The sequence below is a fragment of the Xenopus tropicalis genome, chromosome 6 (genome assembly GCF_000004195.4).
Source record: "Xenopus tropicalis strain Nigerian chromosome 6, UCB_Xtro_10.0, whole genome shotgun sequence".
In the NCBI taxonomy this organism is placed as follows: Eukaryota; Metazoa; Chordata; class Amphibia; order Anura; family Pipidae; genus Xenopus; species Xenopus tropicalis.
Genome location: NC_030682.2, coordinates 152,575,692 through 152,693,750, shown reverse-complemented (window position 1 = coordinate 152,693,750; position 118,059 = coordinate 152,575,692). Strand labels below are relative to the sequence as shown.

The 118,059-nt window shown below is 54.8% G+C and overlaps 3 protein-coding genes across 5 annotated transcripts; all 3 read right to left on the bottom strand.

Annotated features, from left to right (window-relative positions):
* Positions 1-11,265: 11,265 nt before the first annotated feature.
* Positions 11,266-14,327, bottom strand: LOC733811 (hypothetical protein). 2 transcript variants are annotated; one of them, XM_031903414.1, is made up of 2 exons: positions 14,147-14,327; positions 11,266-12,616 (listed from the first exon to the last, which is right to left on the bottom strand). In XM_031903414.1, exon 2 carries the CDS (start codon positions 12,551-12,553, stop codon positions 11,360-11,362), a length of 1,194 nt encoding a protein of 397 aa, XP_031759274.1. In that variant the 5' UTR covers positions 12,554-12,616; positions 14,147-14,327; the 3' UTR covers positions 11,266-11,359.
* A 13,417-nt stretch (positions 14,328-27,744) lies between these two features.
* Positions 27,745-80,009, bottom strand: lrrc24 (leucine rich repeat containing 24). 2 transcript variants are annotated; one of them, XM_031903437.1, is made up of 5 exons: positions 79,284-80,009; positions 52,057-52,234; positions 41,390-41,668; positions 29,412-29,580; positions 27,745-28,899 (listed from the first exon to the last, which is right to left on the bottom strand). In XM_031903437.1, the coding sequence occupies exons 1-5, from the start codon at positions 79,358-79,360 to the stop codon at positions 27,893-27,895; spliced, it is 1,710 nt and encodes a 569-aa protein (XP_031759297.1). In that variant the 5' UTR covers positions 79,361-80,009; the 3' UTR covers positions 27,745-27,892.
* Positions 80,010-93,155: 13,146 nt separating this feature from the next.
* Positions 93,156-113,201, bottom strand: LOC116411761 (UPF0598 protein C8orf82-like). The gene is made up of 3 exons (XM_031904617.1): positions 113,044-113,201; positions 99,991-100,040; positions 93,156-93,677 (listed from the first exon to the last, which is right to left on the bottom strand). Exons 1-3 carry the CDS (start codon positions 113,199-113,201, stop codon positions 93,244-93,246), a joined length of 642 nt encoding a protein of 213 aa, XP_031760477.1. The 3' UTR covers positions 93,156-93,243.
* Positions 113,202-118,059: the final 4,858 nt, after the last annotated feature.

Genomic DNA, 118,059 nt, shown 5'->3' with positions numbered 1-118,059 from the left:
TATCAGCGCTTGTGTGACTCCCCCCAATATCAGCGCTTGTGTGAGTCCCCCCAATATCAGCGCTTGTGTGACTCCCCCAATTATCAGCCTTTGTGTGACTCCCCCCATATCAGCGCTTGTGTGAGTCCCCCCAATATCAGCGCTTGTGTGAGTCCCCCCAATATCAGCGCTTGTGTGACTCCCCCAATATCCGCGCTTGTGTGACTCCCCCCAATATCAGCGCTTGTGTGACTCCCCCCCCAATATCAGCGCTTGTGTGACTCCCCCCAATATCAGCGCTTGTGTGACCCCCCCAATATCAGCGCTTGTGTGAGTCCCCCCCAATATCAGCGCTTGTTTGAGTTCCCCCCAATATCAGCGCTTGTGTGAGTCCCCCCAATATCAGCGCTTGTGTGACTCCCCCCAATATCAGCGCTTGTGTGAGTCCCCCCAATATCAGCGCTTGTGTGACTCCCCCCAATATCAGCGCTTGTGTGACTCCCCCCAATATCAGCGCTTGTGTGACTCCCCCCAATATCAGCGCTTGTGTGACTCCCCCCAATATCAGCGCTTGTGTGACTCCCCCCAATATCAGCGCTTGTGTGACTCCCCAATATCAGCGCTTGTGTGATCCCTTGGTCCCAATATCAGCGCTTGTTTGAGTCCCCCCAATATCAGCGCTTGTGTGAGTCCCCCCAATATCAGCGCTTGTGTGACTCCCCCAATATCAGCGCTTGTGTGACTCCCCCCAATATCAGCGCTTGTGTGACTCCCCCCAATATCCGCGCTTGTGTGAGTCCCCCCATATCAGCGCTTGTGCGAGTCCCCCCAATATCAGCGCTTGTGTGACTCCCCCCAATATCAGCGCTTGTGTGAGTCCCCCCAATATCAGCGCTTGTGCGAGTCCCCCCAATATCAGCGCTTGTGCGAGTCCCCCCAATATCAGCGCTTGTGTGACTCCCCCCAATATCAGCGCTTGTGTGACTCCCCCCAATATCAGCGCTTGTGCGAGTCCCCCCCAATATCAGCGCTTGTGTGAGTCCCCCAATATCAGCGCTTGTGCGAGTCCCCCCAATATCAGCGCTTGTGTGACTCCCCCCAATATCAGCGCTTGTGTGAGTCCCCCAATATCAGCGCTTGTGTGAGTTCCCCCCCAATATCAGCGCTTGTGTGACTCCCCCCAATATCAGCGCTTGTGTGAGTCCCCCCAATATCAGCGCTTGTGTGAGTCCCCCCAATATCAGCGCTTGTGTGAGTCCCCCCAATATCAGCGCTTGTGTGAGTCCCCCCAATATCAGCGCTTGTGTGACTCCCCCCAATATCAGCGCTTGTGTGAGTCCCCCCAATATCAGCGCTTGTGTGAGTCCCCCCAATATCAGCGCTTGTGCGAGTCCCCCCCCAAATATCAGCGCTTGTGTGAGTCCCCCCAATATCAGCGCTTGTGTGAGTCCCCCCAATATCAGCGCTTGTGTGACTCCCCCCAATATCAGCTTGTGTGAGTCCCCCCAATATCAGCGCTTGTGTGAGTCCCCCAATATCAGCGCTTGTGTGACCCCCCCAATATCAGCGCTTGTGTGAGTCCCCCCAATATCAGCGCTTGTGTGAGTCCCCCCAATATCAGCGCTTGGTGTGAGTCCCCCAAATATCAGCGCTTGTGCGAGTCCCCCCAATATCAGCGCTTGTGCGAGTCCCCCCAATATCAGCGCTTGTGTGAGTCCCCCCAATATCAGCGCTTGTGTGACTCCCCCCAATATCAGCGCTTGTGTGAGTCCCCCCAATATCAGCTTGTGTGAGTCCCCCCAATATCAGCGCTTGTGTGAGTCCCCCATATCAGCGCTTGTGTGACTCCCCCCAATATCAGCGCTTGTGTGAGTCCCCCCAATATCAGCGCTTGTGTGAGTCCCCCCAATATCAGCGCTTGTGTGAGTCCCCCCAATATCAGCGCTTGTGTGACTCCCCCCAATATCAGCGCTTGTGTGACTCCCCCCAATATCAGCGCTTGTGTGAGTCCCCCCAATATCAGCACTTGTGTGACTCCCCCCAATATCAGCGCTTGTGTGAGTCCCCCCAAATCAGCATTGTGTGATCCCCCCAATATCAGCGCTTGTGCGACTCCCCCCAATATCAGCGCTTGTGCGACTCCCCCAATATCAGCGCTTGTGCGACTCCCCCCAATATCAGCGCTTGTGCGACTCCCCCCAATATCAGCGCTTGTGTGAGTCCCCCCAATATCAGCGCTTGTGTGACTCCCCAATATCAGCGCTTGTGTGACTCCCCCCAATATCAGCGCTTGTGCGAGTCCCCCCAATATCAGCGCTTGTGCGACTCCCCCCAATATCAGCGCTTGTGCGACTCCCCCCAAATCAGCGCTTGTGTGAGTCCCCCCAATATCAGCGCTTGTGTGAGTCCCCCCAATATCAGCGCTTGTGCGAGTCCCCCCAATATCAGCGCTTGTGCGACTCCCCCCAATATCAGCGCTTGTGCGACTCCCCCCAATATCAGCGCTTGTGTGACTCCCCCCAATATCAGCGCTTGTGTGACTCCCCCCAATATCCCGCTTGTGTGACTCCCCCCATATCAGCGCTTGTGTGACTCCCCCCAATATCAGCGCTTGTGTGAGTCCCCCCAATATCAGCGCTTGTGTGACTCCCCCCAATATCCGCGCTTGTGTGACTCCCCCCATATCAGCGCTTGTGTGACTCCCCCCAATTTCCGCGCTTGTGTGACTCCCCCCAATATCAGCGCTTGTGTGACTCCCCCCAATATCAGCGCTGATCCCCCAATATCAGCGCTTGTGTGAGTCCCCCCAATATCAGCGCTTGTGTGACTCCCCCCAATATCGGCGCTTGTGTGACTCCCCCCAATATCAGCGCTTGTGTGACTCCCCCCAATATCAGCGCTTGTGTGACTCCCCCCAATATCAGCGCTGTGTGACTCCCCCCAATATCAGCGCTTGTGTGAGTCCCCCCCAATATCAGCGCTTGTTTGAGTCCCCCCAATATCAGCGCTTGTGTGAGTCCCCCCAATATCAGCGCTTGTGTGACTCCCCCCAATATCAGCGCTTGTGTGAGTCCCCCAAATCAGCGCTTGTGTGACTCCCCCCAATATCAGCGCTTGTGTGACTCCCCCAATATCAGCGCTGTGTGACTCCCCCCAATATCAGCGCTTGTGTGACTCCCCCCAATATCAGCGCTTGTGTGACTCCCCCCAAATCAGCGCTTGTGTGAACTCCCCCAATATCAGCGCTTGTGTGAGTTCCCCCCAATATCAGCGCTTGTTTGAGTCCCCCCAATATCAGCGCTTGTGTGAGTCCCCCCAATATCAGCGCTTGTGTGACTCCCCCCAATATCAGCGCTTGTGTGACTCCCCCCAATATCAGCGCTTGTGTGACTCCCCCCAATATCGCGCTTGTGTGAGTCCCCCAATATCAGCGCTTGTGCGAGTCCCCCCAATATCAGCGCTTGTGTGACTCCCCCCAATATCAGCGCTTGTGTGAGTCCCCCCAATATCAGCGCTTGTGCGAGTCCCCCCAATATCAGCGCTTGTGCGAGTCCCCCCAATATCAGCGCTTGTGTGACTCCCCCCAATATCAGCGCTTGTGTGACTCCCCCCCAATATCAGCGCTTGTGCGAGTCCCCCCAATATCAGCGCTTGTGTGAGTCCCCCAATATCAGCGCTTGTGCGAGTCCCCCCAATATCAGCGCTTGTGTGACTCCCCCCAATATCAGCGCTTGTGTGAGTCCTCCCCAATATCAGCGCTTGTGTGAGTCCCCCCAATATCAGCGCTTGTGTGACTCCCCCCCAATATCAGCGCTTGTGTGAGTCCCCCCAATATCAGCGCTTGTGTGAGTCCCCCCAATATCAGCGCTTGTGTGAGTCCCCCCAATATCAGCGCTTGTGTGAGTCCCCCCAATATCAGCGCTTGTGTGACTCCCCCCAATATCAGCGCTTGTGTGAGTCCCCCCAATATCAGCGCTTGTGTGAGTCCCCCCAATATCAGCGCTTGTGCGAGTCCCCCCAATATCAGCGCTTGTGTGAGTCCCCCCAGTATCAGCGCTTGTGTGAGTCCCCCAATATCAGCGCTTGTGTGACTCCCCCAAATATCAGGCTGTGCAACTAGTGTGAGTCCCCCAATATCAGCGCTTGTGTGAGTCCCCCCAATATCAGCGCTTGGTGAACTCCCCCAATAATCAGCGCTTGTGTGAGTCCCCAATATCAGCGCTTGTGTGAGTCCCCCCAATATCAGCGCTTGTGTGAGTCCCCCCAATATCAGCGCTTGTGCGAGTCCCCCCAATATCAGCGCTTGTGCGAGTCCCCCCAATATCAGCGCTTGTGTGAGGTCCCCCCAATATCAGCGCTTGTGTGACTCCCCCCAATATCAGCGCTTGTGTGAGTCCCCCCAATATCAGCTTGTGTGAGTCCCCCCAATATCAGCGCTTGTGTGAGTCCCCCCAATTCAGCGCTTGTGTGACTCCCCCCAAAATCAGCGCTTGTGTGAGTCCCCCCAATATCAGCGCTTGTGTGAGTCCCCCCAATATCAGCGCTTGTGTGAGTCCCCCCAATATCAGCGCTTGTGTGACTCCCCCCAATATCAGCGCTTGTGTGACTCCCCCCAATATCAGCGCTTGTGTGAGTCCCCCCAATATCAGCACTTGTGTGACTCCCCCCAATATCAGCGCTTGTGTGAGTCCCCCAATATCAGCACTTGTGTGACTCCCCCCAATATCAGCGCTTGTGCGACTCCCCCCATCATCAGCGCTTGTGCGACTCCCCAATATCAGCGCTTGTGCGACTCCCCCCAAATCAGCGCTTGTGCGACTCCCCCCAATATCAGCGCTTGTGTGAGTCCCCCCAATATCAGCGCTTGTGTGACTCCCCCCAATATCAGCGCTTGTGTGACTCCCCCCAATATCAGCGCTTGTGCGAGTCCCCCCAATATCAGCGCTTGTGCGACTCCCCCCAATATCAGCGCTTGTGCGACTCCCCCCATTATCAGCGCTTGTGTGAGTCCCCCCAATATCAGCGCTTGTGTGAGTCCCCCCAATATCAGCGCTTGTGCGAGTCCCCCCAATATCAGCGCTTGTGCGATCCCCCCAATATCAGCGCTTGCTGCGACTCCCCCCAATATCAGCGCTTGTGTGACTCCCCCCAATATCAGCGCTTGTGTGACTCCCCCCAATATCCGCGCTTGTGTGACTCCCCCCAATATCAGCGCTTGTGTGACTCCCCCCAATATCAGCGCTTGTGTGAGTCCCCCCAAATTCAGCGCTTGTGTGACTCCCCCCAATATCAGCGCTTGTGTGACTCCCCCCAATATCCGCGCTTGTGTGACTACCCCCCAATATCAGCGCTTGTGTGACTCCCCCCAATATCCGCGCTTGTGTGACTCCCCCCAATATCAGCGCTTGTGTGACTCCCCCCAATATCAGCGCTTGTGTGAGTCCCCCCAATATCAGCGCTTGTGTGACTCCCCCCAATATCAGCGCTTGTGTGAGTCTCCCACAATATCAGCGCTTGTGTGAGTCCCCCCAATATCAGCGCTTGTGTGACTCCCCCCAATTTCAGCGCTTGTGTGACTCCCCCAATATCAGCGCTTGTGTGAGTCCCCCCAATATCAGCGCTTGTGTGACTCCCCCCAATATCAGCGCTTGTGTGACTCCCCCCAATATCAGCGCTTGTGTGAGTCCCCCCAATATCAGCTTGTGTGAGTTCCCCCCAATATCAGCGCTTGTGTGAGTCCCCCCAATATCAGCGCTTGTGTGAGTCCCCCCAATATCAGCGCTTGTGTGACTCCCCCCAATATCGCGCTTGTGTGACTCCCCCCAATATCAGCGCTTGTGTGACTCCCCCAATATCAGCGCTTGTGTGACTCCCCCCAATATCAGCGCTTGTGTGACTCCCCCCAATATCAGCGCTTGTGTGACTCCCCCCAATATCAGCGCTTGTGTGAGTCTCCCCAATATCAGCGCTTGTGTGAGTCCCCAAAATATCAGCGCTTGTGTGACTCCCCCCAATATCAGCGCTTGTGTGACTCCCCCCAATATCAGCGCTTGTGTGAGTCCCCCCAATATCAGCGCTTGTGTGACTCCCCCAATATCAGCGCTTGTGTGACTCCCCCCAATATCAGCGCTTGTGTGAGAGTCCCCCCAATATCAGCGCTTGTGAGTTTCCCTCCCAATATCAGCGCTTGTGTGAGTCCCCCCAATATCAGCGCTTGTGTGAGTCCCCCCAATATCAGCGCTTGTGTGACTCCCCCCAATATCAGCGCTTGTGTGACTCCCCCCAATATCAGCGCTTGTGTGACTCCCCCCCAATGAGTGCAGCGCTTGTGTGACTCCCGCGGCGAATATCAGCGCTTGTGTGACTCCCCCCAATATCAGCGCTTGTGTGACTTCCCCCCAATATCAGCGCTTGTGTGATCCCCCCCAATATCAGCGCTTGTTTGAAGTCCCCCCAATATCAGCGCTTGTGTGAGTCCCCCCAATATCAGCGCTTGTGTGACTCCCCCCAATATCAGCGCTTGTGTGACTCCCCCCAATATCAGCGCTTGTGTGACTCCCCCCAATATCAGCGCTTGTGTGACTCCCCCCATATATCAGCGCTTGTGTGAGTCCCCCCAATATCAGCGCTTGTGTGACTCCCCCCAATATCAGCGCTTGTGTGAGTCTCCCCAATATCAGCGCTTGTGTGAACTCCCCCCAATATCAGCGCTTGTGTGACTCCCCCCAATATCAGCGCTTGTGTGAGTCCCCCAATATCAGCGCTTGTGTGACTCCCCCCAATATCAGCGCTTGTGTGACTCCCCCCAATATCAGCGCTTGTGTGAGTCCCCCCAATATCAGCTTGTGTGAGTCCCCCCAATATCAGCGCTTGTGTGAGTCCCCCCAATATCAGCGCTTGTGTGAGTCCCCCCAATATCAGCGCTTGTGTGACTCCCCCCAATTTCAGCGCTTGTGTGTGCAGTCCCCCCAATATCAGCGCTTGTGTGAGTCCCCCCAATATCAGCGCTTGTGTGAGTCCCCCCAATATCAGCGCTTGTGTGACTCCCCCCAATATCAGCGCTTGTGTGACTCCCCCCAATATCAGCGCTTGTGTGACTCCCCCCAATATCAGCGCTTGTGTGACTCCCCCCAATATCAGCGCTTGTGTGACTCCCCCCAATATCAGCGCTTGTGTGAGTCCCCCCAATATCAGCGCTTTGTGCGACTCCCCCAATATCAGCGCTTGTGTGAGTCCCCCCAATATCAGCGCTTGTGTGACTCCCCCCATCATATCAGCGCTTGTGTGAGTCTCCCCATATCAGCGCTTGTGTGACTCCCCCCAATATCAGCGCTTGTGTGAGTCCCCCCAATATCAGCACTTGTGTGACTCCCCCCAATATCAGCGCTTGTGTGAGTCCCCCAATATCAGCACTTGTGTGACTCCCCCCAATATCAGCGCTTGTGTGACTCCCCCCAATATCAGCGCTTGTGTGACTCCCCCCAATATCAGCGCTTGTGTGAGTCCCCCCAATATCAGCGCTTGTGTGACTCCCCCCAATATCAGCGCTTGTGTGAGTCCCCCAATATCAGCGCTTGTGCGACTCCCCCCAATATCAGCGCTTGTGTGAGATCCCCCAATATCAGCGCTTGTGCGACTCCCCCCAATATCAGCGCTTGTGTGACTCCCCCCAATATCAGCGCTTGTGTGACTCCCCCCAATATCAGCGCTTGTGTGACTCCCCCCAATATCAGCGCTTGTGTGACTCCCCCAATATCAGCGCTTGTGTGAGTCCCCACCAATATCAGCGCTTGTGCGACTCCCCCCAATATCAGCGCTTGTGTGACTCCCCCCAATATCAGCGCTTGTGTGACTCCCCCCAATATCAGCGCTTGTGTGACTCCCCCCAATATCAGCTTGTGGGGCCGGTATTAAAGGGGTGAGGAGGGGCCCATAGAGGTGACAGAAAGCAGTGCATGATGGGATACGAGGGGGGGGGAATGGGAGCGACGTTCCTACTGTGGCAGCATTTAGTAAATGTGGGGAACTACCAATACACAGGGTCTAGCCCCTCCTCCCCAGCCCCGCCCCTCCTCCCCAGCCCCGCCCCTAACTTCAACATAGCATGAGGGGCGGTGCCATGCGAGTGGGCTGGGAGGGGGGTACTGTTCATGCTGGGACCCCCTGCAAAAAAATCATCTGATTGGGCCAGGGGCAAACAGCCCCTCCCCTGCCCAAGTTACGCTCCTGGGCGGAGCCAAATGTGACCCCCACAGGGAACCTTAGGGCCCGGGGTACAGAGTTGCCCCCACCCTGACACTGGGAGGGAAGGTACCGAACCCAAATGGGTTGATCAGCTGACCCGGCCCAGTGGTACAGACTGGAGAATGGAGCCTTGAGGTTCCCCAACTGGGAGAGGGTCCAATAGGGGAGCCCCTGGGGGCTGAGGGGGCTCTCACATTATCTGCTGTGCCCCCCAGTGGGGGAGTCGGCTACGGTGGCACCGTGCCAGGGCAATGCCAAGCCAGAGAGTAATATTAATGCCCTGGGCCACTCCCTTCTCCCTGTGAGTGAGCTCCATCTGCTCCACTCACACTCACTGAGAAGTCACTCACTTAGTGGCCACAGTCGGGCAGCGCCAGGCAACTTCCCCATGTGGGGGCGGATGGGGGGGTACTTGGCATACACAGAGGTCTATGGGGCTACTAAGCAGGCTGGGGCCATAAAAGCTCTTTACAGAGCCCCTTCCATACTGGGTTGGACATTTGCCCCCCGAGCCCCCCCCCCCGTAGCCGTGGGGTAGCCCCTATCCAGCAGGGGGTTTGGGAAGGGGCAAGAGAGGCGGGTACAGCAAACACATTGGGCTCATATTAACCCCCCGCTGGCGCTGCACTTAATTGATGCCCCCCAATGTCTCTCTGTTTATTCCCCCCCCCTCTCTTTTTCATATCATTCAGGTCAGTTTCCCTTTAACACTTTGTTCCCCATGATGCCCCCCCGCCTGCTCATTCCTCCCCCCCAGAATTCCTCTCTCCCCCCCCCCTTATCCATCCAATCTCAGGCCCCACCCGTCTCCAATACTCTTTGTTGTTAGGATAAGAGGTGGCAGTAAGTGGGCACGGTGCCCGCCAGTGACTCTCGTCTGAACCGGTGCCAGAACCTCTAAGGTACAAGCCCAATGTACTGGGGAAAGGGCCCGTCTGATTGCACTGGGTTTGGGGCATTGCTCATGGGGCAGGAGGGTAACAATGCCACAGTGATGCCCACCTGTAGTGGCAAAGACTTTCTGCTCCACCCCTGGTAGCCCCGCCCACTGCTTGAGTTGCCCATTCCCATTGGCTCCTGTGTGTGGTCATTGGCTTAATGGGTTCCTCTGATGTACCCCCCAGTAGGGACGGTATTGGCCAACATCACACCCCACGTGGGCGCTCTCTGAAGGGCCCGTAGTACAGTCCTGATAAATACTGGGTCAGACCCCAGGGTCAAGCTTTTCTATATTCAGAATGTGACGTTGCTATGGAAACAACCCCCTTCTGCCCCAAACCTGGAGAAAGGGACAAACAAAGAACCCTGTTCCCTAGCGAATGAGCGGAGTCAGAACCACACAGATCCCCAAGCCTGGGCCCCCACACAAGGGCCAATGGATCCCCAAGCCTGGGCCCCCACACAAGGGCCAATGGATCCCCAAGCCTGGGCCCCCACACAAGGGCCAATGGATTCCCAAGCCTGGGCCCCCACACAAGGGCCAATAAATTCCCAAGCCTGGGCCCCCACACAAGGGCCAATGGATCCCCAAGCCTGGGCCCCACATGTGGCCCCCCAAGCCTGGGTCCCCACACAAGGGCCAATGGATTCCCAAGCCTGGGCCCCCCCACAAGGGCCAATGGATTCCCAAGCCTGGGCCCCCACACAAGGGCCAATGGATCCCCAAGCCTGGGCCCCCACACAAGGGCCAATGGATTCCCAAGCCTGGGCCCCCCCACAAGGGCCAATGGATTCCCAAGCCTGGGTCCCCACACAAGGGCCAATGGATTCCCAAGCCTGGGCCCACACAAGGGCCAATGGATCCCCAAGCCTGGGCCCCCACACAAGGCCAATGGATCCCCAAGCCTGGGTCCCCCACAAGCCAATGGATTCCCAAGCTGGCCCCCCCACAAGGGCCAATGGATCCCAAGCCTGGGCCCCCCCACAAGGGCCAATGGATCCCCAAGCCTGGGCCCCCAACAAGGGCCAATGGATTCCCAAGCCTGGGCCCCCACACAAGGGCCAATGGATTCCCAAGCCTGGGCCCCCACACAAGGGCCAATGGATTCCCAAGCCTGGGCCCCCACACAAGGGCCAATGGATTCCCAAGCCTGGGCCCCCACACAAGGGCCAATAAATTCCCAAGCCTGGGCCCCCACACAAGGGCCAATAAATTCCCAAGCCTGGGCCCCCACACAAGGGCCAATGGATCCCCAAGCCTGGGCCCCCACACAAGGGCCAATGGATCCCCAAGCCTGGGCCCCCACACAAGGGCCAATGTATCCCCAAGCCTGGGCCCCCACACAAGGGCCAATGTATCCCCAAGCCTGGGCCCCCACACAAGGGCCAATGTATCCCCAAGCCTGGCCCCCCCCACAAGGCCCAATAATTCCCAAGCCTGGGCCCCCACACAGGGGACAATGGATCCCCAAGCCTGGGCCCCCACACAAGGGCCAATGGATCCCCAAGCCTGGGCCCCCACACAAGGGACAATGGATCCCCAAGCCTGGGCCCCCACACAAGGGACAATGGATCCCCAAGCCTGGGCCCCCACACAAGGGCCAATGGATCCCCAAGCCTGGGCCCCCACACAAGGGCCAATGGATCCCCAAGCCTGGGCCCCCACACAAGGGCCAATAAATTCCCAAGCCTGGGCCCCCACACAAGGGCCAATGTATCCCCAAGCCTGGGCCCCCACACAAGGGCCAATGGATCCCCAAGCCTGGGCCCCCACACAAGGGCCAATGGATTCCCAAGCCTGGGCCCCCACACAAGGGACAATGGATCCCCAAGCCTGGGCCCCCACACAAGGGCCAATAAATTCCCAAGCCTGGGCCCCCACACAAGGGCCAATAAATTCCCAAGCCTGGGCCCCCACACAAGGGCCAATAAATTCCCAAGCCTGGGCCCCCACACAAGGGCCAATGGATTCCCAAGCCTGGGCCCCCACACAAGGGCCAATGGATTCCCAAGCCTGGGCCCCCCCACAAGGGCCAATGGATCCCCAAGCCTGGGCCCCCACACAAGGGCCCCCCCCCACTGGCAATAACAAGGAGTCAGAAAATGGAGCCAAGAGAATGTTTATTGGTCCCGCCCCCTTAGCTCCCAAAATATAAAAGTCACTTTATTTCCCAGAGTCCTCAGCGGCCCCGTTGGGTCACAGTAACCAGGTGTCGGTGTGCTGGATGCAGTAACAGGACTGGAGCAGAACCTCACTCAGTTCCAGGTAGGCCTGAGTCTGCCAATGGGGCCGCAGCCTATGGGAGTTGAAGAGCTGGAGTTTGGGGGTCCCCACCCTGAGCAGGTCGTACAGACAGGACCAGCGAGTCTGCAGAGCCACCCGAGTCCTGCGGTTTAATATGATCCCCCTTATGGTCTTCTTCACCCGGAGCTCTCGCAAGGCCGGAAGGTCCAAATGGCTGAAGACCAGCCCCCGGCTCTGGGACACGTCCAGGAACTCCAGGGACTTGGACTCCAGAGGGTAAGAGACGCCGAGGTCCTTCACCGGCACCAGAACCTGCAGGATCAAGGCCTTGAGATTGGGCAGCGAGCGGGTCAGTTGCTGCATCGTCTCCGGCTGGACCCCCTTGAAGACCCAGAAGTAGTTGAGCTCCAGGGTGCTGAGGTGCTGGAACTGGGTGAGGAGGGCCACCGAGTGCTCCGACCAATCGAACGGCAGCTTCATGCGGCTCAGTTTGGGGGACCAGCGCGTCAGCCGCTCAAACAGGGTCTGGAAACTGTTGAACTGGTCGGTCTTTGCCAGGCAGATCTGCGCCATGCTGCCCGGGGGGTAGAAGTCCAGCGGCTCCAGGTGGGTCAGGGTCCAGTTCAACTCCAGCTCCTTCAGTTCCCCGCAGTGGACGCTCTCCAGGAAGTTGAGGAGGAAGTCGGCCCATTTGGTGCGCTGGTCGCCCAGGTCGAAGCTGGCACGGAGGAGCAGGAGGCTGGCACCGCGGGCGCTGAGATGGTAGGCGTACTGGTGCACCCACTCCTTCCAGCGCTCAAACTCCCTCACCGACACCACCACCCCGTCCATCCCCGACAGGAAGGCGCCGAGTCGCATGAAGTCCGCCACGCGCCACAATCGGGGGGTGCGCATGAGTCGGCTCCATCCGGAACAAACCAGCGCCGCCGTGCACTTCTCCACCTCCGACAGGAACGAGAACACGTGGAGCTGACAATCTATGGGCAACTGGTTGAACGGGAAGGTGGCCGGGCCCTTGGCTCTCGGGCCCCTCGGTGCGCAGGTTCCAACAGCAGCGTCAAGGGAAGAGGGGTCCCCGGTCTGGGGGGGCCCCTGGGCCCCGGGGGAAGGGTCCGGCCGCTGCAGCTTCCTCTGGCGACACGACATTGTTCCACAGGGAGGGGGCGCTACATGCTCTGCGGGGCCACTCGCACCTCACTCACCTTCAGCCTGAAGAGAATACAGCAGAGTATGAGTGCACACTCACCCCAAGCAATATGGCCGCTCTAATGTATGGGGTACAGTAAGTGTGACCCCTGATGTTGCCCCCCTTATGTTACACCCCTTTATGTTACACCCCTAATGTTATACCCCAATATACCCCTAATGTTATACCCCAATATACCCCTAATGTTATACCCCAATATACCCCTAATGTTGCCCCCCTAATGTTACACCCCTTTATGTTACACCCCTTATGTTACACCCCTTTATGTTACACCCCTTTATGTTACACCCCTTTATGTTACACCCCTTATGTTATACCCCAATATACCCCTAATGTTATACCCCAATATACCCCTAATGTTGCCCCCCTAATGTTACACCCCTTTATGTTACACCCCTTATGTTACACCCCTTTATGTTACACCCCTTTATGTTACACCCCTTTATGTTACACCCCTTATGTTATACCCCAATATACCCCTAATGTTATACCCCAATATACCCCTAATGTTGCCCCCTAATGTTACACCCCTTTATGTTACACCCCTTTATGTTACACCCCTTTATGTTACACCCCTTTATGTTACACCCCTTTATGTTACACCCCTTTATGTTACACCCCTTTATGTTACACCCCTAATGTTCAGCCCATACTGTTGCACCCCTTTATGTTACACCCCTAATGTTACACCCCTAATGTTATACCCCAATATACCCCTAATGTTATACCCCAATATACCCCTAATGTTATACCCCAATATACCCCTAATGTTGCCCCCCTAATGTTACACCCCTTTATGTTACACCCCTTATGTTACACCCCTTTATGTTACACCCCTTTATGTTACACCCCTTATGTTATACCCCAAAATACCCCTAATGTTATACCCCAATATACCCCTAATGTTGCCCCCCTAATGTTACACCCCTTTATGTTACACCCCTAATGTTCAGCCCATACTGTTGCACCCCTTTATGTTACACCCCTTTGTTACACCCCTAATGTTATACCCCAATATACCCCTAATGTTGCCCCCTAATGTTACCCCATAATTATACCCCAAGTTATACCCCTAATGTTACACCCCAATGTACCCCTTTATGTTACCCCTAATGTTCAGCCCATACTGTTGCACCCCTGTTTTACCCATTATACCCCAAAGTTACACCCCTAATGTTTCCAATGTTGGCTCAGCCAATCCTGTGCCCCAGCTCTGAGCCCCCCCTTCCCCCCCAAACTAACTAGGGGCCCAGAGATCACCTGACACCCCAATGATTTGCCCCAGGGGGGCCCTAGTGGCCCCAGTAAGACAGGTTAAATGAAGCAGAGGAGGAGCCAAACCTGGGGGGGGGGGGTACCCCATTCTGTGGCCTGGTCACATGATCATGTTGGGGCGGGGCCAGGAGCCTCAGGGCCCCACTGTGGGGTTTCCCTTCCCCCCAAGTCTGATCAATCCCCCCCCCAGAGAAGCATTAGGGCCCCACTGGGTTGATGCACAGGGGGTTCGGGGTGCCAGGGGGGCCCCACATTACCTGCATCTCACCATAATGGCTCACGGTCTGTTACACCGCCCGCCTGCCGCTCACATGCCCCGGAGTCCGTTTGTGCTGTTCCCGGAGATCAGTTGACAATAAAGCTTAGCGGAGAACTCAACCGATTCCTGCGAGCCGCCATCTTTCTACTCCGGGAAACTGACTACTCGCCTACCCGGAAGTGCTAGATTATCCGCCATCTTGGTACACCCGGAACTGTGCAAATAAGCGGCCCTGGGGCAGGATTGGTACATTCCCTGGGGCTGGGGCAGGATTGGTACATTCCCTGGGGCTGGGGCAGGATTGGTACATTCCCTGGGGCTGGGGCGGGATTGGTACATTCCCTGGGGCTGGGGCTGGATTGGTACATTCCCTGGGGCTGGGGCGGGATTGGTACATTCCCTGGGGCAGGATTGGTACATTCCTGGGGCTGGGGCAGGATTGGTACATTCCCTGGGGCTGGGGCAGGATTGGTACATTCCCTGGGGCTGGGGCGAGGATTGGTACATTCCCTGGGGCTGGGGCGGGATTGGTACATTCCCTGGGGCTGGGGCTGGATTGGTACATTCCCTGGGGCTGGGGCGGGATTGGTACATTCCCTGGGGCAGGATTGGTACATTCCCTGGGGCTGGGGCAGGATTGGTACATTCCCTGGGGCTGGGGCAGGATTGGTACATTCCCTGGGGCTGGGCAGGATTGGTACATTCCCTGGGGCAGGATTGGTACATTCCCTGGGGCAGGATTGGTACATTCCTGGGGCGGGATTGGTACATTCCCTGGGGCAGGATTGGTACATTCCCTGGGGCAGGATTGGTACATTCCCTGGGGCTGGGGCAGGATTGGTACATTCCCTGGGGCGGGATTGATACATTCCCTGGGGCGGGATTGATACATTCCCTGGGGCTGGATTGGTACATTCCCTGGGGCAGGATTGGTACATTCCCTGGGGCTGGGGCAGGATTGGTACATTCCCTGGGGTGGGGCAGGATTGGTACATTCCCTGGGGCTGGGGCAGGATTGGTACATTCCCTGGGGCTGGGGCGGGATTGATACATTCCCTGGGGCTGGATTGGTACATTCCCTGGGGCAGGATTGGTACATTCCCTGGGGCTGGATTGGTACATTCCCTGGGGCTGGGGCAGGATTGGTACATTCCCTGGGTGGGGCAGGATTGGTACACGATTCCCCTGGGGCAGGATTGGTACATTCCCTGGGGCAAGGATTGGTACATTCCCTGGGGCTGGGGCAGGATTGGTACATTCCCTGGGGTGGGGCAGGATTGGTACATTCCCTGGGGCTGGGGCAGGATTGGTACATTCCCTGGGGCTGGGGCAGGATTGGTACATTCCCTGGGGCTGGGGCGGGATTGGTACATTCCCTGGGGCTGGGGCGGGATTGATACATTCCCTGGGGCAGGATTGGTACATTCCCTGGGGCAGGATTGGTACATTCCCTGGGGCTGGCAGGATTGGTACATTCCCTGGGGCTGGGGCGGGATTGGTACATTCCCTGGGGCTGGATTGGTACATTCCCTGGGGCTGGGGCAGGATTGGTACATTCCCTGGGGCTGGATTGGTACATTCCCTGGGGCTGGATTGGTACATTCCCTGGGGCTGGGGCAGGATTGGTACATTCCCTGGGGCTGGATTGGTACATTCCCTGGGGCTGGATTGGTACATTCCCTGGGGCTGGATTGGTACATTCCCTGGGGCAAGGATTGGTACATTCCCTGGGGCTGGATTGGTACATTCCCTGGGGCTGGATTGGTACATTCCCTGGGGCTGGATTGGTACATTCCCTGGGGCGGGATTGATACATTCCTGGGGCAGGATTGGTACATTCCCTGGGGCTGGGCTTGGTACATTCCTGGGGCTGGGGCGGGATTGGTACATTCCCTGGGGCTGGGGCGGGATTGGTACATTCCCTGGGGCAGGATTGGTACATTCCCTGGGCAGGATTGGTACATTCCCTGGGGCTGGATTGGTACATTCCCTGGGGCTGGGGCAGGATTGGTACATTCCCTGGGGCAGGATTGGTACATTCCCTGGGGCAGGATTGGTACATTCCCTGTGGCTGGATTGGTACATTCCCTGGGGCTGGGGCAGGATTGGTACATTCCCTGGGGCAGGATTGGTACATTCGCCTGGGGCAGGATTGGTACATTCCCTGGGGCTGGATTGGTACATTCCCTGGGGCAGGACTGGTACATTCCTGGGGCTGGGGCTGGATTGGTACATTCCCTGGGGCTAGGAATTGGTACATTCCCTGGGGCAGGATTGGTACATTCCCTGGGGCTGGATTGGTACATTCCCTGGGGCTGGGGCAGGATTGGTACATTCCCTGGGGCGGCATTGGTACATTCCCTGGGGCTGGGCAGGAATTGGTACATTCCCTGGGGCAGGATTGGTACATTCCCTGGGGCTGGGGCAGGATTGGTACATTCCCTGGGGCAGGATTGGTACATTCCCTGGGCTGGGGCAGGATTGGTACATTCCCTGGGGCAGGATTGGTACATTCCCTGGGGCTGGGGCAGGATTGTTACATTCCCTGGGGCTGGGGCTAGGATTGATACATTCCCTGGGGCAGGATTGGTACATTCCCTGGGGCTGGGGCAGGATTGGTACATTCCCTGGGGCAGGATTGGTACATTCCCTGGGGCTGGGGCAGGATTGATACATTCCCTGGGGCAGGATTGGTACATTCCCTGGGGCAGGATTGGTACATTCCCTGGGGCTGGGGCAGGATTGATACATTCCCTGGGGCTGGGGCAGGATTGGTACATTCCCTGGGGCAGGATTGGTACATTCCCTGGGGCTGGGGCAGGATTGATACATTCCCTGGGGCTGGGGCAGGACTGGTACATTCCCTGGGGCTGGGGCAGGACTGGTACATTCCCTGGGGGGATGGTACATTCCCTGGGGCTGGGGCAGGATTGATACATTCCCTGGGGTGGGGCAGGATTGATACATTCCCTGGGGCGGGATTGGTACATTCCCTGGGGCTGGGGCCGGACTGGTAACATTCCCTGGGGCAGGATTGGTACATTCCCTGGGGCTAGGAACTGGTACATTCCCTGGGGCTGGGGCAGGATTGATACATTCCCTGGGGCGGATTGGTACATTCCCTGGGGGCTGGGCAGGAATGGTACATTCCCTGGGGCCGGGATTGGTACATTCCCTGGGGCTGGGGGCAGGATTGATACATTCCCTGGGGCAGGATTGGTACATTTCCTGGGGGCAGGACTGGTACATTCCCTGGGGCTGGGGCAGGATTGGTACATTCCCTGGGGCGGGATATCGGTACATTCCCTGGGGCGGGATCGGTACCTTCCCTGGGGCTGGGGCTGGATTGGTACACTTCCCTGGGGCAGGATTGGTACATTCCCTGGGGCTGGGCAGGATTGGTACATTCCCTCATTGGGGCTGGGCGGGATTGGTACGTTCCCTGGGGCTGGATTGGTACATTCCCTGGGGCAGGATTGGTACATTCCCTGGGGCTGGGGCAGGATTGGTACATTCCCTGGGGCTGGGGCGGGATTGATACATTCCCTGGGGCAGGATTGGTACGTTCCCTGGGGCTTGGGCGGGATTGGTACATTCCCTGGGGCATGGACTGGTAAGCATCCCTGGGAGGGATTTGGTACATTCCCTGGGGCTGGGGCAGGATTGGTACATTCCCTGGGGCTAGGATTGATACATTCCCTGGGCTGGGGCGGGATTGGTAACATTCCCTGGGGCTGGGGCGGGATTGATACATTCCCTGGGGCAGGATTGGTACATTCCCTGGGGTGGGGCAGGATTGGTACGTTCCCTGGGCAAGGATTGGTACATTCCCTGGGGCGGTGATTGGTACATTCCCTGGGGCTTGGGGGCAGGATTGGTACATTCCCTGGGGCTGGGGCAGGATTGGTACATTCCCCTGGGGCGGGATTGGTACATTCCCATGGGGCGGGATTGGTACGTTCCCTGGGGCCTGGATTGTAGCATTCCCTGGGGCAGGATTGGTACGTTCCCTGGGGCAGGATTGGTACATTCCCTGGGCTAGGATTGGTACATTCTCTGGGGCAGGATTGGTACGTTCCCTGGGGCTGGATTGGTACATTCCCTGGGGCAGGATTGGTACATTCCCTGGGGCTGGATTGGTACATTCCCTGTGGGGGGCTGGATTGTACATTCCCTGGGGCTGGTATTGGTACGTTCCCTGGGGCTGGATTGGTACATTCCCTGGGGCTGGATTGGTACATTCCCTGGGGCTGGGCAGGATTGGTACATTCCCTGGGGCGGGATTGGTACATTCCCTGGGGCTGGATTGGTACATTCCCTCTGGGGCAGGATTGGTACATTCCCTGGGGCAGGACTGGTACATTCCCTGGGGCTGGGGCTGGATTGGTACATTCCCTGGGCAGATTGGTACATTCCCCTGGGGCAGGATTGGTACATTCCCTGGGGCGGGATTGGTACATTCCCTGGGGCTGGGGCAGGATTGGTACATTCCCTGGGGCGGGATTGGTACATTCCCTGGGGCTGGGGCAGGATTGGTACATTCCCTGGGGCAGGATTGGTACATTCCCTGGGGCTGGGGCAGGATTGGTACATTCCTGGGGCTGGGGCAGGATTGGTACATTCCCTGGGGCTGGGGCAGGACTGATACATTCCCTGGGGCAGGACTGGTACATTCCCTGGGGGCCTGGGGCAGGATTGGTACATTCCCTGGGGCTGGATTGGTACATTCCCTGGGGCTGGATTGGTACATTCCCTGGGGCAGGATTGGTACATTCCCTGGGCTGGGGCAGGATTGGTACATTCCCTGGGGCTGGGGCAGGACTGGTAACATTCCCTGGGGCAGGATTGTGGTACATTCCCCTGGGGCAGGACTGTGGGATGACATTCCCTGGGGCAAGGACGGTACATTCCCTGGGGCAGGATTGGTACATTCCCTGGGGCTGGGGCAGGATTGGTACATTCCCTGGGGCGGGATTGGTACATTCCCTGGGGCTGGGGCAGGATTGGTAATTCCCTGGGGCGGGATTGGTACATTCCCTGGGGCAGGATTTTGATACATTCCCTGGGGCAGGACTGGTACATTCCCTGTGGGCAGGATTGATACATTCCCTGGGGCAGGACTGGTACATTCCCTGGGGCTGGGGCAGGATTGGTACATTTCCCTGGGCGGCAATGGATTGGTACATTCCCTGGGGCTGGTTGGCAGGATTGGTACATTCCCTGGGGCTGGGGCAGGATTGGTACATTCCCTGGGTTGGCGGGATTGGTACATTCCCTGGGGCTGGGGCAGGATTGGTACATTCCCTGGGGGCTGGGGCTGGATTGGTAGGGCATTCCCTGGGGCAGGATTGGTACATTCCCTGGGGCAGGATTGGTACATTCCCTGGGGCTGGGGCTAGGATTGGTACATTCCCTGGGGCAGGATTGGTACATTCCCTGGGGCTGGGGCGGGATTGGTAACTTGCCTGGGGCTGGGGCGGGCTTTGATACATTCCCTGGGGCAGGACTGGTACATTCCCTGGGGCAGGATTGGTACATTCCCTGGGGCTGGGGCAGGATTGGTACATTCCCTGGGGCAGGATTGATACATTCCCTGGGGCTGGGGCGGGATTGGTACATTCCCTGGGGCTGGGGCGGGATTGATACATTCCCTGGGGCAGGATTGGTACATTCCCTGGGGCTGGGGCAGGATTGATACATTCCCTGGGCTGGGGCAGGATTGGTACATTCCCTGGGGCGGGATTGGTACATTCCCTGGGGCTGGGGCAGGATTGGTACATTCCCTGGGGCGGGATTGGTACATTAAACCTGGGGCAGGATTGATACATTCCCTGGGGCTGGGGCAGGATTGGTACATTCCCTGGGGCTGGGGCAGGATTGGTACATTCCCTGGGGCGGGATTGGTACATTCCCTGGGGCTGGGGCAGGATTGGTACATTCCCTGGGGCTGGGGCAGGATTGATACATTCCCTGGGGCGGGATTGGTACATTCCCTGGGGCTGGGGCAGGATTGGTACATTCCTGGTGGCGGGATTGGTACATTCCCTGGGGCTGTGGCAGGATTGGTACATTCCCTGGGGCTGGGGCAGGATTGATACATTCCCTGGGGCGGGATTGGTACATTCCCTGGGATGGGCGTGGATTTGTACGTTCGCCTGGGGCTGGGGCGGGATTGGTACGTTCCTGGGGCTGGGGCGGGATTGGTACGTTCCCTGGGGCTGGGGCAGGATTGGTACATTCCCTGGGGCGGGATTGGTACATTCCCTGGGGCAGGATTGGTACATTCCCTGGGGCAGGATTGGTACATTCCCTGGGGCAGGATTGGTACATTCCCTGGGGCAGGACTGGTACATTCCCTGGGGCAGGATTGGTACATTCCCTGGGGCGGGATTGGTACATTCCCTGGGGCGGGATTGGTACATTCCCTGGGCGGGATTGGTACATTCCCTGGGGCGGGATTGATACATTCCCTGGGGCAGGATTGGTACATTCCCTGGGGCAGGACTGGTACATTCCCTGGGGCAGGATTGGTACATTCCCCTGGGGCGGGATTGATACATTCCCTGGGGCGGGATTGGTACATTCCCTGGGGCGGGATTGGTACATTCCCTGGGGCGGTGATTGGTACATTCCCTGGGGCGGGATTGGTACATTCCCTGGGGCGGGATTGGTACATTCCCTGGGGCGGGATTGGTACATTCCCTGGGGCGGGATTGGTACATTCCCTGGGGCGGGATTGGTACATTCCCTGGGGCGGGATTGATACATTCCCTGGGGCGGGATTGGTACATTCCCTGGGGCAGGATTGGTACATTCCCTGGGGCTGGATTGGTACATTCCCTGGGGCAGGATTGGTACATTCCCTGGGGCTGGATTGGTACATTCCCTGGGGCTGGGGCAGGATTGGTACATTCCCTGGGGCGGGATTGGTACATTCCCTGGGGCTGGGGCAGGATTGGTACATTCCCTGGGGCAGGTTGGTACATTCCCTGGGGCTGGGGCAGGATTGGTACATTCCCTGGGGCTGGGGCAGGATTGGTACATTCCCTGGGGCTGGGGCAGGACTGATACATTCCCTGGGGCAGGACTGGTACATTCCCTGGGGCTGGGGCAGGATTGGTACATTCCCTGGGGCTGGATTGGTACATTCCCTGGGGCTGGATTGGTACATTCCCTGGGGCAGGATTGGTACATTCCCTGGGGCTGGGGCAGGATTGGTACATTCCCTGGGGCTGGGGCAGGACTGGTACATTCCCTGGGGCAGGATTGGTACATTCCCTGGGGCAGGACTGATACATTCCTGGGGGGCAGGATTGGTACATTCCCTGGGGCAGGATTGGTACATTCCCCTGGGGCTGGGGCAGGATTGGTACATTCCCTGGGGCGGGATTGGTACATTCCCTTGGGGCCTGGGGCAGGATTGGTACATTCCCTGGGGCGGGATTGGTACATTCCCTGGGGCAGGATTGATACATTCCCTGGGGCAGGACTGGTACATTCCCTGGGGCAGGATTGATACATTCCCTGGGGCAGGACTGGTACATTCCCTGGGGCTGGGGCAGGATTGGTACATTCCCTGGGGCAGGATTGGTACATTCCCTGGGGCTGGGGCAGGATTGGTACATTCCCTGGGGCTGGGGCAGGATTGGTACATTCCCTGGGGCTGGGGCAGGATTGGTACATTCCCTGGGGCTGGGGCTGGATTGGTACATTCCCTGGGGCAGGATTGGTACATTCCCTGGGGCAGGATTGGTACATTCCCTGGGGCTGGGGCAGGATTGGTACATTCCCTGGGGCAGGATTGGTACATTCCCTGGGGCTGGGGCGGGATTGGTACGTTCCCTGGGGCTGGGGCGGGATTGATACATTCCCTGGGGCAGGACTGGTACATTCCCTGGGGCAGGATTGGTACATTCCCTGGGCTGGGGCAGGATTGGTACATTCCCTGGGGCAGGATTGATACATTCCCTGGGGCTGGGGCGGGATTGGTACATTCCCTGGGGCTGGGGCGGGATTGATACATTCGCCTGGGGCAGGATTGGTACATTCCCTGGGGCTGGGGCAGGATTGATACATTCCCTGGGGCGGGATTGGTACATTCCCTGGGGCTGGGGCAGGATTGGTACATTCCCTGGGGCGGGATTGGTACATTCCCTGGGGCAGGATTGGTACATTCCCTGGGGCTGGGGCAGGATTGGTACATTCCCTGGGGCTGGGGCAGGATTGATACATTCCCTGGGGCGGGATTGGTACATTCCCTGGGGCTGGGGCAGGATTGGTACATTCCCTGGGGCGGGATTGGTACATTCCCTGGGGCTGGGGCAGGATTGGTACATTCCCTGGGGCTGGGGCAGGATTGATACATTCCCTGGGGCGGGATTGGTACATTCCCTGGGGCTGGGGCGGGATTGGTACGTTCCCTGGGGCTGGGGCGGGATTGGTACGTTCCCTGGGGCTGGGGCGGGATTCTGGTACATTCCCTGGGGCAGGATTGGTACATTCCCTGGGGCGGGATTGGTACATTCCCTGGGGCAGGATGGTACATTCCCTGGGGCAGGATTGGTACATTCCCTGGGGCAGGATTGATACATTCCCTGGGGCAGGACTGGTACATTCCCTGGGGCAGGATTGGTACATTCCCTGGGGCGGGATTGGTACATTCCCTGGGGCGGGATTGGTACATTCCCTGGGGCGGGATTGGTACATTCCCTGGGGCGGGATTGGTACATTCCCTGGGGCAGGATTGGTACATTCCCTGGGGCAGGACTGGTACATTCCCTGGGGCAGGATTGGTACATTCCCTGGGGCGGGATTGATACATTCCCTGGGGCGGGATTGGTACATTCCCTGGGGCGGGATTGGTACATTCCCTGGGGCGGGATTGGTACATTCCCTGGGGCTGATTGGTACATTCCCTGGGGCGGGATTGATACATTCCCTGGGGCGGGATTGGTACATTCCCTGGGGCGGGATTGGTACATTCCCTGGGGCGGGATTGTTACATTCCCTGGGGCGGGATTGATACATTCCCTGGGGCAGGATTGGTACATTCCCTGGGGCTGGATTGGTACATTCCCTGGGGCAGGATTGGTACATTCCCTGGGGCAGGACTGGTACATTCCCTGGGGCAGGATTGGTACATTCCCTGGGGCAGGATTGATACATTCCCTGGGGCAGGACTGGTACATTCCCTGGGGCGGGATTGGTACATTCCCTGGGGCGGGATGTGGTACATTCCCTGGGGCGGGATTTGGGTACATTCCCTGGGGCGGGATTGGTACATTCCCTGGGGCGGGATTGGTACATTCCCTGGGGCGGGTTTGGTACATTCCCTGGGGCTGGGGCGGGATTGGTACGTTCCCTGGGGCAGGATTGGTACATTCCCTGGGGCTGGGGCGGGATTGGTACGTTCTGGGGCTGGGGCAGGATTGATACATTCCCTGGGGCTGTGGGAAGTTGGGTGTTGTGGGGCTGGGAGGGGGTGGGCTGGGGTGGGGGCGTGCGTGGGGGTGGGGTGGGGGGGGGGTGGGGATCCCTGGGGCAGGGGGGTGGTGGGGGGGGGGGGGGGGGTGCGGTGGGGGGGTGGGGTGGTGGGGTGAGGGGGTGCTGTGGGGAGTGGCTGGATGGTGGGGGGGGGACGGCTGAGGGGGACGGGGGAGGGGTGGGTGGTGGGGTGGGGAGGGGGGGTGGGGGTGGGTGGTGGGGGGCTGGGGGGGGTTGGCGGGGTGGCGGTGGGTGTAGGTGGAGGTGGTGAGTGTGGTGGGCTGATGGTGAGGTGGTGGGAGGGGGGCGGGTGGGGGGTGTGGGTGATGGGACTGGTGTGGGTGGTAGGTGGGTGGAGGTCGGGATTGGTACATTCCCTGGGGAGGGCCTGGGGGTGAGTGGGGCCGTGGGGTTGGGGGGGGTCCCGGTTGGGGCAGGATTGCTGGGGCTGGGTGGTGGGGGGTCTGGTGGTGGGGGGTGGGGTGGGTGGTGGTGGTTGGCTGGGGGGGTGTTGGGTGAGAGGTGGGGGGGGGGACCCTGGGGCTGGGGGGTGGGTGGGGGTCTGGGGTGGGGCAGGGCGGGATTGGTACATTCCCTGGGGCAGGATTGGTACGTTCCCTGGGGCAGGATTGATACTTTCCCTGGGGCTGGGGCAGGATTGATACATTCCCTGGGGCTGGGCGGGATTGGTACATTCCCTGGGGCAGGATTGGTACATTCCCTGGGGCGGGATTGGTACATTCCCTGGGGCTGGGGCAGGATTGGTACATTCCCTGGGGCTGGGGCGGGATTGGTACATTCCCTGGGGCTGGGGCAGGATTGATACATTCCCTGGGGCAGGATTGGTACATTCCCTGGGGCAAGGATTGATCATTCCCTGGGGCAGGGATTGGTACATTCCCTGGGGCAGGATTGGTACATTCCTGGGGCCTGGGGCGGGATTGGTACATTCCCTGGGGCTGGATTGGTACATTCCCTGGGGCTGGGGCAGGATTGGTAATTCCCTGGGGCTAGGATTGGTACATTCCCTGGGGCTGGGGCAGGATTGGTACATTCCTGGGGCTGGGGCGGGATTGGTACATTCCCTGGGGCTGGGGCAGGATTGTACATTCCCTGGGGCAGGATTGGTACATTCCCTGGGCTGGGGCCAAGGATTGGTACATTCCTGGGGCTGGGGCAGGATTGGTACATTCCGCTGGGGCAGGATTGGTACATTCCCTGGGGCAGGATTGGTACATTCCCTGGGGCAGGATTGGTACATTCCCTGGGGCTGGGGCAGGATTGGTACATTCCCTGGGCTGGGGCAAGGATTGGTCAGTTCCTGGGGCAGGATTGGTACATTCCGCTGGGCAGGATTGGTACATTCCCTGGGGCAGGATTGGTACGTTCCTGGGGCTTGTGGCGGATTGGTACATTCCCTGGGGCAGGATTGGTACATTCCCTGGGGCTGGGGCTATGGAATTGGTACATTCCCTGGGGCTGGGGCGGGTATTGGTACATTCCCTGGCAGGATTGGTACATTCCCTGGGGCAGGATTGGTATTCCTGGGCTGGGGCGGGATTGGTACATTCCCTGGGGCTGGCGGCAGGATTGATACATTCCCTGGGGCAGGATTGGTACGTTCCCTGGGGCAAGGATTGGTACAATTCCCTGGGGCTGGGGCGGGATTGGTACATTCCCTGGGCTGGGGCGGGATTTTTGGTACATTCCCTGGGGCTGGGGCAGGATTGGTACGTTCCCTGGGGCAGGATTGGTACATTCCCTGGGGCTGGGGCGGGATTGGTACATTCCCTGGGGCTGGGGCAGGATTGGTACATTCCCTGGGGCAGGATTGGTACATTCCCTGGGGCGGGATTGGTACATTCCCTGGGGCGGGATTGGTACATTCCCTGGGGCTGGGGCGGGATTGGTACATTCCCTGGGGCGCTACAGTGGGGGCCCCTCTCCTACATTGGTGCCTGTAACTATTTCATGTACAGAACCTCCTCCCATTGGTTATTATTAGGGCTTTATCCCACAGTTTCAGACCGATATTCTCCGATAGACGACTGTACAATTAGCAGAAATTGGGTTTTCAATTCAATTATACAATTAATTATCCAAATTCCCATCATAAATAATAAATTATCTATCCCACACAGTCTCACCATTCTATCCCACACAGTCTCACCATTCTATCCCACACAGTCTCACCATTCTATCTCACAATTCTATCCCACACAGTCTCACCATTCTATCTCACAATTCTATCCCACACAGTCTCACCATTCTATCTCACCATTCTATCCCACACAGTCTCACCATTCTATCCCACACAGTCTCACCATCCTATCCCGCACCACTAGTCTCACCATTCTATCTCCAGCACACAGACTGACGCCGTGCTGCCCTGTGGGGATACGGATGGGAGTGGATTATCTGCCCCGGGTGCCCCTGCCTGGAAATGAACTCAGGTACCTAGGAGTAGGGGCACCCGGGGCAGATAATCCACTCCCATCCGTTCCTCCGTGTATCCCCACTATCTGCAAGGAATCTTGTGGCCAATACAGTAATTACTGCACATTCGCTCCACTTGCCAAAATAGTCAATAATTATTCTCCCTTAAACAGCTGTAAATGTGACAAAAGTAATAATTGTACATAATTTCCCTTAAAGGGGAAGGAAAGGCATTCTGGCAAGTTACTGCCAATAGATTTGCCACATTAGCGCCACCTAGAGCCCTATATTAATTCTGCAGAAAGCTGTACCTGCCTGAGTAACAGCCCTAGCAGCTCCCTCTGTTTGTGTAAGATAGCAGCCGCCATTTTAGCTTGGTCTCAGTAGCTTCCTGCTGCAGCTCAGATTACAGCAGAGAGGGGAGGGAGAGAGAGGAGCAAACTGAGCAGACTCGTGCCCGTGCCCTGAAGGATGTTTCTGAGACAGGAAGTCTGACACAGAGGAACATGTGATACAAAAGGAGACAAGAAACCCTGTGTTTCCTTTGATAGAGGACTCAGTGCAGCTGTGAGTGCTTATGGCTGTATTTACATAGAGCTTTCTGATAAACCTACTGAGTTTGTACCTTTCCTTCCCCTTTAAACTTAAAGCAGGCCATGCTCTGACAGACCCGTTCATTAGAATCTGGGCCCAATCGTCCCACCTGTGCCCTGAGATCCAGAAATCAGATCAGTGCACCAACCGGCCAATATTCAGACAAACATTGGTCACACAGGACAGAGGGGCCCATAAACAGGGCAATAAGCTGCTGATTCAACTCCATACCTTTCCCTTGTATGGTCAGCTTTAGTGTTAAATCTGTCTAGCTGATGAGGTCTAAGTAACCCAGGAGATTAATGTCTATCAACCCCGGGAGCTTAATGTCTATCAACCCCGGGAGCTTAATGTCTATCAACTCCAGGAGATTAATGTCTATCAACCCCAGGAGATTAATGTCTATCAACCCCAGGAGATTAATGTCTATCAACCCCAGGAGCTTAATGTCTATCAAACCCAGGAGCTTAATGTCTATCAATCCCAGGAGCTTAATGTCTATCAACCCCAGGAGCTTAATGTCTATCAACCCCAGGAGCTTAATGTCTATCAACCCCAGGAGCTTAATGTCTATCAACCCCAGGAGCTTAATGTCTATCAACCCCAGGAGCTTAATGTCTATCAACCCCAGGAGCTTAATGTCTATCAACCCCAGGAGCTTAATGTCTATCAACCCCAGGAGCTTAATGTCTATCAACCCCAGGAGCTTAATGTCTATCAACCCCAGGAGCTTAATGTCTATCAACCCCAGGAGCTTAATGTCTATCAACCCCAGGAGCTTAATGTCTATCAACCCCAGGAGCTTAATGTCTATCAACTCCAGGAGCTTAATGTCTATCAACCCCAGGAGCTTAATGCCTGTCAACTCCAGGAGCTTAAGCTCCATTAGCCCCAGGAACTAAAAGTCCATCAGCTCCAGGAACTCAAGGTCTGTCAGCGTCATGAGCCTAAGGGCTATCAGCCCCTGAAACATTAAGTTGCAGGTAAACTTCCCATAATTCCTGGGTAAATCCTGTAATATCTGCCCTGGTCCTGGGACAGTACCATTTGCCCCAGTTGTTTCTCTAAATAAAATGAAATGAATTGGGTTTTGTGGTGGGTTTTATTTGGGAGATGCACAAGGAAAGAGACGGAGAAGAAGAATGTGGAGATACTGGCGCTGCCGGACCCTTCGTTAAGCCTATAAAACCTAATTAGTAGTAAAACTCCATGTCTCGTCAGTTTATGGCTCTTAGCAGTGGATCTCGTAGGCAATTTGCTGCTGGAAGAGGAAACCTTGGTTCATGAAAATATCGTTGATCTGACGCTCCGCTTCATCCTCTGGGGTTTGGGTCCCTTGGTCTTGGAGCTGCTCGGTCAGATCGGAGAGTCCCGAAATACTGTCGAGACATTCGGTGTCTTTGTAGGTGGGGAAATGAGCCTTGTTCCGGTCGATCACAAACATCTCGTGGCCTCGCTCGTCCCTGTACTCTTCCAGTTGGGCGAAGGTGGTTGGGCCGTCAGAGTAGTCGTTGACGTATAAGATGTTCTCTTCCTTCTTGGCTTTTTTTCTCTTGTGGTGCTTCCTGTAGATCATGACAATGAGCAGCATGGCCGTGAGTGCCAACAAGGAGATTCCGATGGCGATGGCGGTCTGGGTGGCCATGCTTAGCGCGTTGAACTCCATGCTTTCCAAGTCGTACAGTGGCTCTTGGCTAATGTCTGCAGATGTGTAGGTGCGAGACTGCTGGTTGGATAGGTTGACTGCCAAGTGAAACAGGACCTTTGCCGTCCCACCGGGGTTGGAGGCCACACATTCGTACTTGCCAGCGTGGGACATGGAGATGTTGTTGAGGAAGAGCATTCCACTGCCGGTGGCCGCATCAAACTGCTCCCCGACACTCCTCTCACTCAGCTCAAACTTCCTGCTGCTGGTGGACTTCACGTTGATCTTGGGGGGCCCGGTGCGGGCATGAGAGACTTTCCTCCACGTAACCAGAGGTTGGGGGTACCCGGTAGCTCTGCAGCTGACCCTCAGCTCCTCGCCAAGCCGTGCCGTCACCTCCATGGGCTCCACAAGGACCATGGGAGGAATACAAACCAGACTGTTTCCAGAAATGTCCACCAAGCTTTGGTGCAGCAGCCTGGGGGGCTCCGAGCAGATGATCTTCTTGTCCAAAGAACTGAGAAGTCTTTGTCCTTCATCCTTTATCCACGCTCGGAGCCAATGGAGGGCGCAGTCACATCTCCAAGGGTTTTCTGTGGAGGCAAAGAAGGCTCATTGGTAGGTCATATTCTCTAAGACGCATGGGATTAATATCTGTGGTTATAAGGAATGGGGGGGGGGTAAAAACCATAAAAACCCTCGGCCCAAATAATAATTCTTCGCTGGGGGTCCCACTGGATTATACAGAAATGTATTAAATACAAGACGGGGGTGGGCACCGATATCTCCCAATCTCGTCCCACCATCATACGGTTCTCATATCTGGGGAAGAATATATCCAATCAGCTTTGAGTTTGGACTTATTAGGTAGAATCCAGTACAGCTGCCACCGGTTCCATTTCTCCCATTTCAGTGCTGCCACCAAGTGGTTGGTTCCCGTAACTTCTGCCCTTATACCCTTTCTCACCAACCCCCATCACTTTCCCACGTTCCACCCCCATGTTCCCACTCCCCTGCTCTTTGCCCCAAAGCCATGCCCCCCCCCGAGCCATGGGACACTATAGGCCACCACTGCCCCCCCCCCCCCCCGTGCCCTGCTGGTTACCTGTGAGTCTCAGCACCTGGAGACTGATTAGGGGGCGCAGGGCGGAGCGGCTAATGGTGCGCATATTGTTCTTGCTCAGGTCCAGTAGCGCCAGCGAGGAAAGCCCAGAGAAGGCCTGGTCCTGTAGGGTCTCAATGCTGTTCTCTTGTAAGTGCAACTCCTGCAGCCTCTGCAACGGGACCAACGCAGCGCTGGGTAATATGGTCCCAGAACCCCCCCCCCATACAGGTAGGTTACACTGTCACCCGAGTCTCTTTATTTATTATATCCGCTGCCCGGGTTATGGGATCCAATTCCCCAAACAGAAATTTCACAGAATCACAGAGCTCTGTACCTGGGTAAGTACTGGGGGGAGATTGGATTCACTTACCCAGGGGGAGGTTCCTGCCTGACCATGGGAAAGAGAGCAGCCCAGGAGCAGGAAGTACAGAGAATCAGAGCTCTGTACCTGGGTAAGTACTGGGGGGAGATTGGATTCACTTACCCAGGGGAGGTTCCTGTCTGACCATGGGAAAGAGAGCAGCCCAGAGCAGGAAGTACAGAGAATCAGAGCTCTGTGCCTGGGTAAGTACTGGGGGGAGATTGGATTCACTTACCCAGGGGGAGGTTCCTGCCTGACCATGGAAAGAGAGCAGCCCAGGAGCAGGAAGTACAGAGAATCAGAGCTCTGTACCTGGGTAAGTACTGGGGGGAGATTGGATTCACTTACCCAGGGGGAGGTTCCTGCCTGACCATGGGAAAGAGAGCAGCCCAGGAGCAGGAAGTACAGAGAATCAGAGCTCTGTACCTGGGTAAGTACTGGGGGGAGATTGGATTCACTTACCCAGGGGAGGTTCCTGTCTGACCATGGAAAGAGAGCAGCCCAGGAGCAGGAAGTACAGAGAATCAGAGCTCTGTACCTGGGTAAGTACTGGGGGGAGATTGGAATTCACTTACCCAGGGGGAGGTTCCTGCCTGACCATGGGAAAGAGAGCAGCCCAGGAGCAGGAAGTACAGAGAATCAGAGCTCTGTACCTGGGTAAGTACTGGGGGGAGATTGGATTCACTTACCCAGGGGGTGGTTCCTGTCTGACCATGGGAAAGAGAGCAGCCCAGGAGCAGGAAGTACAGAGAATCAGAGCTCTGTACTTGGGTAAGTACTGGGGGGAGATTGGATTCACTTTACCAGGGGGAGTTCCTGTCTGACCATGGGAAAGAGAGCAGCCCAGGAGCAGGAAGTACAGAGAATGAGAGCTCTGTACCTGGGTAAGTAGGGGGAGATTGGATTCACTTACCCAGGGGGAGGTTCCTGTCTGACCATGGGAAAAGAGAGCAGCCCAGGAGCAAGGAAGTACAGAGAATGAGAGCTCTGTACCTGGGTAAGTACTGGGGGGAGATTGGATTCACTTACCCAGGGGAGGTTCCTGTCTGACCATGGAAGAGAGGCAGCCCAGGAGCAGGAAGTACAGAGAATCAGAGCTCTGTACCTGGGTAAGTACTGGGGGGAGATTGGATTCACTTACCCAGGGGGGGGGTTCCTGCCTGACCATGGGAAAGAGAGCAGGCCAGGCGCAGGAAGTACAGAGAATCAGAGCTCTGTACCTGGGTAAGTACTGGGGGAGGGAGATTGGATTCACTTACCCGGGGGGGGAGGTTCTGCCTGACCATTGGAAAGAGAGCAGCCCAGGAGCAGGAAGTACAGAGAATCAGAGCTTTGTACCTGGGTAAGTACTGGGGGGAGATTGGATTCACTTACCCAGGGGGAGGTTTCATGTTGTTCTACTGACTGTCCTACCGTCTCCATCTTGCCCTACCGTCTCCATCTTGCCCTACCGTCTCCATCTTGCCCTACTGTTCCCATCTTGCCCTACTGTCTCCATCTTGCCCTACTGGCCCCATCTTGCCCTACTGGCCCCATCTTGCCCTACTGGCCCCATCTTGCCCTACTGTCTCCATCTTGCCCTACTGTCCCCATCTTGCCCTACTGTGGTCCGCCCATCTTGCCTTACTGTCTCCATCTTGCCCTACTGGCCCCCATCTTGCCCTACTGGCCCCATCTTGCCGCTACTGTTCCCATCTTGCCTACTGTCTCCATCTTGCCCTACTGGCCCCATCTTGCCCTACTGGCCCCATCTTGCCCTACTGTCTCCATCTTGCCCTACTGCCCCATCTTGCCCTACTGTCTCCATCTTGCCCTACTGTCCCCATCTTGCCCTACTGTCCCCATCTTGCCCTACTGTCCCCATCTTGCCCCTACTGTCTCCATCTTGCCCTACTGGCCCATCTTGCCCTACTGGCCCCATCTTGCCCTACTGTTCCCATCTTGCCCTACTGTCTCCATCTTGCCTACTGGCCCATCTGCCCTACTGGCCCCATCTTGCCTACTGTCTCCATCTTGCCCTACTGTCTCCCTTTTGCCCTACTGTCTCCATCTTGCCCTCCTGTCTCCATCTTGGCCCTACTGTCTCCATCTCTCTATGCTGTCTCCATCTTGCCCTACTGTCTCCATCCTTGCCCTACTGTCTCCATCTTGCCCTACTGTCTCCATCTTGTCCTACTGTCTCATCTTGCCCTACTGTCCCCATCTTGCCCTAATGTTCTCCATCTTGTCCTACTGTCTCCATCTTGCCCTACTGTCTCCATCTTGCCCTACTGTCCCCATCTTGCCCTACTGTCGCCCATCTTGACTACTTGTCAGCATCTTGCCCTACTGTCCCCATCTTGCTCTACTGTCCCATCTTGCCCTACTGTCTCCGCTTTTTGCCCTATCTGGTCTTCCCAATCTTGCCCTACTGTCTCCATCTCTCTATGCTGTCTCCATCTTGCCCTACTGTCTCCATCTTGCCCTACTGTCTCCATCTTGCCCTACTGTCCCCATCTTGCCCTACTGTCCCATCTTGCCCTACTGTCTCCATCTTGCCCTACTGTCGCCATCTTGCCCTACTGTCCCCATCTTGGCCCTACTGTCCCCATCTTTGCCCTACTGTCTCCATCTTGTCCTACTGTCTCCATCTTGCTACTGTCTCCATCTTGCCTACTGTCCCCACTTGACCTACTGTCAGCATCTTGCCCTACTGTCCCATCTTGCTCTACTGTCCCCATCTTGCCCTACTGTCCCCATCTTGCCCTCTGTCCCCATCTTGACCTACTGTCCCCATCTTTGCCCTACTGTCTCTCATTCCCTACTTGTCCCATCTTGCCCTACTGTCTCCATCTTGCCCTACTGTCCCCATCTTGCCCTACTGTCTCCATCTTGCCCTACTGTCCCCGATCTGACCTACTGTCCCCATCTTGCCTACTGTCTCCATCTTGCCCTACTGTCTCCATCTTGCCCTACTGTCCCATCTTGCCCTACTGTCCCCATCTTGCCCTACTGTCCCCATCTTGCTCTACTGTCCCCAACTTGCCCTACTGTCCCATCTTGCCCTACTGTCTCCATCTTGCCCTACTGTCCCCATCTTGCTCTACTGGTCCCATCTTGCCCCTACTGTCTCCATCTTGCCCTACTGTCACCCATCTTGCTCTACTGTCCCCATCTTGCCTACTGTCTCATCTTGCCCTACTGTCTCCATCTTGCCCTACTGTCCCCATCTTGCCCTAGCGTCCCCATCTTGCCTACTGTCAGCATCTTGCCCTACTGTCCCCATCTTGCCTACTGTCTCCATCTTGCCCTAACTGTCCCCATGCTGCTCTACTGTCCCCATCTTGCCCTACTGTCTCCATCTTGCCCTACTGTCTCCATCTTGCCTACTGTCCCCATCTTGCCCTACTGTCCCCATCTTGCCCTACTGTCGAAGCATCTTGCCCTACTGTCAGCATCTTGCCCTACTGTCCCCATCTTGCCCTACTGTCTCCCTTTTGCCCTACTGTCTCCATCTTGCCCTCCTGTCTCCATCTTGCCCTACTGTCTCCATCTCTCTATGCTGTCTCCATCTTGCCCTACTGTCTCCATCTTGCCCTACTGTCTCCATCTTGCCCTACTGTCTCCATCTTGCCCTACTGTCTCCATCTTGCCCTACTGTCCCCATCTTGCCCTACTGTCTCCATCTTGCCCTACTGTCTCCATCTTGCCCTACTGTCCCCATCTTGCCCTACTGTCTCCATCTTGCCCTACTGTCCCCATCTTGCCCTACTGTCTCCATCTTGCCCTACTGTCTCCATCTTGCCCTACTGTCCCCATCTTGCCCTACCGTCTCCCTTTTGCCCTACTGTTTCCAGTGTGTGTGAGATAAGAGAAAGGTGCTGGGAGTTGCGGAGCTGCAGGTTGGACAATAATTGGGGCAGTTGAATGGAATAAGAGCCTCTCACTTCATTAACCCAATAAGTGCCACAAGGTACAGTTATTGGTACGTTGCTCTCTGACACCAGATAATGAGAAATTACCCAAAATGTAAATTGCAGTTCTGCACATACAGGGTTAATGCCGCCGACCCACTGGGGTCACTGATGCCCCTCCCCCTCTCTGAGATACAGAACATGGGGCCATAACCGGCGGGGGCAATAAGTCCCTCAATATATAAATATATATATAGTATTCAGTTACAGTTTGGCCTCCCCCCCCCTCAGCCCTGCTGCCCCCTAATACCCCATTCAGTTGCCCCAGGGAAGGAACCCCCCCTCTGATATTCCCTCAGTGCTTCCCAGTCGGTGTCTCCCTTGGCCTGTAGGTGGCGCCGGGCACCGCTGGGCACTAACGAAGCAGCATTCTAATTAATATCCTGTTACTCTGTAACGACTCCAATAATTGCCCCTCTAATTACCGTTTCCTCGTTATTACCCCCAGGCAATTGGAGCACCAGGACAGGTCCATATAAATGCAAATAAATGTTCCACTAATTAGCTTTTCCCTAATTAACATCTCTGTTTCATTTTCCCCTCAGTAGAACCGTTCCCTCTACTTGCCCTTTGTACCCGGCATCATCGGGTTTATTTGCCCTTTGTACCCGGCATCATCGGGTTTATTTGCCCTTTGTACCCGGCATCATCGGGTTTATTTGCCCTTTGTACCCGGCATCATCGGGTTTATTTGCCCTTTGTACCCGGCATCATCGGGTTTATTTGCCCTTTGTACCCGGCATCATCGGGTTTATTTGCCCTTTGTAACCCGGGCTATCAATCGGTTATTTGCCCTTTGTACCCGGCATCAATCGGTTTATTTGCCCTTTGTACCCGGCATCATCGGGTTTATTTGCCCTTTGTACCGGCAATCATCGGGTTTATTTGCCCTTGTACCCGGCATCATCGGGTTTATTTGCCCTTTGTACCCGCGGCATCATCGGGTTTATTTGCCCTTTGTACCCGGCATCATCGGGTTTATTTGCCCTTTGTACCCGCACAATCGGGTTTTATTTGCCCTTTGTACCCGCATCATCGGGTTTTATTTTGCCCTTTGTACCCGGCATCACGGGTTTATTTGCCCTTTGTACGCCCGGCAATCATCGGGTTTATTTGCCCTTTGTACCCGGCATCATCGGGTTTAATTTTGCCTTTGTACGCCGGCATCATCGGGTTTATTTGCCCTTTGTAACCCGGCATCATCGGGTTTATTTGCCCTTTGTACCCGGCATCATCCGGGTTATTTGCCCTTTGTACCCGGCAATCATCGGGTTTATTTGCCCTTTGTACCCGCATCAAATCGGGTTATTTTGCCCTTTGTACCCGGCATCATCGGGTTTATTTGCCCTTTGTACCCGGCATCATCGGGTTTATTTGCCCTTTGTACCCGGCATCATCGGGTTTATTTGCCCTTTGTAACCCGGCATCATCGGGTTTATTGCCCTTTGTACCCGGCATCATCGGGTTTATTTGCCCTTTGTACCCGGCATCATCGGGTTTATTTGCCCTTTGTACCCGGCATCATCGGGTTTATTTGCCCTTTGTACCCGGCATCATCGGGTTTTTATTTGCCCTTTGTACCGCATCATCGGGTTATTTGCCCTTTGTACCCGGCATCATCGGGTGTATTTGCCCTTTGTACCCGGCATCATCGGGTTTATTTGCCTTTGTACCCGGCATCATCGGGTTTATTTGCCCTTTGTACTCGGCATCATCGGGTTTATTTGCCCTTTGTACCCGGCATCATCGGGTGTATTTGCCCTTTGTACCCGGCATCATCGGGTTTATTTGCCCTTTGTACCCGGCATCATCGGGTGTATTTGCCCTTTGTACCCGGCATCATCGGGTGTATTTGCCCTTTATTCCCACATAATGGTGCTGATTGCTGCCTCCAACTGAGGGGTAATTTTCCCCCATGGGTGCCCTGCCTTACGCCTATTGCCCCTCCCACTGCAGAAACAATGACCAACTGCTCCTTCCCCAACCCCGACAGTTAACCCTTACACCCCCAGATTAGTCTCTGCACTCCCTCCAGCTCATTACTGGGGCCCCAAACTGCCCCCCCAGACTCACAGTCACTGCCCCCCAGACTCACAGTCACTGCCCCCACTCACAGTCACTGCCCCCCCAGACTCACAGTCACTGCCCCCCAGACTCACAGTCACTGCCCCCATACTCACAGTCACTGGCCCCCCCAGACTCACAGTCACTGCCCCCCATACTCACAGTCACTGCCCCCTATACTCACAGTCACTGCCCCCCATACTCACTGTCATGCCCCCAATACTCACTGTCACTGCCCCATACTCACTGTCACTGCCCCCAATACTCACAGTCACTGCCCCCCATACTCACAGTCACTGCCCCCATACTCACTGTTACTGCCCCCCATACTCACAGTCACTGCCCCCCCATACTCACTGTCACTGCCCCCTATACTCACAGTCACTGCCCCCCCATACTCACAGTCACTGCCCCCCATACTCACAGTCACTGCCCCCATACTCACTGTCACTGCCCCCCCATACTCACAGTCACTGCCCCCCATACTCACTGTCACTGCCCCCCATACTCACAGTCCACGCCCCCCATACTCACAGTCACTGCCCCCCATACTCACAGTCACTGCCCCCATACTCACTGTTACTGGCCCCCCTACTCACAGTCACTGCCCCCCCATACTCACTGTCACTGCCCCTATCTCACAGTCACTGCCCCCCATACTCACAGTCACTGCCCCCATACTCACAGTCACTGCCCCCCATACTCACTGTCACTGCCCCCCATACTCACAGTCACTGCCCCCCCATACTCACTGTCACTGCCCCCATACTCACAGTCACTGCCCCCAATCTCACTGTCACTGCCCCCGCCATACTCACTGTCACGCCCCCCCAATACTCACTGTCACTGCCCCCCATACTCACAGTCACTGCCCCCCATACTCACTGTCACTGCCCACCCATACTCACAGTCACTGCCCCGCATACTCACAGTCACTGCCCCCATAACTCACTGTCACTGCCCCCCCATACTCACAGTCACTGCCCCTCCCATACTCACTGTCACTGCCCCCCCATACTCACAGTCACTGGCCCCCCCCATACTCACAGTCACTGCCCCCCCATACTCACTGTCACTGCCCCCCCATACTCACTGTCACTGCCCCCCCATACTCACAGTCACTGCCCCCCCATACTCACTGTCACTGCCCCCCCATACTCACAGTCACTGCCCCCATACTCACTGTCACAGTCACTGCCCCCCCATACTCACTGTCACAGTCACTGACCCCCCCAGGCTCACAGTCACTGCCCCCCCATACTCGCAGTCACTGCCCCCCATACTCACTGTCACTGCCCCCATACTCACAGTCACTGCCCCGACCATACTCACTGTCACAGTCACTGCCCCCATACTCACTGTCACAGTCACTGACCCCCCAGGCCTCACAGTCACTGCCCCCCCATACTCGCAGTCACTGCCCCCCCATACTCACTGTCACCTGGGCCCCCATACTCACAGTCACTGCCCCCCATACTCACAGTCACTGCCGCCCTCATACTCACAGTCACTGCCCCCATACTCACAGTCACTGGCCCCCCCAGACTCACAGTCACTGCCCCCCAGACTCACAGTCACTGCCCCCCCAGACTCACTGTCACAGTCACTGACCCCCCAGGCTCACAGTCACTGCCCCCCCATACTCAGTCACTGCGCCCCCATACTCACAGTCACTGCCCCCCCATACTCACAGTCACTGCCCCCCAAGACTCACAGTCACTGGCCCCTCATACTCACAGTCACTGCCCCCCATACTCACAGTCACTGCCCCCCAGACTCACAGTCACTGCCCCCAGACTCACAGTCACTGCCCCCCCATACTCACTGTCACAGTCACTGACCCCCCAGGCTCACAGTCACTGCCCCCCCATACTCAGTCACTGCGCCCCATACTCACAGTCACTGCGCCCCATACTCACAGTCACTGCCCCCCATACTCACAGTCACTGCCGCCCCATACTCACAGTCACTGCCCCCCCTACTCACAGTCACTGCCCCCGCAGACTCACAGTCACTGCCCCCCAGACTCACAGTCACTGCCCCCCATACTCACTGTCACAGTCACTGACCCCCAGGCTCACAGTCACTGCCCCCCCCATACTCAGTCCTGCCCCCCATACTCACAGTCACTGCCCCCCATACTCACTGTTACTGCCCCATACTCACTGTCACAGTCACTGCCCCCCCATACTCACAGTCACTGCCCCCCATACTCACTGTCACAGTCACTGACCCCCCCAGGCTCACAGTCACTGCCCCCCCATACTCAGTCACTGCCCCCCATACTCACAGTCACTGCCCCCACGCCCATACTCACAGTCACTGCCCCCATACTCACTGTCACTGCCCCCTATACTCACAGTCACTGCCCCCCCAAATACTCACTGTCACTGCCCCTATACTCACAGTCACTGCCCGGCATACTCACTGTCACTGCCCCTATACTCACAGTCACTGCCCCCGCATACTCACAGTCACTGCCCCCTATACTCACAGTCACTGCCCCCATACTCACTGTCACTGCCCCCTATACTCACAGTCACTGCCCCGCCATACTCACTGTACGCCCCCATACTCACTGTCACTGCCCCCCATACTCACTGTTACTGCCCCCCATACTCACTGTATACTGCCCCCCATACTCACTGTCACGCCCCCCCTATACTCACAGTCACTGCCCCCGCCCCATACTCACTGTCACTGCCCCCATACTCACAGTCACTGCCCCATACTCACAGTCACTGCCCCCCATACTCACAGTCACTGCCCCCCATACTCACTGTTACTGCCCCCCATACTCACTGTCATTCTGCCCCTATACTCACTGTTACTGCCCCCCATACTCACTGTCACTGCCCCCTATACTCACAGTCACTGCCCCCCATACTCACAGTCACTGCCCATCAGCTCACTGTCACTGCCCCTATACTCACAGTCATGCCCCCCCATACTCACAGTCACTGCCCCCATAAACTCACAGTCACTGCCCCCCCATACTCACAGTCACTGCGACCCCATACTCACAGTCACTGCCGCCCATACTCACTGTCACTGCCCGCCCCCATACTCACAGTCACTGCCGCCCCATACTCACTGTTACTGCCCCCATACTCACAGTCACTGCCCCCCATACTCACAGTCACTGCCCCCCAGATACTCACAGTCACTGCCCCCCCCATACTCACTGTTACTGCCCCATACTCACAGTCACTGCCCCCATAGCTCACAGTCACTGCCCCCGCATACTCACTGTCCTGCCCCTATACTCACAGTCACTGCCCCCCATATCACAGTCACTGCCCCCATAACTCACAGTCACTGCCCCCCATACTCACTGTCACTGCCCCCACCCATACTCACAGTCACTGCCCCCCATACTCACTGTTACTGCCCCCTATACTCACAGTCACTGCCCCCATACTCACTGTCATGCCCCCCCATACTCACAGTCACTGCCCACCCCATACTCACTGTTACTGCCCCCTATACTACAGTCACTGCCCCCCATACTCACTGTCACTGCCCCCATACTCACAGTCACTGCCCCATGACTCACTGTCACGCCCCCATACTCAACAGTCACTGCCCCCCATACTCACAGTCACTGCCCCCCCATACTCACAGTCACTGGCCCCCCATACTCACTGTTACTGCCCCCCATACTCACTGTCACTGCCCCCTATACTCACAGTCACTGCCCCCCCATACTCACAGTCCTGCCCCATACTCACTGTCACTGCCTCCTATACTCACAGTCACTGCCCCCCCATACTCACAGTCACTGCCCCCCATACTCACAGTCACTGCCCCCCATACTCACTGTCATGCCCCCCCCCATACTCACAGTCACTGCCCCCAGATACTCACTGTCACGTGCCCCCCAGACTCACAGTCACTGCCCCCCCATACTCACTGTCACAGTCACTGCCCCCCCCATACTCACTGTCACAGTCACTGACCCCCCAGGCTCACAGTCACTGCCCCCCCATACTCACAGTCACTGCCGCCCCATACTCGCATCACTGCCGCCCCATACTCACAGTCACTGCCCCCACCATACTCACAGTCACTGCCCCCATACTCACAGTCACTGGCCCCCCATACTCACAGTCACATGCCCCCTCATACTCACAGTCACGCCGCCCCCATACTCACAGTCACTGCCCCAGACTCACAGTCACTGCCCCCCCAGACTCACAGTCACTGCCCCCCAGACTCACAGTCACTGCCGCCCCCCAGACTGACAGTCACTGCCCCCGCCAGACTCACAGTCACTGCCCCGCATACTCAGTCACTGCGCCCCCATACTCACAGTCACTGCCCCGCCATACTCACAGTCACTGCCCCCCCATACTCACAGTCACTGCCCCCTCATACTCACAGTCACTGCCCCCCCATACTCACAGTCACTGCCCCCCGAACTCACAGTCACTGCCCCCCAGACTCACAGTCACTGCCCCCAGACTCACAGTCACTGCCCCCCATACTCACTGTCACAGTCACTGACCCCCAGGCTCACAGTCACTGCCCCCCATACTCAGTCACTGCCCCCCCATACTCACTGTCACAGTCACTGACCCCCCAGGCTCACAGTGAGGCGCCACCAGGGGCCTATAATTTGCTTTAATGCTCAGCAGAGTTTCTGATTGGTCGCTTGCTCCGGCCCTGGGAAGATTCTAATGCTCTGATTGGCTACAGGACTGGCTGCTAGCAATCCCTGGGCCGGGGTCAGTGTCCCACGGGGGGTAATTATTATTGTTAGAGACCAGCGGATAGTGATGGGAGGGTCGATTCAAGTTAATTGACCCCCAGAGGGTCTTTATGCTGTAATCTGTGAGCGTCGGTGCAGCAACCGTCACATTGGGGGTGAAATCGACTTCATCGGCAGAAACTGGGTTTTATTTTATCGTTTATTTCTGGATTTAGTAACAGAACGAAACGGCGTCACTTTATCTGAATATCCTGGTGCGCGGGGGGGGGGCATTAAGTCAGTACTCGGGTTATAAAGGGACAATAAACCCAAATATAAACTTCTGTCCAATGAGAGCGACTGTCACTGTGTCTGTCCCTTTCCCTTCCCTGCACTGCTGGTTCTGACTCCTGATACAACTCCCCAATACCCATTCATTCCTCATTCTCACTGGGTTTATAGTTATGTGTAACTGTCACTGTGTCTGTCCCTTTCCCTTCCCTGCACTGCTGGTTCTGACTCCTGATACAACTCCCCAATACCCATTCATTCCTCATTCTCACTGGGTTTATAGTTATGTGTAACTGTCACTGTGTCTGTCCCTTTCCCTTCCCTGCACTGCTGGTTCTGACTCCTGATACAACTCCCCAATATCCATTCATTCCTCATTCTCACTGGGTTTATAGTTATGTGTAACTGTCACTGTGTCTGTCCCTTTCCCTTCCCTGCACTGCTGGTTCTGACTCCTGATACAACTCCCCAATATCCATTCATTCCTCATTCTCACTGGGTTTATAGTTATGTGTAACTGTCACTGTGTCTGTCCCTTTCCCTTCCCTGCACTGCTGGTTCTGACTCCTGCAGGGGGTAAAGCACCAGCCCAGGGGTTCTTAGTAAAGCCCAATAGTACCTGCAGGTCGGAGAAGGTGTAGGCCAAGAGCCGAGTGATCTGGTTCCCCGCGAGGTACAGGACCCGGAGGTGCTCGAGCCCCTTGAAGATGCTGCTGTTGATGAGGTGGATCCGGTTCCCATTCAGCGCCAGTTCCAGGAGGTGCTGCTGGGATTTGAAGGCTCCGGGTTCCAGGGCAGAGATAGAATTGTTCTGTAGGTAAAGATACTGCAGCCCAGAGAGCGGGGACAGGTCCAACTGCTGAATCTGACTGATTGCATTGTCCTGTAGGAACACGGTCTGTGGGCAGAGAGGGGACACGACTCAGTTGGATCAGAACCGGGATTCCCTGTAGGAATGTCGGGTCAGTATGGGGGATTCCCTGTAGGAATGTCGGGTCAGTATGGGGGATTCCCTGTAGGAATGTCGGGTCGGTATGGGGGATTCCCTGTAGGAATGTCGGGTCGGTACAGGGATTCCCTGTAGGAATGTCGGGTCGGTACGGGGAATGTCGGGTCGGTACGGGGATTCCCTGTAGGAATGTCGGGTCGGTACGGGGATTCCTGTAGGAATGTCGGGTCGGTACGGGGATTCCCTGTAGGAATGTCGGGTCGGTACGGGGATTCCCTGTAGGAATGTCGGGTCGGTACGGGGATTCCCTGTAGGAATGTCGGGTCGGTACGGGATTCCCTGTAGGAATGTCGGGTCGGTACGGGGATTCCCTGTAGGAATGTCGGGGTAGGGTGTCGGGTCGGTACGGGGATTCCCTGTAGGAATGTCGGGTCGGTACGGGGGATTCCCTGTAGGAATGTCGGGTCGGTACGGGGATTCCCTGTAGGAATGTCGGGTCGGTACGGGATTCCCTGTAGGAATGTCGGGTCGGTACGGGATTTCCCTGTAGGAATGTCGGGTCGGTACGGGGATTCCCTGTAGGAATGTCGGGTCGGTACGGGGATTCCCTGTAGGAATGTCGGGTCGGTACGGGGATTCCCTGTAGGAATGTCGGGTCGGTACGGGGATTCCCTGTAGGAATGTCGGGTCCCTGTAGGGGAATGATTCCCTGTAGGAATGTCGGGTCGGTACGGGGATTCCCTGTAGGAATGTCGGGTCGGTACGGGTTCCCTGTAGGAATGTCGGGTCGGTACGGGGATTCCCTGTAGGAATGTCGGGTCGGTACGGGGATTCCCTGTAGGAATGTCGGGTCGGTCGGGGATTCCCTGTAGGAATGTCGGGTCGGTACGGGGATTCCCTGTAGGAATGTCGGGTCGGTACGGGGATTCCCTGTAGGAATGTCGGGTCGGTACGGGATTCCCTGTAGGAATGTCGGGTCGGTACGGGGATTCCCTGTAGGAATGTCGGGTCGGTACGGGGATTCCCTGTAGGAATGTCGGGTCGGTACGGGGATTCCCTGTAGGAATGTCGGGTCGGTACGGGGATTCCCTGTAGGAATGTCGGGTCGGTACGGGGATTCCCTGTAGGAATGTCGGGTCGGTACGGGGATTCCCTGTAGGAATGTCGGGTCGGTACGGGATTCCCTGTAGGAATGTCGGGTCGGTACGGGGATTCCCTGTAGGAATGTCGGGTCGGTACGGGGATTCCCTGTAGGAATGTCGGGTCGGTACGGGGATTCCCTGTAGGAATGTCGGTCGGTACGGGGATTCCCTGTAGGAATGTCGGGTCGGTACGGGGATTCCCTGTAGGAATGTCGGGTCGGTACGGGGATTCCCTGTAGGAATGTCGGGTACGGGATTCCCTGTAGGAATGTCGGGTCGGTACGGGGATTCCCTGTAGGAATGTCGGGTCGGTACGGGATTCCCTGTAGGAATGTCGCGGGGTAACGTTCCCTGTAGGAATGTCGGGTCGGTACGGGATTCCCTGTAGGAATGTCGGGTCGGTACGGGGATTCCTGTAGGAATGTCGGGTCCGGGGATTCCCTGTAGGAATGTCGGGTCGGTACGGGGATTCCCTGTAGGAATGTCGGGTCCGGGGATTCCCTGTAGGAATGTCGGGTCGGTACGGGATTCCCTGTAGGAATGTCGGGTCGGTACGGGGATTCCCTGTAGGAATGTCGGGTCGGTACGGGATTCCCTGTAGGAATGTCGGGTCGGTACGGGGATTCCCTGTAGGAATGTCGGGTCGGTACGGGGATTCCCTGTAGGAATGTCGGGTCGGTACGGGGATTCCCTGTAGGAATGTCGGGTCGGTACGGGGATTCCCTGTAGAATGTCGGCGGTCGGTACGGGGATTCCCTGTAGGAATGTCGGGTCGGTACGGGGATTCCCTGTAGGAATGTCGGGTCGGTACGGGGATTCCCTGTAGGAATGTCGGGTCGGTACGGGGATTCCCTGTAGGAATGTCGGGTCGGTACGGGATTCCCTGTAGGAATGTCGGGTCGGTACGGGGATTCCCTGTAGGAATGTCGGGTCGGTACGGGGATTCCCTGTAGGAATGTCGGGTCGGTACGGGGATTCCCTGTGGCTGGTTGAATCAACTTGCTTTCATTTCAACTAAAAAGGGATAAGTATTCTTTACTAGCTTTATCAAAACCATTGTGTTTTTTAACTGTTGGGTTTTATTTATTTTTTTTCATAAGTAATTGTTGTTTTTGGAGCTAATTTACAAAGTTTGTGGGATCCATAGGCTTACAGCAGGTTACATTCCCTTGTAATTACCCTCAGCTTGAGGAGGGTGGGTTTGATTAGTTCACCTTTACAGACTGTATAAATAGAACCACAGGCACTCCAGTGAGCTTGCTCTGGTGGTAGGTGCTCTGTAAGTGATTGCTCTGTAAGTGGAGTTATAAACTCAGGGAGTTAAACACTAAGGGAGTTAAAAACAAGGTAAAACAAGGTATTTACTACAAGTCCTTACACCTTTTTTTTGTTTAACTGTTCTTGTAACTGGGAGTATGAGTTGTAGCAACATTGAAGGGCTGACGCAGTGCCAGGCTGCCACATGTATGCAGTTGTGGAACAACAGTTCCAAAGTGCCACCTCTGTTGTGGATGTGAGCGAGTTGCCACTTTGGAGGCTCGCGTTAGAGTCCTAGAGGAACACGTTGCAACACTGCGTTCAATCAACAATCTTGAGAGGGGTCTCTTGTTAACTGAACAAGAACTAGCGGGGGCAGATAGTAGGGGGGGAGGGGAGCAGCAAAAGGATGATAGGGCAGTAAGCTGGGTGACAGTTAGAAAATCTAGTGTGGGGAAAAGGGAGGCTGCTCCAGGGTTTGCGCATCCCAACAGATTTGCCAGATTGTGGGAAGAAGATGGGAGTAGAACTCTGGATTGGCGGTTCTAGATGAGGCTGATCTCTCTAACAGCCGGGAGACCAGTTTCACTAGTAGTGGTGGGGAGGAGAGCAGAGCTAGGCCTAAACAGATGGTGGTTATAGGGGATTCAATCATTAGGAAAGTGGACAGGGTAATCTGTTGAGCGGATCGCTTCAACCGGACAGTTTGCTGTCTTCCTGGTGCCAGGGTTCGGCATGTGGTTGATCGGGTTGACACATTATTGGGAGGGGCTGGGCATGACCCGGCTGTCTTGGTACATATCGGTACTAACGACAAAATGAACGGTAGGTGGGGGACTTTAAAGAGTGAGTTCAGGGATCTAGGCTCTAAGATTAGGCAAAGGTCCTCCAATGTCATTTTTTCGGAAATTTTGCCGGTGCCGCGTGCTAGTTTAGGGAGACAGCGGGAGCTTAGGGAGCTAAATGCCTGGCTAAAGTCTTGGTGTAGGAAGGAAGGGTTTGGGTTCCTAGAGCACTGGGCTGACTTTTCTTTGGGGTACAATCTATACAGCCCTGACGGATTGCACCTCAATGGAAGGGGGTCTGCTGTGCTAGGGGAGAGAATGGTTAAGAGGCTGGAGGAGTGTTTAAAGTAGACAAGGGGGGGGGGGGGTTGGTAAGCTAGATTCTTATGGGAGAGCTAGTGTAGATGGGGCAGTGGGACCAGTAAAGGGTTGTGGGGGAGGAGTGAGGGGGGCATATAGTTTATCAGATAAGGAGCTTCCATTGTTACAAGGGAAACAGACTAATTTTCACCTTAGCTCTAACTGTCCTTTAGCTAATGTAAACATCAGAGGAAGAAGTAGTAATCTCCGCTGCATGCTGGCTAATGCGCGTAGCTTGTCGGGTAAATTAGGGGAGCTGCAAGCTATTGCATGTATTGAAAATTATGATTTAATAGGTTTCACTGAGACCTGGTGGGATGAAAAATGCGACTGGGCTGTGAATTTAAATGGGTATACGCTTTTTAGGAGGGACAGAGAGATTAAAAAGGGTGGAGGGGTTTGTCTTTACGTAAAGTCAGATTTAAAGCCATGTAATAAAGACATTACCAATGAAAACGTCGAATCTCTTTGGGTAGAAATGTCAGTAGGGCTGAAGGTCACAAAGAAAATGATCATTGGTGTATGCTATAAACCCCCCGTATAGATGAGGGGGATGAGGCCCAGCTATTGTTGCAAATGGAGGAGGCTTCAAAACTGGGTCAAGTTGTTATTATGGGGGACTTTAATTATCCGGACATTGACTGGAGTAATGGGGGGGCTAAGTCAGAAACAGCTAGTAGGTTTGTAAATATGCTAAATGACAACTTTTTATTTCAGGCGGTTCAAGATCCCACTAGGAATGACTCTATTTTGGACCTGGTGATTTCTAATAATAATGAACTTATCTCTAACATTTGTGTGGGGGGGGGCATTTGGGGAACAGTGATCCCAACATGGTCTCCTTTGAGATAATGCTGCAGAGACAGCGCTATAAGGGAGGAACTAAAACGCTCAATTTTAGCCGTGCAGACTTTGCCAGTATAAGGGCATCTCTGCAATGTGTCAACTGGGAAAGGCTTTTCATGGGGTTAGGCACAGAAGGAAAATGGAACATCTTTATAACATTGCTTTGTAGGTATACACAACAGTATATCCCCCTTGTAAGCAAGGAGAGGCATCGCAAAGCAAAACCCTTATGGCTGAATAAAAGTGTTTGTGTCGAGGTTGGTAAGAAAAAACCTGCTTTTAGGGCATTCAAGTTAGCTGGGGCAGCTGGGGCTTTCATCAGGTACAGGGGGGCAAATAAAGCAGCAAAAAAGCTATCAGGCAGCTAAAATAGAGATGGAAAGGGATATTGCTGCTAGGAGTAAAAAGAATCCTAAATTATTTTTTAATTATGTGAATAGTAAAAAAATGAAGCAAGAAGGGGTGGGAACTTTATTATCACGGGGGGGTAAGTTGGTTGATGAGAACGGGGAAAAAGCTGAAATTTTGAACTCTTATTTTTCATCTGTCTATACATCTGAGGAGCCAGATAATGAAGGCTTCCCTTGTAATATGCCCAGTTCTAGTAATTTAGCTACTGACGCGTGGGTCACTCGGGGGGGAATTCAAAAGAGACTTGAACATGTAAAGGTAAACAAAGGTCCAGGACCGGATGGGATTCATCCCAGGGTATTAAATGAGCTGAGCGCTGTGATTGCCAAACCTCTTCACTTAATTTTTCAGGATTCATTGGGGTCTGGCATGGTGCCGAGAGACTGGCGGATTGCTAATGTGGTGCCGTTATTTAAACAGGGATCTCGTTCTCAGCCTGAAAACTATAGGCCTGTTAGTCTGACATCAGTAGTAGGAAAGCTTCTGGAAGGGGTAATAAGGGATAGGGTACTTGAATACATTGCAGTTCACAATACTATTAGTTTGTGCCAGCATGGTTTTATGGGTAACAGATCTTGCCAGACTAATTTAGTCGCCTTTTATGAGGAGGTGAGCAGGAACCTTGATGCTGGAATGGCAGTTGATGGGATCTACTTGGACTTTGCTAAAGTGTTTGATACAGTACCTCACAGAAGGTTAATGATCAAATTAAGGAATATTGGCCTAGAACATAATATTTGTAATTGGATAGAGAACTGGCTGAAGGATAGAGTACAAAGAGTGGGGTAAATGGAACATTTTCTAATTGGGCCAGTGTGGTTAGTGGGTACCGCAGGGGTCAGTCCTTGGGCCTTTGCTGTTTAACTTGTTTATTAATGCCCTGGAGGGGGGCACAGACAGTACTGTTTCTATTGATACTAAATTGGGCAAAACTATAAGTTCCATGCAGGATGTGCCGCTTTGCAGAGCGATTTGACAAAATTAGATAACTGGGCAGCAAACTGGGAAATGAGGTTCAATGTTGATAAGTGCAAAGTTCTGCCCTTTGGTAGAAATAATATAAACGCGAACTATCTACTGAATGGGAGTGAGTTGGGGGGATCCTTAATGGAGAAGGATCTGGGGGTTTTTGTTGATAACAAGTTGTCTAATTCCAGGCAGTGTCATTCTGTGGCTACTAAAGCAAATAAAGTGCTGTCTTGTATAAACAGGGCATTGACTCAAGGGATGAGAACATAATTTTGCCCCTTTATAGGTCCCTGGTAAGGCCTCACCTTGAGTATGGGGGCAGTAACAGTGAGTATGGGGGGGCAGTAACAGTGAGTATGGGGGGCAGTAACAGTGAGTATGGGGGGCAGTAACAGTGAGTATGGGGGGCAGTAACAGTGAGTATGGGGGGCAGTAACAGTGAGTATGGGGGGGCAGTAACAGTGAGTATGGGGGGGCAGTAACAGTGAGTATGGGGGGCAGTAACAGTGAGTATGGGGGGGCAGTAACAGTGAGTATGGGGGGCAGTAACAGTGAGTATGGGGGGGCAGTAACAGTGAGTATGGGGGGCAGTAACAGTGAGTATGGGGGGCAGTAACAGTGAGTATGGGGGGGCAGTGACAGTGAGTATGGGGGGCAGTGACAGTGAGTATGGGGGGGCAGTAACAGTGAGTATGGGGGGCAGTAACAGTGAGTATGGGGGGCAGTAACAGTGAGTATGGGGGGGCAGTGACAGTGAGTATGGGGGGCAGTTTTGGGCTCCAGTCCTTAAGAAGGATATTAATGAGCTGGAGAGAGTGCAGAGACTGCAACTAAACTGGTTAAGGGGATGGAAGGGTTAAACTATGAGGTGAGACTGTCAGGGTTGGGGTTGTTTTCTCTGGAAAAGAGGCGCTTGCGAGGGGACATGATTACTCTGTACAAGTACATTAGGGGGGATTATAGGCAGATGGGGGATGTTCTTTTTTCCCATAAAAACAATCAACGCACCAGAGGCCCCCCCTATAGATTAGAGGAACGGAGCTTCCATTTGAAGCAGCGTAGGGGGTTCCTCACGGTGAGGGCAGTGAGGGGGTTGGGGAATGCCCTGCCGGGGGGTGTTGGGTAGGGGGTTCCTCACGGTGAGGGCAGTGAGGGGGTTGGGGAATGCCCTGCCGGGGGATGTTGGGTAGGGGGTTCCTCACGGTGAGGGCAGTGAGGGGGTTGGGGAATACCCTGCCGGGGGATGTTGGGTAGGGGGTTCCTCACGGTGAGGGCAGTGAGGTTGGGGAATGCCCCTAGTGATGGGGTAATGGCAGACTCTGTTAATGCCTTTAAGAGGGGCCTGGATGAGTTCTTGAACAAGCAGAATATCCAAGGCTATTGTGATACTAATATCTACAGTTAGTACTAGTGGTTGTATATATATAGTGTATGTATGTGAGTGTATAGATTGGTAGGTGTGGGTTAGGTGTGCTGGGTTTACTTGGATGGGTTGAACTTGATGGACACTGGTCTTTTTTCAACCCTATGTAACTATGTAACTATGTCGGTCGGTACAGGGATTCCCTGTAGGAATGTCGGGTCGGTACGGGGATTCCCTGTAGGAATGTCGGGTCGGTACGGGGATTCCCTGTAGGAATGTCGGGTCGGTACGGGGATTCCCTGTGGGAATGTCGGGTCGGTACGGGGATTTCCTGTGGGAATGTCGGGTCGGTACGGGGATTCCCTGTGGGAATGTCGGGTCGGTACGGGGATTCCCTGTAGGAATGTCGGGTCGGTACGGGGAATCCCTGTAGGAATGTCGGGTCGGTACGGGGATTTCCTGTAGGAATGTCGGGTCGGTACGGGGATTTCCTGTGGGAATGTCGGGTCGGTACGGGGATTCCCTGTGGGAATGTCGGGTCGGTACGGGGATTCCCTGTAGGAATGTCGGGTCGGTACGGGGATTTCCTGTAGGAATGTCGGGTCGGTACGGGGAATCCCTGTGGGAATGTCGGGTCGGTACGGGGATTCCCTGTAGGAATGTCGGGTCGGTACGGGGATTCCCTGTAGGAATGTCGGGTCGGTACGGGGATTCCCTGTAGGAATGTCGGGTCGGTACGGGGATTTCCTGTAGGAATGTCGGGTCGGTACGGGGATTTCCTGTGGGAATGTCAGGTCGGTACGGGGATTCCCTGTAGGAATGTCGGGTCGGTACGGGGATTCCCTGTGGGAATGTCGGGTCGGTACGGGGATTCCCTGAAGTGAATGGCTTTGCCCTGGGGGATCCAATCAGCTGCTCGCTGTAATGAGGGGCACAAAGGCCCCCCCGGCCCAGGGATAATGGACTTTCTCTCTTAATCTCCAATAACCTGAGCAACAATACAGATCAGTAGCGAGTAGCCCCGGGCTGGATATAATCCCCACCGGCCAGTAATCTCTTTAGCCCCCATTTACTCTCAGTGGGGGCAGTTAAATCGCACTCAGACAGATTTGATTCTGCAAAAAGATTTGCCTTTTCCATTAAAACAGCAGCAACATTTTCCTACTGTAGGGGGCGGGGCCAAAGTTCAGCTGGGCAGTTGCCCATAGAAACAGCAATCTGAGAATGTAAGCAAAGATCTAATTGGTTATTACTGGAACTGTGATTGGTAAATCAGCTCTTGGGTATTTAGTAAAAGTAAAGGGGCAAAAGGCAACTCCCTGTGCAACTTCATGGGTCAGACAATTCAACTAAACAAATGACAGGGGGTAGCAGGGCAGGCAATACAGGGGGCGGCAGGGCAGGCATTACAGGGGGGGCAGGGCAGGCATTACAGGGGGCGGCAGGGCAGGCAATACAGGGGGCGGCAGGGCAGGCATTACAGGGGGGGGCAGGGCAGGCAATACAGGGGGCGGCAGGGCAGGCAATACAGGGGGCGGCAGGGCAGGCAATACAAGGGGTGACAGGGCAGGCAATACAGGGGGCGGCCGGGCAGGCATTACAGGGGGGGCAGGGCAGGCAATACAGGGGGCGGCAGGGCAGGCAATACAGGGGGCGGCAGGGCAGGCAATACAAGGGGTGACAGGGCAGGCAATACAGGGGGTAGCAGGGCAGGCAATACAGGGGGTGACAGGGCAGTCAATACAAAGGGTAGCAGGGCAGGCAATACAGGGGGTGACAGGGCAGGCAATACAGGGGGTGACAGGGCAGGCAATACAGGGGGTGACAGGGCAGTCAATACAAAGGGTAGCAGGGCAGGTAATACAGGGGGTGACAGGGCAGGCAATACAGGGGGTAGCAGGGCAGGCAATACAGGGGGTAGCAGGGCAGGCAATACAGGGGGTGACAGGGCAGTCAATACAAAGGGTAGCAGGGCAGGTAATACAGGGGGGTAGCAGGGCAGGCAATACAGGGGGTAGCAGGGCAGGCAATACAGGGGGTGACAGGGTAGGCAATACAGGGGGTAGCAGGGCAGGCAATACAGGGGGTGACAGGGTAGGCAATACAAAGGGTAGCAGGGCAGGTAATACAGGGGGTAGCAGGGCAGGCAATACAGGGGGTAGCAGGGCAGGCAATACAGGGGGTGACAGGGTAGGCAATACAGGGGGTGACAGGGTAGGCAATACAAAGGGTAGCAGGGCAGGTAATACAGGGGGTAGCAGGGCAGGCAATACAGGGGGTAGCAGGGCAGGCAATACAGGGGGTGACAGGGCAGTCAATACAAAGGGTAGCAGGGCAGGTAATACAGGGGGTAGCAGGGCAGGCAATACAGGGGGTAGCAGGGCAGGCAATACAGGGGGTAGCAGGGCAGGCAATACAGGGGGTGACAGGGCAGGCAATACAGGGGGTGACAGGGCAGGCAATACAGGGGGTGACAGGGCAGGCAATACAGGGGGTAGCAGGGCAGGTAATACAGGGGGCGGCAGGGCAGGCAATACAAGGGGTAGCAGGGCAGGCAATACAGGGGGTGACAGGGCAGGTAATACAAGGGGTAGAAGGGCAGGTAATACAGGGGGTGACAGGGCAGGTAATACAAGGGGTAGAAGGGCAGGCAATACAGGGGGTGACAGGGCAGGTAATACAAGGGGTAGAAGGGCAGGCAATACAGGGGGTGACAGGGCAGGTAATACAAGGGGTAGAAGGGCAGGCAATACAGGGGGTGACAGGGCAGGTAATACAAGGGGTAGAAGGGCAGGTAATACAGGGGGCGGCAGGGCAGGCAATACAGGGGGCGGCAGGGCAGGCAATACAGGGGGGGGGCAGAGCAGACAATACAGGGGGTAACAGGGCAGACAATACAGGGGGTGACAGGGCAGACAATACAGGGGGCGGCAGGGTAGACAATACAGGGGGTGACAGGGCAGGCAATACAACAATACAGGGGGCGGCAGGGCAGGCAATACAGGGGGGGGCAGGGCAGGCAATACAGGGGGGGCAGGGCAGACAATACAGGGGGTAACAGGGCAGACAATACAGGGGGCGGCAGGGCAGGCAATACAGGGGGGGCAGGGCAGGCAATACAGGGGGGGCAGGGCAGGCAATACAGGGGGGGCAGGGCAGACAATACAGGGGGGGCAGGGCAGCAAGCAGTACACAGTCCCATACCTGAGTGGAAGGGTGGATACTGGACGGAACGCTCCGTAGTTCCTTGGAGCCGCACTCCACCGTCATACTGTAACATCGACACTCGGCCGGGCAGCCTTGGGTCCCCAGGGCCAGAAGAACAGGGAGGGAGAAGGTGATGAAGAGGAACATGGAGCTCGGTGAAGGCATCTTACAGCGGCTGTTGGATACCAGAGGGAAAGAGAAACATCAGCCACATGGATAACCCAACCGATATTGTGCCCCGAGAAACCCCCATTGGCAACTCAACAAGTAACTTGTATAAACCAAGAGATAAACCCATAGGTAACCCAACGAGTATCTCACAGGTAGATAAGCCTATAGGTAACCCAACAAGTATCTCACAGGTAGATAAGCCTACAGGTAACCCAACGAGTATCTCACAGGTAGATAAGCCTATAGGTAACCCAACGAGTATCTCACAGGTAGATAAGCCTATAGGTAACCCAACGAGTATCTCACAGGTAGATAAGCCTATAGGTAACCCAACAAGTATCTCACAGGTAGATAAGCCTATAGGTAACCCAACAAGTATCTCACAGGTAGATAAGCCTATAGGTAACCCAACAAGTATCTCACAGGTAGATAAGCCTACAGGTAACCCAACGAGTATCTCACAGGTAGATAAGCCTATAGGTAACCCAACGAGTATCTCACAGGTAGATAAGCCTACAGGTAACCCAACGAGTATCTCACAGGTAGATAAGCCTAGGTAACCCAATGGGTATCTTATTTACCCCTACAGACAACCCAATACATAAATCACATTACCAAGATCCTGGCACCCCCAATCCTTAGATACTGTCCCCCCAACAATGGTACCTGGTCAATCCCAACCCTCACAGACCAGTGGCCCATTCCTGCGGGAGATCCCACCCTAACTCCAAGGGACACAGAGGGAGTAACTGAGTGTAACTGACAGTAACAGTCAGTGCCGTCCCTTTGGTAGTTGAAAGTAATTGGAAGCATAACTGACAGTAAGAGAATGGGTAACCGACAGTCAGAGAATGGGTAACTGACAGTCATAAGGGGGGTAACTGATAGTAAGAGACTGGGTAGCCGATAGTACTTACTAGAATAACTGAGGGTGTATGACTGGCAGTAAGAGAGTGAGAGCACAGCTGACAGTAAGACATTGTGTAACCGACAGTAAGGAGGAGCAGAACTGACAGTCAGAGGGTGAGTAACTGGCAGGGGCAAGTGGGTAACAGACTGGTCCTTACTAGTGACTAGAGAAGGAATGGGCTGCAGGCCCCTCTGGGCGGAGCCTAGTGAGTATTTATTATTATTAATGGGGTACTGCAGTACTTAATACCCACGGGCCCCTATTACTGTGGCGCCTCCCCCGGCAAAGTGCTGGTTATTGGCCCAATAAAGGAACAGGATTCTAACAGCCCCTGGGATTCACACTGGTTACTCTCATTGCTGGGGCATTAGCTCTGCCCACAGTTATATATCCCTGTGCCAGTCATGCCAACCCTTCCTTTGGCACAGAGGGTGGGGAGCTGTTCCGCTGTGTCTGGGCACAAATACCCCGTGGGCAGGAGAGTCTGTGCTTGTTCCTCCTCGCTGCCCACAATCTGCCCCAGCAAGAGATTTGTGCCTCTCTGTTAAAGGGCAAGTAATGCCTGAGAGATGAGTTTATGTAGGAAATCCTGGTACGTACAGGAAACCAAGCCTGATATGTGCCCCCCTACCCTTCTGCCCGAGCCAAGCTCCACCCTCCCAGTGAGGCAGTCGGTAAGTGGCAATTATTTAGCTTGAGGGACATTTAGCCCTGACTGGGGTCAGTAACACCTGGGTACCCCCCTAATGCTCTGCACTGTGTACTGAGCACTATGGCAGCTCCTGTATCTAGAAAGACTTTCCCTTCTACCAAGGGATCTGCGCTGCTCCTACATCTGTCTGTATGGGGCAAGTATCAGTTCCAGCATCAATCCAACCTGCACTTACCCACCTGCCCACTCAGGGCCTGGGGTAAAATAGGTTTGCAGGTCACACAGGTCACAACTCCCAGCACCCCTGAAAGCAACAACTAAAGGGACACAATGTAGGCAACAATGATATAAAGTTACTGCCCTACGGTCCCCATCTTGCCCTACTGTCTCCATCTTGCCCTACTGTCTCCATCTTGCCCTACCATCCCCCTCTTACCCTACCGTCTCCATCTTGCCCTACTGTCTCCATCTTGCCCTACTGTCTCCATCTTGCCCTACTGTCTCCATCTTGCCCTACCGTCTCCATCTTGCCCTACCGTCCCCGTCTTAACCTACTGTCTCCATCTTGCCCTACTGTCTCCATCTTGCCCTACTGTCTCCATCTTGTCCTACTGTCTCCATCTTGCCCTACTGTCTCCATCTTGCCCTACTGTCTCCATCTTGCCCTACTGTCTCCATCTTGCCCTACTGTCTCCATCTTGCCCTACTGTCTCCATCTTGCCCTACTGTCTCCATCTTGCCCTACTGTCTCCATCTTACTATAACACACTGGGAATTTATTGTGCTTTGAAATTTCCTGCTAACAGGGCCACACGTTGCCCCCAAGGCTCTGTGAGTTGAGGGTATGTGGGTATAGAAATGTATCAGCCTATTTGACAGGAGCCCAAACAGCCCCCTGGCTTGCCCAACACACTGGCACAAATGTGGCACTTAGTCCTCTCTGCCCAATTTCATGCCAATCGCCAATTGAAAAGCCTTTTCACATGGATTTCTCAGCTGATACAAAAGGGGCCCAACATACAACTTCTGCCCCCCCCAGGGCAGTTACATACATGAGTTTCCTTGATGCCCTGAACCTGCTCATTTCTGGCTACTGAACATTTTAAAATTAGCCCAGTAGGTCTGTAATTCCTGCCCGACCCAGTAGGGCCCAGTAGGGCCCAGTAGGACCCAATAGTGAAACCTCTCAATGGCATTTCTGTAGGGAAATGAGAGCGGCTGGGCCAGACCATTACTGTAACCCCCCCCCGGGAAATACATGGATTATTCCGGCTGCTGGTTGTGGCTGGGGAGCTGGCTGTTCGGAGACGATATTCCGGCTGACAGGCGCAGTGATGTGATGGATGGGGGGGCGCTAATTCCCAAAATCAGGGGGGGTATTTCTGGTGCAGATAATAAAGACAGTGCTGTAATGGTATCTCCCACTTCTCTCTCCTGAGTCTCCCCCCCTGCACTCACATGGAATGATCCAAGAGTGGGGCTGAGGGGCCACAGCTTGGCTATCTATGTATATATATATACTGCCAGGGGTGGGACTAATACAGTAAAGGAATAGGGGGAGGGGGCTGAAAGGGAACATAAGGAAGTGCTACTTTACAGAAAGGGGGGTAGGTACAGGGAACAGCCTCCCAGCAGGGCCGGTGGGACTAATACAGTAAAGGAATAGGGGGGGGGGGCTGAAAGGGAACATAAGGAAGTGCTACTTTACAGAGAGGGGGGTAGGTACAGGGAACAGCCTCCCAGCAGGGCCGGTGGGACTAATACAGTAAAGGAATAGGGGGGGGGGCTGAAAGGGAACATAAGGAAGTGCTACTTTACAGAAAGGGGGGTAGGTACAGGGAACAGCCTCCCAGCAGAGCCGGTGGGACTAATACAGTTATGGAATGGGGGGGGGGGGGCTGAAAGGGAACATAAGGAAGTGCTACTTTACAGAAAGGGGGGTAGGTACAGGGAACAGCCTCCCAGCAGAGCCGGTGGGACTAATACAGTAAAGGAATAGGGGGGGGGGGCTGAAAGGGAACATAAGGAAGTGCTACTTTACAGAAAGGGGGGTAGGTACAGGGAACAGCCTCCCAGCAGGGCCGGTGGGACTAATACAGTAAAGGAATAGGGGGGGGGGGGGCTGAAAGGGAACATAAGGAAGTGCTACTTTACAGAAAGGGGGGTAGGTACAGGGAACAGCCTCCCAGCAGGGCCGGTGGGACTAATACAGTAAAGGAATAGGGGGGGGGGCTGAAAGGGAACATAAGGAAGTGCTACTTTACAGAAAGGGGGGTAGGTACAGGGAACAGCCTCCCAGCAGGGCCGGTGGGACTAATACAGTAAAGGAATAGGGGGGGGGCTGAAAGGGAACATAAGGAAGTGCTACTTTACAGAAAGGGGGGTAGGTACAGGGAACAGCCTCCCAGCAGAGCCGGTGGGACTAATACAGTAAAGGAATAGGGGGGGGGGGCTGAAAGGGAACATAAGGAAGTGCTACTTTACAGAAAGGGGGGTAGGTACAGGGAACAGCCTCCCAGCAGGGCCGGTGGGACTAATACAGTAAAGGAATAGGGGGGGGGGCTGAAAGGGAACATAGGGAAGTGCTACTTTACAGATAGGGGGGTAGGTACAGGGAACAGCCTCCCAGCAGGGCCGGTGGGACTAATACAGTAAAGGAATAGGGGGGGGGGCTGAAAGGGAACATAAGGAAGTGCTACTTTACAGAAAGGGGGGTAGGTACAGGGAACAGCCTCCCAGCAGGGCCGGTGGGACTAATACAGTAAAGGAATAGGGGGGGGGGCTGAAAGGGAACATAAGGAAGTGCTACTTTACAGAAAGGGGGGTAGGTACAGGGAACAGCCTCCCAGCAGGGCCGGTGGGACTAATACAGTAAAGGAATAGGGGGGGGGCTGAAAGGGAACATAAGGAGCAGAACAAATCTCTGCATTTTACCCGCTTATTAACGCGGCGGCGCAGATAACACACAAAACTGACAGAGGGAAGCGCCAGTTTGAGTCAGACAAACCCGCTGCGCTGGGGGAGGATTATACCCACACTGGGGGCACAGATACAGACCTGGCACTCAGCCCAGCGTGGGCGCCCAATCCCGGGAGAGGAGGTTGGCTCAGTGCCGTATCTGAGGGAATGTTCCCAGTGGTGCCCCCTGCAGGGGATTCTCATGCCCTTGGAGTAAGGAGGGTGAGTGGGGGCATTTGTTATTGCTCCTCCCTCCCCCCCGTCGGAATCAGTGGTGGCATCTGCCCAACGAACCTCGTTTGCCTAAAAGCTTCATAGGAAATGTCCTGCTCTCTGGGGGTTTGCCCCCGTCACTGTTATACTGGGGGGTAAATTGGCCCTAAGGCAGTGCCCCCCTGTAACACCAGCAGCCCCTGTCTATTACCCCTATACCCAATTAATTAACCCATTGCATGATGAGTGGGAGGAGCTTCTCTTTGTATTAACACTGATTATTACACAGGTACGGAATCCATTATACAGAAACCCGTTATCCAAATTATCCAAATCTCCCATAGACTCCATCTTAATAAAAAAATGCAGTTTTTTAAAATGAATTCTCTTTTTCTCTGTAATAATAAAACAGTACCTGTACTTGATCCCAACTAAGATATAATTACCCCTTATTGGGGCAGAACAGCCCTATTGGGTTTATTTAATGGTTAAATGATTCCCTTTTCTCTGTAATAATAAAACAGTACCTGTACTTGATCCCAACTAAGATATAATTACCCCTTATTGGGGCAGAACAGCTCTATTGGGTTTATTTCATGGTAAATGATTCCCTTTTCTCTGTAATAATAAAACAGTACCTGTACTTGATCCCAACTAAGATATAATTACCCCTTATTGGGGCAGAACAGCCCTATTGGGTTTATTTAATGGTTAAATGATTCCCTTTTCTCTGTAATAATAAAACAGTACCTGTACTTGATCATAACTAAGATATAATTACCCCTTATTGGGGCAGAACAGCCCTATTGGGTTTATTTAATGGTTAAATGATTCCCTTTTCTCTGTAATAATAAAACAGTACCTGTACTTGATCCCAACTAAGATATAATTACCCCTTATTGGGGGCAGAACAGCCCTATTGGGTTTATTTAATGGTTAAATGATTCCCTTTTCTCTGTAATAATAAAACAGTACCTGTACTTGATCCCAACTAAGATATAATTACCCCTTATTGGGGCAGAACAGCCCTATTGGGTTTATTTAATGGTTAAATGATTCCCTTTTCTCTGTAATAATAAAACAGTACCTGTACTTGATCCCAACTAAGATATAATTACCCCTTATTGGGGGCAGAACAGCCCTATTGGGTTTATTTAATGGTTAAATGATTCCCTTTTCTCTGTAATAATAAAACAGTACCTGTACTTGATCCCAACTAAGATATAATTACCCCTTATTGGGGCAGAACAGCCCTATTGGGTTTATTTCATGGTTAAATGATTCCCTTTTCTCTGTAATAATAAAACAGTACCTGTACTTGATCCCAACTAAGATATAATTACCCCTTATTGGGGCAGAACAGCCCTATTGGTTTATTTCATGGTTAAATGATTCCCTTTTCTCTGTAATAATAAAACAGTACCTGTACTTGATCCCAACTAAGATATAATTACCCCTTATTGGGGCAGAACAGTCCTATTGGGTTTATTTAATGGTTAAATGATTCCCTTTTCTCTGTAATAATAAAACAGTACCTGTACTTGATCCCAACTAAGATATAATTACCCCTTATTGGGGCAGAACAGCCCTATTGGGTTTATTTAATGGTTAAATGATTCCCTTTTCTCTGTAATAATAAAACAGTACCTGTACTTGATCCCAACTAAGATATAATTACCCCTTATTGGGGCAGAACAGCCCTATTGGGTTTATTTAATGGTTAAATGATTCCCTTTTCTCTGTAATAATAAAACAGTACCTGTACTTGATCCCAACTAAGATATAATTACCCCTTATTGGGGCAGAACAGCCCTATTGGGTTTATTTCATGGTTAAATGATTCCCTTTTCTCTGTAATAATAAAACAGTACCTGTACTTGATCCCAACTAAGATATAATTACCCCTTATTGGGGGCAGAACAGTCCTATTGGGTTTATTTAATGGTTAAATGATTCCCTTTTCTCTGTAATAATAAAACAGTACCTGTACTTGATCCCAACTAAGATATAATTACCCCTTATTGGGGCAGAACAGCCCTATTGGGTTTATTTAATGGTTAAATGATTCCCTTTTCTCTGTAATAATAAAACAGTACCTGTACTTGATCCCAACTAAGATATAATTACCCCTTATTGGGGCAGAACAGCCCTATTGGGTTTATTTAATGGTTAAATGATTCCCTTTTCTCTGTAATAATAAAACAGTACCTGTACTTGATCCCAACTAAGATATAATTACCCCTTATTGGGGCAGAACAGCCCTATTGGGTTTATTTAATGGTTAAATGATTCCCTTTTCTCTGTAATAATAAAACAGTACCTGTACCTGATCCCAACTAAGATATAATTACCCCCCCCCCCCCCCCCCGGGCCTAAGTTACTGGCAAACACCCAGCAGCCCCCCCTAGGGGTTAAAGTGTCTCTCCAGCTGGGCTCACCGGATAGACATTCTTGCCTCATATATTTACAGAAAGGGGGGTAGGTACAGGGAACAGCCTCCCAGCAGGGCCGGTGGGACTAATACAGTAAAGGAATAGGGGGGCAATGGGGGCAAATAGTGGCCCGGTGCCACCCTGTACCAGATATAGGCCCCATTACAATGAGTGGCACCCCCCGTAGGGCAGTTATACAGCAGGAACCAACATCAAATGTGTCCGTCAGCTTCTCTTATCTCCATGGCAACCATGTGAAGGTTCCACTGAGAGTCCACGGGGTTAAAAAAATAAATGTATAATAAATCTCTTGTTTTTATATAAAAGGGCGGTGTCTGCCACAAGTTTATCCCGCTGCGTTACCGTGGCAACCAGTAACTTTCTGAGTAAAATCCGCTATGGGGGAGCGATATTCCTAAACCTGGGGCGCAGCGTCGCCACTAGGGGGGGCACTAAGGGGCTGGAAACTGGATTTGGGGGGAAGGCGAAGGGTTAAGGGTCTGTGTTTGGGGGTTTGACTGGCGCTTTGTATCCCCCCAAAATCTTTTGGGTGATATCTATGAAGTGCTTAATGGAAAGCTAAAGTAACTGTAATTAAACATCTGAGCTGTCAATCATATATTGTCTGTCTGTGGGAAACACTATGGCACCTCCTACCCATATGTATAAATACAAATATACAGAGAGGGAATGTTCTGGGCACACAATAAGCTGTACCCCCATACTGTACTGTCTAAGGGAAACACTATGGCACCTCCTACCCATATGTATAAATACAAATATACAGAGAGGGAATGTTCTGGGCACACAATAAGCTGTACCCCCATACTGTACTGTCTAAGGGAAACACTATGGCACCCCCTACCCATATGTATAAATACAAATATACAGAGAGGGAATGTTCTGGGCACACAATAAGCTGTACCCCATACTGTACTGTCTAAGGGAAACACTATGGCACCTCCTACCCATATGTATAAATACAAATATACAGAGAGGGAATGTTCTGGGCACACAATAAGCTGTACCCCCATACTGTACTGTCTAAGGGAAACACTATGGCACCCCCTACCCATATGTATAAATACAAATATACAGAGAGGGAATGTTCTGGGCACACAATAAGCTGTACCCCCATACTGTACTGTCTAAGGGAAACACTATGGCACCCCTACCCATATGTATAAATACAAATATACAGAGAGGGAATGTTCTGGGCACACAATAAGCTGTACCCCCATACTGTACTGTCTAAGGGAAACACTATGGCACCCCCTACCCATATGTATAAATACAAATATACAGAGAGGGAATGTTCTGGGCACACAATAAGCTGTACCCCCATACTGTACTGTCTAAGGGAAACACTATGGCACCCCCTACCCATATGTATAAATACAAATATACAGAGAGGGAATGTTCTGGGCACACAATAAGCTGTACCCCCATACTGTACTGTCTAAGGGAAAACACTATGGCACCTCCTACCCATATGTATAAATACAAATATACAGAGAGGGAATGTTCTGGGCACACAATAAGCTGTACCCCCATACTGTACTGTCTAAGGGAAACACTATGGCACCTCCTACCCATATGTATAAATACAAATATACAGAGAGGGAATGTTCTGGGCACACAATAAGCTGTACCCCCATACTGTACTGTCTAAGGGAAACACTATGGCACCCCCTACCCATATGTATAAATACAAATATACAGAGAGGGAATGTTCTGGGCACACAATAAGCTGTACCCCCATACTGTACTGTCTAAGGGAAACACTATGGCACCCCTACCCATATGTATAAATACAAATATACAGAGAGGGAATGTTCTGGGCACACAATAAGCTGTACCCCCATACTGTACTGTCTAAGGGAAACACTATGGCACCCCCCTACCCATATGTATAAATACAAATATACAGAGAGGGAATGTTCTGGGCACACAATAAGCTGTACCCCCATACTGTACTGTCTAAGGGAAACACTATGGCACCCCCTACCCATATGTATAAATACAAATATACAGAGAGGGAATGTTCTGGGCACACAATAAGCTGTACCCCCATACTGTACTGTCTAAGGGAAACACTATGGCACCTCCTACCCATATGTATAAATACAAATATACAGAGAGGGAATGTTCTGGGCACACAATAAGCTGTACCCCCATACTGTACTGTCTAAGGGAAACACTATGGCACCTCCTACCCATATGTATAAATACAAAATAACAGAGAGGGAATGTTCTGGGCACACAATAAGCTGTACCCCCCATACTGTACTGTCTAAGGGAAACACTATGGCACCCCCTACCCATATGTATAAATACAAATATACAGAGAGGGAATGTTCTGGGCACACAATAAGCTGTACCCCCATACTGTACTGTCTAAGGGAAACACTATGGCACCCCTACCCATATGTATAAATACAAATATACAGAGAGGGAATGTTCTGGGCACACAATAAGCTGTACCCCCATACTGTACTGTCTAAGGGAAACACTATGGCACCTCTACCCATATGTATAAATACAAATATACAGAGAAGGAATGTTCTGGGCACACAATAAGCTGTACCCCCATACTGTACTGTCTAAGGGAAACACTATGGCACCCCCTACCCATATGTATAAATACAAATATACAGAGAAGGAATGTTCTGGGCACACAATAAGCTGTACCCCCATACTGTACTGTCTAAGGGAAACACTATGGCACCCCCTACCCATATGTATAAATACAAATATACAGAGAAGGAATGTTCTGGGCACACAATAAGCTGTACCCCCATACTGTACTGTCTAAGGGAAACACTATGGCACCTCCTACCCATATGTATAATACAAATATACAGAGAGGGAATGTTCTGGGCACACAATAAGCTGTACCCCCATACTGTACTGTCTAAGGGAAACACTATGGCACCTCCTACCCATATGTATAAATACAAATATACAGAGAGGGAATGTTCTGGGCACACAATAAGCTGTACCCCCATACTGTACTGTCTAAGGGAAACACTATGGCACCCCCTACCCATATGTATAAATACAAATATACAGAGAGGGAATGTTCTGGGCACACACATAAGCTGTACCCCCATACTGTACTGTCTAAGGGAAACACTATGGCACCCCTACCCATATGTATAAATACAAATATACAGAGAGGGAATGTTCTGGGCACACAATAAGCTGTACCCCCATACTGTACTGTCTAAGGGAAACACTATGGCACCTCCTACCCATATGTATAAATACAAATATACAGAGAAGGAATGTTCTGGGCACACAATAAGCTGTACCCCCATACTGTACTGTCTAAGGGAAACACTATGGCACCCCCTACCCATATGTATAAATACAAATATACAGACAGTAGGGCAAGATGGGGACAGTAGGGCAAGATGGGGACAGTAGGGCAAGATGGAGACAGTAGGGCAAGATGGAGACAGTAGGGCAAGATGGAGACAGTAGGGCAAGATGGAGACAGTAGGGCAAGATGGAGACAGTAGGGCAAGATGGGGACAGTAGGGCAAGATGGGGAAAGTAGGGCAAGATGGGGACAGTAGAGCAAGATGGAGACAGTAGGGCAAGATGGAGACAGTAGGGCAAGATGGAGACAGTAGGGCAAGATGGGGACAGTGGGGCAAGATGGAGACAGTAGGGCAAGATGGAGACAGTAGGGCAAGATGGGGACAGTAGAGCAAGATGGAGACAGTAGGGCAAGATGGAGACAGTAGGGCAAGATGGAGACAGTAGGGCAAGATGGGGAAAGTAGGGCAAGATGGGGATAGTAGGACAAGATGGGGAAAGTAGGGCAAGATGGAGACAGTAGGACAAGATGGAGACAGTAGGGCAGATGGGAGACAGTAGGGCAAGATGGAGACAGTAGGGCAAGATGGAGACAGTAGGGCAAGATGGAGACAGTAGGGCAAGATGGAGACAGTGGGGAGAGAGGGAGACAGTAGGGCAAGATGGAGACAGTAGGGCAAGATGGAGACAGTGGGGAGAGAGGGAGACAGTAGGGCAAGATGGAGACAGTAGGACAAGATGGAGACAGTAGGGCAAGATGGAGACAGTAGGGCAAGATGGAGACAGTAGGGCAAGATGGAGACAGTGGGGAGAGAGGGAGACAGTAGGGCAAGATGGAGACAGTAGGGCAAGATGGAGACAGTGGGGGAGAGAGGGAGACAGTAGGGCAAGATGGAGACAGTAGGACAAGATGGAGACAGTAGGGCAAGATGGAGACAGTAGGACAAGATGGAGACAGTAGGGCAAGATGGAGACAGTAGGGCAAGATGGAGACAGTAGGGCAAGATGGAGACAGTGGGGAGAGAGGGAGACAGTAGGGCAAGATGGAGACAGTAGGGCAAGATGGAGACAGTGGGGAGAGAGGGAGACAGTAGGGCAAGATGGAGACAGTAGGACAAGATGGAGACAGTAGGGCAAGAGGACAGTAGGGCAAAGATGGAGACAGTAGGAGAAGATGGGGACAGTAGGGCAAGATGGAGACAGTAGGGCAAGATGGAGACAGTAGGACAAGATGGAGACAGTAGGACAAGATGGAAACAGTAGGACAAGATGGGGACAGTAGGGCAAGATGGGGACAGTAGGGCAAGATGGGGACAGTAGGGCAAGATGGAGACAGTAGGAACAAGATGGAGACAGTAGGGCAAGAATGGAGGACAGTAGGACAAGATGGAGACAGTAGGGCAAGATGGGGACAGTAGGGCAAGATGGAGACAGTAGGGCAAGATGGAGACAGTAGGGCAAGATGGAGACAGTAGGGCAAGATGGGGACAGTAGGACAAGATGGGGACAGTAGGGCAAGATGGGGGACAGTAGGGACAAGATGGAGACAGTAGGGCAAGATGGGGACAGTAGGGCAAAGATGGAGACAGTAGGACAAGATGGAGACAGTAGGGCAAGATGGAGACAGTAGGGCAAGATGGAGACAGTAGGAAAGATGGAGACAGTAGGGCAAGATGGAGACAGTAGGGCAAGATGGAGACAGTAGGGCAAGATGGAGACAGTAGGCAAGATGGAGACAGTAGGGCAAGATGGGGACAGTAGGGCAAGATGGAGACAGTAGGGCAAGATGGAGACAGTAGGGCAAGGATGGAGACAGTAGGGCAAGATGGAGACAGTAGGGCAAGATGGAGACAGTAGGGCAAGATGGAGACAGTAGGGCAAGATGGAGACAGTAGGACAAGATGGAGACAGTAGGGCAAGATGGAGACAGTAGGGCAAGATGGAGACAGTAGGGCAAGATGGGGACAGTAGGACAAGATGGAGAACAGTAGGGCAAGATGGGGACAGTAGGGGCAAGATGGGGACAGTAGGACAAGATGGGGACCAGTAGGACAAGAAATGGAGACAGTAGGACAGATGGGACAGTAGGACAAGATGGAGACAGTGAGGCAACAAGATGGAGACAGTAGGGCAAGATGGAGACAGTAGGGCAAGATGGAGACAGTAGGGCAAGATGGGCAGATGGAGACGTAGGGCAGATGGAGAGTAGGCAAGATGGAGACAGTAGGGCAAGATGGAGACAGTGGGGAGAGAGGGAGACAGTAGGGCAAAGATGGAGACAGTAGGGCAAGATGGAGACAGTGGGGAGAGAGGGAGACAGTAGGGCAAGATGGAGACAGTAGGACAAGATGGAGACAGTAGGGCAAGATGGAGACAGTAGGGCAAGATGGAGACAGTAGGGCAAGATGGAGACAGTGGGAGAGAGGGAGACAGTAGGGCAAGATGGAGACAGTAGGGCAGATGGAGACAGTGGGGAGAGAGGGAGACAGTAGGGCAAGATGGAGACAGTAGGACAAGATGGAGACAGTAGGGCAAGATGGAGACAGTAGGACAAGATGGAGACAGTAGGGCAAGATGGAGACAGTAGGGCAAGATGGAGACAGTAGGGCAAGATGGAGACAGTGGGGGAGAGGGGAGACAGTAGGGCAAGATGGAGACAGTAGGGCAAGATGGAGACAGTGGGCGAGAGAGTGGAGACAGTAGGGCAAGATGGAGACCAGTAGGACAAGATGGAGACAGTAGGGCAAGATGGAGACAGTAGGGCAAGATGGAGACAGTAGGAGAAGATGGGGACAGTAGGGCAAGATGGAGACAGTAGGGCAAGATGGAGACAGTAGGACAAGATGGAGACAGTAGGACAAGATGGAAACAGTAGGACAAGATGGGGACAGTAGGGCAAGATGGGGACAGTAGGGCAAGATGGGACAGTAGGGCAAGATGGAGACAGTAGGACAAGATGGAGACAGTAGGGCAAGATGGAGACAGTAAGGACAAGATGGAGACAGTAGGGCAAGATGGGGACAGTAGGCAAGATGGAGACAGTACGGCAAGATGGAGACAGTAGGGCAAGATGGAGACAGTAGGGCAAGATGGGGGACAGTAGGACAAGATGGGGACAGTAGGGCAAGATGGGGACAGGGGCAAATGGAGACAGTAGGACAAGATGGGACAGTAGGGCAAGATGGACAGAGGGCAAGAGGAGACAGTAGGCAAGATGGAGACAGTAGGGCAAGATGGAGACAGTAGGGCAAGATGGAGACAGTAGGACAAGATGGAGACAGTAGGGCAAGATGGAGACAGTAGGGCAAGATGGAGACAGTAGGGCAAGATGGAGACAGTAGGGCAAGATGGGGACAGTAGGGCAAGATGGAGACAGTAGGGCAAGATGGAGACAGTAGGGCAAGATGGAGACAGTAGGGCAAGATGGAGAACAGTAGGGCAAGATGGAGACAGTAGGGCAAGATGGAGACAGTAGGGCAAGATGGGACAGTAGGAACAGATGGAGGACAGTAGGGCAAAGATGGAGACAGTAGGGCAAGATGGAGACAGTAGGGCAAGATGGGACAGTAGGACAAGATGGAGACAGTAGGGCAAGATGGGGACAGTAGGGCAAGATGGGGAAGTGGACAGATGGGACAGTAGGACAAGATGGAGACAGTAGGGCAAGATGGGACAGTAGGGCAAAGATGGAGACAGTAAGGGCAAGATGGAGACAGTAGGACAAAGATGGAGACAGTAGGGCAAGATGAGACAGTAAGGGCAAGATGGAGACAGTAGGGAAGATGGAGACAGTGGGGAGAGAGAGACAGTAGGGCAAGATGGAGACAGTAGGGCAAGATGGAGACAGTGGGGAAGAGGGGAAGAAAGTTAGGGCAAGATGGAGACAGTAGGACAAGATGGAGACAGTAGGGCAAGATGGAGACAGTAGGGCAAGATTGGAGACAGTAGGGCAAGATGGAGACGTAGGACAAGATGGGGACAGTAGGGCAAGTATGGAGACAGTAGGGCAAGATGGAGACAGTAGGACAAGATGGAGACAGTAGGAAAAGATGGAAACAGTAGGTACAAGATGGGACAAGTAGGGCAAGATGGGGACAGTAGGGCAAGATGGGGACAGTAGGGCACAGATGGAGACAGTAGGACAAGATGGAGACAGTAGGGCAAGATGGAGACAGTAGTGAGACAGTAAGGGCAAGATGGGGAGTAGGGCAAAGATGGAGACAGTAGGGCAAGATGGAGACAGTAGAAGATGGAACAGTAGGGCAAGATGGGACAAGTAGGAACAAGATGGGACGGTAGGCCAAGATGGAGACAGTAGGGCAAGATGGAGACAGTAGGAGCAAGATGGGGACAGTAGGGCAAGATGGAGACAGTAGGGCAAGATGGAGACAGTAGGGCAAGATGGAGACAGTAGGGGCAAGATGGAGACCCAGTAGGACAAGATGGAGCAGTAGGACAAGATGGGAAGTAGGGCAAGATGGAGACAGTAGGGCAAGATGGAGACAGTAGGGCAGATGGAGACAGTAGGGCAAGATGGGGACAGTAGGGCAAGATGGAGACAGTAGGCAAGATGGAGACATGTAGGGCAAGATGAGACAGTGGGCAGATGGAGCAGTAGGGCAAATGGAGAACAGTGGACGATGAGACAGTAGGGCAAGATGGAGACAGTAAGGGCAAGATGGGACAGTAGGGCAAGATGGGGAACAGTAGGACAAGATGGGAGACAGTAGGCCAAGATGGAGACAGTAGGACAGATGGAGATCAGTAGGCCAGAATGGGGACAGTAGGACAAGATGGAGACAGTAGGGCAAGATTGGGACAGTAGGACAAGATGGAGACAGTAGGACAAGATGGGGACAGTAGGGAAGATGGAGACAGTAGGCAAGATGGAGACAGTAGGACAAGATGGGGACAGTAGGACAAGATGGGGACTGTAGGACAAGATGGGGACAGAGGGCAAGATGGAGACAGTAGGCACAAGATGGAGACAGTAGGGACAAGTGGAGACAAGATGGAGACAGTAGGACAAGATGGGACAGCAAGATGGGGCAGTAGGACAAGATGGGGACAGTAGGAGACAAGAATGGAGACAGTAGGGATGGAGACAGTAGATGGAGACAGTAGGGCAAGATGGAGACAGATGGAGGGCAAGATGGAGACAGTAGGACAAGATGGGGACAGTAGGACAAGATGGAGACATTAGGACAAGATGGGGACAGTAGGACAAGATGGGGACAGTAGGACAAGATGGAGACATTAGGGCAAGATGGAGACAGTAGGACAAGATGGGGACAGTAGGACAAGATGGGGACAGTAGGACAAGATGGAGACATTAGGACAAGATGGGGACAGTAGGACAAGATGGGGACAGTAGGGCAAGATGGAGGTCGGTCGGTATCTGAGCAGATAATCACTCTGACTGGCCATGTGGCTACTACACCCCATTAGCCTCACACTTGCCCCTTCCCTGGGGCCCCGCACCCCATTAGCCTCACACTTGCCCCTTCCCTGGGGCCCCGCACCCCATTAGCCTCACACTTGCCCCTTCCCTGGGGCCCCGCACCCCATTAGCCTCACACTTGCCCCTTCCCTGGGGCCCCGCACCCCATAAGCCTCACACTTGCCCCTTCCCTGGGGCCCCGCACCCCATAAGCCTCACACTTGCCCCCGACTGGCTGAGACCCTATGAATATTCAGCCACTTGGCCGCCCGACTCCCTGATTATCATTCAGTTTCCCGCGGTGAGAGAAGGAACGAGAAGTTAATTAGCCCCCCCGGAGTCGTTACTGCGCTCGTTATGTGTCAGTAATTAAAGGAAATCGCACACAGTTTATGAAACATTCATCAGGCGCCGGGGGGGGGGGGAGCCGGGGGCCAACAGGGGACGCTTCTCATTGGGGAACCTAATGGCCAAGGAGCTGGGAAGCTTCCCATGTGGCCCTACGGGTCCCCCCACCCAGTGTAGATACTAATCAGTTACCCCTTGAGTGGGCAGGGAAGGCTGCCGGGAGTGGGAGGGGGAGGCTGCCGGGAGTGGGCGGGGAAGGCTGCTGGGAGTGGGAGGCTGCTGGGAGTGGGAGGCCTGCTGGGAGTGGGCAGGGAAGGCTGCCGGGAGTGGGAGGGGAGCTGCCGGGAGTGGGCGGGGAAGGCTGCCGGGAGTGGGCCGGGGAGGCTGCCGGGAGTGGGCAGGGAAGGCTGCCGGAGTGGGAGGGGGAGGCTGCCGGGAGTGGGGAGGGGAGGCTGCCGGGAGTTGTGGGGAGGGGGAGGCTGCGGAGTGGGCGGGGAAGGCTGCTGGGAGTGGGAGGCTGCTGGCAGTGGGCGGGGGAGGCTGCCGGGAGTGGGCGGGGGAAGGCTGACGGCGGGGGAGGCTGGCGGGAGTGGGCGGGGAGGCCTGCAGGGAGTGGGCCGGGGAAGGCTGCTGGAGTGGGAGCTGCTGGAGGTGGGCGGGGAGGCTGCCGGGAAGTGGGCGGGGAGGAGGCTGCCGGGAGTGGGGGGAGGCTGCTGGGAGTGGGAGGCTGCTGGGAGTGGGAGGCGGCCGGAGTGGCGGGGGGGCCTGCGGAGTGGGCGGGGGGCTGCGCGGGAGTGGGCGGGGGAGGCTGCCGGAGTGCGCGGGGGAGGCTGCCGGAGTGGGCGGGGGAGGCTGCTGGGAGTGGGAGGCCTGCTGGGAGTGGGCAGGGGGAGGCTGCCGGGGGGCGGGGAAGGCTGCTGGGAGTGGGAGCGCTGGGGTGGGAGGCGCCGGAGTGGCGGGGGAGGCGCCGGGAGTGGGAGGCTGCCTGGAGTGGGCAGGGGAGGCGCTGGGAGTGGGACGGGGGAGGCTGCTGGGAGTGGGCGGCTGCCGGGAGTGGGAGGCTGCCGGGAGTGGGCGGGGAGGCTGCCGAGGGAGGTTTTTGGGCGGGGAAGGCTGCCGGGAGTGGGCGGGGAAGGCCTGCCGGGAGTGGGCGGGGGAGGCTGCCGGGAGTGGGCGGGGGAGGCTGCGGAGTGGGCGGGGAGGCTGCCGGGAGTGGGCGGGAGCTGCCGGAGTGGGAGGCTGCTGGGTGGGCGGGGGAGGCTGCCGGGAGTGGGAGGCTGCTGGGAGTGGGAGGCTGCCGGGAGTGGGCGGGGAAGGCCTGCTGGGAGTGGGAGGCTGCTGGAGTGGGAGGCTGCCGGGAGTGGGAGGCTGCCGGGAGTGGGATGGACTGCGGGAGTGCGCGGGGAGGCTGCCGGAAGTGGGCGGGAAGGCTGCCGGTAGTGGGGCGGGGAGGCTGCCGGGAGTGGGAGGAGGCTGCCGGGAGTGGGGCGGGGAAGGCTGCCGGATAGTGGGCGGGGGAGGCTGCCGGGAGTGGGCGGGGAAGGCTGCTGGGAGTGGGGGCTGCTGGGAGTGAGGAGGCTGCTGGGGAGTGGGCGGGGAGGCTGCCGGGAGTGGCGGGGAAGGCTTGCTGGGAGTGGAGGCTGCCAGGGAGTGGGCGGCGGAAGCTGCTTGGAGTGGGAAGACCTGCCGGAGTGGGAGGCTGCCGGGAGTGGGAAGGGCTGCGGGAGTGGGCCGGGGAAGGCGCCGGGAGTGGGAAGCGCTGCGCGGGAAGTGGCAGGGGGAGGCTGCCGGGAGTGGGAGTGGGAGGCTGCCGGGATGGGCGGGGAAGGCTGCCACGGGAGTGGGGGGGGAAGGCCTGCCGGGAGTGGGCGGGGGAAGTGCCTGCCGGGAGTGGGCGGGGGACGGACTGCCGGTGAGTGGCGGGGGAGGCTGCCGGGAGTGGGCGGGGGAGCTGCGGGAGTGGGCGGGAAGGCCTGCCGGGAGTGGGCGGGGAAGGCTGCTGGAGTGGGAGGCTGCTGGGAGTGGGAGGCTGCTGGGAGTGGCGGGAGGCTGCCGGGAGTGGGCGGGGGAGGCTGCCGGGAGTGGCGCGGGGAAAGGCCTGCTGGGAGTGGGAGGGCTGCTGGGAGTGGGAGGCTGGCCGGGAGTGGGCCGGGGAGGCCTGCCGGGAGTGGGCGGGGGAGGCTGCCCGGAGTGCGCGCGGGGAGGCTGCCGGGAGTGGGGCCGGGGGAGGCCTGCTGGGAGTGGGAGCGCTGCTGGGAGTGGGCGGGAGGCTGCCGGGAGTGGGGGCGGGGAAGGCTGCTGGGAGTGGGAGGCTGCTGGGAGTGGGAGCTGCCGTGGGTGGGCGGGGAGGCCTGCCGGGAGTGGGAGGCGCTGGAGTGGGCGGGGGAGGCTGCTTGGAGTGGGAGGCTGCCGGGAGTGGAGGCCTGCCGGATGGGCGGGGGAGGCTGCGGGAGTGGGCGGGGAAAGGCTGCCGGGAGTGGGCTCGGGGGAGGCTGCCGGGAGTGGGCGGGGGAGGCTGCGGGATGGGCGGGGAGGCTGCCGGGAGTGGGCGGGGAAGGCTGCCGGATGGGCGGGGGTAGGCTGCCGGGAAGTGGGAGGCTGCTGGGAGTGGGCGGGGGAGGCTTGCCGGAAGTGGGAGGCTGCCGGAGTGGGCGGGGGAAGGCTGCTGGGAGTGGGAGGCTGCGGGATGGGACGGGGGAGGCTGCCGGGAGTGCGCGGGGAGGCTTGGTCCGGAGTGGGCGGGGAAGGCTGGCGGTAGTGGGCGGGGGAGGCTGCCGGGAGTCGGCGGGAAGGCTGCTGGGAGTGGGAAGGCTGCTGGGAGTGGGAGGCTGCTGGGAGTGGGCGGGGGGGAAAAAAAAAAAAAAAAAAAAAAAAGGCCTGCCGGGAGTGGGCGGGAAGGGCTGCATGGGAGTGGAGGCCTGCCGGGAGTGGGCGGGAAGGCTGCTCGGGAGTGGGAGACTGCTGGGAGTGGGGAGTGCCGGGAGTGGGAGGCTGCGCTGAGTGGGCCGGGGAAGCTGCCGGGAGTGGGAGGGGAGGCTGCCGGGAGTGGGTGGAGGGGGAGGCTGCCGGGATGGGAGTCGGGAGGCTGGCCGGGAGTGGGCGGGGAAGGCTGCCTGCGGAGTGGGAGGGGGAGGCTGCAGGAGTGGGCGGGGGACGGCTGCCGGGAGTGGGCGGGGAGGCTGCCGGGAGTGGGCGGAGGGGAGGCTGCGGAGATGGGCGGGGGAAGCTGCCGGAGTGGAGGCTGCCGGAAGTGGGAAGGGGGAGGCTGCCCGTGATGGAGGGGGTCGGGGGAGGCTGCGGGGAGTGGGCGGGGAGGCCTGCAAGGGGAGTGGGCGGCGGAAGGGCTGCCGGGAGTGGGAGGGGAGGGCTGCGGGAGTGGGGGGGGAGGCTGCCGGGAGTGGGCGGGGGAGGCTGCCGGGGAGTGGCGGGGGGAGGCCTTGACGCGGGAGTTGGGAAGGGGGAAGGCTGCGGGAGTAGGGAGCGTGGGGGAGGCCTTGCCGGGAGTGGGCGGGGGAGGCTGCCGGGAGTAGCGCGGGGGAGGATGCGGGAGTGCGCAGCGGGAGATGCGGGAGTGGGCGGGGAAGGATGCGGGAGTGGGCAGGGAGGCTGCCGGAGTGGAGGGGGGCTGCTGGGAGTGGGAGGGGAGGCTGCCGGGAGTGGGCAGGGAGGCTGCCGGGAGTGGGAGGCTGCCGGGAGTGGGAGTGGGAGGCTGCCGGAAGTGGAGTCGGAGGCTGCCGGGATGGGCGGGGAAGGCTGCCGAGGAGTGGGCGGGAAGGCTGCCGGGAGTGGGCGGGGAAGGCTGCCGGGAGTGGGCCAGGCGAAGGCTGCCGGGAGTGGGCGGGGAAGGCTGCCGGGAGTGGGCAGGGAAGGCCTGGCGGGAGTGGGAGGCTGCTGGGAGTGGAGGGAAAGGCTGCCAGGAGTGGGCCGGGCAAGGCTGCCGGGAGTGGGAAAGGGGGAGCTGCTGGGAAGTGGGGGAGGCTGCTGGGAGTCGGGAGGGGGAGGCTGCTGGGACGTGGGAGGCTGCTGGGAGTTGGGAGGCCTGCCGGAGTGGGAGGGCTGCCGGGAGTGGGAGGGGGAGGCTGCTGGGAGGTGGGAGGGGGAGGCTGCCGGGAATGGCAGGGAGTGGGGAGGCTGGCCGGGAGTGGGCAGGGAGGCTGCTGGGAGTGGCAGGGAAGGCTGCCGGGAGTGGGAGGACTAGCCGAAGTGGGAGTGCGGAAGGCTGCCGGGAGTGGGAGTGGGAGGCTGCACGGGAGTGGGCGGGGAAGGCTGCTGGGAGTGGGAGGGGGAGGCTGCCCGGGAGTGGGCAGGGAAGGCTGGCCGGGAGTGGGAGTGGGAACGGCTGCTGGGAGTGGGAGGGGGAGGCTGCCGGGAGTGGGACGGGGGAAGGCCCTGCCGGGAGTGGGAGGGGAGGCTGCTGGGAGTGGGGAGGCTGTGGGAGTGGGAGGGGGAGGCTGCTGGAGTGCGGAGGCTGCTGGGAGTGGGAGGCTGCCAGGGAGTGGGAGGCTAGCCGGAGTGGGAGGGGGAGGCTGCTGGGAGTGGGAGGGGGAAGGCCTGCAGGGATGGCAGGGAGTGGGAGGCTGCCGGGAGTGGAGGCTGCGGGCACAGTGGCAGGGGAGGCTGCTCGGGAGTGGGAGGCTGCCGGGAGTGGGCAGGGAAAGGCTGGCCGGGAGTGGGGAGGGGGAGGCTGCCGGGAGTGGGGAGGGGGAGGCTGCCGGGAGTGGGCAGGGAAGGGCTGCCGGGAAGTGGGAGGGGGAGGCGCCGGGAGTGGGAGGGGGAGCTGCTGGGAGTAGGGGAGGGGCGAGGCTGCTGGAAGTGGGCAGGGAAAGGCTGCCGGAGTGGGAGGGGAAGGCTTGCCGGGAGTGGGAGGCTGCTGGGAAGTGGGAGGCTGCCGGGAGGGGAGGGGAGGCTGACCAGGGAGTGGGTCGGGGGAGGCTGCCTGGCAAGTGGGAGGCCTGCCGGGAGTGGGCAGGGGAGGCTGCTGGGAGGGGAAGGCTGCCGGGAGTGGGGAGGGGAGGCTGCCGGGAGTGGGCGGGGAGGCTTGCCGAGGAGTGGGCGGGGGAGGCTGCCGGGAGTGGGCAGGGGAGGCTGCTGGGAGTGGGAGGCTGCCCGGGAGTGGGCGGGGAAGGCTGCTGGGAGTGGGAAGGCTCCGGAGTGGGAGGGAGGCTGCCGGGAGTGGGCGGGGGAGGCTGCTGGGAGTGGGAGGCTGCCCGGGAGTGGGCAGGGGAGGCTGCTGGGAGTGGGAGGCTGCCGGGAGTGGGCAGGGGAGGCTGCTGGGAGTGTTGCAGTTGTACTTACAGTAAGTGCTCATAGAGAGCCCATTAACAGCTCAAGCAGCAAATAAACCTGTCTGTGCCACACGTCGGCCCCCGCAGCCCATGGGAAGTGCCAGCGAACTGTCAGCTCATTAGCCCAGCAGCAGGGAGTTAATTCTCTCACTTGGCAGCTGGGAGGCTCCAATAAAGCAACAATGGCCTCCCCCTCCATCTCTGCCCTCACCGCCAACCTGCCCCCGGGGCCCCCCGGCCGCCCACTCTTATTCGCTCCTGAAAAAACAAACCCTGAGCGGAACCCCCAGGGCAGGAGCCCAAACAGCAGCAGAACCTTCATTAGGGCCACACTGAAACCCCGATTCTATGGTTCTGACCCAATCGCACATCCATGGATAGGGGAACCAGCCCAATTCCCACAGTACCACCATCCCTACAGGAACTGAAATCCTTATATATATATATATGGTTCTGATCCGGAAGCAGAGTTCTTAAAGTTGTAAAGAAAAAAAATTGCATTTTAGTAAATTGGTGACTTTTCATTTTTAGTGAAAATACGTCGAATGTGGAATTTCACACTTTAGTAAATATGGAAGCTGATTGGTTAAACGGGGAAAATCACACACCGACCCCCTTGTGTAATAATAAGTTTACCCAGGAGCAGTAACCCGTAGCAACCAATGATGTGTTGGCTTTTAAACAGGTGGCCAGTACATTCTGCCTGCTGATTGGTTGCTATGGGTTACTGCTCCTGGGCAAACTGCCTCTATTTTAATAAATGCTTTCATTAATTCATTTGTATTTATTTCCACTTGGAATCGGATTCAGAGAAAGTTCTGAGGTACTTTGTGCAGAGAGTCGCAACCTTGGGATGAAGTATAAAGGGAATGAGTAGGGAACGCGGCAGTCATTTATTTGCCCCTATAAATAATGTATCATCCGCCTCTTAAATACCAACCCAAACAGCGATGGTTCTGCCCCTCGGGGGACTGAAAAGAAAGATTCCTCCCCACAAAGGAGCCTGAGATACAGCCGGGCCCCCGGTGACACTGGGAAATGGCAAGAAATGTCTGGGGGCCACAGGAATCAATGACGGGGGGGTAAAAGTGAGGTTACACTGCATATTTACAGTACTCAGGGAAAACTGTAAAACTGGGGGGTGACTGAGTGATTCATTGGTGGTGGGGAGGAAAGGGGATCTCACCATCAGCATAGGAAGGGGTTCCTTACTGTAAGGGCAGTCAGGTTATGGGATTCCCTACCCAGAGAGGGGGAATGAGTGATACATTGGGGGTGGGGAGGAAAGGGGATCTCACCATCAGCATAGGAAGGGGGGGTTCCTTACTGTAAGGGCAGTCAGGTTATGGGAGTTCCCTACCCAGAGAGGGGGAATGAGTGATACCATTGGGGGTGGGGAAGGAAAAGGGGATCTCACCATCAGCATAGGAAGGGGTTCCCTTACTGTAAGGGCCAGTCAGGGTTATGGGATTCCCTACCGCAGAGAGGGTGGAATGAGTGATACATTGGGGGTGGGGAGGAAAGGGGATCTCACCATCAGCATAGGAAGGGGTTCCTTACTGTAAGGGCAGTCAGGTTATGGGGTTCCCTACCCAGAGAGGGGGAATGAGTGATACATTGGGGGTGGGGAGGAAAGGGGATCTCACCATCAGCATAGGAAGGGGTTCCTTACTGTAAGGGCAGTCAGGGTAACTATAAGGTGCTGGGTATAAATACAGGGGTGCAGGAAGTATATTGACCCCAGATCCTGACAGTTTATATATAGAGAATAAAGTCTGTGTATCATCAGGAAATAAAGCTCTGGGCCCCCCCTGCCCCCCGGGGGCCACATTACTCTGTATAACAAGAGGAGGTGAGTGAATGAAAGTGCACTTGTACATACCCGGCCCTGGCACAGCAGCACTGTCAGTACCCGGCCCTGGCACAGCAGCACTGTCAGTACCCGGCCCTGGCACAGCAGCACTGTCAGTACCCGGCCCTGGCACAGCAGCACTGTCAGTACCCGACAGCAGCACTGTCAGTACCCACAGCAGCACTGTCAGTACCCGGCCTGGCACCAGCAGCACTGTCAGTACCCGGCCTGGCACAGCAGCACTGTCAGTACCCGGCCCTGGCACAGCAGCACTGTCAGTACCCGGCCCTGGCACAGCAGCACTGTCAGTACCCGGCCCTGGCACAGCAGCACTGTCAGTACCCGGCCCTGGCACAGCAGCACTGTCAGTAGCTGGCCTGGTGCCCCGCGCCAACACAAGATATACAGCTCTGTACCCGCCGCTATGTGCCAGCACTCACGCCAAGCCCATAAATCTACACTGGCACCAGCTGCACACAGACTGGCTTTATACACTCTCTTCTCCTTGGCAAGGGGGGGGCACACTGAACCGATGCCAATTGGATGATGCCCCCCTTGTAATCTAAAGAAACACAGTTAAAGGGGAACTGCACCACATTTTGTACAAACAACTGCAATTGCTTATTTGCACTCAGTATGATGGGAGTTGTAGTTGCAGGTCTGCCAGTCTCACACGAGGGCACCCACACAGGGGCAACAGTTATGCCAACTGCACCTACTGCCCCTACTGCGTCTACTGTGCCTACTGCCCCTACTGCCCCTACTGCCCCTACTGCCCCTACTGCGCCTACTGCGCCTACTGCCCCTACTGCGCCTACTGCCCCTACTGCCCCTACTCTACTGCCCTACTATTGCGCCTACTGCCCCCTACTGCCCCTACTGCCCCTAACTGCGCCTACTGCCCCTACTGCCCTACTGCCCCTACTGCGCCTACTGCCCCTACTGCCCCTACTGCCCCTACTGCCCCTACTGCCCCTACTGCGCCTACTGCCCCTACTGCACCTACTGCCCCTACTGCGCCTACTGCCCCTACTGCCCCTACTGGCAGCTGCCTACGTTAGCCCTGTGCCTGGCACGGCTTGGAAGTGGCACAATATCAGAGAATGCCCGCAGCCATGGCAAAGCTGATCTGCCTGTGTATTGTGCCCGGGGTACCCACTGCATTACCAGATGCCACACATTGAGTCACTGGGTGGGTGCCAGGGAGGATGTCTGGTGGGTGCCAGGGAGCTTTAGGGGCAGAATGGCAGTCGGCAGATGGTTTATTTGCCATTTTCCCATCTCACAGTGCCAGGGGGAGGGTGACATTGCTGGCAGTGCCAGGGGGAAGTGGGCGGGTGTCTGTCCCACTGCTGATACTGTCTGTAGTAGGTTGATCAGAGCTAATTCCTCACTGGTTGCTATTGGCAACTGCACTGGTGCAATTTAGCTCCAATGTAAATAACTCCCCATGCCCTGGTACTGGTGCCCCATGCTGTGCCCGCCCTACACTATCTAGTCTGACTGAGATGCCACATCCAGGGCAGGCAGGGCAAGATTCCGGCTATTAATGCCTGGCGTGCCAACCAGCGTCTCTGCCCCCGGGCTCGGCTCCTGATGCCCCCCTCAGGGTAAAGATGGTCAGTGTTTGTGACTCCTGAATGCCCCTCAGTTACTGAACATGATGCCAGGGGGCCCTGTGCCAAGGCTGCAGCAAGACCCGGGCGTAATGAATGGCACTGCCAATGTAAGGTATGTACTTCATTGGGTCCCGTGATATCTGCCCCATATAATACAGCTCAATACCCTGTTTGCCCTCGGCGCTGCTAAGTTACATACCCACAAGTACCCCTGCTCCTTCCCCATTATGGAATTGCCCAGTGCAACAACTGCACCCCCACTGCCCCCTTCTAATGCCGTTCCCCAGAGTATAATACGATACCCCAGTAGCCCATACCCCTGTAGCCCATACCCCTATCCCCTATACCCCTGTAGCCCATACCCCAGTAGCCCATACCCCTGTAGCCCCCCCCCACTTCATCTCATTCCAACTCACACCCCATCTTAACCCCTTCCATGCTTTATCTGAAGCCACTCCCACATCCTCATGTACCTCCCCTGTTAACCCCCTGCCTCCCAGACATGCCGCATTAACCCCTTCCATACTCACTAGCTGCCTGCACCTTAATTTAACCCTTTCCTACCTCTTGGTTTGCCAGCCCCCCAAGGGCATGAATGTGAGTGCCCCACTGCCCTTCCCAGTGCCCCCCCGCCCCCCGCAAGACCTCTATTACTTTGGGGCAATTCTAATGATGCCCTGGCAGGTTCCTGGGCAGATCAATAGACCAATGAGCCCCCCCTGTGCCGCTGCGTAATCTCACCCTAAACCTGCAGAGTGGGGGGGGGGGGGCAAACACCCTTTGCTTTCCCTCTACATTCAAGCACATACCTGCCCCAAAGCACCGAGGAATGAAATGCGGGGTATTCTCCTTACAGCCCCCCACTATACCATGCGCTGGGGGTTACAGGGAAATGGGGTGAAATAATGGCCCCCATTGCGCAGATGAACTGGGCTGTTGTATTTACTCCCCAGTCTCTAGAAGGGCGAGGAACCTAAAGGGCAAGGGCCTTACAACTGCCCCAGCCACGGCTATTTACCCCCTAATATTCAGGGGACTGACCCCCCATATTGGGTGGAAGAATAATGGAAATGGCCCCCACAATATGAGTGGAACAGAGGTTTATGGGTACTAGATTGACCCCCCTATTGATTGGAGAGGAATGGAAGTGACACCCCCATATTGAGTGGGGGGGTAAAGGAACGTTCCCAGGAGGCTGGGGTCCTGGGGGGGTCTGCTCCGTGCCTCTGTAATATAGGAAGGGAGAGAGGGGTGCACCCCAAGCTCTTATGGGGGCTCCACTTGGGTCCCATCAGCACAAGTTACTATGACCCATAGGGCAGGGCACAATCAGGGGTATCTTGGGAATTGCCCCAGCATCTGCCCTGGACAATATATGGGCGGGACTTGTATGTGTATCGTGGGGCGTCAATGTGCCCCCAGTGACTGTGCCCTGGGCAGTGTGTTTGTGGGGGCTCACAGAGCGGGGGGGCTCACAGTGCGGGGGGGCTCACAGAGCGGGGGGGCTCAGAGCGGGGGGGCTAGAGTGCGGGGGGGCTCACAGCGGGGGGGGCTCACAGAGCGGGGGGGCTCACAGTGCGGGGGGGCTCACAGAGCGGGGGGTTGTGGCAAATGTTCTTACAAGGTGCCTCTACGTTAGGGTGCGGGGTGATTATTCCCAGTGTCGGGGTGCCCTCCCGTACCCCTGTGTTGGGGGGACACATCGCTTACAGTTCCACTGCAATAGGGGGTTGGGGTGCACGTTCCCCCAGTACACGTACATTAGGGGGCGCAACCCCTGGGCGTATTAAGATGGCGAGGCCCCCGAGGGTGGAGGGGTAACAGCAGGTAGTGAGATATGTGGGTGCAATGGGTTATGGGGCAGGTTGTGCTGCTTGGGGCAATTAGGCACATCCTATAAAGCCCCAGGGCACAGTCCAGAGAAGCTGAGAGTCTATGGTACCGGTTCTGTGATACAAGGTAACAGGATAACCCCCACCCTGCACGGAGACCAGTAAGGATATTCCTACCCCCGACTTACCTCTTGCACTGAGCACTCAGCGCCTGTACCCATAACCCCCTGCTGCCGGCGCCGCTCATTCCCCTCCAATGGATCATTCAATCCTGTGCCGGCCCATTAGATCCCGGCAGCTCCTCTCAGGATCCAGTGTTCTGCTCGGCGCCGAGTCCCAGGTGAGGAGAGCAGCCCGATCCTTTATCCCATACACAGTCCCAGGTGAGGAGAGCAGCCCAGTCCTTTATCCCATACACAGTCCCAGGTGAGGAAAGCAGCCCAGTCCTTTATCCCATACACAGTCCCAGGTGAGGAGAGCAGCCCGATCCTTTATCCCATACACAGTCCCCGGTGAGGAGAGCAGCCCGATCCTTTATCCCATACACAGTCCCAGGTGAGGAGAGCAGCCCGATCCTTTATCCCATACACAGTCCCAGGTGAGGAGAGCAGCCCGATCCTTTATCCCATACACAGTCCCAGGTGAGGAGAGCAGCCCGATCCTTTATCCCATACACAGTCCCAGGTGAGGAGAGCAGCCCGATCCTTTATCCCATACACAGTCCCAGGTGAGGAGAGCAGCCCGATCCTTTATCCCATACACAGTCCCAGGTGAGGAAAGCAGCCCGATCCTTTATCCCATACACAGTCCCAGGTGAGGAAAGCAGCCCGATCCTTTATCCCATACACAGTCCCAGGTGAGGAGAGCAGCCCGATCCTTTATCCCATACACAGTCCCAGGTGAGGAGAGCAGCCCAGTCCTTTATCCCATACACAGTCCCAGGTGAGGAGAGCAGCCCAGTCCTTTATCCCATACACAGTCCCAGGTGAGGAGAGCAGCCCAGTCCTTTTATCCCATACACAGTCCCAGGTGAGGAGAGCAGCCCAGTCCTTTATCCCATACACAGTCCCAGGTGAGGAGAGCAGCCCAGTCCTTTATCCCATACACAGTCCCAGGTGAGGAGAGCAGCCCAGTCCTTTATCCCATACACAGTCCCAGGTGAGGAGAGCAGCCCAGTCCTTTATCCCATACACAGTCCCAGGTGAGGAGAGCAGCCCAGTCCTTTATCCCATACACAGTCCCAGGTGAGGAGAGCAGCCCAGTCCTTTATCCCATACATAGTCCCAGGTGAGGAGAGCAGCCCAATCCTTTATCCCATACACAGTCCCCGGTGAGGAGAGCAGCCCAGTCCTTTATCCCATATACAGACCCCGATGAGGAGAGCAGCCCGATCCTTTATCCCATACACAGTCCCAGGTGAGGAGAGCAGCCCAATCCTTTATCCCATACACAGTCCCCGGTGAGGAGAGCAGCCCAGTCCTTTATCCATATACAGACCCCGATGAGGAGAGCAGCCCGATCCTTTATCCCATACACAGTCCCAGGTGAGGAGAGCAGCCCAGTCCTTTATCCCATATACAGACCCCGATGAGGAGAGCAGCCCGATCCTTTATCCCATACACAGTCCCAGGTGAGGAGAGCAGCCCAGTCCTTTATCCCATACACAGTCCCAGGTGAGGAGAGCAGCCCAGTCTTTTATCCCATACCCAGTCCCAGGTGAGGAGAGCAGCCCGATCCTTTATCCCATACACAACCCCAGGTGAGGAGAGCAGCCCAGTCCTTTATCCCATACACAGTCCCAGGTGAGGAGAGCAGCCCGATCCTTTATCCCATACACAGTCCCAGGTGAGGAGAGCAGCCCGATCCTTTATCCCATACACAGTCCCAGGTGAGGAGAGCAGCCCGATCCTTTATCCCATACACAATCCCAGGTGAGGAGAGCAGCCCAGTCCTTTATATCCATACACAATCCCAGGTGAGGAGAGCAGCCCGATCCTTTATCCCATACACAGTCCCAGGTGAGGAGAGCAGCCCAGTCCTTTATCCCATACACAGTCCCAGGTGAGGAGAGCAGCCCGATCCTTTATCCCATACACAGTCCCCGGTGAGGAGAGCAGCCCAGTCCTTTATCCCATACACAGTCCCAGGTGAGGAGAGCAGCCCGATCCTTTATCCCATACACAGTCCCAGGTGAGGAGAGCAGCCCGATCCTTTATCCCATACACAGTCCCAGGTGAGGAGAGCAGCCCGATCCTTTATCCCATACACAGTCCCAGGTGAGGAGAGCAGCCCGATCCTTTATCCCATACACAGTCCCAGGTGAGGAGAGCAGCCCGATCCTTTATCCCATACACAGTCCCAGGTATCTGTTATTCAATTCAGAGAGCAGCGGGATCCATTATCCAATACATAGAGCAGAGGAATCCATTATCCAATACAGAGCAGAGGAATCCATTATCCAATACAGAGCAGAGGGATCCGTTATCCGATACAGAGCAGAGGGATCCGTTATCCAATACAGAGAGCAGAGGAATCCATTATCCAATACAGAGCAGAGGGATCCGTTATCCAATACAGAGAGCAGAGGGATCCGTTATCCGATACAGAGCAGAGGGATCCGTTATCCAATACAGAGCAGAGGGATCCGTTATCCAATACAGAGCAGAGGGATCCGTTATCCGATACAGAGGGATCCGTTATCCAATACAGAGCAGAGGGATCCGTTATCCGATACAGAGGGATCCGGTACAGGGAGCAGCCTGATCCCGTTATTACAGCGGCAAGTTGTGCCCCCCGGACCCGGAGCCTCTCAGCCCTATCGCTTTGCCCGGCGCTGCCTCCAGCCCTGATTGGTGACATGTGATGACATCAGTTCCTGCCCCGACCAATCAGAACCCGGCAGCGTGATGTCAGCGCCCCCCAATGCCGCTCTGTTAACCCCCTCTGTGCCGCACCAACCCGACAGCTACAAACCCTGCGCCTTTAACCCTTACATTCCCCAACTGAGCAGCACAAGGAAGCGCCGCCCATGAGGCATTAACCCCTTCCCTGACAGAAGTCCCGCCATTAACCCCTTCCCTGACACAGTAATCCCGCCATTAACCCCTTCCCTGACACAGTAATCCCGCCATTAACCCCTTCCCTGACACAGTAATCCCGCCATTAACCCCTTCCCTGACAGTAATCCGCCATTAACCCCTTCCCTGACACAGTAATCCCGCCATTAACCCCTTCCCTGACAGTAATCCCGCCATTAACCCCTTCCCTGACACAGTAATCCCGCCATTAACCCCTTCCCTGACAGTAATCCCGCCATTAACCCCTTCCCTGACAGTAATCCCGCCATTAACCCCTTCCCTGACAGTAATCCCGCCATTAACCCCTTCCCTGACAGTAATCCCGCCATTAACCCCTTCCCTGACACAGTAATCCCGCCATTAACCCCTTCCCTGACACAGTAATCCCACCATTAACCCCTTCCCTGACACAGTAATCCCGCCATTAACCCCCTCCCTGACACAGTAATCCCACCATTAACCCCTTCCCTGACACAGTAATCCCACCATTAACCCCTTCCCTGACACAGTAATCCGGGGGCTTTGCCCATAGAAGTGAAACGGGGTCCCACAGCGGGAGTCACATTAGCAGATACAGAGAGACATATATATATATACTGTATATACCCCCCCCTCCATAAATCTAATGTACAGAAGATACCAAGTTACATCACATGGGGGGGGGGGGGTATAATGCACCCCGACATTATGGCACCATTTCCCTCCCAAGTTAACCCATTCGCACCCAGACTGGGCCAAACTGCTGTGACCCCACCCCGCCCCCCCCCCCCACACACACAGAGGGAACCCCACTCCCTGCAATGGAATAAAGTCTTTCCCCCCAATAACTCGCTTTCCTGCTGCCTTCATCCTCATCTCTTCATCATCCTCATCATCCTCATCATCCACATCTCTTCATCATCCTCATCATCCTCATCATCCTCATCATCCTCATCTCTTCATCATCCTCATCATCCTCATCTCTTCATCATCCTCATCATCCTCATCATCTAATTCCTCTTTCAGCTCCTCTGCCTTTGCCCCCACCCTTTATCCTTTGCCCCCACCCTTTATCCTTTGCCCCCATCCTTTATCCTTTGCCCCCACCCTTTATCCTTTGCCCCCACCCTTTATCCTTTGCCCCCACCCTTTATCCTTTGCCCCCACCCTTTATCCTTTGCCCCCACCCTTTATCCTTTGCCCCACCCCTTTATCCTTTGCCCCCCACCCTTTATCCTTTGCCCCTACCCTTTATCCTTTACCCCAATCCTTTATCCTTTGCCCCCACCCTTTATCCTTTGCCCCCACCTTTATCCTTTGCCCCCCACCCTTTATCCTTTGCCCCCATCTTTATTCTTTGCCCCCACCCTTTATCCTTTGCCCCCACCCTTTATCCTTTGCCCCCACCCTTTATCCTTTGCCCCCACCCTTTATCCTTTGCCCCACCCTTTATCCTTTGCCCCCACCCTTTATCCTTTACCCCCACCCTTTATCTTTGCCCCCACCCTTTATCCTTTGCCCCCACCCTTTATCCTTTGCCCCCACCCTTTATCCTTTACCCCATCCTTTATCCTTTGCCCCCACCCTTTATCCTTTGCCCCCACCCTTTATCCTTTGCCCCCATCCTTTATCCTTTGCCCCCACCCTTTATCCTTTGCCCCCCCTTTCATCCTTTGCCCCCACCCTTTATCCTTTGCCCCCATCCTTTATCCTTTACCCCATCCTTTATCCTTTGCCCCCACCCTTTATCCTTTGCCCCCACCCTTTATCCTTTGCCCCCACCCTTTACCCTTTGCCCCCACCCTTTATCCTTTGCCCCACCCTTTATCCTTTGCCCCCACCCTTTATCCTTTACCCCCACCCTTTATCCTTTGCCCCCATCCTTTATCCTTTGCCCCCACCCTTTATCCTTTGCCCCCCCCTTTATCCTTTGCCCCCACCCTTTATCCTTTGCCCCCACCCTTTATCCTTTGCCCCCACCCTTTATCCTTTGCCCCCACCCTTTATCCTTTGCCCCCATCCTTTATCCTTTGCCCCCACCCTTTATCCTTTGCCCCCACCCTTTACCCTTTGCCCCCACCCTTTATCCTTTGGCCCCACCCTTTATCCTTTGCCCCCACCCTTTATCCTTTGCCCCCACCCTTTATCCTTTGCCCCCACCCTTTATCCTTTGCCCCCACCCTTTATCCTTTGCCCCCGCCCTTTACCCTTTGCCCCCACCCTTTACCCTTTGCCCCACCCTTTACCCTTTGCCCCACCCTTTATCCTTTGCCCCCACCCTTTACCTTTGCCCCCATCCTTTATCCTTTGCCCCCACCCTTTATCCTTTACCCCATCCTTTATCCTTTGCCCCCATCCTTTATCCTTTGCCCCCACCCTTTATCCCTTCCCCCACCCTTTATCCCTTCCCAGCATTCTCTCCCCAGTCTTCCCCTGACTGCCCCCACACAGACCTGCCCAGTGCCCCCAGTCGCTTATTAATCACTGTCTCCCCCACCACAAACCCCCCCCCCCCCCCCCCCCCCATTTAGGGCTATTTGCTAGATGTCTGTCTGTCTGTCTCGGCCTTCTACCCCCCCTACATGGCTGCTCATGATACAGATTTCTTACTTTCTCTTTATACCCCCCCACCCCCCCCCCATTCCCTGCTCTAATGCTTCCCCCCCAGTCTGGGAGGCACTGACTGAGCCTTGGGATTCGGCCTTGGAGCTCACAGTCGCTCTCAGCCCTGAGCTGGGAACTAGTTATGTATAGGGGGGCATGGGGGGGGGCAGGGATAGGGGATATGGGGCAGGGGATAGGGGGCAGGGGATAGGGGGCAGGGTATAGGGGATAGGGGGCAGGGGATAGGGGGCAGGGGATAGGGGGCAGGGTATAGGGGATAGGGGGCAGGGGATATAGGGGATATGGGATAGGGGGCAGGGGATAAGGGATAGGGGGCAGGGTATAGGGAATATGGGGCAGGGGATAGGGAATATGGGGCAGGGTATAGGGGATAGGGAGGGATAGGGGGCAGGGTATAGGGGATAGGGGGCAGGGTATAGGATGGGGCAGGGGATAGGGGGCAGGGTATAGGGGATACGGGGCAGGGTATAGGGGATAGGGGGCAGGGTAGGGGCAGGGTATAGGGGATAGGGGGCAGGGGATAGGGGCAGGGTATAGGGGATATGGGGCAGGGTATAGGGGATATGGGGCAGGGTATAGGGAATAGGGGGCAGGGTATAGGGGATAGGGGGCAGGGTATAGGGGATATGGGGCAGGGTATAGGGGATAGGGGCAGGGTATAGGGGATATGGGGCAGGGTATAGGGGATATGGGGCAGGGCATAGGGAATATGGGGCAGGGATAGGGGGCAGGGGATAGGGGAGCAGGGTATAGGGGATAGGGGGCAGGGGATAGGGGCAGGGTATAGGGGATAGGGCAGGGGCAGGGGATAGGGGGCAGGGTATAGGGAATATGGGGCGGGTATAGGGGGCAGGGGATAGGGATAGGGGGCAGGGTATAGGGGGCGGGCAGGGGATAGGGGATAGGGTATAGGGGCAGGGTATAGGGAATATGGGGCAGGGTATAGGGGATAGGGGCAGGGTATAGGGAATAGGGGGCAGGGTATAGGGTATAGGGGGCAGGGTATAGGGGATATGGGGCAGGGTATAGGGAATATGGGGCAGGGTATAGGGTATAATAGAGGTAGGGGGGGGTATAAGGGGGATAGGGGGCAGGGTATAGGGAATTGGGGCAGGGTATAGGGGTAGGGGGCATAGGGGATATGGGGCGGGTAGGGTATGGGGGCAGGGGGGCAGGGGCAGGGTATAGGGGATATGGGGCAGGGTATAGGGGATAGGGGCAGGGTATAGGGGATATGGGGCAGGGGATAGGGGATAGGGGGCAGGGATAGGGGGGCAGGGTATCAAGGGAATATGGGGCAGGGTATAGGGGGGGCAGGGTATAGGGGATATGGGGCGGGTATAGGGATAGGGGGCAGGTTAGGGGATAGGGGGCAGGTAAGGGGAATAGGGGCAGGGTATAGGGTATATGGGGCAGGGTATAGGGGATAGGGGGCAGGGGATAGGGGCAGGGTATAGGGATCGGGGCAGGGTATAGGGGATAGGGGCAGGGGATAGGGGATAGGGGCAGGGTATAGGGGGGCAGGGGAAGGGTATAGGGATAGGAAATATGGGCAGGGTATAGGGGATAGGGGGGCAGGGAATAGGGGATATGGGGCAGGGTATAGGGATAGGGCAGGGGATAGGGGGCAGGGTATAGGGGATATGGGGCAGGGTATAGGGGATATGGGGGGTATAGGGATATGGGGCAGGGTATTAGGGATTATGGGGCAGGGTATAGGGGATATGGGGCAGGGTATAGGGGATAGGGGGGGGTATAGGGGATAGGGGGCAGGGTATAGGGCATATGGGGCAGGGTATAGGGGATAGGGGGCAGGGTATAGGGATATGGGGGGGTATAGGGGAGGGAATAGGGGGAGGGTATAGGGAATATGGGGCAGGGTATAGGGGATATGGGGCGGGTATAGGGGATATGGGGGCCAGGGTATGGCAGGGGATAGGGGGCAGGGTATAGGGGATAAGGGGGGCAGGGTATAGGGGGGCAGGGGGATTAGGGGGCATAGGGGGCAGGGTATAGGGATGGAGGGTATAGGGGATATGGGGATAGGGTATAGGGGATATGGGGGAGGTATAGGGGGGCCAATGGGGCAGGGTATAGGAATATGGGGCAGGGTATAGGGGATATGGGGCAGGGTATAGGGGATATGGGGAGGGTATAGGGGATATGGGGCAGGGTATAATCGGGGGGGTATAGGGGATATGGGGAAGGGTATAGGGGGGCATGGGGCAGGGTATAGGGGATATGGGGCAGGGTATAGGGGATATGGGGCAGGGTATAGGGGATATGGGGGGGGTAGGGGATAGGGGGCAGGGTATAGGGGATAGGGGGCAGGGTAGGGGGCAGGGTAGGTATAGGGGGCATGGGGCAGGGTATAGGGGATATGGGCAGGGTATAGGGGATATGGGGCAGGGTATAGGGGATAGGGGGCAGGGTATAGGGGATAGGGGGCAGGGTATAGGGGATATGGGGCAGGGGATAGGGGGCAGGGTATAGGGGATTTGGGGCCGAGGATATGTCAGACATAGGGGATAAGGGAGGACATTAGAATGGATAAAAAGATAAAGGGAAATAAAGTTTAAAGGGGAAGGAAAGGCATTTAGCATGTTACTGCCAATAGATTAGCCACATTAGCGCCACCTAAATCGTTATATTTATTCTGCAGAAAGTTTTACGTGCCGGAGTAACAGCCCTAGGGGCCCCCTCCCATAGCAGCTGCCATTTTTGCTCGGTCTCTGTAGCTTCCTGCTGCAGTTACAGCCGTTATAGCGCAGATCCCACATTCCTAAGGGAGGGGGAGTGCGTTCTTATGGGAGGGGGAGAGGAGAGAACTGAGCAGACTCAGGCCCCAAACCTGGGGGAGCCCTAAATGAGAATAAGTCTGACACAGAGGAACATGTTCCCAAGAAAGAGACAAGAAATCCTGTTTCCTTTGACAGAGGACTCAGTGCGGCTGTGAGTGCTTATGGCTGTATTTACCCTTGGCTGTGTGTGGGCAATGCCCGAATACACACTCAGATGCCCCTCAGATGGGCAGATTGGGGGAGGTAACAATTCTGGGGCCCAATAATATAAGTGGGTGATAGGAACCCACGCCCTCCCTCCAACATCACATGGTTCTCTATCAGGGGGTGATTATCCCTGCACAGAAATAACCTGGGGGCAAAGATTTCTCAGGCAGAGGCCACAGGGTTTGGCTGAAATGCCCAATGGGCAGTAGCGGAGAGGTGCCAGGGTACCCGTGCCAGTGTGCCAGTGTCGCAGAATGCCAGGCTTGTGGCCAAAGGAGGGTTATGTAACGACACAGAGTGCCCCCCCCCCACCTGCCCCCATTCAGGTACTGAGAGTAATATGAGTTTCATTCTCTTCCCTCTATATAACAGGAATCACATCTCCCCTATGGAGTATAATAAGGATATCACCAGTCACCTTGGAGTTCCAAGTAATGAGCCTGCGGCCTCAGATCTGTGTAAGCGCCGAGCCGGTGGGTGACTTGTAATATCCTTATTACACACAGTGGGGGGCACGTTATCCCCATGTACAATGAGCCGCAATAATGCTGCTGCCCAGTGGGCTCAGGAAACCGTCCAATAGTTCTGCCTGTATCAAGTGCTCGGCCTCTAGGTACCCACTCTGTGCTGCCCACTGCCCACTGCCCGCTGCCCACTGCCCACTGCCCGCTGCCCACTGCCCGCTGCCCACTGCCCGCTGCCTGCTGCCCACTGCCTGCTGCCCACTGCCCGCTGCCCCCTGCCCTATGCCTGCTGCCCACTGCCTGCTGCCCGCTGCCACATCCCGCTGCCCCCTGCCCGCTGCCCCCTGCCCTATGCCTGCTGCCCGCTGCCCACTGCCCTATGCCTGCTGCCCCCTGCCCTATGCCTGCTGCCCACTGCCTGCTGCCCGCTGCCCACTGCCCGCTGCCCACTGCCCGCTGCCCTATGCCCGCTGCCCCCTGCCCTATGCCTGCTGCCCGCTGCCCACTGCCTGCTACCCACTGCCCGCTGCCCGGGAAATATAGAAGGGGGAGAAGAGGGAGGATGGGGGGGAGTAAGGCCAAACAGTTGGGGGGGGAATAGAAAAGGGGGGACAAGAGAAGGGGAAGGAGAAAAGATGATAAAATGACAAGAGAAGAAGCAAAGAGATGAGGGGACTGGGGGGGGCGGGGGGAGAGGTCAGTTGCCCCAAGTGTTTCATGGCTGCCCCCCCCCCCGCAGTGCCTGCACTCTGCAGTGAATTGAAGGTCCCAATGAGAGGGTTAAGTGCTCAGAGGAGGAGCCTATGGAGGAGATAAGCCCCGCCCAATAGCGGGGGGGGGGGGGGGGCAGTCACAGTCAGGAGATGGATTTTCCCTTCTGGGCGCCTGACAGGGATTCTATTGAGACCCCGAGGTGCCAGTGTTGTGCCCCCCCTGCTGCCCCCATCAGGCAAATAGTGAGACACAAGGGAATGGGGGGGCCAGGGGGCTATTTATCTGCCAGGGTGCAGGGGGGGCAATAGAATGCAGACAAGCAACGGGGCAAGTTTAAAGGGACACTGCTGTAATTCTCCATAAAGGGGGTCTCAGTGTCCCTTCAGGTACAGGTGCCCAGTTGGGGGGGGGCTAGTACCTCCGGGCATCCCTGCAGCAAATCTGATTTCCTATTGGTCCGGCACTTCCCTGCTTGGCACAGAGACACCCACAGACACCCACCTACTGCACCCAGATACGCGGCTGACTTACCCTTTACATTCTATTTAATAAGCAGCTCTAAAGGGAAAGTTCACCATAAAGGGACATTTTGTGGCATAATGTGGGGGCAAATCAGCCCCCCAGCCAAGTCTCTGCTCTAATTCGGGGCGGGGGCAAGGAAGGGGGGTGTTCAATCTGTCAGGGCCTCAGTCTCAACTACTGCTGTTGGCAAAGACCAACTGCATAGCTGCTTAGATGCTTTCAGCCCACCCTGCTGTCGCCCTAGAGGGATGATTGCAGCACCCAGTGGGGGCCCCTTCCTGCTCCTCGATGAGCCCCCGACACCCCGATAAGGATTCTGCAGGGTTTCCAGCCGGAGAAGTGGGCACAGAGCTGCCATACTGATTGGCACCGGCAGAACTGCCCGAGTCTATTGGCTCCTCTCCGGCTGCAGTGCTGCACAGTGTGGCCCTAGAGCAGAGCATCCCATTGGCTGAGGGCCCCACAGTAGCAGATTTACCCCTACACAGACTTTGTACCCTGCCCCCCGTTTGCCTTCAGAACAGACACAGAGAAAGAGCTGGTTAGGCATCGCCAGAAGAGCTTGCAATCTAACTGCTATAACAACTCTCCCAAGCCCTGATAGTGTCACTGCCCCTTTAACTGCCTGGGAAACAGGACATTTAGCAGGTAGGTATTTCTGTGTTGTTGAACTACAACTCCCAGAATCCCCTGACACCCTATAAACAAGTCTCAGGTGCAAATGAGGCAAATTGTCTCCTGCTATTGGCTGAGAGTGTGGGGGCCCCTGTCCCCTCCTGATCACTTCCAGAGTAAATCTGCTCCCCAAGGGCTCAGCAGAGGGGAAATACTGCCCCATGGTGGTGGGAATTGGGGATGGCAGGGTGGCTGCAGTGGGTTATACCTGATACTGATACCCCAGATAGGGGCAAGATTTACCCACTACCCCCCCCCCCACTTGGCAGGATATTTGTGTTGCACTTGGGATCTCAGTACCAAGATCACTGGTTGCTAAGCAACAGCCGCAGAAAGGTGATGAGGGGGGGCACTGGGGGCAACGTATCCGTCCCACTGCCTCTATTTACTAACGTTAACCCCCACACTGCTGGCATGAACAGTAATGCAGCCCCGGGGCTAATGGGCAGAAACATGTAGAGAGGGAATGTCGCTGCTGGACTACAAATCCCAGAATGCACTACGAGCCACAGTGTGCCCCAATGCTCCCTGGGTAAAATAGAGTCTTTCAGTACATTTCATAGATCGGCCTATTTGCCCCCAAATCCCATAGCCCCCCTCCTGCCTGACTTACCCCATACTGTGTCCTGTGTCGCTCAGCCAGGGTGCCACCCTATGGGGTATTGGCACGGCTTCTAGGGCAGCTATTGGCCCCATAAATACTATTAGTAGCCCCACCGTAGGGTAATAGTGTTGCTATTTGTCCTTTCAGTACTAAAAGTGATAATTTAATTCATGTGCAGCTCTTGGCGCCCCCAGTTCCTGGCACTGCCCCCCCCCCGCTCCCGACACTGCCCCCCCCGCTCCCGACATTGCCCCCCCCCGCTCCCGACACTGCCCCCCCGCTCGCGACATTGCCCCCCCGCCTCCCGACACTGCCCCCCCCCGCTCCCGACACTGCCCCCCCCGCTCCCGACACTTGCCCCCCCCGCTCCGCACTGCCCCCCCGCTCCGACACTGCCCCCCCGCTCCCGGCACTGCGCCCCCCCCGCTCCCGACCCCCCCCGCTCCCGACATGCCCCCCCCTGCTCACGACACTGCCCGCTCCCGACACTGCCCCCCCGCTCCCGACACTGCCCCCCCCTGCTCACGACACTGCCCGCTCCCGACACTGCCCCCCCGCTCCCGACATTGCCCCCCCCGTCCCGACACTGCCCCCCCCTGCTCACGACACTGCCCGCTCCCGACACTGCCCCCCGCTCCCGACATTGCCCCCCCCCCGCTCCCGACACTGCCCCCCTCCCGACACTGCCCCCCCCTCCCGACACAATCAGGAGATTCTGGGACTTTGTGGCTCTGAGAGAATTTCTTACTTCAAACCCAGTGGGTGAGCTGTAGCCAATAGGATAAACCCATGTAAATGGGAGTTTGGAATTCACTCCCAGAATTCCTTTTGTTTGCTTTTTCCCAAAGTGACTTTGACCGGGAAGCAGAATGAATCAGTAAGTGCCCCGTGCCCTGTACTGGTGCCAACTGTGCCCGTGTGTCTCAGGGAGATGGGAGAGACAGGGCCCTCTGCATCTCTCCCTGTTGGGCCTCAACTATGATAACATTACCCCCCCCTTATATATTTATATATAGTGACCCCCCCCTTAACTGCCCCCCCCCCCCCAGTGTAACCAATCCCAAACTGGGCCAGCCTTTCCCCATAACTGAGCCCATTCCCTTTATCAGCTTAGTCGCTCTTCCCTGTACTTCCTGCTCCTGGGCTGCTCTCTTCCCATGGTCAGGCAGGAACCCCCCCCTGGGTAAGTGAATCCAATCTCCCCCCAGTACTTACCCAGGTACAAAGCTCTGATTCTCTGTACTTCCTGCTCCTGGGCTGCTCTCTTTCCCATGGTCAGGCAGGAACCCCCCCTGGGTAAGTGAATCCAATCTCCCCCAGTACTTACCCAGGTACAGAGCTCTGATTCTCTGTACTTCCTGCTCCTGGGCTGCTCTCTTTCCCATGGTCAGGCAGGAACCCCCCCTGGGTAAGTGAATCCAATCTCCCCCCAGTACTTACCCAGGTACAAAGCTCTGATTCTCTGTACTTCCTGCTCCTGGGCTGCTCTCTTTCCCATGGTCAGGCAGGAACCCCCCTGGGTAAGTGAATCCAATCTCCCCCCAGTACTTACCCAGGTACAGAGCTCTGATTCTCTGTACTTCCTGCTCCTGGGCTGCTCTCTTTCCCATGGTCAGACAGGAACCCCCCCCCTGGGGTAAGTGAATCCAATCTCCCCCAGTACTTACCCAGGCACAGAGCTCTGATTCTCTGTACTTCCTGCTCCTGGGCTGCTCTCTTTCCCATGGTCAGGCAGGAACCTCCCCTGGGTAAGTGAATCCAATCTCCCCCCGTACTTACCCAGGTACAAAGCTCTGATTCTCTGTACTTCCTGCTCCTGGGCTGCTCTCTTTCCCTGGTCAGGCAGGAACCCCCCCCCTGGGTAAGTGAATCCAATCTCCCCCCAGTACTTACCCAGGTACAGAGCTCTGATTCTCTGTACTTCCTGCTCCTGGGCTGCTCTCTTTCCCATGGTCAGACAGGAACCTCCCCCTGGGTAAGTGAATCCAATCTCCCCCCAGTACTTACCCTACAGGGCACAGCGACACCCACAGGGCTTTCATTGTGCAACTTTCTGATTCTTTCAAACAATTGTGGGAGGAGCGACAGGCTGCTCCTGAAACTCCTCCATATCTGTAACCCTGAGACCCAAGCTGCAGCTGAGGGAAGGAGGGGGATTGTTTATATGGAGCGCATGATCTCTACTTTACTAAACCGAAGCCAATAAATGAGCCCAACCGCAACTCATTGGCTTCTCCATAGTGAGGGTAAGTTGCCCTTGGGATAATATTATTATGAATATATTCCGTGCCCATCAGGCTTTTTGCCCCCCGTGCCCACAGACAGTGCCAGTGACGGTGCCGCTGGGGTTCAATTGCGCAGCTCTGACCCCTAATGAGAATAACGACTTCCCCTTGATTAACTGCACAATTTATTCACTTGGTACCACCGGGCGCCGCCCACAGCCGGGCACCATCCTTATACCCAGGGGGCACAGGGGCTCAGAGCAGGGGGAGGAGCTGGTGAGTGAGGGGCACGCGGGTGCCGTTCCAGTGGAAGTGGGTGGGGGGGGCACCCATGGAGTTGGCGCCGTATTCGAAGCCAGAACTTAACTCAAACGCCAGCGATGACCTGACCAATCCAACGCCCCCACATCTGCCCGGCGCGGGGTGGTACAAGCGCCCACTGTCCGGCTGCACCGCCAGCTTCTCCGGCTCGAACGGCACCGTCAGTCTGTCCCCCCCCCCACAGTACGACAGGAGTTGGGCCCCGGGGGCCCCGCCGCTCAGCAGGTGGCTGAATACAATTGGCCGGTCGTCGCAGCGAATGAAATTCCTCTCCCGGCCACAGGGGGAAACGTACGGGAAATTCTCCTGGTACCGACCCGTCTCGTTCCTCCGGAGCCGCCTGAAGAAGAACGTCAGGAACCGCGGGTCTGTAACGGGAAAGAACCCTCAGGGGCAACAATGGCACATCTGCCCCCCCCCCCACCTACTGTAACGGCACATCTGCCCCCCCCACCTACTGTAACGGCACATCTGCCCCCCCACCTACTGTAACGGCACATCTGCCCCCACCCTACTGTAACGGCCCATCTGCCCCCCCACCTACTGTAACGGCACATCTGCCCCCCACCTACTGTAACGGCACATCTGCCCCCCACCTACTGTAACGGCACATCTGCCCCCCCCACCTACTGTAACGGCCCATCTGCCCCCCCACTGTAACGGCACATCTGCCCCCCACCTACTGTAACGGCACATCTGCCCCCACCTACTGTAACGGCACATCTGCCCCCCCCCTACTGTAACGGCCCATCTGCCCCCCCACCTACTGTAACGGCACATCTGCCCCCCACCTACTGTAACGGCACATCTGCCCCCCACCTACTGTAACGGCCCATCTGCCCCCACCTACTGTAACGGCACATCTGCCCCCCACCTACTGTAACGGCACATCTGCCCCCCCCACCTACTGTAACGGCACATCTGCCCCCCCCCCTACTGTAACGGCACATCTGCCCCCCACCTACTGTAACGGCCATCTGCCCCCCCCCACCTACTGTAACAGCACATCTGCCCCCCCACCTACTGTAACAGCACATCTGCCCCCCCACCTACTGTAACGGCCCATCTGCCCCCCCTACTGTACGGCACATCTGCCCCCCACCTACTGTAACGGCACATCTGCCCCCCACTACTGTAACGGCCCATCTGCCCCCCCCCCCCACCTACTGTAACGGCGCATCTGCCCCCCCCCACCTACTGTAACGGCGCATCTGCCCCCCCCCCCACCTACTGTAACGGCGCATCTGCCCCCCCCCCCACCTACTGTAACGGCGCATCTGCCCCCCCCCCCCCCACCTACTGTAACGGCACATCTGCCCCCCATCCCACCTACTGTAACGGCACATCTGCCCCCCCACCTACTGTAACGGCCCATCTGCCCCCCACCTACTGTAACGGCCCATCTGCCCCCCCCCCCACCTACTGTAACGGCCCATCTGCCCCCCCATCCCACCTACTGTAACGGCACATCTGCCCCCCCATCTCACCTACTGTAACGGCACATCTGCCCCCCCACCTACTGTACGTCTGCCCCCCCACCTACTGTAACGGCCCATCTGCCCCCCCCACCTACTGTAACGGCCCATCTGCCCCCCCATCCCACCTACTGTAACGGCACATCTGCCCCCCATCCCACCTACTGTAACGGCACATCTGCCCCCCCATCCCACCTACTGTAACGGCACATCTGCCCCCCCCACCTACTGTAACGGCCCATCTGCCCCCCCCCACCTACTGTAACGGCCCATCTGCCCCCCATGCCCCCCATCCCACCTACTGTAACGGCACATCTGCCCCCCCACCTACTGTAACGGCCCATCTGCCCCCCACCTACTGTAACGGCCCATCTGCCCCCCATCCCACCTACTGTAACGGCCCATCTGCCCCCCCATCTCACCTACTGTAACGGCACATCTGCCCCCCCATCTGCCCCCCCACCTACTGTGCCACCCAGGTAAGGAAAGCCGTGCCACCTGCAGAAGCCACAGAGGGCAGGTAGGTGGGCACACAGGTAACAATGATCCCTATTGCCCTTTCCCCCTGGGGCACTTACAGCACTAACAGGGCAGAAGGAAAGGTGCCAATCTGGGCAGTTTCTTCCCTGGCAGCGAGAAGCCAATTCATTCTGCAGCGACCCAACCCCACTCACACTCACTGGCACACTCACCGGCACACTCACACTCACCGGCACACTCACACTCACCGGCACACACTCACTGGCACACTCACACTCACCGGCACACACTCACTGGCACACTCACCGGCACACTCACACTCACTGGCACACTCACCGGCACACTCACACTCACCGGCACACCACTCACTGGCACACTCACGGCACACACTCACTGGCACACTCACCGGCACACACTCACTGGCACACTCACACTCACTGGCACACTCACCGGCACACTCACACTCACCAGCACACTCACCGGCACACACTCACTGGCACCACTCACCGGCACACACTCACACTCACTGGCACACACTCACCGGCACACACTCACTGGCACACTCACACTCACCGGCACACACTCACTGGCACATTCACACTGGCACACTCACACTGGCACACTCACACTGGCACACTCACACTCACCGGCACACACTCACAAACAGGCAGCGCCCCTCCTCCTTGGTAGCAGTAATTCCATTCCATGATGCAGTGCTGCCCCTGCTGGTACCGTGCCCGGCGTCTCTGCTCGTTCCAACCTGTAGTTTCCCTGCCAGTAAGTGACGGGCAAATCCCATACGGAACATTCACAGAGCAGCCGGGGGGGGGGGGTATGAGCAGCGGGGGGGGGGGGGTATGAGCAGCCGGGGGGGGGGGGTATGAGCAGCCGGGGGGGGGGGTATGAGCAGCCGGGGGGGGATGAGCAGCCGGGGGGGGGGGATGAGCAGCCGGGGGGGGGGATGAGCAGCCGGGGGGGGGGGTATGAGCAGGGGGGGGATGAGCAGCGGGAGGGGGGGTATTGAGCAGCGGGGGGGGGTAATGTTTCCCTCCCCCTATTACACAGCAGGATAAATACAGGTCCTTCTCCAAGTGATCATATTGGGATAAAGTGGATTACTTTCTGTAATGTACTGATACACATCAGCCTCATGTATTTTACACTCATTACTCACAAGTGAAGGAGTTCAGGCCTTTTATTGGTTGAATCCTGATTGGGGCATACAGCTCATGGGATCCCACAATCCCTGTCTCACAAATGAGCCTATCATGAAAAGGTTCTCTAAACGAGCAATTAACCCAATCATCTGAATCCACTCATTAACTCTAAACTCCTGCGATTCCTGAGGCTTTTATAGACTCCCAGCCTGGTTCATTCCTCAAACCCGCAATCATGGGTAAGCCTGGCGCCCTGACTGCCAACCTGCCTGCCGCCCTGACTGCCGACCTGACTGCCACCTGACTGCCGCCCTGACTGCCCACCTGACTGCCGACCTGACTGCCAACCTGACTTGCCGCCCTGACTGCCGCCCTGACTGCCCACCTGACTGCCGCCCTGATGCCCACCTGACTGCCCACCTGACTGCCGCCCAGAAGGCCATGATTGACTCCCTCACACAAGAGGGTAAGAGACAGACATTTCTGAGCGAATAGGCAGTTCCCAGAATGCTGTATGAAGGCTCCTCAGTGGAAAGTCTGTGGGAGGAAAAAGTGGCAGAAAACGCTGCACAAGGAGAAGAGGAGACCGGCCCTGAGGAAGACTATGGAGAAGGAGAAGCCCTTGGGAACCTGCGGAACCAATGGAGTCTGGAGTAGAAACATCCGGAGCCCTGAGGAAGACTATGGAGAAGGAGAAGCCCTTGGGGAACCTGCGGAACCAATGGAGTCTGGAGTAGAAACATCCGGAGCCCCGGGTACAGGCGTGTGTGGGCTACAGGGGCAACATTGCCCAGGCCACTTTTGAAGCACAAACAGCGCAGAAGCGCGTGGGCTACAGAGAAGCAGCACCGGTTGCTCATTGGTCCAAAGCACTTTTTTCGATGAAAGCAAATGTGGCACGTCATTGGGAAATCAAGGGCCAGAGTCTGGGGGGGACTGGGGAGAGGGAAATGCCAGTGTCAGGTACCCACAGTCAGTGATGGGCCGGGTGCCATGCCAGCTGCTGCTGTTGGGCCACTGGGTTTACCAAGGGCAGGGGCAGTGCAGCTATCAGGAGATGTTGGGGCACTTCATGCTTCCTCTGCTCACGGTGCCAAACCCACTGGGAAATGCTTTACTGCCCATGGTATTCCTGTGCCCAATTGGCCAACTCTCCTGCCCTGAACCCCATAGAGAATCTGCGGGATATTGTGAAGAGAAAGTTGAGAGACACAAGAGCCAACTCTCTGGATGAGCTTAAGGCCGAAGCATCCTGGGCCTCCATAACCCCCAGCAGTGCCACAGGCTGATTGCCCCCATGCCACGCCGCAGTGAAGCATCCTGGGCCTCCATAACCCCAGCAGTGCCACAGGCTGATTGCCCCCATGCCACGCCGCATTGAAGCATCCTGGGCCTCCATACCCCCAGCAGTGCACAGGCTGATTGCCCCCATGCCACGCCGCAGTGAAGCATCCTGGGCCTCCATAACCCCCAGCAGTGCCACAGGGCTGATTGCCCCCCATGCCACGCCGCATTGAAGCATCCTGGGCCTCCATAACCCCCAGCAGTGCCACAGGCTGATTGCCCCATGCCACGCCGCATTGAAGCATCCTGGGCCTCCATAACCCCCAGCAGTGCCACAGGCTGATTGCCCCCATGCCACGCCGCAGTGAAGCATCCTGGGCCTCCATAACCCCCAGCAGTGCCACAGGCTGATTGCCCCCATGCACGCCGCAGGAAGCATCCTGGGCCTCCATAACCCCCAGCAGTGCCACAGGCTGATTGCCCCCATGCCACGCCGCAGTGAAGCATCCTGGGCCTCCATAACCCCAGCAGTACCAAAGGCTGATTGCCCCATGCCACGCCGCATTGAAGCATCCTGGGCCTCATAACCCCCAGCAGTGCCACAGGCTGATTGCCCCCATGCCACGCCGCAGTGAAGCATCCTGGGCCTCCATAACCCCCAGCAGTGCCACAGGCTGATTGCCCCATGCCACGCCGCAGTGAAGCATCCTGGCCTCCATAACCCCAGCAGTGCCACAGGCTGATTGCCCCCATGCCACGCCGCAGTGAAGCATCCTGGGCCTCCATAACCCCAGCAGTGCCACAGGCTGATTGCCCCATGCCACGCCGCAGTGAAGCAGCCATTTCTGCCATAGGACTCCCGGCCCAGTACTGAGTGCAGAACTGAACAGAATTATTTGAAAAGCTGATTTTTTTTGTATTAAAAACACTTTTCTTTTATTGGTCGGATGAAATAGGCTCATTTGTGAGACAGGGATTGTGGGATCCCATGAGCTGTTTGCCCCAATCAGGATTCAACCAATAAAAGGCCTGAACTTCTTCACTTGTGAGTAATGAGAGTAAATACATGAGGCTGATGTGTATCAGTACATTACAGAAAGTAATCCACTTTATCCCAATATGATCACTTGGAGAAGGACCTGTATTTATCCTGCTGTGTAATAGGGGGAGGGAAACATTACCCCCCCCCGGCTGCTCATACCCCCCCCCCCCCGGCTGCTCATACCCCCCCCCCCGGCTGCTCATACCCCCTGTATTCCTCGTGTTAAGCATTACAATACATAGGCCCCTCCCCCAAAGAGCTTACAGTCTAAGTGAGTAGAAATAAAGCCCCTCACTCACTCACACAGCCCAATACCCTACTGCCCCTCACTCACTCACTACTGCCCCTCACTCACTCACTACTGCCCCTCACTACACTACTGCCCCTCACTCACTCACACAGCCCAATGCCCCTCACTCACTCACTACTGCCCTCACTCACACAGCCCAATACCCTACTGCCCCTCACTCACTCACTACTGCCCCTCACTCACACAGCCCAATACCCTACTGCCCTCACTCACTCACTACTGCCCCTAACTCACACAGCCCAATACCTACTCCCCTCACTCACTCACTACTACCCTCACTCACACAGCCCAATACCTTACTGCCCTCACTCACTCACTACTGCCCCTCACTCACACAGCCCAATACCCTACTGCCCCCCATCACTCACTACTGCCCTCACTCACACAGCCCAATACCCTACTGCCCTCACTCACTCACTACTGCCCCTCACTCACACAGCCCAATACCCTACTGCCCCTCACTCACTCACTACTGCCCTACTCACACAGCCCATACCCTACTGCCCCTCACTCAGCCCCTCACTCACACAGCCCAATACCCTACTGCCCCTCACTCACTCACTACTACCTTATTGCCCCACCTACCTACCCCTACCTTCCTCATAAGGTGGCGACACACACGTGGCAATTTCCGATCGTATAATCGGCCACTAACCTTCAGGGCTGAAACGGCAGATTTTACTTCTATGGCGCCCAATCAAAATCTTTTAACCCACACGATGGGCGAGTCGCCCGATATCAGCAGCCTCCTGCGCCGACTCACCCCACTTGCCCCACACGCACCAAATATCGTCCAAACGAGGTTTTATATATTATCGGTGCGTGTATGGCCGGCTTAAAGCCCAACCTACCTCTATAGCCCCACCTACCTCTATAGCCCCACCTACCTCTATAGCCCCACCTACTATAGCCTACCTACTCTATAGCACTTACCTTTATAGCAGGTGATGAAATTCTTCACTTTGGCATCATCCAAGAAAAAGCTGCGGGGGGAGAGAAATGGCAGTTAGGGAGAGAGATGGGGGGAGAGGAGGCAGTTCGGGAGAGAGATGGGGGGGGAGAGAAATGGCAGTTAGGGAGAGAGATGGGGGGAGAGAAATGGCAGTTGGGGAGAGAGATGGGGGGGGGAGAGAAATGGCAGTTAGGGAGAGAGATGGGGGAAGAGATGGCAGTTGGGGGGAGAGATGGCAGTTGGGGAGAGAGATGGGGGGGAGAGAATGGCAGTTAGGGAGAGAGATGGGGGGGAGACAGCAGTTGGGGAAAGAGATGGGGGGGGAGACAGTAGTTGGGAGAAAGAGATGGGGGGGAGAGAAATGGCAGTTAGAGAGAGAGATGGGGGGGGAGAGATGGCAGTTGGGGGGAGATTTGGCAGTTGGGGAGAGAGATGGGGGGGAGAGAAATGGCAGTTGGGGAGAGGATGGGGGGAGACAGCAGTTGGGGAAGAGATGGGGGGGGAGAAATGGCAGTTGGGGAGAGAGATGGGGGGAGAGAAATGGCAGTTAGGGAGAGAGATGGGGGAGAGAAATGGCAGTTAGGGAGAGAGATGGGGGGAGACAGCAGTTAGGGAGAGAGATGGGGGGAGACAGCAGTTGGGGAGAGAGATGGGGGGAAAGAAACGGCAGTTGGGGAGAGAGATGGGGGAGAGAAATGGCAGTTGGGGAGAGAGATGGGGGGAGAGATGGCAGTTGGGGAAAGAGATTGGGGGGGGAGAAATGGCAGTTGGGAGAGAGATGGGGGGAGGAAATGGCAGTTAGGGAGAGAGATGGGGGGAGACAGCGTTAGGGAGAGAGATGGGGGGAGACAGCAGTTGGGGAGAGAGATGGGGGAAAGAACGGCAGTTGGGAGAGAGATGGGGGGAGAGACGGCATTGAGGGAGAGAGATGGGGGGGGAGAGATGGCAGTTGGGAAAGAGATGGGGGGGGAGAGAAATGGCAGTTAGGGAGAGAGATGGGGGGGGAGAGATGGCAGTTGGGGAGAGAGATGGGGGGGAGAGAAATGGCAGTTAGGGAGAGAGATGGGGGGAGAGATGGCAGTTGGGGAAAAGAGATGGGGGGAGAGAAATGGCAGTTAGGGAGAGAGATGGGGGGGAGAGATGGCAGTTGGGAAAGAGATGGGGGGGAGGAAATAGGGAAAGAGATGGGGGGGTGAGAAATGGAGTTAGGGAGAGAGATGGGGGGAACAGCAGTTAGGGAAGAGATGGGGAGGACAGCAGTTGGGGAGAGAGATGGGGGAGAGAAACGGCAGTTGGGGAGGAGAGATGGCAGTTGGGGAAAGAGATGGGGGGGAGAAATGGCAGTTAGGGAGAGAGATGGGGGGGGAGAGGCAGTTGGGGAGAAGATGGCAGTGGGGGGAAGAGATGGGGGGGAGAAATGGCAGTTAGGGAGAGAGATGGGGGGAGAGATGGCAGTTGGGAGAGAGATGGGGGGGAGAGAAATGGCAGTTAGGGAGAGAGATGGGGGGGAGAGATGGCAGTTGGGGAGAGAGATGGGGGGGTGAGAAATGGCAGTTAGGGGGAGAGATGGGGGGGGAGACAGCAGTTGGGGAAAGAGATGGGGGGGAGAGAAATGGCAGTTGGGGGAGAGAGATGGGGGGAGGAGAAATGGCAGTTAGGGAGAGAGATGGGGGGAAGAGATGGCAGTTGGGGGGGAGAGATGGCAGTTGGGGAAAGAGTGGGGGGGAGAGAAATGGCAGTTAGGGAGAGAGATGGGGGGAGAGATGGCAGTTGGGGAGAGAGATGGGGGGAGAGAAATGGCAGTTAGGGAGAGAGATGGGGGGAGAGATGGCAGTTGGGAGAGAGTGGGGGGGAGGAAATGGCAGTTAGGGAGAGAGATGGGGGGAGAGAGATGGGGGGAGAGAAATGGCAGTTGGGGGAGAGATGGCAGTTGGGGAAAGAGATGGGGGGGAGGAAATGGCAGTTAGGGAGAGAGATGGGGGGGAGAGATGGCAGTTGGGGAGAGAGATGGGGGGGGAGAGAAATGGCAGTTGGGAGAGAGATGGGGGGGAGAGATGGCAGTTGGGGAGAGAGAAAACGGATTACAGTGCAGCTGTACTGGATATTGTGTGATGGCTAGAACAGCCCGGATATAGGGCAGCCTATATGGTATTGTGGTGATGTCTTAGAAACAGCCGTGGATTATAGTGCAGTGGCTGGATTGATTGTGTGATGGTCTAGAACGTCCGGATACAGGCAGCTGTCTGGATATGTGTGATGTCGTAGACAGCCGATAATAGCGGCAGCTATATGGATATTGTGTAGTGGTCTAGGATAGTCCAGATCTATAGTGCAGCTGTCTGGATATTGTGTGCATGCGTCTATAACCGGCTGGATATAGTGCAGCTGTCGGGATATTTGTGGGGATGTCTGAACAGCCCGGATACAGTGCAGCGTGTCTGGATTGTGTGTGATGGTCGTAGAACAGCCGTTATATGTGCAGCTATATGGATGATTGTGTGATGGTCTAGACAGCCCGGATATAGTGCAGCTGGTCTTGGATATTGTGTGATGGTCTAGAACATCCCGGGAAGAGTGCAGCTGTCGGATATTGTGTGTATGTCTGAACAGCCCGGAATATAGGCAGTATCATGGATATTGTGTGATGGTCTAGAAATAGTCCAGATATTAGTGCAGATGTCTGGTATTGTGTGATGGTCCTAGACGGCCTGGGTTAGTGCAGCTGTTCTGGTACTGTGTGCATGGTTCTAGACAGCCGGTATAGTGCAGCTGTTCTGGATATTGCTGTGATGGTCTAGAAACGGCCGGATACATGTTGTGTGGCCGGGCCTCCTGCCTCCTCTGGAATGGACTGAAGTCTGAGAACCGGGCCCGCCGGTACAGCATTCCGTTTGTCTCTCCTGGGCGTCTTTTCTGAGCCTGCAACCTGTCAGAGCTCAGAACAGCGTGTTGATATAGCGCACAGCGGCTCTGAACGAGTGGCAATAACTAAGTGGGGGCTCTTCCTCGAATATAATATTGGTAATGCTCTACAACAGCTTAGGTACACTGTAGGGATCTAGTAGGATATTGTGTGATGGTCTAGCAACGCCGGATATAGTTGCAGCTGTCTGATATGGGTGATTGTCAAGAACGGCCCGGGATACAGTGACGCTGTCTGGATATTGTGTGATGGTCCTGAACAGCTCCGGATATAGGGAGCTATAGGATATGTGTGATGTCTTAGAACGCCTGGATATTAGTGGCAGCTGTCTGGAATATTGTTGAATGTCTAGAACAGCCCGGATACAGTGCAGCTGTCTGGATTATTGGTGTGATGGGCTGAAACCCTTACATAGTGCGCTATATGGTATTGTGTGATGTCGAACAGCCCGGATATAGTGCGCTGTCTGGATATTGTGTGTATGCGTCTAGAACAGCCCGGATAGAGGGGCAGCTGTTCTGGGATATTGTGTGATGCTTTCGTAGAACAGCCCGATATAGGGCAGCTATATGGATATTGTATGATGGTCTAGAATAAGTCCAGATATAGTGCAGCTGATCTTGATATTGTGGATGTTCTAGAACGGCCTTGGAGTATTAGTGCAGCTGTCTGGATATTGGTGATGGTCTAGAAACAGCCCGATATATAGTGCAGCTGTCTGGATATGTGTGCATGGTCGTAGACGACCGGATACATGTTGTTGTGATGGCCCGGGCCTCCTGCCTCCTCTGGAATGGACTGAAGCAGAACCGGGCCCCCGGTACAGCACATGCCGTTTGTCTCTCCTGGGGTCTTCTGAGCCTGCAACTGTCAGAGCTCTAGAACAGCTTTGATATAGCACAGGGCTCTAGAACAGTGGCAATAACTAAGTGGGGCTCTTTCCTGAATATAATATTGGGTAATGCTCTACAACAGCTTAGGTACACTGTAGGGATCTAGTCAGGATATTGTGTGATGGTCTAGAACAGCCCGGATATAGTGCAGCTGTCTGGATATTGTGTGATGGTCTAGAACGGCCCGGATACAGTGCAGCTGTCTGGATATTGTGTGATGGTCTAGAACAGCCCGGATATAGGGCAGCTATATGGATATTGTGTGATGGTCTAGAACGGCCTGGATATAGTGCAGCTGTCTGGATATTGTGTGATGGTCTAGAACAGCCCGGATACAGTGCAGCTGTCTGGATATTGTGTGATGGTCTAGAACAGCCCGTTATACGCTGAGCTATAGGATATTGTGTTGATGGTCTAGAACAGCCCGGTATAGTGCAGCTGTCTGAAATTGTGATGTCTAGACAGCCCGATGGAGAGTGCAGCTGTCTGGATATTGTGTGATGGTCTAGAACAGCCCGGATATAGGGCAGCTATATGGATATTGTGTGATGGTCTAGAATAGTCCAGATATAGTGCAGCTGTCTGGATATTGTGTGATGGTCTAGAACGGCCTGGATATAGTGCAGCTGTCTGGATGTTGTGTGATGGTCTAGAACAGCCCGGATATAGTGCAGCTGTCTGGATATTGTGTGATGGTCTAGAACGGCCCGGATACATGTTGTGTGGCCCCGGGCCTCCTGCCTCCTCTGGAATGGACTGAAGCAGAACCGGGCCCCCGGTACCGCACATGCCGTTTGTCTCTCCTGGGGTCTTCTGAGCCTGCAACTGTCAGAGCTCTAGAACAGCTTTGATATAGCAAAGGGCTCTAGAACAGTGGCAATAACTAAGTGGGGCTCTTTCCTGAATATAATATTGGGTAATGCTCTACAACAGCTTAGGTACACTGTAGGGATCTAGTCAGGATATTGTGTGATGGTCTAGAACAGCCCGGATATAGTGCAGCTGTCTGGATATTGTGTGATGGTCTAGAACGGCCGGAACACGTGCAGCTGTCTGGATCATTGTGTGTGGTCGTAGAACAGCGGATACATAGGCAGCTATTATGGATATTGTGTGATGGTCCTTAGAACGGCTGGATATAGTGCACTGTCTGGATATTGTTGTGTGTCGTGAACGCCCCGGATACCTGTTAGTGCAGCGGTCTGCAGTATTGGTGTGATGGTCTAGAACAGCCCGTATATAGTGCAGCTAGTATGGGATATTGTGTGATTGGTCTAGAACAGCCCGGATATAGTGCAGCTGTCTGGATATTGTGTGATGGTCTAGAACAGCCCGGATAGAGTGCAGCTGTCTGGATATTGTGTGATGGTCTAGAACAGCCCGGATATAGGGCAGCTATATGGATATTGTGTGATGGTCTAGAATAGTCCAGATATAGTGAAGCTGTTGATATTTTGATTGGTTATGACGGCTGGATATATTGCAGCTGCTGAGATATTGGTGTGATGTCTAGAAACAGCCGTTAGTTGCAGCTGTTGGATATTGTTCTGTGATGGTCTAGAACGGCCCGATATGTTGGTGGGCCCCGGGCGCTCCTGCCTTCTCTGGAATTGACTGAAGAGAACCGCCCCCGTACGCACATGTGCGTTTGTCTTCCTGGGGGTCTTCTGAAGCCTGCAACTGTCAGAGCTCTGAACGCTTGATATAGCACAGGGGCTCGTAGAACAGTTGGCAAATAACTAAGTGGGCTCTTTTCCTGAATATAATATTGGTAATGCTGCTACAACAGCTGTAGGAACACTGTAGGGCTTCTATCAGGATATTGTGTGTGATGTCTAGACAGCCGGATTATAGTGCAGCCTGTACTGGAATATTGTGTGATGGTCATAGAACGGCCCGGATTACAGTGCAGCTGTCGTGGATATTGTGCTGATGGTCTTAGAGAACAGCCGATATAGGGAGCTATATGGATATTGTGTGATGGTCTGAAAGTGGCACAGAATAAGCAGCGGCGGGCACAATAAGCAGCGGAGTCACAAATAAGGAGCGGGGGCCAATTAAGCAGCGCGGGCAACCAATAAGGCAGTTGGGGCACATAAGGCGCGGGGGCACCAATAATGGGCAGGGGGCACAATAAGGCAGTCGTGGGCACAATAAGGCAGCGGGGGCACAATAAGGCAGCGGGAGTCACAATAAGGCAGCGGGGGCACAATAAGCAGCGGGGGGCACACATGAAGGCAGCGGCGGGCACAATAAGGCAGCGGCTGGGCCACAATAGGCAGGGGCACAAATAAGCGGCAGTGTGGGCACAATTAGGCGCGGGCACAATTAAGGCAGTGGGGGCCAATAAGGCAGTGTGGGCACAATTAATGGCAGCGGGGGGCACAATAAGGCAGCGGGGGCCACAATAGGCAGCGGGGGGACAATAGGGCGCGGGGCACCAATAAGGCAGCGGGGGACAATAAGGGTGTGGCCAATAAGCAGGGGGGCACATAAGGCAGGGGCACAGATAAGGCAGGCGGGGGGCACATAGGCAGCGGGGGGGGGGGCACAATAAGGCAGGGGGCACATAAGGCAGCGGGGCACAATAAGGCATGCGGGGGGGCAATAAGGCAAAGTGGTGGCACAAAAGGAGCGGGCACAATAAGGCGCGGTAGGGACAATAAGGCAGCAGGGACAATAGCAGCGGGGGGCACAAATAGGCAGCGGTGGCACAAGAAGTCACTGATGGGCACAATAAGGCAAGTGGGGGACATAAGGCAGCGTGGCACATAAGCGCGGGGCAACAAAAGCGCGGGGACATAAAGGCAGCGGGGGCGCATTAAGCGCAGCGGGGCACAATCAACGCAGTGGGGGGCACATAAGGCAGCATTGTGGGCACAATAAAGCAGCGGGGGCACCATAGCAGCGGGGGGCACAATAAGGCAGCGGGTGGCACAAAGGGCAGCTGGGGCACAATAAGGCAGTGGGGCACAATAGCGCAGAAAAAAAACCGTGGCACAATAAGCAGCGGGGGACAATAAGCAGCGGGGCACAATAAGGCAGCGGTAGGCCAATAGAGCGGGGCACAATAAGGCAGTGGGGGGCACAATAAGGCAGTGTGGACATAAGGCAGCGGGGGGCACAATAAGGCAGTGGGCGGCACAATAAGCAGTGGGGGCACAATAAGGCAGCGGGGGCAATAAGGCAGGGGGGCACAATAGGCATGTGGGCACAATAAGGCAGTGGGGAACAATAAGGCAGTGGGGGGCACAATAAGGCAGCAGGGGCACAATAAGGCAGTGGGGGGCACAATAAGGCAGTGGGGGGTGGTCTGGTATGAGGCATGAATGAGTACAATGGGCAGGAATGTGAGGAGAGCGCGGCTCAGACAGGCAATCACAATGGCAGCACAAGCTGTTCCTTATCCCACCCCCGCTGCCCCCCCTTGCCCCACACTGCCCCGCGCGCACAACCAGGGCCCGTATCTCCCCAGAAGAATAGACCATTTCATTGCTTGCTTTGGGGCCCATTGTGCTCTCTCAGGATGAGACGGGTGAAGGAAAGGGACAGACTGCGCTTCATGGGGGGGGGGGTAGAATTCATATCTGGGTGCGTGGGAAATTCACAGGGATCATTGTACAACTGGGGGTCATAATGTAATGTGTGTAGTAATGTCACAACTGGTATTTATATGTACTGTGTACTACAACTCCCAGCAACCCCTAGCAACCTTCCACTCTCACTCACTGTTATTAATAATATAACAACTGATACTAACTTATTTTATTACCATCTCTCCCACTGTCTCCATCTTACTCTACTGTCTCCATCTGACTCTATGTCTCCATCTTTACTCTACTGTCTCCTCGTTATCTACTGGTCACCATCTTACTTACTGTCTCCAATCTTAGCTCTACGGTCTTATCCATTCTTGCCACTGTCTCACTGATTTCTCCATCATTCTCTGTCCCACTCTGTCCTTCTCCATCTGTCTGCTTCCATGACATGTTCGCCATCTTGTCCTACTGTCTCCATTTACTCCTACTGTCTCGCATCTTGACCTCTACTGTCCATTCACTTGCTCCCCCTACTGTCTCCATCTTCCCTACTGTCTCCATCTTCCTCTACTGTCTCCATCTTGCCTACTGTCTCCATCTTCCTACTGTCCGTGTATCTTCCCTACTGTCTCCATCTTCCCTACTGCTCCATCCTTCTTCGTCTCATCTTACTCACTGTCTCATCTTCCCACTGTCTCCATCTTTCCACTGTCTCCATTTGCCCTAATGTCTCCATCTTACTCTACTGTCCTCCATCTTACTTCTTACTTCCGTACTTGCCATCTCTCAGCGTCTCAATCTTCCCTACTGCTCCAATTTGTCCTACTTACTGTCTCCATCTTACGCTACTGGTCTTCCATCTTCACTACTGCCCATCTCCATACTTCTCCCTCCTAACTGTCTCATATTCCCCTACTGTCTCCTCACCCTCTTCTCACAACTACTGTCTCCATCTTGCCCTACTGTCTCATCTGCTCTGTCCCTATCTTCTCTCCTATAGTCTCCATTTCCTACTGTCTCCATCTTAACTCCTTCCTCTACCTGTTCTCCATCTCTCCCACTGTCTCCCTTCCTACTGTCTCCATCTTACCTACTGTCTCCACTGCTCTATCTCGCATCCTCCCCTGTCTCATCTTCCCTACTGTCCTCATCTTCCCATGTTTTTATCACTGTCTCCATTCTTCCCCACTGTCTCCACTCCATTTACTCTAACTGTCTCCATCTCTCCACTGTCTCCTTTACTGTCTCAATTACTCTCCTACTATTTGCTCCATCTTCCTTAACTGGCTCTCTTCCTATCTCCTCTCCGTCTACTGCTACTGTCTTCCCTACTACGTCTAACTGTCCTACTGTCTCCATGTCTCTCTCGCACTATCATGTCCCTCTCCATGTTCATATACTACTGTCTCCATTTACTCTACTGTCTCCAGTCTTCCTACTGTCTCCATCTCTCCCACTGTCTCCATACTTACGTCTCCATCTCTACTCTACTGTACTCCGTTTACTCATTACTGTCTCCACTGTCTCCCACTTCTCATCCGTACTTTCTCATCTTACTCTACTGCTTCCATCTTACTCCTACTGCTCCATCTTCCTACGTCTCCACTACTCTATGCTCCACTTCTCCATGTCATTACTCTACTGTCTCCATCTTACTCTACTGTCTACCTCTCTCTCCTATCTGTCTCGTCATATCTTGCTCCACTCTCCCATCTGTCTCCATACTGTCCCTGTATATGTCTCCATCTTGTACGTGTCTCCATACTTAGGCTCTGTCCATCTTGTCTCATCTTCTCATCTTCCACTGTCATCCATCTTCCTACTTTTCCATCTTCCTACTTGCTCCATCTTTCTACATGTTCTCTTCTAGTCTATCGTTGGCTGCTACACTGGTCTCTCGTCTTTTGCCCTACTTGTTCTTGGCATACTAGTCTCGTCTTACGTCTCATCTGTCCTAACTGTCTCCATCTTCCCTACTGTCTCCATCGTGCCTACTGCCTCCATCTTAGTACTAATGTCTCCATCTTACGTACAATGTCTCCATCTCTCTCACCTGTCTCCATCTTTCCCTACTCTCCATCTTCTCTCTGTCTCCATCTTGCCCTTACTGTGCTCCATCTTGCCTTGTCCATCTAAATCGTACTGTCTTTGCCCTACTGTCCCCATCTTTCCTACTAGTGCTCCATCTTGTCTACTGTCTCCATCTTCGCCCTACTGTCTCCATCTTTCTTACTGTCTCCATCTTCTACTGTCTCCATCTTGCCCTACTGTCTCCATCTTGCCTAGACTCCATCCTTACCATCTTGCCTCACTGCGATCCACTTAACTGCTCTCCCATCTACCTCTGTCTTCCATCTCTTCTTACTGTCTCATCATGTCTCTGCCATTTTCCTCTGTCTCCATCTTGCCCTACTGTCTCCATCTTGCCTACTAGGTCTCATCTTACTCTAACTGTTCCATCTTCCACTCTCCTCTGACCACTGTCTCCATTATTCTCTACTGTTCTCCATCTTACTGCACTGTTCCATCTTACTCTACGTGTCTCACTTACTCTCTCCCATCTGTCATCATCTGTCCTACGTCCATCTCTACTCTACTGTCTCCATCTTCTCTCTTGGTCTCATTTCTCTCTTCCACGATCTTACCTACTGTTACTCTTCCCTACTTCTCCACTCGTCCCTTTTCACTTCCGGTCTCCATGCTTGCCTATGTCTCCCAATCTTGCTCATGTCATGTCTGCTGTCTCCACTACTATGTTCTCCATTGTACTTTCTCACTTCACTGAGCGTCCATTCGTCTACTATTTCGTCATCATCTCCCTTACTGTCTCCATCTTCCCTACTGTCTCCATCTTAGTCCTACTGTCTCCATTTACTATCACTCTGTACTAATGTCTCCATCTTGCCACTGTTCACTGTCCATAACTTCTCACGTCCTACTGTCTCCACTCCTACTGTCTCACTGTCTCACTGTCTCCTCGCCCTACTGTCTCCTCTTGCTCCTACTCTGTCTCCATCCGTTAACTATCTGTACATGTCTCCATCTTGTCTTACTGTCTCCATCTTCCCTACTGTTCTCCATCTGCCTCTTCCCACTCTCTTGTCTGCCATCATTCTACTGTTCAATGCCTACATCTTGCCTGTCTCATCTGCCTACTGTCTCACTGTTCACGTATTACTCTACTGTCTTACCTATGTCTCCCATCTTGTCTCATCGTTATCTCCTACTTTTCCATCTTGCTAACTGTCTCCGATCTTGTCCTATCTGTCTCACCTGTCTAATGTCTCTCTTCATGTCCACTTGTCTAAACTCCATACGCCCTACTTTCTCCATCTTCGTTACTGTCTCCATCTTAGCCTACTGTCTCATCTTTACTCTACTCTCTGTTACTCTCTCGTCTCAATCTTCCTCACTGCTCTGCATTCTCCATCGTCCCTTGATCTTCCATTTTCCATCTTCCTACTGTCTCACAACTCGTCCTTACTCTACTGTCTACATCTCTCCCATGTCTCCTATCTTGTCCTTACCTACTGTCTCCATCTTGCCCTACGTGTCTCAGCTTGTCCTACTGTTCCCATCATCTTGCCTCTGTCTATACTTGTTCCATCTGTGCTCTCTTGGTACTAGTCTCCATCTCTGTACTATTTCTCCCTACTGTCCTCTGCCCTATGTTCCCACTCATCTGTGCCTACTCCTCTTCACTGTTCCATTCGTGGCCCATATCCCTTGCTACATCCATCTTTTACTTGCCCTATCTTGCTCTTCATTTTGCCTACTGTCTCATCTCTTACCTAGCTGTCTCCTCTTGTAGCCAGTCTCTCTGTCCTGCTCACTGCCTTGTCCTCGTACGGTGCCTTGCTGTTTCCATCTTGTCCTACTGTCTCACCATCTGCCTATGTCTCTTCCTACCTGTTTGCCTACTGCCCAATCTTGTCCTACTGTCTCCATCTTGTCCATACTGTCTCAATCTTGCCCACCTATTCATGTCTGCAATCTCTATTCTCCATTGCCTCGCTCATCTGCCTCGTCCATCTTGCCTACTGTCTCCATCTAACTCTACTGTCTCCATCGTACTCATACTGTCGTACATCTCTCTCTACTGTCTCCATCATGTTCTACGTTCTCATTCTTGTCCTACTGTTTCCATCTTGCCCTACTGTCTCCATCTAACTCTACTGTCTCTATCTTACTACTACTGTCTACATCTCGTCCCCCATGTCTCCATCTTACTCTCGCTCCTTTACCACTCTTACGTCCTCTTCTATCTGCTACTGTCAGTCCATCAAGTGTCGTTCCCAACTGTCTCTCATCTGCCTCTGTCCACATTGTCCTCTGTTCCATCTGTGCCTACTGTCTCCTCTCGTACATCTCTCATCTTCACCATTGTCTCATCTGGCCCTACTGTCTCATCTTGCCTACTGTCCCAGTCTTGCCCTACGGTTCTTCCATCTTGCCTACTATCCATCTGCCCATACTATCCCATCTTGTCCTATAACTGTCTCAATGCTTGCTAAGTGTCTCCTACTTTACATCTGTCTCGATCTTGCCCTACTAGTCCATCTTGTCCTACTGTCTCCATGTCTTGCCCCACTGTGGAGGTCTCCCATCTTGTCCATAGTCTACTGCTAGTCTCATCTTGCCCTACTGTCTCCATGCTGTCTATGTCTTCCATCTTGCCCTACTGTAGTCTGGCCATTCTGTCCTATCTTGTCCTCGTCTCATCTTGTCCCTAGCTGTTCTCCATCTTGCCCTACTGTCTCCATCTCCCAGCCATTCTACTGTCTCTACTCCTTACTGTCTATCTTCCCTGTCTCCCTCCTACGTCTCCATCTTTCCTACTGTCATCCATCTTACTCTACTGTCTCCATCTTACTTAGTTGTCTCATCTTCTCCTACTGTTCTCCATCTTCCCTACTGTCTCCACTCTCTTGTCATACTACTGTCTCCATCTTTTCCCTTAGTCTCCATCTTTCTACTGTTCCATCTACTCTACTGTCTCCATCTTGCCTACTGTCTCCATCTTGCCCTACTGCCCATCCTCCTGTCTCCATTTCCTCTGATCTGTCCTCTGCCCGTCTCCTATTCTCATTCTCCCAGTCTCTACCCTGTCTCCATCTACTTACTCCCTTCCTCTACTGTCTCCATCTCTCCCCACTGTCTCCCATCTTTCCACTTCATCTTACTCATTTCTTACTCTAACTGCTCCACTTCCACTGCCATCTACCTCTCACCCCTACTGTCTCAGTCTTATCTATGTTCACTTCCTATCTCTGTACTCTACTTCCCACTTACTGGCTCTGTTCCAGACCTCCCTACTTGTCCCCATCTTCGACTTCTCACTTCTCCTATTCTTAATCTCTACTTCTCCATCTTGTCCTTACTGTTCCATCTTGCCCTACGTCTCCAGCTTGCCCTCTCGTCTCCCATCCTTCCTAGTCTCCATGTCTACTGTCTCCATCTGTTAATGTTCCTTACATGTCTCCATCTTGCCCTTTCATCTTGCTACTTCTCATCTTTCCTCCTCCATCTTGCTACGTTCCTCTTGTCCCTACCTCCATCTTACTCTTCCACTGTGCTCATCTGTATCTGTCTACTGTCTCCATCTACGGTCTCCATTGACTGTCTCCATCTTTGTCCTACGTCTCCATCTTATCCTATCTGTCTCCCATCTTACTCTACGTCTCCCATGTCATCGTCCCCATCTTTGCCATCGCTTCCTTCCTAACTGTCTCCATCTTCCGTACTTTCTCCCATCTCTGGTACTGAATTCTCATTGCTACTTCCCACTGCACTTCATCTGTCCAGTAATCTTCCCTTACGGTCTTGTCTCTGTCCATCTTTACTATTCTCCAATCTGCTACGTCCCATGCTACGTCTCCTTCCTACTGTCTCCCATCTTCTTTACTGTCTCCATCTTACTCTAACTTCCTCATGTCTGTACTCTACTGGTCTACTCTTTATCCTACTGTCTCCATCATGACTCTACCTCATCTTGCTCTTTGCCATTCTTGTCTACTTTTCCATCTTACTCTACTGTCTCCATCTCTCCCTACTGTCTCCTATTACTCTACTGTCTCCATCCGACTTGATCTCTGATCGTCTTACTCTAGCTGTCTGCCATCTCCTACTGCACTCATTACTCCTCTTCTGTCTCCACTGATCTCCATATCTCCGTCTACTATTGTCTCCATCTCTCCATCATACTGTCTCCATCTTACTCTACTGTCAAGCTCTCTCCTCTATGTCTCACTATCTACTGTCACCTCTAGCTGTCTCCATCTTAGCCTACTGGTCTCCATCTCTTGTCTACTTATCACTCTCCCATCTTCTGTTATCTTGTCTCTATCGTCTCTCGTACTAATGGTCATCCATCTTGTACCTTATGTCTCTTCTTGCCCTACTGTGACTCAGCTTGTCCTACTAGTCTCCCATCATGCCCTACTCGTGCCCACTCTACTGCCATTCATGTCTTTACTAATGTCTCCACTCCTACTTGGTCCTACTGTGTTCTCCATCTGTGTCCTACATGTTCTCCATCTTTGGCCTACTCGTCTCCATTCTTGTCCTACTGTCTCCATCTTGACTACTGTCTCCATCTGCACTCTCTGTCCCTCATCTGTACCTACTGCTCCTACATTGTCCTACTGTCTCCATCTATGCCTACTGTCTCATCTTGTACCTACTGTCTCCATCTTGTCCTACGTTTCTCTTCCCTACTGCTCCATCTTTCTAAACTTACTGCCTATCTGCCCTCTCACTGTCTATACACTCTCACTGTCTCCATCGTACTCTACTGTCTCATCTTGTCCTACTGTCTCATCATGTCCTATGTCTCACTTACTCTCTGTCCATCTTGCCCTACTGTTCTCTCTCTCACGTCTTTACTCTACTGTCTACATCTTCCCACTGCTCATCCATTTACTCTACCTCACTGTCATCACTGTTCCTACGTACTCACAGTCTTCCTCTCGTTCATTTGCCGCTACTGTCTCCATCTCTCCCCATTGTCTCTCCATCTTAGCTACTGTATCAATCTTCGCCCTACTGTCTCCATCTTGCCTATCCTGTCCCATCTTGCCCTACGTTCCATCTTGTGCCTATCCATTGCCACTTTCCCATCTGCCTACTGTTCTCGTTGCTGCTATTCTGTGGTCGCCTACTGTCTCCATCCTCTCTACTGTCTCCATCTTGCCTATTGTCTCCATCTTGCCCTATGTCTTGCCATCTTGCCCTACTAATCCCCATCTTGCCCATACTGTCTCCATCTTGTGCCCTACTTCTCCCATCTCTGCCTAATCGTCTCCATCTTGCCCTACCTGTTCTCCATCTTGCCTACTGCTTTGCGCATCTTCCTACTGTCTCATCTAACTCTGTCTCCTATACTGTTACTCTCATCTGTGCCCACTGTCTTTGCCCTACTGTCCCCATCTTAGCTCACTGTTCACTTCTCCCACTTCTCCTATGTCTCCTCCCTATCTGTCTCCATCTTGCCCTACATTTCATCTTCTCTACGTTCCATCTGCCTACTGTCTCCATCTTCCGCCTAACTGTCTCATCTGCCCTACTCGTCTCCATGCCCTATCCTCACTGGTACAGCTGCCATACTGTTACTCTCTTTCTACCTCGTTCCCTACTCTCCTATACTTCTCCTCATAGTCTCCTTGTGCCCTACTGTATCACTCTCATGTCTCCAATCTTATCTCTGTCTCCATCTCTCGCCGTAACTGCTCTCCATCTTGCCCTATTGTCTCCATCTTGATCTACTATCCCCATCTTGCCCTAACTGTCTCCATCTTGCACCTACTGATCTCCATCTGCTCCCTTATCTTGCCCTACATTCATCTTGCTTACTGTCTCCATCTTGCCCTAACTGTCTCCATCTTGCCCTACGTGTCCATCTTGCCCTTAGGTATCTCACTTCTCCATTGCCCTACTGTCTCCATCTTGTCTGCTACTGTCTCCATCTTGCCCCTACCTGTCCCATCTATCCCTTTTCTCAGCCTAGCTGTCTCCAATCTTGACCTACTGTCTCCCATCTCTCGCCCATGTTTCCATCTTCCTACGTCTCCATCTTTCTGAGCCTGTCTCATCTTACTCTACTGTCTCATCTCTCGCCCACGGCTCTCCATCTTCCCTACGTCTCATCTTACGCTATGGTCTCCATCTTACTCTACTGTCCTCCATCTCCCCCACTGTTCCATCTTTCCCTACTGTCTTCATCTTACTCTACTGTCTCCCATCTCTCCCCACTGTCTCCATCTGCTTTACTGGTCTCCATCTTTACTCTACTGTCTCCATCTCTACTCACTGTCTCCATCTTACTGTACGTGTCTCCATCTTACATCTACTGTCTCCCTCTTCTCCCCACTGTCTCCATCTTGCCCTTACTGTCCCATCGTTACTCTACTGTCTCCTCTTCTGTCCTACTGTCTCCATCCTTGTCCTACTTTCTCCATCTTACTCTACTGTCTCCATCTCGTCCACCACTGTCTCCATATTACTCTACTGTTCTCCATGTACTGTCTACTGTCTTCCGTCTTACTCTACTGTCTCCATCTCTCCCCACTGTCTCCTCTAACTCTACTGCTCTCATCTTACTCTACTGCTCCGTCTTACCTCTACTGTCTCCATCTCCCCACTGCTCCATCTTACTCTACTTCTCCATCTTACTTACTGTCTCCATTTACTCTACTGCTTCTCCATCTTACCATACTGTCTCCATCTTAGCTACTAGCTGTTCCATCTTCCCATCTTGTCTCCATCTTACTTCTACTGTCTCCATTTTACTCTACTGTCTACATCTCTCCCTACTGTCTCCATTCTTTCTGTCCTACTTCTCCATCTTGCCTACGCGTCTCCATCTTGTCCTCTGTCTCCATTTGTACTAATGTCTCATCTGTGACTAATGTCCTCCAACTTGCCCTACTGCCCCAATCTTGTCCACTTTCTCCATTCTGGTCCTACTGTCTCCATCTTGCGCCTACTGGTCTCCATCTTGTCCTACTGTCTCCATTCTTGTACTAATCGTCTCCATCTATGTAACAATGTCTCCATCTTGCCCTACTGTCCCATCTTGTCCTACTGTCTCCATCTTGTGCCTACTGTCTCCATCTTGCCCTACTGTCTCCATCTTGTCCTACTGTCTCCATCTGTACTAATGTCTCCATCTCTTACTAATGTCTCCATCTTGTCTACTGTTTCTCCATCTTGCCTATTTCTCCATCGTTGCCTACTGTCTCCATTCTTCTGCCCTACTGATTCTCCATCTGGGTACTAATGTCTCGCATCTTGCCCTACTGTCCCCATCTTGTCCTACTGTCTCCATCAGTCCTACTGTCTCCATTCTTGCCCTACTGTCCTCCATCTCTGGTCCTGCACTGTTCTCCATCTTGTCCTACTGTCTCCATCTTGCCCTACTGTCTCCATTTTGTCCTTACTGTCTCATCTTGCCCCTACTGATCCATCTAACTCTCTGTCCTCCATCGTACCTCTACTGTCTCCATTCTCTTCCTGACTGTCTCCATCATGGTCCTACTGTTCCATCTCTGTTCCTAACTGTTTCCATCTGCCGACTGTCTCCATCTAACTCTACTGTTCTTCTATCGTTACTCTACTGTCGACATCTCTCGCCACTTTCTCCACTGATTACTCTACTGTCTCCATTTACTCTACGGTCTCCGTCATACTTCTACCTGTCTCCATCTCTCCCCACGTCTCCATCTTTACTCTACTGTCTTCCATCTTACTCTACTGTCTCCGATCTTACTTACTGTCTCCATTCTCTCCCACTTTCCATCCTTTACTCTACTTTCTCATCATTACTCTAGCTGTCTTCCATTTACTTTACTGTCTCCATCTTACTCTACTGTCTCCATCTTACTCTACTGTCTCCATCGTAGCTACTGTCTCCATCCTCCCATTGTCTCCATCTTACTCTACTGGTCTCCATCTATACTCTTACTGTCGACATCTCTCCCTCTGCCCATCTTGTCTACTGTCTCCAACTTGCCTACGGTCTCCAGCTATGTCCTACGATTGTTCGCATCTTTGGCCCTACTGTCTCCATCATTGTCCTACCTGGTCTCCATCGTGTGTACTAATTCTCCATTCTTGTACTAAATGTGCTTCACTTGCCCTACATGTCCCATTTTGTCCTACTGTCCCATCTTGTCCTACTGTCTCCATGCTTGCCCTACTGTTTCTCATCGGTTTGTCCTCTGTCTCCATTCTGTACTAATGTCTCCATGCTTGTTTACTAACTGTCTCCATCTTGCTCCTACGTCCCATCTTGTCCTACTTCTCTCCATCTTGTCCTACTGTCTCCATTCTTGCCCTACTTCTCATCTTGTCCTACTGTCTCCATCTTGCCCTACTGTCTCCACTCTTGCCTTACTGTCTCCGTCTTTACTAATGTCTCCATCTGTTACTAATGTCTCCATCTTGTCTACTGTCTCCATTCCTGCCCCTACTTTCTCCAATCGTTGCCCACTGTCTCCATTCTCTTCCTTACTGGGTCTTCCATCATGTCCTACTGTTTCCATTGCTTGTCCTACTGTCTCCATCTTGCCCTACTGTCTCCAGTCTTGTCCTGACTGTCTCCATCTTGTACTCAATGTTCTCCATCTTGTACTAATGTCTCCATCTTGTTCCTACTGTCTCCAATCTTGCCCTACTTTCTCCATCTTGCCCTTACTG

Excerpts from the sequence above, each read along its gene's own strand:
- LOC733811 (XM_031903414.1), bottom strand. The coding sequence starts at position 12,553 with ATGTCGTGTCGCCAGAGGAAGCTGCAGCGGCCGGACCCTTCCCCCGGG.
- lrrc24 (XM_031903437.1), bottom strand. The coding sequence starts at position 79,360 with ATGATCCATTGGAGGGGAATGAGCGGCGCCGGCAGCAGGGGGTTATGG. Across the intron at positions 41,669-52,056 it reads GTATCCACCCTTCCACTCAG|ACCGTGTTCCTACAGGACAA; the intron begins GTATGGGACTGT and ends CTCTGCCCACAG. Across the intron at positions 28,900-29,411 it reads CCAGGTGCTGAGACTCACAG|AAAACCCTTGGAGATGTGAC; the intron begins GTAACCAGCAGG and ends TTGCCTCCACAG.
- LOC116411761 (XM_031904617.1), bottom strand. The coding sequence starts at position 113,201 with ATGGACAGAGACAAGACCGTAAGGGAAGATTACTGGACAGATGAAGTG. Across the intron at positions 100,041-113,043 it reads GGGACGATGACATGGGAGAC|CTTTTTCTTGGATGATGCCA; the intron begins GTAGAGTAAGAT and ends CTCCCCCCGCAG. Across the intron at positions 93,678-99,990 it reads TTTCATCACCTGCTATAAAG|ACCCGCGGTTCCTGACGTTC; the intron begins GTAAGTGCTATA and ends TTCCCGTTACAG.